Consider the following 144,179-nt stretch of genomic DNA (forward strand, 5'->3'; position numbering starts at 1 on the left):
TTCTGTGTTTCATCGTCAATACAAAGGTTCAAGCGATACAGTAAACCTGAAGTGAAGCATCGGAATCTAAAACTGATCTCACAGGAATGGTTCAAAACATAGACAGTAAGATGATTCAGTCTTCTTGTACTTAAGTCGGCATTTTGCCCTTTGTATTGAATTTCGACGCAATATCTGTGTTTAATCGGCAACAAAAAGGACCAAGGGATACAGTAAACCTGAAGTGAAGCAACGGAATCGAAAACTGGTCTCACAGGAAAGGTTCAAATCATAGAGTGTGAGAAGAGCCAGCCCTCTTGTACTTAAGTCGGCATTGTGCCTTTTGTATTTAATTCCGATTCTATTTGTGTGTTTCATCGTCAATATGAAGGTCCAAGGGATGCAGTAAACCTGAAGTGAAGCATCGGAATCTAAAACTGGTCTCACAGGAACGGTTCAAATCATAGACAGTAAGAAGAGTTAGTCTTCTTGTACTTAGGTCGGCATTGTGCCTTTTGTATTTAATTCCGATTCAATTTCTGAGTTTCATCGTCAACAAGAAGGTCCAAGGGATACAGATAACATGAAGTGAAGTATCAGAATCTATAACTGGTCTTACAGGAAAGGGTCAGAACATAGACAGTAAGAAGAGTAAGTCATCTTGTACTTAAGTCGGCAGTGTGCCTTTTGTATTTTATTCCGATGCAATTTCTGTGCTTCATCGTCAATAAGAACGCCCAAGAGATACAGTAAACCTGAAGTGAAGCATCGGAATCTAGAACTAATCTCAAAGGAAAGGTTAAAAACATAGACAGTAAGAAGAGTCAGTCATCTTGTACTTATGTCGGCATTGTGCCTTTTGTATTTAATTCCAATGTAATTTCTGTCTTTCATCGTAGATAAGAAGGTCCAAGGGATACAGTAAAACAGAAGTGAAGCATCGGAAACTAAAACTGGTCTCACAGGAACGGTTCAAATCATAGACAGTAAGAAGAGTTAGTCTTCTTGTACTTAGGTCGGCATTGTGCCTTTTGTATTTAATTCCGATGCAATTTCTGTGTTTCATCGTCAATAAGAAGGTCCAAGGGATACAGTAAACCTGAAGAGAAGCATCGGAATCTAAAACTGGTCTCACAGGAAAGGTTCAAATCATAGACAGTAAGAAGAGTCAGGCTTCTTGTACTTAAGTCGGCATTGTGCCTTTTGTATTTAATTCCGTTGCAATTTCTGTCTTTCATCGTCAATAAGAATGTCCAAGGGATACTGTAAACCTGAAGTGAAGCATCGGAATCTAAAACTGATCTCACTGGATATACTCGAATCATAGAATGTATGAAGAGTCAGTCTGCTTGTACGTAATTCGGCGTTGTGCATTTTGTACTTAAGTCCGATTCAATTTCTTTGTTTCATCGTCAACAAGAACGTCCAAGGGATACAGAAAAACTGAAGCAAAACATCGGAATCTGTAACTGGTCTCACAGGATAGTGTCAAAAAATAGACAGTATGAAGAGTCAGTCTTCTGGTATTTAAGTCGGCATGGTGCCTTTTGTATTTATTTCCGATGCAATTTCTGTGTTTCATCGACAATATGAAGGTCCAAGGGGTACCGTAAACCAGAAGTGATGCATCGGTATCTAAAACTCGGCTCACAGGAAAGGTTCAAAACATAGACGATAAGAAGGGGCAGTCTACTTGTTTTTAAGTCGACATTGTGCCCTTTGTATTTAATAACGATGCAATTTCTGTGTTTCATCGTAAATAAGATGGACCAAGGGTTACTGTAAACCTGAAGTGAAGCATCGGAATCTAAAACTCGATTCACAGGAAAGGTTCAAAACATAGCCATTAAGAAGTGTCAGTCTTATTGTACTTAAGTCGGCATTGTGTCTTTTGTATTTTATTCCGATGCAATTTCTGTGCTTCATCGTCAATAAGAACGTCCAAGGGTTTCAGTAAACCTGAAGTGAAGCATGTGAATCTAAAACTAATCTCACACGAAAGGTTCAAAACATAGACAGTTAGAAGAGTCAGTCTTCTTGTACTTAAGTCGGCATTGTGGCTTTTTGTATTTAATTCCGATGCAATTTCTGTGCTTCATCGTCAATACAAAGGTCCAAGCGATACAGTAAACCTGAAGTGAAGCATCGGAATCTAAAACTGGTCTCACAAGAAAGGCTCAAATCATAGAATGTAAGAAGAGTCAGTCTTCTTGTACTTAAGTCTGCATTGTGCATTTTGTACTTAATTCCGATTCAATTTCTGTGTTTCATCGTCAACAAGAAGGTCCAAGGGATACAGAAAACATGAAGTGAAACATCAGAATCTATCACTGGTCTTACAGGAAAGGGTCAGAACAAAGACAGTAAGAAGAGTAAGTCATCTTGTACTGAAGTCGGCATGGTGCATTTTGTATTTAATTCCGATGCAATTTCTGTGTTTCATCGACAATATGAAGGTCCAAGGCATACCGTAAACCGGAAGTGAAGCATCGGAATCTAAAACTGGTCTCACAGGAAAGGTTCAAAACATAGACAGTAAGAAGAGTCAGTCATCTTACACTTAAGTCGGCAGTGTGGCTTTTGTATTTTATTCAGATGCAATTTCTGTGCTTCATTGTCAATACGAACGCCCAAGAGATACAGTAAACCTGATGTGAAGCATCGGAATCTAAAACTAATCTCACAGGAAAGGTTAAAAACATAGACAGTAAGAAGAGTCAGTCTTCTTGTACTGAAGTCGGCATTACGCCTTTTTGTATTTATTTCCGATGCAATTTCTGTGTTTCATCGTCAATAACAAGGTCCAAGGGATACCGTTAACCTGAAGTGAAGCATCGGAATTTAAAACTGGTCTCACAGGAAAGGCTCAAATCATTGAATGTAAGAAGAGTCAGTCCTCTTCTACGTATGTCGGCATTGTGCCTTTTGTATTTATTTAATATGCAATTTCTGTGTTTCATCGTCAATAAGAAGGTCCAAGGGATACAGTAAACCTGAAGTGAAGCATCGGAATCTAAAACTGGTGTCACAGGAGAGGTTCAAATCATAGTATGTTAGATGTGTCAGTCCATTTGTACTTAAGTCGGCATTGTGCCTTTTGTATTTCATTCCGATGCAATATCTGTGTTTCATCGTCAATAAGAATGTCCAAGGGGTACATTAAAACTGAAGTGAAGCATTGGAATGTTAAACTAGTCTCACAGGAAAGGTTCAAAACATAGACAGTAAGAAGAGTTAGTCTTCTTGTACTTAGGTCGACATTGTGTCTTTAGTAGCTAATTCCGATGCAATTTCTGTGTTTCATCGTCAATAAGATGGTCCAAGGGATACAGTAAACCTGAAGTGAAGCATCGGAATCTATAACTGAACTCACACGAAAGGTTCAAATCTTAGAATGTAAGAAGAGTCAGTCCTCTTGTACTTAAGTCTGCATTCTGCCTTTTGTATTTATTTCCGTCGCTATCTCTGTGTTTCTTTGTCAATATGAAGGTCCAAGGGATACAGTAAACGTGAAGTGAAGCATCGGATTCAAAAACTGGTCACACAGGAATGGTTCAAAACAAAAAATGTAGGAAGATTCAGTCTTCTTGAACTTAAGTCAGCATTGTGCCTTTAGTATTTAATTCCGATGCAATTTCTGTGTTTCATTGTCAATGAGAAGGTCCAAGGGATACAGTAAACGTGAAGTGAAGCATCGGAATCATAAACTGGTTTCACAGGAAAGGTTCAAACATAGGCAGTAGGAAGAGTCAGTCTTCTTGTACTTAAGTTGTCATTGTGCCTTTTTTACCTAATTGCGAAGTAATTTCTGTGCTTCATCGTCAATAAGAAGGTCCAATGGATACTGTAAACCTGAAGTGAAGCATCGGAATCTAAAACTAATCTCACAGCAAAGGTTCAACTCATAGACAGTAAGAAGAGTCAGTCTTCTTGTACTTAGGTAGGCATTGTGCCTTTTGTAATAATTTCCAATGCAATTTATGTGTTTCATTGTCTATAAGAAGGTCCGAGGCATACAGTAAGCCTGAGGTTAAGCATCGGAATGTATAACTAGTCTCACAGGAAAGGTTCAATACATAGCCAGTAAGGAGAGTCAGTCTTCTTGTACTTAAGTCGGCATTGTGCCATTTGTATTTATTTCCGATGCAATTTCGGTGTTTCATCGTCTATAACAAGGTACAAGGGATACAGTAAACTTGAGGTGAAGTATCGGATTCTAAAACTAGTCCCACAGGAAAGGTTCAAAGCATAGAAAGTAAGAACAGTCAGTCTACATGCTTTAAGTCGACATTCTGCCTTTTGTATTTAAGTCCGATGCAATTTCTGTGTTTCATCGTCAATAAGAAGGTGCAAGGGATACAGTAAACCTGAAGTGAGGCATCGGATTCGAAAACTGGTCTCACTGGAAGGGTTCAAATCATAGAACGTAAGAAGAGTCAGTCTTCTTGTACTTAAGTCGGCATTGTGCCTATTGTATTTAATTCTGATGCAATTTCTTTGTTTCATCTTCAATAAGAAGATCTGAGGGATACAGTAAACCTGAAGTGAAGCATCGGAATCTAAACCTGAGCTCACATGAAAGGCTCAAATCATAGAATGTAAGAAGAGTCAGTCTTCTTGTACTTAAGCCGGATTGTGCCTTTTGCATTTAATTCCGATGCAATTTCTGTGTTTCATTGTTAATAATGAGGTCCAAGGGATACCGGTAACCTGATGTGAAGCATCGGAATCTAAAACTGGTCTCACAGGAAAGGCTGAAATCATTGAATGTAAGAAGAGTCAGTCATCTTGTACTTAAGTCGGCATTGTGCCTTTTATATTTAATTCCGCTGCAATTTCGGTCTTTCATCGTCAATAAGAAGGTCCAAGGGACACAGTAAACTAGAAGTGAAGCATCGGAAACTAAAACTGGTCTCACAGGAACGGTTCAAATCATAGACAGTAAGAAGAGTTAGTCTTCTTGTACTTAAGTCGACATTGTGCCTTTTCTATTTAATTCCGATGCAATTTCTGTGTTACATCGTCAATTAGAAGGTCCAAGGGATGCCATAAACCTGAAGTGAAGCATCGGAATCTAAAACTGGTCTCACAGGAAAGGTTCAAAACATAGATAGTAAGAAGAGCCAGTCTACTTGTTTTTAAGTCGACATTGTGCCTTTTTTATTTAATTACGAGGCAATTTCTGTGTTTCATCGTCAATAAGATGGACCAAGGGATACAGTAAACCTAAAGTGAAACATGGGAATCTATAACTGGTCTCACAGGAAAGGTAGATAACATTGACAGTAAGAAGTGTCAGTCTTCTTGAACTTAAGTCTGCATTGTTCCATTTGTATTTAATTCCGATGCAAATTCTGTGTTTTATCGTCAATTTGAAAGTCCAAGGGTTACAGTGAACCTAAAGTGAAGCATCGGAATCTAAAAGTGGACTCACAGGAAAGGTTCAAATCATAGACATAAGAAGAGTCAGTATTCTTGTACTTAATTCGGCATTGTGATTTTGTATTTAATTCCGATGCAATTTCTGTGTTTCATCGTCAATAAGAAGGTCCAAGGGATGCAGTAAACCAGAAGTGAAGCATCGGAATATAAAACTGGTCTCACAGGGAATGCTCAAATCATAGAATGTAAGAAGAGTCAGACTTCTTGTACTTAAGTCGGCATTGTGCGTTTTGTATTTTATTCCAATGCAATTTCTGTGTTTCATCGTCAATAAGAAGGTCCAAGGGATACAGTAAACCTGAAGTGAAGCATCGGAATCTAAAACAGGTCTCACAGGAAAGGCTCAAATCATAGAGTGTAAGAAGAGTCAGTCTTCTTGTACATAAGTCGGCATTGTGCCTTTTGAGTTTAATTCCGATGCAATTTCTGTGTTCCATTGTCAATAAGAAGGTCGAAGGGATACCATTAACCTGAAGTGAAGCATCGGATTCAAAAACTGGTCTCACAGTAAAGGTTCCAATTCATTGATTGTAAGAAGAGTCAGTCCTCTTCTACTTATGTCGGCATTGTGCCTTTTGTATTTCATTCCGATGCAATTTCATCGTTTTATCGTCAATAAGAAAGTCCAAGGGATATAGTAACATTGGAATCTATAACTGGTCTCACAGGAAAGGTTCAAAACATAGACAGTACGAAGAGTCAGTCTTCGTGTACTTAAGTCGGCATTGGGCCTTTTGTATTTAATTCCGATGCAATTTCTGTGTTTCATCGTCAATAAGAAGGTCCAAGGGATACATTAAACCTGAAGTGAAGCACCGGAATCTAAAACTGGTCCCACAGGAAAGGTTCAAATCATAGACAGTAAGAAGAGTCAGTCTTCTTGTACTTAAGTCGGTATTGTGCATTTTGTATTTAATTCCAATGCAATTTCTGTGTTTCATCGTCAATAAGAATGTCCAAGGTATACTGTAAACCTGATGTGAAGCATCGGAATCAAAAACTGGTCTCACAGGAAAGGCTCAAATCATAGAATGTAAGAAGAGTCAGTCTTCTTGTACTAAAGTCGGCATTGTGCATTTTGTACTTAATTCCGATTCAATTTCTGTGTTTCATCGGCAACAAGAAGGTCCAAGGGATTCAGAAAACATGAAGTGAAGCATCGGAATCTATAACCGGTCTCACAGGATAGGGTCAGAACAAAGACAGTAAGAAGAGTAAGTCATCTTGTACTTAAGTCGGCATGGTGCTTTTTGTATTTAATTCCGATTCAATTTCTGTGTTTCATCGACAATATGAAGTTCCAAGGGATACTGTAAACATGAAGTGAAGCATCGGAATCCAACACTGGTCTCACAGGAAAGCATCAAAGCATTGACAGTAAGAAGATTCAGTCTTCTTGGACTTAAGTCGGCATTGTGCCTTATGTATGTAAATCCGATGCAATTTCTGTGTTTCATCGTCTATAGGAAGGTCCAAGCAATACAGTAAATTTGAAGTGAATCATCGGAATCTTAAACTGGTCTCACAGGAAAGGTTCAAATCATAGACAGTAACAAGAGTCAGTCCACTTGATCTTAATCGGCACTGTGCCTTTTGTATTTAATTCCGATGCAATTTCTGTGTTTCATCGTCAATAAGAAGGTCCAAGGGATACAGTATACCTGAAGTGAAGCATCGGAATCTAAAACTCGTTTCACATGAAAGGTTCAAAACATAGACACTAAGAAGAGGCTGTCTACTTGTTTTTAAGTCGACATTCTGCCGTTTGTATTTAATAACGATGCAATTTCTGTGTTTCATCGTAAATAAGATGGACCAAGGGATACTGTAAACCTGAAGTGAAGCATCGGAATCTAAAACTGGTCATAAAGGAAAGGTTCAAAACAAAGACAGTAAGAAGATTCAGTCTTCTAGTACTTAAGTCGGCATTGTGCCTTTTGTATTTAATTCCGATGCAATTTCTGTGTTTCATCGTCAAAACGAAGGTCCAAGGGATACAGTAAACCTGAAGTGAAGCATCGGAATCTAAAACTGGTGTCACAGGAAAGGCTCAAATCGTAGACAGTAAGAAGAGTCAGTCTACTTGTACTTAAGTCGGCATTGTGAATTTTCAATTTAATTCCGATGCAATTTCTGTGTTTCATCGTCAATAAGATGGTCCAAGGGATACAGTAAACCTGAAGTGAAGCATCGGAAACTAAAACTGGTCTCACAGGAGAGGTTCAAATCATAGAATGTTAGAGTTGTCAGTTCTCTTGTACTTAAATTTCCATTGTGCCTTTTGTATTTAATTCCGATGCAATATCTGTGTTTCATCGTCAATAAGAAGGTCGAAGGGATACAGTAAATCTAAAATCAAGCATCGGAATGTTAAACTGGTCTCAGAGGAAAGGTTTAAAACATTGACAGTAAGAAGAGACTGTCTTCTTGTACTTATGTCAACATTGTGTCTTTTGTATTTAATTCCGTGACAATTTCTGTGTTTCATCGTCAATAAGATGGTCCAAGGGATAAAGTAAACATAAAGTGAAGCACCGGAATCTAAATCTGGTCTCACACTAAAGGTTCTTATCATAGACAGTAAGAAGAGTCAGTCTTCTTGTACTTAAGTCGGCATTGTGCCTTTTGTATTTAATTCCAATGCAATATCTGTGTTTCATCGTCAATAAGAAGGTCCAAGGGATACAGTAAACCTGAAATCAAGCATCGGAATGTTAAACTGGTCTCACAGGAAAGGTCCAAAACATATACAGTAAGAAGAGCCAGTCTATTTGTTTTTAAGTCGACATTGTGCTTTTTGTATTTAATTACGATGCAATTTCTGTGATTCATCTTCAATAAGATGGACCAAGGGATACAGTAAACCTAAAGTGAATTATCGAAATCTATAACTGGTCTCACAGGAAAGGTAGATAACATTGACTGTAAAAAGAGGCAGTCCTCTTGTACTTAAGTCGGCATTATGACTTTTGTTTTTAATTCCGATGCAATTTCTGTGTTTCATCGACAATATGAAGGTCCAAGGGATACTGTAAACCTGAAGTGAAGAATCGGAATCTAAAACTGGTCTCACAGTAAAGGCTCAAATCATAGAATGTAATAAGAGTCAGTCTTCTTGTACTTAAGTCGGCATTATGACTTTTGTATTTAATTCCGATGGCATTTCTGTGATTCATCGTCTATAAAAAGGTCCAAGGAATACAGTAAACCTGAAGTGAAGCATCGGAATCTAAAACTGGTCTCACAGGAGAGGTTCAAATCATAGAATGTTAGAGGTGTCAGTTCTCTTGTACTGAAGTCGGCATTTTGCCCTTTGTATTGAATTTCGATGCAATTTCTGTGTTTAATTGGCAACAAAAAGGACCAAGGGATACAGCAAACCTGAAGTGAAGCAACGGAATCTAAAACTGGTCTCACAGGAAAGGTTCAAATCATAGAATGTGAGAAGAGCCAGCCCTCTTGTACATAAGTCGGCATTGTGCCTTTTGTATTTAATCTCCGATTCTATTTCTGTGTTTCATCGTCAATATGAAGGTCCAAGGGATGCAGTACACCTGAAGTAAAGCATCCGAATCTAAAACTAATCTCACAGGAAAGGTTCAAATCATAGACAGTAACAAGAGTCAGTCTTCTTGTACTTAGGTAGGCACTGGGCCTTTTGTATTTATTTGCGATGCAATTTCTGTGCTTCATCGTCTATAAGAAGGTCAAAGTGATACAGTAAACCTGAGGTGAAGCATCGGAATCTAAAACTATTATATTATAGATTGTTAGAATGTCAGTCCTCTTGTACTTAAGTCGGCATTGTGCCTTTTGTATTTAATTCCGATGCAATATCTGTGTTTCATCGTCAATAAGATGGTCCAAGGGATACCGTAAACCTGAAGTGAAGCATCGGAATCTAAAACTGGTCTCACAGGATAGGCTCAAATCATAGAATGTAATAAGAGTCAGTCTTCTTGTACTTAAGTCGGCATTGTGACTGTTGTACTTAATTCCGATGATCTTTCTGTGATTCATCGTCAATAAGAAGGGCCAAGGAATACAGTAAACCTGAAGTGAAGCATCGGAATCTAAAACTGGTCTCACAGGAAAGCTTCAAAACATAGATAGTAAGAAGATTCAGTCTTCTTGTACTTAAGGCGGCATTGTGCCTTTTGTATGTAATTCCGAAGCAGTTTATGTGTTTCATTGTCAATACGAAGGTCCAAGCGATACAGTAAACTTGAAGTGAACCATAGGAATCTAAAACTGGTCTCACAGGAAAGGCTCAAATCGTAGACAGTAAGAAGAGTCAGTCGACTTGTACTTAAGTCGGCATTGTGCCTTTTGAATTTAATTCCGATGCAATTTCTGTGTTTCATCGTCAATAAGATGGTCCAAGGGATACAGTAAACCTGAAGTGAAGCATCGGAATCTAAAACTGGTCTCACAGGAGAGGTTCAAATCATAGAATGTTAGAGGTGGCAGTTCTCTTGTACTTAAGTCGGCATTGTGCGTTTTGTATTTAATTCCGATGCAATATCTGTGTTTCATCGTCAATACGAAGGTCGAAGGGATACAGTAAATCTAAAATCAAGCATCGGAATGTTAAACTGGTCTCACAGGAAAGGTTTAAAACATTGACAGTAAGAAGAGACAGTCTTCTTGTACTTATGTCAACATTGTGTCTTTTATATTTAATTCCGTAACAATTTCGGTGTTTCATCGTCAATAAGATGGTCCTAGGGATACAGTAAACCTAAAGTGAAGCATCGGAATCTAAATCTGGTCTCACACTAAAGGTACTTATCGTAGACAGTAAGGAGAGTCAGTCTTCTTGTACTTAAGTCAGCATTGTGTCTTTTGTATTTAATTACGATGCAATTTCTGTGTCGCATCATCAATAACAAGGTCTAAGGGATACAATACACCTGAAGTGAAGCATTGGAATTTAAAACTGTTCTCACATTAATGGTTCAAATCATAGACAGTAAGAAGAGTCAGTCCTCTTGTACTTAATCGGCATTGTGCCTTTTGTATTTAATTCCGATGTAATATCTGTGTTTCATCGTCAATAAGAAGGTCCAAGGGATACAGTAAACCTGAAGTGAAGCATAGGAATCTAAAACTGGTCTCACAGGAGAGGTTCAAATTATAGATTGTAAGAAGTGTCAGTCCTCTTGTACTTAAGTCGGCATTGTGCCTTTTGTATTTAATTCCGATGCAATATCTGTGTTTCATCGTCAATAAGAAGGTCCAAGGGATACGGTAAACCTGAAATCAAGCATCGGAATGTTTAACAGGTCTCACAGGAAAGGTTCATAACATAGACAGTAAGAAGACTCAGTCTTCTTGTACTTGTGCCTTTTGTATTTAATTCCGATGCAATATCTGTGATTCATCGTCAATAAGAAGGTCCAAGGGATACAGTAAACCTGAGGGAAACATCGGAATCTAAAACTAGTCTCACAGGAAAGGTTCAATACATAGCCAGTAAGAAGTGTCAGTCTTCATGTACTTAAGTCGGCATTTTGCCTTTTGGATTGAATTCCGATGCAATTTCTGTGTTTCATCGTCAATAAGATGGTCCAAGGGATACAGTAAACCTGAAGTCAAGCATCGGAATCTAAAACTGGTCTCACAGGAGAGGTTCAAATCATAGAATGTTAGAGGTGTCAGTTCTCTTGTACTTAAGTCGGCATTGTGCCTTTTGTATTTAATTCCGAAGCAATATCTGTGTTTCATCGTCAATAAGAAGGTCGAAGGGATACAGTAAATCTAAAATCAAGCATCGGAATGTTAAACTGGTCTCAGAGGAAAGGTTTAAAACATTGACAGTAAGAAGAGACTGTCTTCTTGTACTTATGTCAACATTGTGTCTTTTGTATTTAATTCCGTGACAATTTCTGTGTTTCATCGTCAATAAGATGGTCCAAGGGATCCAGTAAACATAAAGTGAAGCATCGGAATCTAAATCTGGTCTCACACTAAAGGTTCTTATCATAGACAGTAAGAAGAGTCAGTCTTCTTGTACTTAAGTCGGCATTGTGCCTTTTGTATTTAATTCCGATGCAATATCTGTGTTTCATCGTCAATAAGAAGGTCCAAGGGATACAGTAAACCTGAAATCAAGCATCGGAATGTTAAACTGGTCTCACAGGGAAGGTTCAAAACATATACAGTAAGAAGAGCCAGTCTATTTGTTTTTAAGTCGACATTGTGCTTTTTGTATTTAATTACGATGCAATTTCTGTGATTCATCGACAATAAGATGGACCAAGGGATACAGTAAACCTAAAGTGAATTATCGAAATCTATAACTGGTCTCACAGGAAAGGTAGATTACATTGACTGTAAAAAGAGGCAGTCCTCTTGTACTTAAGTCGGCATTATGACTTTTGTTTTTAATTCCGATGCAATTTCTGTGATTCATCGTCTATAAGAAGGTCCAAGGGATGCAGTAAACCTGAAGTGAAGCATCGGAATCTAAAACTGAACACACAGTAAAGGCTGAAATAATAAAATGTAATAAGAGTCAGTCTTCTTGTACTTAAGTCGGCATTATGAATTTTGTATTTAATTCCGATGGCATTTCTGTGATTCATCGTCAAACAGAAGATCCAAGTTATACAGTAAACCTGAAGTGAAGCGTAGGAATCTAAAACTGGTCTCACAGGAAAGGTGCAAATCATAGACAGTCTGAAGAGTCAGTCTTCTTGTACTTAAGTCGGCATTGTGCCTTTTGAATTTAATTCCGATGCAATTTCTGAGCTTCATCGTCAATACGAAGGTCCAATGTAATCAGTAAACCTAAAGTGAAGCATCGGAAACTAAAACTGGTCTTACACTAAAGGTTCGTAACATAGACAGTATGAAGAGTCAGTCTTCTTGTACTTAAGCCGGCATTGTGCCTTTTGTATTTAATTACGATTCAATTTCTGAGTTTCTTAGTCAATAAGAAGGTGCAAGGGATACAGTAAACCTGAAGTGAAGCATCGGAATCTAAAACTAATCTCACAGGATAGGTTCAAAACTTAGACAGTAAGGAGAGTCAGACTTCTTGTACTTAAGTCGGCATTGTGCATTTTTGTATTTATTTCCGATGCAATTTCTGTGTTTCATCGTCAATACGAAGGTCCAAGCGATAGAGTAAACCTGAAGTGAAACATCGGAATCTAAATCTGGTCTCACAGGAATTGTTCAAACATAGACAGTAAGAAGAGTCAGTGTTCTTGTACTAAAGTTTGCATTGTGCTTTTTGTATTTAATTCCGATGCAATTTCTGTGTTTCATCGTCAAACAGAAGATCGAAGTTATACAGTAAACCTGAAGTGAAGCGTAGGAATCTAAAACTGGTCTCACAGGAAAGGTTCAAATCATAGACAGTATGAAGAGTCAGTCTTCTTGTACTTAAGTCGGCATTGTGCCTTTTGAATTTAATTCCGATGATATTTCTGAGCTTCATCGTCAATAAGAAGGTCCAATGTATTCAGTAAACCTAAAGTGAAGCATAGGAATCTAAAACTGGTCTCACAGAAGAGGTTCAAATTATAGATTGTTAGAAGTGTCAGTCCTCTTGTACTTAAGTCGGCATTGTGCCTTTTGTATTTAATTCCGATGCAATATCTGTGTTTCAACGTCAATAAGAAGGTCCAGGGATACAGTAAACCTGAAATCAAGCATCGGAATGTTAAACTGGTCTCACAGGAAAGGTTCATAACATAGACAGTAAGAAGACTCAGTCTTTTTGTACTTAAGTCGACATTGTGTCTTTTGTATTTAATTCCGATGCAATTTCTGTGTTTCATCGTCAATAAGATGGTCCAAGGGATACAGTAAACCTCAAGTGAAGCATCGGAATCTAAAACTGGTCTCACAGGAAGGGTTCAAAGCATAGATAGTAAGAAAAGTCAGTCTTCTTGTACTTATGTCGGCATTTTGCCTTTTCTATTGAATGCCGATGCAACTTCTGTGTTTAATCGTCAATAAGAAAGTCCAAGGGATGCAGTAAACCTGAAGTGAAGCATCCGAATCTAAAACTGAACACACAGTAAAGGCTCAAATCACAGAATGTAATAAGAGTCAGTCTTCTTGTACTTAAGTCGGCGTTATGACTTTTGTATTTAATTCCGATGGCATTTCTGTGATTCATCGTCGATAAGAAGGTCCAAGGAATACAGTAAACCTGAAGTGAAGCATCAATATCTAAAACTGGTCTCACAGGTAAACTTCAAAACATAGACAGTAACAAGATTCAGTCTTCTTGTACTTAAGTCGGCATTGTGCCTTTTGTATGTAATTCCGATGCAGTTTCTGTGAAGCATCGGAATCTAAAACTGGTCTCACACTAAAGGTTTGTAACATAGACAGTAAGAGGAGTCAGTCTTCTTGTACTGAAGAAGGCATTGTGCCTTTTGAATTTAATTACGATTCAATTTCTGTGTTTCTTAGTCAATAAGAAGGTGCAAGGGATACAGTAAACCTGAAGTGAAGCATCGGAATCTAAAACTAATCTCACAGGAAGGGTTTAAAACCTTAGACAGTAAGAAGGGTCAGTCTTCTTGTACTTCAGTCGGCATTGTGCATTTCAGTATTTATTTCCGATGCAATTTCTGTGTTTCATCGTCAATAAGAAGGTCCAAGCGATACAGTAAACCTGAAGTGAAACATCGGAATCTAAAACTGGTCTCACAGGAAAGGCTCACAGCATAGAATGTAAGAAGAGTCAGTCCTCTTGTTCTTAAGTCGGCATTATGACTATTGTTTTTAATTCCGATGCTATTTCTGTGTTTCATCGTCAATATGAAGGTCCAAGGGATGCAGTAAACCTGAAGTGAATCATCGGAATCTAAGACTGGTCTCACAGGAAAGCCTGAAATCATAGAATGTAAGAAGAGTCAGTCTTCTTGTACTTAAGTCGGCATTGTGCCATTTCTATTTAATTCCGATGCAATTTCTGTGTTTCATCGTCAATAAGATGGTCTAAGGTATACAGTAAACCTGAAGTGGAGCATCGGAATCTAAAACTGGTCTAACAGGAAAGGTTCAAAGCATAGATAGTAAGAAAATTCAGTCTTCTTGTACTTATGTCGGCATTTTGCCTTTTCTATTGAATGCCGATGCAACTTCTGTGTTTAATCGTCAATAAGAAAGTCCAAGGGATGCAGTAAACCTGAAGTGAAGCATCGGAATCTAAAACTGAACACACAGTAAAGGCTCAAATCATAGAATGTAATAAAAGTCAGTCTTCTTGTACTTATGTCGGAATTATGATATTTGTATTTAATTCCGATGGCATATCTGTGATTCATCGTCGATAAGATGGTCCAAGGGATACAGTAAACCTGAAGTGAAGCATCGGAATCTAAAACTGGTCTCACAGGAAAGGTTCAAAGCATATATAGTAAGAAAAGTCAGTCTTCTTGTACTTATGTCGGCATTTTGGGTTTTCTATTGAATGCCGATGCAACTTCTGTGTTTAATCGTCAATAAGAAAGTCCAAGGAATACAGTAAACCTGAAGAGAAGCATCAATATCTAAAACTGGTCTCACAGGTAAACTTCAAAACATAGACAGTAACAAGATTCAGTCTTCTTTTACTTAAGTCGGCATTGTGCCTTTTGTATGTAATTCCGATGCAGTTTCTGTGAAGCATCGGAATCTAAATCTGGTCTCACACTAAAGGTACGTAACATAGACATTAAGAAGAGTCAGTCTTCTTGTACTGAAGTCGGCATTGTGCCTTTTGTATTTAATTACGATTCAATTTCTGTGTTTCTTAGTCAATAAGAAGGTGCAAGGGATACAGTAAACCTGAAGTGAAGCATCGGAATCTAAAACTAACCTCACAGGAAGGGTTTAAAACCTTAGACAGTAAGAAGAGTCAGTCTTCTTGTACTTAAGTCGGCATTGTGCCTTTTTGTATTTATTTCCGATGCAATTTCTGTGTTTCATCGTCAATAAGAAGGTCCAAGCGATACAGTAAACCCGAAGTGAAACATCGGAATCTAAAACTGGTCTCACAGGAAAGGCTCACAGCATAGAATGTAAGAAGAGTCAGTCCTCTTGTACTTAAGTCGACATTATGACTTTTGTTTTTGATTCCGATGCTATTTCTGTGATTCATCGTCAATATGAAGGTCCAAGGGATGCAGTAAACCTGAAGTGAAGCATCGGAATCTAAAACTGGTCTCACAGGAAAGCTTCAAAACATAGACAGTAAGAAGATTCAGTCTTGTTGTACCTAAGTCGGCATTGTGCCTTTTGTACGTAGTTCCGATGCAGTTTCTGTGTTTCATCGTCAATAAGAAGGTCCAAGCGATACAGTAAACTTGAAGTGAACCATCGGAATCTAAATCTGGTTTCACAGGGAAGGTTCAAATCATAGACAGTATCGAGAGTCAGTCCTGTTGTTCTTAATCGGCACTCTGCCTTTTGTATTGAATTCCGATGCAATTTCTGTGTTTCATCGTCGAACCGAAGGTCCAAGGCATACAGTGATCCTGAAGTGAAGCATCGGAATCTAAAACTGGTCTCACAGGAAAGGCTCAAATCGTAGACAGTAAGAAGAGTCAGTTTACTTGTACTTAAGTCGGCATTGTGCCGTTTGAATTTAATTCCGATGCACAATCTGTGTTTCATCGTCAATAAGATGGTCCAAGGGATACAGTAAACCTGAAGTGAAGGGTCGGAATCTAAATCTGGTCTCACACTAAAGGTTCTAAACATAGACGTTAAGGAGAGTCAGTCTCCTTGTACTTAAGTCGGCATTGTGCCTTTTCTATTTAATTACGATGCAATTTCTGTGTCTCATCGTCAATACGAAGGTCCAAGGGATACAGTAAACCTGAAGTGAAGCATCGCAATCTAAAACTGGTCTCACAGGAGAGGTTCAAATCATAGAATGTTAGAAGTGTCAGTCCTCTTTTACTTAAGTCGGCATTGTGCCTTTTGTATTTAATTCCGATGCAATAACTGTGTTTCATCGTGAATAAGAAGGTCCAAGGGATACAGTAAACCTGAAATCAAGCATCGGAATGTTAAACTGGTCTCACAGGAAAGGTTCAAACATAGACAGTAAGAAAAGTCAGTCTTCTTGTACTTATGTCGGCATTTTGCCTTCTCTATTGAATTCCGATGGAACTTCTGTGTTTAATCGTCAATAAGAATGTCCAAGGGATGCAGTAAACCTGAAGTGAAGCATCGAAATCTAAAACTGAACTCACACGAAAGTTCAAATCATAGAATGTAAGAAGAGGCAGTCCTCTTGTATTTAAGTCTGCATTCTGCCTTTTGTATTTATTTCCGACGCTATTTCTGTGTTTCATCGTCAATATGAAGGTCCAAGGGATACCGTAAAGCTGAAGTGAAGCATCGGAATCTAAAACTGGTCTCACAGGAAAGGTTCAAAACATAGACAGTAAGAGGTGTCAGTGTTCTTGTACTTAAGTCAGCATTGTGCTTTTTTGTATGTAATTCCGATGCACTTTCTGTGTTTCATCGTCAATAAGAAGGTCCAAGGGATACAGTAAACCTGAAGTGAACCATCGGAATCTAAAACTGGCATCACAGGAAAGGTTCATAACATAGACAGTAAGAAGAGCCCGTCTACTTGTTTTTAAGTCGACATTGTGCCTTTTGTATTTAATTACAATGCAATTTCTGTGTTTCATCGTCAATAAGATGGACCAAGGGATACAGTAAACCTGAAGTGAATTATCTGAATGTATAACTGGTCTCACAGGAAAGGCAGATAACATTGACTGTAAGAAGAGGCAGTCTTCTTGTACTTAAGTCGGCATTGTGCCTTTTGTATTTATTTCCGAAGCAATTTCTGTGTTTTATCGTCTATAAGAAGGTCCAAGGGATACAGTAAACCTGAGGTGAAGCATCGGAATCTAAAACTAGTCTCACAGGAAAGGTTCAAATCATAGACAGTATGAAGAAGCTGTCTTCTTGTACCTAAGTCGGCATAGTGCCTTTTGAATTTAATTCCGATGCAATTTCTGTGCTTCATCGCCAATAAGAAGGTCCAAGGTTTACAGTAAACCTAAAGTGAAGCATCGAAATCTAAAACTGGTCTCACACTAAAGGTTCGTAACGTAGACAGTAAGAAGAGTCAGTCTTCTTGTACTGAAGTCGGCATTGTGCCTTTTGTATTTAATTCCGATGCAATTTCTGTGTTTCATAGTCAATAAGACGGTGGAAGGGATACAGTACACCTGAAGTTATGCATCGGAATCCAAAACTGGTCTCACAGGAATGGTTCAAAACATAGACAGTAAGAAGAGTCAGTCCTCTTGTACTTATGTCGGCATTGTGCCTTTTGTATTTAATTCCGATGCAATGTCTGTGTGTCATCGTCAATAAGAAGGTCCAAGGAAAACAGTAAACATGAAATGAAGCATCGGAATGTAAAACTGGTCTCACATGAAATGTTTAAATCATAGACAGTAAGAGGAGTCTGTCCTCTTGTACTTAAGACGACTTTGTGCCTTTTGTATTTAATTCCGATGTAATATCTGTGTTTCATCGTCAATAAGATGGACAAAGGGATACAGTGAACCTGAAGTGAAGCATCGGAATCTAATACTGGTCTCACAGGAAAGGCTCAAATCATAGACTGTAAAAAGAGTAAGTCTTGTTGTACTTATGTCGGCGTTGCGCCCTTTGAATTTAATTCCAATGCAATATCTGTGTTTCATCGTCAATAAGAAGGTCCAAAGGATACAGCAAACCTGAAGTGAAGCATCGGAATGTAAAACTGGTCTCATACTAAAGGTTCAAAACATCGACAGTAAGAAGAGTCAGTCTTCATGTACTTAAGTCGGCATTCTGCCTTTTGTATTTAATTCCGATGCAATTTCTGTGTTTCACCGTCAATAAGAAGGTCCAACGGATACAGTAAACCTGAAGTGAAGCATCTGAATCTATAACTGGTGTCACAGGAAAGGTTAAAAGATGGACAGTAAGAAGAGTCAGTCTTCTTGTACTTAAGTCGGCATAGTGCCTTTTTGTATTTATTTCCGATGCAATTTCTGTAATTCATCGTCTATAAGAAGGTCCAAGCGATACATTCAACTTGAGGTGAAGCATCGGAATCTAACTCTGGTCTCACAGGAAAGGTTCAATAAATAGCCAGTAAGAAGCGTCAGTCCTCTTGTACTTAAGTCGGCATTTTGCTTTTTGTATTGAATTCCGATGCATATTCTGTGTTTAATCGGCAATAAGAAGGATTAAGGGATACAGTAAACCTGCAGTGAAGCATCGGAATCTAAAATTGGTCTCACAGGAGAGGTTAAAATCGTAGACAGTAAAAAGAGTCAGTCTTCTTGTACTTAAGTCGGCATTGTGCCTTTTCAATTTAATTCCGATGCAATTTCTGTGTTTCATCGTCAAGAAGAAGCTCCAAGGGATGCAGTAAACATGAAATGAATCATCGGAATCTAAAACTGGTCTCACACTGAAGGTTCAAAGCATTGACAGTAAGAAGAGTCAGTCTTCTTGTACTTAAGTCGGCATTGTGACTTTTGCATTTCATACCGATGCAATTTCTGTGTTTCATCGTCAATAACAAGGTCCATGGGATACAGTTAACCTGAAGTGAAGCATCGGAATCTAAAACTGGTCTCACTGGAAAGGTTCAAAACTAAACAGTAAAAAGAGTCAGTCCTCTTGTACTTAAGTCGGCATTGTGCCTTTTGTATTAAATTCGGATGCAATTTCTGTGTTTCATCGTCAATAAGAAGGTCCAAGGGATACAGTAAACCTTCAGTGAAGCATCGGAACGTAAAACCTGTCTCACAGGAGAGGTTCAAATCATAGAATGTAAGAAGTGTCAGTCCTCTTGTACTTATGTCGGCATTGTGCCTTTTGTAAATAATTCCTATGCAATTTCTCTGTTTCATCGTCAATAATAAGGTCCATGGGATACAGTAAACCTGAAGTGAAGCATCGGAATATAAAACTGGACTCACAGGAGAGGTTCAAATCATAGAAAGTTTGAGTGTCAGTCCTCTTGTACTTAAGTCGGCATTGTGCCTTTGGAATTTAATTCCGATGCAATTTCTGTGCTTCATCGTCAATAAGAAGGTCCAAGGTATACAGTAAATATGAGGCGAAGCATCGGAGACTAAAACTGGACTCACAGGAGAGGTTAAAATCATAGAAAGTAACAGTGCCAGTCCTCTTGTACTTAAGTCTTCATTCTGCCTTTTGAATTTAATTCCGATGCAATTTCTGTGCTTCATCGTCAATAAGAATGTTCAAGGTATACAGTAAACCTGAAGTGAAGCATCGGAATCTAAAACTGGTCTCACACTAAAGGTTCATAGCATAGATAGTAAGATGAGTCAGTCTTCTTGTACTGAAGTCAGCATTGTGCCTTTTGTGTTTAATTGCGATGCAATTTCTGTGTTTCATCGTCAATAAGAAGGTCAAAGGGATACAGTACACGTGAAGTGAAGCATCGGAATCTAAAACTGGTCTCACACTAGAGGTTCGTAACAAAGGTAGTAGGAGAGTCAGTCTTCTTGTAATGAAGTCGGCATTGTGCCTTTTGTATTTAATTACGATGCAATTGCTGTGTTTCATCGTCAATAAGACGGTCCAAGGGATCCAGTAAACCTGAAGTAATGCATCGGAATCTAAAACTGGTATCACACTAAAGGATCATAACATAGATAGTAAGAAGAGTCAGTCTCCTTGTACTGACGTCGGCTTTGTGCCTTTTGTGTTTAATTACGATGCAATTTCTGTGTTTCATCGTCTATAGGAAGGTCCAAGGGATACAGTAAATCTGAAGTGAAGCAATGGAATCTAAAACTGGACTCACAGGAGAGGTTAAAATCATAGAAAGTAACAGTGCTAGTCCTCTTGTACTTAAGTCTTCATTCTGCCTTTTGAATTTAATTCCGATGCAATTTCTGTGCTTCATCGTCAATAAGAATGTTCAAGGTATACAGTAAACCTGAAGTGAAGCATCGGAATCTAAAACTAGACTCCCAGGAGATGTTCAAATCATAGAATGTTAGAGTGTCAGTCCGCTTGGACTTATTCGGCATTGTGCCTTTTGAATATAATTCCGATGCGATTTCTGTGCTTCATCGTCACTAAGAAGGTCCAAGGTATATGGTAAACCTGAAGTGAAGAATCGGAATCTAAAACTGGGCTCACAGGAGAGGTTGAAATCATAGTAAGTTAGAGTGTCAGTCCTATTGAACTTAATCGGCATTGTGCCTTTTGTATTTAATTCCGATGCAATTTCTGTGTTTCATCGTCAATAAGGAGGTCCAAGGTATACAGTAAACCTGAAGTGAAGCATCGGAATCTAAAACTGAACTCACAAAAGAGGTTCAAATCATAGAAAGTTAGAGTGTCAGTCCTCTTGTACTTAAGTCGGCATTGTGCTTTTGTATTAAATTCGGTTGCAATTTCTGTGTTTCATCGTCAATAAGAAAGTCCAAGGTATACAGTAAACCTGAAGTGAAGCATCGGAATCTAAAACTGGACTCACAGGAGCGGATCAAATCATAGAAAGTTTGAGTGTCAGTTATCTTGTACTGAAGTCGGCATTGTGCCTTTTCAATTTAATTCCGATAAAGTTTCTGTGCTTCATCGTCAATAAGAAGGTCCAAGGTAGACAGTAATCCTGAACTGCCGCATCGGAAACTAATATTGGACTCACAGGAGAGGTACAAATCATAGAAAGTTAGAGTGTCAGTCCTCTTGTCCTTAAGTCGGCTGTGTGCCTTTTAACTTTAATTCCGATGCAATTTCTGTGCTTCATCGTCAATAAGAAGGTCCAAGGTATACAGTTAACCTGAAGTGAAGCATCGGAATATAAACCTGGACTCACAGGAGAGGTTCAAATCATAGAAAGTTTGAGTGTCAGCCCTCTTTTACTTAGGTCGGCAATGCGCATTTTGTATTTAATTACGATGCCATTTCTGTGCTTCGTCGTCATTTAGAAGGTCCAAGGTATACAGTAAACATGAACTGAAGCATCGGAATCTAAAACTGGACTCCCAGGAGAGGTTCTAAACACAGAAAGTTAGAGTGTCACTCCTCTTGTACTTAAGTCGGCATTGTGCCCTTGAATTTAATTCCGATACAATTTCTGTGCTTCATCTTCAATAAGAAGGTCCAAGGTATACAGTAAACCTGAAGTGGAGCATCGGAATCTAAAACTGGACACACAGAAGAGGTTCAAATAATAGAATGTTAGAGTGCCAGTCCGCTTGGACTTAGTCGGCATTGTGCCTTTTGAATTTAATTCCGATGCGATTTCTTTGCTTCATCGTCACTAAGAAGATCCAAGGTATATGGTAAACCTGAAGTGAAGAATCGGAATCTAAAACTGGGCTCACAGGAGAGGTTGAAATCATAGAAAGTTAGAGTGTCAGTCCTATTCAACTTAATCGGCATTGTGCCTTTTGAATTTAATTCCGATGCAATTTCTGTGTTTCATCGTCAATAAGAAGGTCCAAGGTATACAGTAAACCTGATGTGAAGCATCGGAATCTAAAACTGGTCTCACACTAAAGGTTCATAACATAGATAGTAAGAAGACTCGGTCTTTTTTTATTGCAGTCGGCATTGTGCCTTTTCTATTTAATTCCGATGCAATTTCTGTGTTTCATCGTCAATAAGAAGGTCCAAGGGATACAGTAAACCGGATGTGAAGCATAGGAATCTAAAACTGGTCACACACTAAAGGTTCATAACATAGATAGTAAGAAGAGTCAGTCTTCTTGTACTTATGTCGGCATTCTGAGTTTTGTATTTAATTCCGATGCAATTTCTGTGTTTCATCGTCAATAAGAAGGTCCAAGGGATACAGTAAATCTGATGTGAAGCATAGGAATCTAAAATTGGTCTCACAGGAGAGGCTCAAATCATAGAAAGTTAGAGTGTCAGTCCTCTTGTCCTTAAGTCGGCTGTGTGCCTTTTAAATTTAATTCTGATGCAATCTCTGTGCTTCATCGTCAATAAGAAGGTCCAAGGAATACAGTAAACCTGAAGTGAAGCATCGGAATCTAGAACCGGACTCACAGGATAGGTTCTAATCATAGAAAGTTAGAGTGTCAGTCCTCTTGTACTTAAGTTGGCATTGTGCCTTATAAATTTAATTCCGATGCAATTTCTGTGCTTCATCGTCAATAAGAAGGTCCAAGTTACACAGTAATCCTGAAGTGAAGTATCAGAATCTAAAACTGGACTCACAGGAGAGATTCAAATCTTAGAAAGTTTGAGTGTCAGCCCTCTTTTACTTAGGTCGGCAATGTGCTTTTTGAATTTAATTCCGAAGCAATTTCTGTGCTTCATCGTCAATAAGAAGGTCCAAGGTATACAGTTAACCTGAAGTGAAGCATCGGAATCTAAAACTGGACTCCCAGGAGAGGTTCAAAGCACAGAAAGTTAGAGTGTCACTCCTCTTGTACTTAAGTCGGCATTGTGCCTTTGAATTTAATTCCAATGCAATTTCTGTGCTTCATCTTCAATAAGAAGGTCCAAGGTATACAGTAAACCTGAAGTGGAGCATCGGAATCTAAAACTGGAATCACAGGAGAGGTTCAAATCATAGAAAGTTAGAGTGTCCGCTGCGACTTTGTCGGCATTGTGCCTTTTGAATTTAATTCCGATGCAATTTCTGTGCTTCATCGTCACTAAGAAGGTCCAAGGTATATGGTAAACCTGAAGCAAAGAATCGGAATCTAAAACTGGCCTCACAGGAGAGGTTGAAATCATAGAAAGTTAGAGTGTCAGTCCTCTTGAACTTAATCGGCATTGTGCCTTTTGAATTTAATTCCGATGCAATTTCTGTGTTTCATCGTCAATAAGAAGGTCCAGGGTATACGATAAAACTGAAGTGAAGCATCGGAATCTAAAACTGGACTCACAGCAGAGGTTCAAATCATAGAAAGTTAGAGTGTCAGTCCTCTTGTACTTAAGTCGGCATTGTGCCTTTTGTATTAAATTCGGATGCAATTTCTGTGTTTCATCGTCAATAAGAAAGTCCAAGGTATACAGTAAACCTGAAGTGAAGCATCGGAATCTAAAACTGGACTCACAGGAGCGGATCAAATCATAGAAAGTTAGAGTGTCAGTTATCTTGTACTGAAGTCGGCATTGTGCCTTTTCAATTTAATTCCGGTAAAGTTTCTGTGCTTCATCGTCAATAAGAAGGTCCAAGGTAGACAGTAATCCTGAAGTGACGCATCGGAAACTAAAATTGGACTCACAGGAGAGGTAGAAATCATAGAAAGCTAGAGTGTCAGACCTCTTGTACTGAAGTCGGCATTGTGCCTTTTGTATTTAATTACGATGCAATTTCAGTGTTTCATTGTGAAATAGAAGGTGCAAGGGATACAGTAAACCTGAAGTGAAGCATCGGAATCTAAAACTGGTCTCACACTAAAGGTTCATAACATAGATAGTAAAAAGACTCGGTCTTCTTTTATTGCTGTCGGCATTGTGCCTTTTGTATTTAATTCCGATGCAATTTCTGTGTTTCATCGTCAATAAGACGTTACAAGGTATACAGTAAACCTGAAGTGAAGCATCGGAATCTACAACTGGTCTCACACTAAAGGTTCATAACATAGATAGTAAGAAGACTCGGTCTTTTTTTATTGCAGTCGGCATTGTGCCTTTTGTATTTAATTCCGATGCAATTTCTGTGTTTCATCGTCAATAAGAAGGTCCAAGGGATACAGTAAACCTGATGTGAAGCATAGGAATCTAAAACTGGTCACACACTAAAGGTTCATAACATAGATAGTAAGAAGAGTCAGTCTTCTTGTACTTATGTCGGCATTCTGAGTTTTGTATTTAATTCCGATGAAATTTCTGTGTTTCATCGTCAATAAGAAGGTCCAAGGGATACAGTTAACCTGTATTGAAGCATCGGAATCTAAAATTGGTCTCACAGGAGAGGTTCAAATCATAGAAAGTTAGAGTGTCAGTCCTCTTGTCCTTAAGTCGGCTGTGTGCCTTTTAAATTTAATTCTGATGCAATCTCTGTGCTTCACCGTCAATAAGAAGGTCCAAGGTATACAGTAAACCTGAAGTGAAGCATCGGAATCTAGAACTGGACTCACAGGATAGGCTCAAATCATAGAAAGTTAGAGTGTCAGTCCTCTTGTACTTAAGTTGGCATTGTGCCTTATAAATTTAATTCCGATGCAATTTCTGTGCTTCATCGTCAATAAGAAGGTCCAAGGTATACAGTAAACCTGAAGTGGAGCATCGGAATCTAAGACTGGAATCACAGGAGAGGTTGAAATCGTAGAAAGTTAGAGTGTCAGTCCGCTTCGACTTTGTCTGCATTGTGCCTTTTGAATTTAATTCCGATGCAATTTCTGTGTTTCATCGTCAATAAGAAGGTCCAAGGTATACAGTAAACCTGAAGTGAAGCATCGGAATGTAAAACTGGACTCACAGCAGAGGTTCAAATCATAGAAAGTTAGAGTGTCAGTCCTCATGTACTTAAGTCGGCATTGTGCCTTTTGTATTAAATTCGGATGCAATTTCTGTGTTTCATCGTCAATAAGAAAGTCCAAGGTATACAGTAAACCTGAAGTGAAGCATCGGAATCTAAAACTGGACTCACAGGAGCGGATCAAATCATAGAAAGTTAGAGTGTCAGTTATCTTGTACTGAAGTCGGCATTGTGCCTTTTCATTTTAATTCCGATAACGTTTCTGTGCTTCATCGTCAATACGAAGGTCCAAGGTAGACAGTAATCCTGAACTGACGCATCGGAAACTAAAATTGGACTCACAGGAGAGGTAGAAATCATAGAAAGCTGGAGTGTCAGTCCTCTTGTACTGAAGTCGGCATTGTGCCTTTTGTATTTAATTACGATGCAATTTCTGTGTTTCATATTGAAGTAGAACGTGCAAGGGATACAGTAAACCTGAAGTGAAGCATCGGAATCTAAAACTGGTCTCACACTAAAGGTTCATAACATAGATAGTAAAAAGACTCGGTCTTCTTTTATTGCAGTCGGCATTGTGCCTTTTGTATTTAATTCCGATGCAATTTCTGTGTTTCATCGTCAATAAGATGGTCCAAGGGATACAGTAAACCTGAAGTGAAGCATCGGAATCTAAAATTGGACTCACAGGAGAGGTTCAAATCATTGAAAGTTAGAGTGTCAGTCCTCTTGTACTGAAGTCGGCATTGTGCCTTTTGTATTTAATTACGATGCAATTTCAGTATTTCATAGCCAATTAGAAGGTGCAAGGGATACAGTAAACCTGAAGTGATGCATCGGAATCTAGAACTGGTCTCACAGGAAATGTTTTAAACATAGACAGTAAGAAGGGTCAGTCCTCTTGTACTTAAGTCGGCATTGTGCCTTTTGTATTAAATGACGATGCAATATCTGTGTTTAATCATCAATAAGAAGGTCCAAGGGATACAGTAAACCTGAAGTTAAGCATCGTAATCTAAAACCGGTCTCACAGGAGAGGCTCAAATCGTAGAATGTAAGAAGTGTCAGTCCTTTTGTCGTAGAATGTAAGAAGTGTCAGTCCTTTTGTACATAAGTCGGCATTGTGCCTTTTGTTTTTAATTCCGATGCAACTTCTGTGTTTCATCGTCAATAAGAAGGTCCAAGGGATACAGTAAACCTGAAGTGAAGCATCGGAATCTAAAACTGGACTCAAAGGAGAGGTTCAAATCATAGATAGTTAGAGTGTCAGTCCTCTTGTACTTAATCGGCATTGTGCATTTTGAATTTAATTCCGATGCAATTTCCGTGTTTCATCGTCAATAAGAAGGTCCAAGGTATACAGTAAACCTGAAGTGAAGCATCGGAATCTAAAACTGGACTCACAGCAGAGGTTCAAATCACAGAAAGTTAGTGTCAGTCCTCTTGTACTTAAGTCAGCATTGTGCCTTTTGTATTAAATTCGGATGCAATTTCTGTGATTCATCGACAATAAGAAAGTCCAAGGGATACAGTAAACCTGAAGTGATGCATCGGAATCTAAAACTGGACTCACAGGAGCGGATCAAATCATAGAAAGTTAGAGTGTCAGTTCTCTTGTACTGAAGTCGGAATTGTGCCTTTTCAATTTAATTCCGACAAAGTTTCTGTGCTTCATCGTCAATAAGAAGGTCCAAGGTATACAGTAATCCTGAAGTGAAGCATCGCAATTTAAAATTGGACTCACAGGAGAGGTTCAAATCATAGAAAGTTAGAGTGTCAGTTCTCTTGTACTTAAGTCGGCATTGTGCTTTTTGTATTAAATTACGATGCAATTTCTGTGTTTAATCGTCAGTAAGAAGGTCCAAAGGATACAGTAGACCTGAAGTGAGGCATCGGAACCTAGAACTGGTCTCATAGGAGAGGCTCAAATCGTAGAATGTTAGAAGTGTCAGTCCTTTTGTCGTAGAATGTAAGAAGTGTCAGTCCTTTCGTACATATGACGGCATTGTGCCTTTTGTATATAATTCCGATGCAATTTCTGTGATTCATCGTCAATAAGAAGGTCCAAGGTATACAATAAACCTGAAGTGAAGCATCGAAATCAAAAACTGGACTCAAAGGAGACGTTCAAATCATAGAAAGTTACAGTGTCAGTCCTTTTGTACTTAAGTCGGCATTGTGCCTTTGAATGTAATTCCGATGCAATTTCTGTGTTTCATCGTCAATAAGAAGGTCCAAGGTATACGGTAAACCTGTAGTGTAGCATCGGAATCTAAAACTGGACTCAAAGGAGAGGTTCAAATGATAGAAAGTTAGAGTGTCAGTCCTCTTGTACTTAAGTCGGCATTGTGCCTTTTGAATTTAATTCCGATGCAATTTCTGTGTTTCATAGGTAATAAGAATATCCAAGGTATACAGTAAACCTGAAGTGAAGCATCGGAATCTAAAACTGGACTCACAGGAGAGGTTCAAATCATACAATGTTAGAGTGTCCGTCCTCTTGTACTTAAGTCGGCATTATGCCTTTTGAATTTCGTTCTGATGCAATTTCTGTGCTTCATCGTCATTAAGAAGGTCCAAGGTATATAGTAAACCTGAAGTAAAGCATCGGAATCTAAAACTTGACTCACAGAAGAGGTTCAAATCATAGAAAGTTAGGGTGTCAGTCCTCTTGTACTTAAGTCGGCATTGTGCTTTTTGAATTTAATTCCGATGGAATTTCTGTGCTTCATAGTCAGTCCGAAGGTCCAAGGTATACAGTAAACCTGAAGTGGAGCATCGGAATCAAAAACTGGACTTACAGGAGAGGTTCATATCATAGAAAGTTAGAGTGTCTGTCCGCTTGTACTTAGCCGGTATTGTTCCTTTTGAATTTAATTCCGATGCAATTTCTGTGCTTCATCGTCACTAAGAAGGTCCAAGGTATATGGTAAACCTGATGTGAAGAATCGGAATCTAAAACTGTACTCGCAGGAGAGGTTCAAATCATAGAAAGTTAGAGCGTCAGTCTTCTTGCACTTAATCGGCATTGTGCCTTTTGAATTTAATTACGATGCAATTTCTGTGTTTCATCGTCAATAAGATGGTCCAAGGTATACAGTAAACTTGAAGTGAGGCATCGGAATCTAAAACTGGACTCACAGGAGAGGTTCAAATCATAGAAAGTTACAGTGTCAGTCCTCTTGTACTGAAGTCGGCATTTTGCCTTTCGTATTTAATTACGATGCAATCTCTGTGTTTCATAGTCAATTAGAAGGTGCAAGGGATACAGTAAACCTGAAGTGAAGCATCGGAATCTAAAACCGGTCTCACAGGAGAGGCTCAAATCGTAGAAAGTAAGAAGTGTCAGTCCTTTTGTACTTAAGTCGGCATTGTGCCTTTTGTATTTAATTCCGATGCAATTTCTGTGTTTCATCGTCAATAAGAAGGTCCAAGGGATACAGTACACCTGAAGTGAAGCATCGGAATCTAAAACTGGACTCACAGGAGAGATTCAAATCATAGAAAGTTTGGGTGTCAGCCCTCTTTTACTTAGGTCGGCAATGTTCCTTTTGAATTTAATTCCGATGCAATTTCTGTGCTTCGTCGTCAATAAGAAGGTCCAAGGTATACAGTAAACATGAAGTGAAGCATCGGAATCTAAAACTAGACTCCCAGGAGAGGTTCAAAACACAGAATGTTAGAGTGTCACTCCTCTTGTACTTAAGTCGGCATTGTGCCTTTGAATTTAATTCCGATGCAATTTCTGTGCTTCATCTTCAATAAGAAGGTCCAAGGTATCCAGTAAACCTGAAGTGGAGCATCGGAATCTAAAACTGGACTCACAGGAGAGGTTCAAATCATAGAATGTTAGAGTGTCAGTCCGCTTGGACTTAGTCGGCATTGTGCCTTTTGAATTTAATTCCGATGCGATTTCTGTGCTTCATCGTCACTAAGAAGGTCCAAGGAATATGGTAAACCTGAAGTGAAGAATCGGAATCTAAAACTGGGCTCACAGGAGAGGTTGAAATCATAGAAAGTTTGAGTGTCAGTCCTATTGAACTTAATCGGCATTGTGCCTTTTGAATTTCATTCCGATGCAATTTCTGTGTTTCATCGTCAATAAGAAGGTCCAAGGTATACAGTAAACCTGAAGCAAAGCATCGGAATCTAAAACTGGTCTCACTCTAAAGGTTCATAACATAGATAGTAAGAAGACTTGTTCTTTTTTTATTGCAGTCGGCTTTGTGCCTTTTGTATTTAATTCCGATGCAATTTCTGTGTTTCATCGTCAATAAGAAGGTCCAAGGGATACAGTAAACCTGAAGTGAAGCATCGGAATCTAAAACTGGTCACACACTAAAGGTTCATAACATAGATAGTAAGAAGAGTCAGTCTTCTTGTACTTATGTCGGCATTGTGCGTTTTGTATTTAATTCCGATGAAAATTCTGTGTTTCATCGTCAATAAGAAGGTCCAAGGGATACAGTTAACCTGTATTGAAGCATCGGAATCTAAAATTGGTCTCACAGGAGAGGTTCAAATCATAGAAAGTTAGAGTGTCAGTCCTCTTGTCCTTAAGTCGGCTGTGTGCCTTTTAAATTTAATTCCGATGGAATCTCTGTGCTTCATCGTCAATAAGAAGGTCCAAGGTATACAGTAAACCTGAAGTGAAGCATCGGAATCTAGAACTGGACTCACAGGATAGGTTCAAATCATAGAAAGTTAGAGTGTCAGTCCTCTTGTACTTAAGTTGGCATTGTGCCTTATAAATTTAATTCCGATGCAATTTCTGTGCTACATCGTCAATAAGATGGTCCAAGGTACACAGTAAACCTGAAGTGAAGTATCAGAATCTAAAACTGGACTCACAGGAGAGATTCAAATCTTAGAAATTTTGAGTGTCAGCCCTCTTTTACTTAGGTCGGCAATGTGCTTTTTGAATTTAATTCCGAAGCAATTTCTGTGCTTCATCGTCAATAAGAAGGTCCAAGGTATACAGTAAACCTGAAGTGAAGCATCGGAATCTAAAACTGGACTCCCAGGAGAGGTTCAAAGCACAGAAAGTTAGAGTGTCACTCCTCTTGTACTTAAGTCGGCATTGTGCCTTTGAATTAAATTCCAATGTAATTTCGGTGCTTCATCTTCAATAAGAAGGTCCAAGGTATACAGGAAACCTGAAGTGGAGCATCGGAATCTAAAACTGGAATCACAGGAGAGGTTCAAATCATAGAAAGTTAGAGTGTCCGCTGCGACTTTTTCGGCATTGTGCCTTTTGAATTTAATTCCGATGCAATTTCTGTGCTTCGTCGTCACTAAGAAGGTCCAAGGTATATGGTAAACCTGAAGTGAAGAATCGGAATCTAAAACTGGCCTCACAGGAGAGGTTGAAATCATAGAATGTTAGAGTGTCAGTCCTCTTGAACTTAATCGGCATTGTGCCTTTTGAATTTTATTCCGATGCAATTTCTGTGTTTCATCGTCAATAAGAAGGTCCAAGGTATACAGTAAACCTGAAGTGAAGCATCGGAATCTAAAACTGGACTCACAAAAGAGGTTCAAATCATAGAAAGTTAGAGTGTCAGTCCTCTTGTACTTAAGTCGGCATTGTGCTTTTGTATTAAATTCGGTTGCAATTTCTGTGTTTCATCGTCAATAAGAAAGTCCAAGGTATACAGTAAACCTGAAGTGAAGCATCGGAATCTAAAACTGGACTCACAGGAGCGGATCAAATCATAGAAAGTTTGAGTGTCAGTTATCTTGTACTGAAGTCGGCATTGTGCCTTTTCAATTTAATTCCGATGAAGTTTCTGTGCTTCATCGTCAATAAGAAGGTCCAAGATAGACAGTAATCCTGAACTGCCGCATCGGAAACTAAAATTGGACTCACAGGAGAGGTACAAATCATAGAAAGCTAGAGTGTCAGTACTCTTGTACTGAAGTCGGCATTGTGCCTTTAGTATTTAATTACGATGCAATTTCTGTGTTTCATAGTGAATTAGAAGGTGCAAGGGATACAGTAAACCTGAAGTGAAGCATCGGAATCTAAAACTGGTCTCACACTAAAGGCTCATAACATAGATAGTAAGAATACTCGGTCTTCTTTTATTGCAGTCGTCATTGTGCCCTTTGTATTTAATTCCGATGCAATTTCTGTGTTTCATCGTCAATAAGAAGGTCCAAGGGATACAGTAAACCTGAAGTGAAGCATCGGAATCTAAAACTGGTCACACACTAAAGTTTCATAACATAGATAGTAAGAAGAGTAAGTCTTCTTGTACTTATGTCGGCATTGTGCGTTTTGTATTTAATTCCGATGAAATTTCTGTGTTTCGTCGTCAATAAGAAGGTCCAAGGGATACAGTTAACCTGTATTGAAGCATCTGAATCTAAAATTGGTCTCACAGGAGATGTTCAAATCATAGAAAGTTTGAGTGTCAGTCCTCTTGTCCTTAAGTCGGCTGTGTGCCTTTTAAATTTAATTCCGATGCAATTTCTCTGCTTCATCGTCAATAAGAAGGTCCAAGGTATACAGTTAACCTGAAGTGAAGCATCGGAATATAAACCTGGACTCACAGGAGAGATTCAAGTCATAGAAAGGTTGAGCGTCAGCCATCTTTTACTTAGGTCGGCAATGCGCATTTTGTATTTAATTCCGATGCAATTTCTGTGCTTCGTCGTCAATAAGAAGGTCCAAGGTATACAGTAAACATGAAGTGAAGCATCGAAATCTAAAACTGGACTCCCAGGAGAGGTTCAAAACACAGAAAGTTTGAGTGTCACTCATCTTGTACTTAAGTCGGCATTGTGCCCTTGAATTTAATTCCGATGCAATTTCTGTGCTTCATCTTCAATAAGAAGGTCCAAGGTATACAGTAAACCTGAAGTGGAGCATCGGAATCTAAAACTGGACTCACAGAAGAGGTTCAAATAATAGTATGTTAGAGTGCCAGTCCGCTTGGACTTAGTCGGCATTGTGCCCTTTGAATTTAATTCCGATGCGATTTCTTTGCTTCATCGTCACTAAGAAGATCCAAGGTATATGGTAAACCTGAAGTGAAGAATCGGAATCTAAAACTGGGCTCACAGGAGAGGTTGAAATCATAGAAAGTTAGAGTGTCAGTCCTATTGAACTTAATCGGCATTGTGCCTTTTGAATTTAATTCCGATGCAATTTCTGTGTTTCATCGTCAATAAGATGGTCCAAGGTATACAGTAAACCTGAAGTGAAGCATCGGAATCTAAAACTGGTCTCACACTAAAGGTTCATAACATAGATAGTAAGAAGACTCGGTCTTTTTTTATTGCAGTCGGCATTGTGCCTTTTGTATTTAATTCCGATGCAATTTCTGTGTTTCATCGTCACTAAGAAGGTCCAAGGGATACAGTAAACCTGATGTGAAGCATAGGAATCTAAAACTGGTCACACACTAAAGGTTCATAACATAGATAGTAAGAAGAGTCAGTCTTCTTGTACTTATGTCGGCATTCTGAGTTTTGTATTTAATTCCGATGAAATTTCTGTGTTTCATCGTCAATAAGAAGGTCCAAGGGATACAGTTAACCTGTATTGAAGCATCGGAATCTAAAATTGGTATCACAGGAGAGGTTCAAATCATAGAAATTTAGAGTGTCAGTCCTCTTGTCCTTAAGTCGGCTGTGTGCCTTTTAAATTTAATTCTGATGCAATTTCTGTGCTTCATCGTCAATAAGAAGGTCCAAGTTACACAGTAATCCTGAAGTGAAGTATCAGAATCTAAAACTGGACTCACAGGAGAGATTCAAATCTTAGAAAGTTTGAGTGTCAGCCCTCTTTTACTTAGGTCAGCAATGTGCTTTTTGAATTTAATTCCGAAGCAATTTCTGTGCTTCATCGTCAATAAGAAGGTCCAAGGTATACAGTAAACCTGAAGTGAAGGATCGGAATCTAAAACTGGACTCCCAGGAGAGGTTCAAAGCACAGAAAGTTAGAGTGTCTCTCCTCTTGGACTTAAGTCGGCATTGTGCCTTTGAATTTAATTCCAATGCAATTTCTGTGCTTCATCTTCAATAAGAAGGTCCAAGGTATACAGTAAACCTGAAGTGGAGCATCGGAATCTAAAACTGGAATCACAGGAGAGGTTGTAATCATAGAAAGTTAGAGTGTCAGTCCGCTTCGACTTTGTCGGCATTGTGCCTTTTGAACTTAATTCCGATGCAATTTCTGTGCTTCATCGTCACTAAGAAGGTCCAAGGTATATGGTAAACCTGAAGTGAAGAATCGGAATCTAAAACTGTACTCACAGGAGAGGTTGAAATCATAGAAAGTTAGAGTGTCAGTCCTCTTGAACTTAATCGGCATTGTGCCTTTTGAATTTAATTCCGATGCAATTTCTGTGTTTCATCGTCAATAAGAAGGTCCAAGGTATACAGTAAAACTGAAGTGAAGCATCTGAATCTAAAACTGGACTCACAGCAGAGGTTCAAATCATAGAAAGTTAGAGTGTCAGTCCTCTTGTACTTAAGTCGGCATTGTGCCTTTTGTATTAAATTCGGATGCAATTTCTGTGTTTCATCGTCAATAAGAAAGTCCAAGGAATACAGTAAAACTGAAGTGAAGCATCGGAATCTAAAACTGGACTCACAGGAGCGGATCAAATCATAGAAAGTTAGAGTGTCAGTTATCTTGTACTGAAGTCGGCATTGTGCCTTTTCAATTTAATTCCGATAGAGTTTCTGTGCTTCATCGTCAATAAGAAGGTCCAAGGTAGACAGTAATCCTGAACTGACGCATCGGAAACTAAAATTGGACTCACAGGAGAGGTAGAAATCATAGAAAGCTAGAGTGTCAGACCTCTTGTACTGAAGTCGGCATTGTGCCTTTTGTATTTAATTACGATGCAAATTCTGTGCTTCATAGTGAAATAGATGGGTGCAAGGGATACAGTAAACCTGAAGTGAAGCATCGGAATCTAAAACTGGTCTCACACTAAAGGTTCATAACATAGATAGTAAAAAGACTCGGTCTTCTTTTATTGCAGTCGGCATTGTGCCTTTTGTATTTAATTCCGATGCAATTTCTGTGTTTCATCGTCAATAAGATGGTCCAAGGGATACAGTAAACCTGAAGTGAAGCATCGGAATCTAAAATTGGACTCACAGGAGAGGTTCAAATCATAGAAAGTTAGAGTGTCAGTCCTCTTGTACTGAAGTCGGCATTGTGCCTTTTGTATTTAATTACGATGCAGTTTCTGTGTTTCATAGCCAATTAGAAGGTGCAAGGGATACAGTAAACCTGAAGTGATGCATCGGAATCTAGAACTGGTCTCACAGGAAATGTTTTAAACATAGACAGTAAGAAGGGTCAGTCCTCTTGTTCTTAAGTCGGCATTGTGCCTTTTGTATTAAATGACGATGCAATTTCTGTGTTTAATCATCAATAAGAAAATCCAAGGGATACAGTAAACCTGAAGTTAAACATCGTAATCTAAAACCGGTCTCACAGGAGAGGCTCAAATCGTAGAATGTAAGAAGTGTCAGTCCTTTTGTCGTAGAATGTAAGAAGTGTCAGTCCTTTTGTACATAAGTCGGCATTGTGCCTTTTGTTTTTAATTCCGATGCAACTTCTGTGTTTCATCGTCAATAAGAAGGTCCAAGGGATACAGTAAACCTGAAGTGAAGCATCGGAATCTAAAACTGGACTCAAAGGAGAGGTTCAAATCATAGATAGTTAGAGTGTCAGTCCTCTTGTACTTAATCGGCATTGTGCATTTTGAATTTAATTCCGATGCAATTTCTGTGTTTCATCGTCAATAAGAAGGTCCAAGGTATACAGTAAACCTGACGTGAAGCATCGGAATCTAAAACTGGACTCACAGCAGAGGTTCAAATCACAGAAAGTTAGTGTCAGTCCACTTGTACTTAAGTCAGCATTGTGCCTTTTGTATTAAATTCTGATGCAATTTCTGTGTTTCATCGACAATAAGAAAGTCCAAGGGATACAGTAAACCTGAAGTGAAGCATCGGAATCTAAAACTGGACTCACAGGAGCGGATCAAATCATAGAAAGTTAGAGTGTCAGTTCTCTTGTACTGAAGTCGGAATTGTGCCTTTTCAATTTAATTCCGACAAAGTTTCTGTGCTTCATCGTCAATAAGAAGGTCCAAGGTATACAGTAATCCTGAAGTGAAGCATCGCAATTTAAAATTGGACTCACAGGAGAGGTTCAAATCATAGAAAGTTAGAGTGTCAGTTCTCTTGTACTTAAGTCGGCATTGTGCTTTTTGTATTAAATTACGATGCAATTTCTGTGTTTAATCGTCAGTAAGAAGGTCCAAAGGATACAGTAGACCTGAAGTGAGGCATCGGAACCTAGAACTGGTCTCACAGGAGAGGCTCAAATCGTAGAATGTTAGAAGTGTCAGTTCTTTTGTCGTAGAATGTAAGAAGTGTCAGTCCTTTTGTACATAAGTCGGCATTGTGCCTTTTGTATATAATTCCGATGCAATTTCTGTGTTTCATCGTCAATAAGAAGGTCCAAGGTATACAGTAAACCTGAAGTGAAGCATCGAAATCAAAAACTGGACTCAAAGGAGACGTTCAAATCATAGAAAGTTACAGTGTCAGTCCTCTTGTACTTAAGTCGGCATTGTGCCTTTGAATGTAATTCCGATGCAATTTCTGTGTTTCATCGTCAATAAGAAGGTCCACGGTATACGGTAAACCTGTAGTGAAGCATCGGAATCTAAAACTGGACTCACAGGAGAGGTTCAAATGATAGAAAGTTAGAGTGTCAGTCCTCTTGTACTTAAGTCGGCATTGTGCCTTTTGAATTTAATTCCGATGCAATTTCTGTGTTTCATCGGTAATAAGAATGTCCAAGGTATACAGTAAACCTGAAGTGAAGCATCGGAATCTAAAACTGGACTCACAGGAGAGGTTCAAATCATACAATGTTAGAGTGTCCGTCCTCTTGTACTTAAGTCGGCATTGTGCCTTTTGAATTTAGTTCTGATGCAATTTCTGTGCTGCATCGTCATTAAGAAGGTCCAAGGTATACAGTAAACCTGAAGTAAAGCATCGGAATCTAAAACTTGACTCACAGAAGAGGTTCAAATCATAGAAAGTTAGGGTGTCAGTCCTCTTGTACTTAAGTCGGCATTGTGCTTTTTGAATTTAATTCCGATGGAATTTCTGTGCTTCATAGTCAGTCCGAAGGTCCAAGGTATATGGTAAACCTGAAGTGAAGAATCGGAATCTAAAACTGAACTCGCAGGAGAGGTTCAAATCATAGAAAGTTAGACTGTCAGTCTTCTTGCACTTAATCGGCATTGTGCCTTTTGAATTTAATTCCGATGCAATTTCTGTGTTTCATCGTCAATAAGATGGTCCAAGGTATACAGTAAACTTGAAGTGAGGCATCGGAATCTAAACCTGGACTCACAGGAGAGGTTCAAATCATAGAAAGTTACAGTGTCAGTCCTCTTGTACTGAAGTCGGCATTTTGCCTTTCGTATTTAATTACGATGCAATCTCTGTGTTTCATAGTCAATTAGAAGGTGCAAGGGATACAGTAAACCTGAAGTGAAGCATCGGAATCTAAAACCGGTCTCACAGGAGAGGCTCAAATCGTAGAATGTAAGAAGTGTCAGTCCTTTTGTACTTAAGTCGGCATTGTGCCTTTTGAATTAAATTCCGATGCAATTTCTGTGTTTCATCGTCAATAAGAATGTCCAAGGGATACAGTAAACCTGAAGTGAAGCATCGGAATCTAAAACTGGACACAAAGGAGAGGTTCAAATCATAGAAAGTTAGAGTGTCAGTTCTCTTGTACTTAAGTCGGCATTGTGCTTTTTGTATTAAATTACGATGCAATTTCTGTGTTTAATCGTCAGTAAGAAGGTCCAAAGGATACAGTAGACCTGAAGTGAGGCATCGGAAACTACAACTGGTCTCACAGGAGACGCTCAAATCGTAGAATGTTAGAAGTGTCAGTCCTTTTGTCGTAGAATGTAAGAAGTGTCAGTCCTTTTGTACATAAGTCGGCATTGTGCCTTTTGTATATAATTCCGATGCAATTTCTGTGTTTCATCGTCAATAAGAAGGTCCAAGGTATACAGTAAACCTGAAGTGAAGCATCGAAATCAAAAACTGGACTCAAAGGACACGTTCAAATCATAGAAAGTTACAGTGTCAGTCCTCTTGTACTTAAGTCGGCATTGTGCCTTTGAATGCAATTCCGATGCAATTTCTGTGTTTCATCGTCAATAAGAAGGTCCAAGGTATACGGTAAACCTGTAGTGAAGCATCGGAATCTAAAACTGGAGTCACAGGAGAGATTCAAATGATAGAAAGTTAGAGTGTCAGTCCTCTTGTACTTAAGTCGGCATTGTGCCTTTTGAATTTAATTCCGATGCAATTTCGGTGTTTCATCGGTAATAAGAATGTCCAAGGTATACAGTAAACCTGAAGTGAAGCATCGGAATCTAAAACTGGACTCACAGGAGAGGTTCAAATCATAGAAAGTGAGAGCGTCAGTCTTCTTGCACTTAATCGGCATTGTGCCTTTTGAATTTAATTCCGATGCAATTTCTCTGTTTCATCGTCAATAAGATGGTCCAAGGTATACAGTAAACTTGAAGTGAGGCATCGGAATCTAAAACTGGACTCACAGGAGAGGTTCAAATCATAGAAAGTTACAGTGTCAGTCCTCTTGTACTGAAGTCGGCATTTTGCCCTTCGTATTTAATTACGATGCAATCTCTGTGTTTCATAGTCAATTAGAAGGTGCAAGGGATACAGTAAACCTGAAGTGAAGCATCGGAATCTAAAACCGGTCTCACAGGAGAGGCTCAAATCGTAGAATGTAAGAAGTGTCAGTCCTTTTGTACTTAAGTCGGCATTGTGCCTTTTGTATTTAATTCCGATGCAATTTCTGTGTTTCATCGTCAATAAGAAGGTCCAAGGGATACAGTAAACCTGAAGTGAAGCATCGGAATCTAAAACTCGACACAAAGGAGAGGTTAAAATCATAGAAAGTTACAGTGTCAGTCCTCTTGTACTTAAGTCGGCATTGTCCCTTTGAATTTAATTCCGATGCAATTTCTGTGCTTCATCGTCAACAAGAAGGTCCAAGGTATACAGTAAACCTGTAGTGAAGCATCGGAATCTAAAACTGGACTCACAGGAGAGGTTCAAATCATAGAAAGTTAGAGTGTCAGTCCTCTTGTACTTTAGTCGGCATTGTGCCTTTTGAATTTAAATCCGATACAATTTCTGTGTTTCATCGTCAATAAGAATGTCCAAGGTATACAGTAAACCTAAAGTTAAGCATCGGAATCTAAAACTGGACTCACAGGAGAGGTTCAATTCATAGAATGTTAGAGTGTCAGTCCTCTTGTACTTAAGTCTGCATTGTGCCTTTTGAATTAAATTCCGATGCAATTTCTGTGCTTCATCGTCAATAAGAAAGTCCAAGGTATACAGTAAACGTGAAGTGAAGCATGGGAATCTAAAACAGGACTCACAGGAGAGATTCAAATCATAGAAAGTTAGAATGTCAGTCCTCTTGTACTTAAGTCGGCATTGTGCCTTTTGAATTTAATTCCTATGCAATATCTGTGCTTCATCGCCAATAAGAAGGTCCAAGGTATACAGTAAACCTAAAGTGAAGCATCGGAATCTAAAACTGGACTCACAGGAGAGCTTCAAATCGTAGAAAGTTAGTGTGTCAGTCCCCTTCTACTTACGTCGGCATTGTGCCTTTTGTATTAATTTCGGATTCAATTTCTGTGTTTCATCGTCAATAAGAAGGTCCAAGGGATGTAGTAAACCTGAAGTGAAGCATCGGAATCTAAAACAGGACTCACAGGAAAGGTTTTTAACATAGACAGTATGAAGAGTCAGTCCTCTTGTACTTAAGTCGGCATTGCGCCTTTTGTATTAAATTACGATGCAATTTCTGTGTTTAATCGTCAATAAGAAGGTCGAAGGTACACAGTAAACCTGAAGTGAAGCATCGGAATCTAAAACCGGTCTCAAAGGAGAGGTTCAAATGATTGTATGTAAGAAGTGTCAGTCCTCTTTTACTTAAGTCGGCAATGTGATTTTTGTATTTAATTCCAAAGCAATTTCTGTGCTTCATCGTCAATAAGAAGGTCCAAGGGATACAGTAAACCTGAAGTGGAGCATCGGGATATAATACATGACTTACAGGAGAGGTTCAAATCATAGAAAGTTAGAGTGTCAGTCCGCTTGTACTTAGTCGGCATTGTGCCTTTTGAATTTAATTCCGATGCAATTTCTGTGCTTCATCGTCACTAAGAAAGTCTAAGGTATATGGTAAACCTGAAGTGAAGAATCGGAATTCAAAACTGGACTCGCAGGAGAGGTTGAAATCATAGAAAGTTAGAGTGTCAGTCCTCTTGTACTTAATCGGCATTGTGCCTTTTGAATGTAATTCCGATGCAATTTCTGTGTTACATCGTCAATAAGATGGTCCAAGGTAAACAGTAAACCTTAATTTAAGCGTCGAAAACTAAAACTGAACTCACAGGAGAGGTTCAAATCATAGAAAGTTAGAGTGTCAGTCCTCTTGTACTTAAGTCGGCATTGTGCCTTTTGTATTAAATTCGGATGCAATTTCTGTGTTTCATCGTTAATAAGAAAGTCCAAGGGATACAGTAAACCTGAAGTGAAGCATCGGAATCTAAAACTGGACTCACAGGAGCGGATCAAATCATAGAAAGTTAGAGTGTCAGTCCTCTTGTACTGAAGTCGGCATTGTGCCTTTTCAATTTATTTCCGATAAAGTTTCTGTGGTTCTTCGTCAATAAGAAGGTCCAAGGTATACAGAATTCCTGAAGTGCAGCATCGGAATCTAAAATTGGACTCCCAGAAGAGGTTCAAATCATGGAATGTTACAGTTGCAGTCCTGTTGTACTGAAGTCGGCATTGTGCCTTTCGCATTTAATTACGATGCAATTTCGGTGTTTCATAGTCAATTAGAAGGTGCAAGGGATACAGTAAATCTGAAGTGATGAATCGGAATCTAAATCTGGTCTCACAGGAAAGGTTTTAAACATAGTCAGTAAGAAGGGTCAGTCCTCTTGTACTTAAGTCGGCATTGTGCCTTTTGTAATAAATTACGATGCCATTTCAGTGTTTAATCGTCAATAAGAAGGTCCAAAGGATACAGTAGACCTGAAGTGAGGCATCGGAACCTAGAACTGGTCTCACAGGAGAGGCTCAAATCATAGAAAGTTAGAGTGTCAGTCCTCTTGTACTGAAGTCGGCATTGTGCCTTTTCAATTTATTTCCGATAAAGTTTCTGTGGTTCTTCGTCAATAAGAAGGTCCAAGGTATACAGAATTCCTGAAGTGCAGCATCGGAATCTAAAATTGGACTCCCAGGAGAGGTTCAAATCATAGAATGTTACAGTTGCAGTCCTGTTGTACTTAAGTCGGCATTGTCCTTTTTGTATTTAATTGCGATGCAATTTCTGTGTTTCATCGTCAATAAGAATGTCCAAGGGATACAGTAAACCTGAAGTGAAGCATCGGAATCTAAAACTGGACACAAAGGAGAGGTTCAAATCATAGAAAGTTACAGTGTCAGTCCTCTTGTACTTAAGTCAGCATTGTGCCTTTTGTATTAAATTCGGATGCAATTTCTGTGTTTCATCGACAATAAGAAAGTCCAAGGGATACAGTAAACCTGAAGTGAAGCATCGGAATCTAAAACTGGACTCACAGGAGCGGATCAAATCATAGAAAGTTAGAGTGTCAGTTCTCTTGTACTGAAGTCGGAATTGTGCCTTTTCAATTTAATTCCGACAAAGTTTCTGTGCTTCATCGTCAATAAGAAGGTCCAAGGTATACAGTAATCCTGAAGTGAAGCATCGCAATTTAAAATTGGACTCACAGGAGAGGTTCAAATCATAGAAAGTTAGAGTGTCAGTTCTCTTGTACTTAAGTCGGCATTGTGCTTTTTGTATTAAATTACGATGCAATTTCTGTGTTTAATCGTCAGTAAGAAGGTCCAAAGGATACAGTAGACCTGACGTGAGGCATCGGAACCTAGAACTGGTCTCACAGGAGAGGCTCAAATCGTAGAATGTTAGAAGTGTCAGTCCTTTTGTCGTAGAATGTAAGAAGTGTCAGTCCTTTTGTACATAAGTCGGCATTGTGCCTTTTGTATATAATTCCGATGCAATTTCTTTGTTTCATCGTCAATAAGAAGGTCCAAGGTATACAGTAAACCTGAAGTGAAGCATCGAAATCAAAAACTGGACTCAAAGGAGACGTTCAAATCATAGACAGTTACAGTGCCAGTCCTTTTGTACTTAAGTCGGCATTGTGCCTTTGAATGTAATTCCGATGCAATTTCTGTGTTTCATCGTCAATAAGAAGGTCCAAGGTATACGGTAAACCTGTAGTGAAGCATCGGAATCTAAAACTGGACTCACAGGAGAGGTTCAAATAATAGGAAGTTAGAGTGTCAGTCCTCTTGTACTTAAGTCGGCATTGTGCCTTTTGAATTTAATTCCGATGCAATTTCTGTGTTTCATCGGTAATAAGAATGTCCAAGGTATACAGTAAACCTGAAGTGAAGCATCGGAATCTAAAACTGGACTCACAGGAGAGGTTCATATCATAGAAAGTTAGAGTGTCTGTCCGCTTGTACTTAGCCGGCATTGTGCCTTTTGAATTTAATTCCGATGCAATTTCTGTGCTTCATCGTCACTAAGAAGGTCCAAGGTATATGGTATACCTGAAGTGAAGAATCGGAATCTAAAACTGTACTCGCAGGAGAGGTTCAAATCATAGAAAGTTAGAGCGTCAGTCTTCTTGCACTTAATCGGCATTGTGCCTTTTGAATTTAATTCCGATGCAATTTCTGTGTTTCATCGTCAATAAGATGGTCCAAGGTTTACAGTAAACTTGAAGTGAGGCATCGGAATCTAAAACTGGACTCACAGGAGAGGTTCAAATCATAGAAAGTTACAGTGTCAGTCCTCTTGTACTGAAGTCGGCATTTTGCCTTTCGTATTTAATTACGATGTAATCTCTGAGTTTCATAGTCAATTAGAAGGTGCAAGGGATACAGGAAACCTGAAGTGAAGCATCGGAATCTAAAACCGGTCTCACAGTAGAGGCTCAAATCGTAGAATGTAAGAAGTGTCAGTCCTTTTGTACTTAAGTCGGCATTGTGCCTTTTGTATTTAATTCCGATGCAATTTCTGTGTTTCATCGTCAATAAGAAGGTCCAAGGGATACAGTAAACCTGAAGTGGAGCATCGGAATCTAAAACTCGACACAAAGGAGAGGTTCAAATCATAGAAAGTTACAGTGTTAGTCCTCTTGTACTTAAGTCGGCATTGTCCCTTTGAATTTAATTCCGATGCAATTTCTATGCTTCATCGTCAATAAGAAGGTCCAAGGTATACAGTAAACCTGTAGTGAAGCATCGGAATCTAAAACTGGACTCACAGGAGAGGTTCAAATCATAGAAAGTTAGAGTGTCAGTCCTCTTGTACTTTAGTCGGCATTGTGCCTTTTGAATTAAAATCCGATACTATTTCTGTGTTTCATCGTCAATAAGAATGTCCAAGGTATACAGTAAACCTAAAGTTAAGCACCGGAATCTAAAACTGGACTCACAGGAGAGGTTCAAATCATAGAATGTTAGAGTGTCAGTCCTCTTGTACTTAAGTCTGCCTTGTGCCTTTTGAATTAAATTCCGATGCAATTTCTGTGCTTCATCGTCAATAAGAAGGTCCTAGGTATACAGTAAACGTGAAGTGAAGCATGGGAATCTAAAACAGGACTCACAGGAGAGATTCAAATCATAGAAAGTTAGAGTGTCAGTCCTCTTGTACTTAAGTCGGCATTGTGCCTTTTGAATTTAATTCCGATGCAATATCTGTGCTTCATCGCCAATAAGAAGGTCCAAGGTATACAGTAAACCTAAAGTGAAGCATCGGAATCTAAAACTGGACTCACAGGAGAGCTTCAAATCGTAGAAAGTTAGTGTGTCAGTCCCCTTGTACTTACGTCGGCATTGTGCCTTTTGTATTAATTTCGGATGCAATTTCTGTGTTTCATCGTCAATAAGAAGGTCCAAGGGATGTAGTAAACCTGAAGTGAAGCATCGGAATCTAAAACAGGACTCACAGGAAAGGTTTTTAACATAGACAGTATGAAGAGTCAGTCCTCTTGTACTTAAGTCGGCATTGTGCCTTTTGTATTAAATTACGATGCAATTTCTGTGTTTAATCGTCAATAAGAAGGTCGAAGGTACACAGTAAACCTGAAGTGAAGCATCGGAATCTAAAACCGGTCTCAAAGGAGAGGTTCAAATGATTGTATGTAAGAAGTGTCAGTCCTCTTTTACTTAAGTCGGCAATGTGATTTTTGTATTTAATTCCAAAGCAATTTCTGTGCTTCATCGTCATTAAGAAGGTCCAAGGGATACAGTAAACCTGTAGTGAAGCATCGGAATCTAAAACAAGACTCACAGCAGAGGTTCAAATCATAGGAAGTTAGGGTGTCAGTCCTCTTGTACTTAAGTCCGCATTGTGCTTTTTGAATTTAATTCCGATGCAATTTCTGTGCTTCATAGTCAATAAGAAGGTCCAAGGTATACAGTAAACCTGAAGTGGAGCAACGGGATATAATACTGGACTTACAGGAGAGGTTCAAATCATAGAAAGTTAGAGTGTCAGTCCGCTTGTACTTAGTCGGCATTGTGCCTTTTGAATTTAATTCCGATGCAATTTCTGTGCTTCATCGTCACTAAGGAGGTCTAAGGTATATGGTAAACCTGAAGTGAAGAATCGGAATCCAAAACTGGACTCGCATTAGAGGTTGAAATCATAGAAAGTTAGAGTGTCAGTCCTCTTGTACTTAATCGGCATTGTGCCTTTTGAATGTAATTGCGATGCAATTTCTGTGTTACATCGTCAATAAGATGGTCCAAGGTAAACAGTAAACCTGAATTGAAGCGTCGAAAACTAAAACTGGACTCACAGGAGAGGTTCAAATCATAGAAAGTTAGAGTGTCAGTCCTCTTGTACTTAAGTCGGCATTGTGCCTTTTGTATTAAATTCGGATGCAATTTCTGTGTTTCATCGTTAATAAGAAAGTCCAAGGGATACAGTAAACCTGAAGTGAAGCATCGGAATCTAAAACTGGACTCACAGGAGCGGATCAAATCATAGAAAGTTAGAGTGTCAGTCCTCTTGTACTGAAGTCGGCATTGTGCCTTTTCAATTTATTTCCGATAAAGTTTCTGTGGTTCTTCGTCAATAAGAAGGTCCAAGGTATACAGAATTCCTGAAGTGAAGCATCGGAATCTAAAATTGGACTCCAAGGATAGGTTCAAATCATAGAATGTTACAGTTGCAGTCCTGTTCTACTGAAGTCGGCATTGTGCCTTTCGCATTTAATTACGATGCAATTTCGGTGTTTCATAGTCAATTAGAAGGTAAAAGGGATACAGTAAACCTGAAGTGATGAATCGGAATCTAAAACTGGTCTCACAGGAAAGGTTTTAAACATAGACAGTAAGAAGGGTCAGTCCTCTTGTACTTAAGTCGGCATTGTGCCTTTTGTAATAAATTACGATGCAATTTGTGTGTTTAATCGTCAATAAGAAGGTCCAAGGGATACAGTAAACCTGAAGTGAAGCATCGGAATCTAAAACCGGTCTCACAGGAGAGGCTCAAGTCGTAGAATGTAAGAAGTGTCAGTCCTTTTGTACTTAAGTCGGCATTGTGCCTTTTGTATTTAATTCCGATGCAATTTCTGTGTTTCATCGTCAATAAGAAGGTACAAGGGATACAGTAAACCTGAAGTGAAGCATCGGAATCTAAAACTCGACACAAAGGAGAGGTTCAAATCATAGAAAGGTACAGTGTCAGTCCTCTTGTACTTAAGTCGGCATTGTCCCTTTGAATTTAATTCAGATGCAATTTCTGTGCTTCATCGTCAATAAGAAGGTCCAAGGTATACAGTAAACCTATAGTGAAGCATCGGAATCTAAAATAGGACTCACAGGAGAGGTTCAAATCATAGAAAGTTAGAGTGTCAGTCCTCTTGTACTTTAGTCGGCATTGTGCCTTTTGAATTTAAATCCGATACAATTTCTGTGCTTCATCGTCAATAAGAAGGTCCAAGGTATACAGTAAACGTGAAGTGAAGCATGGGAATCTAAAACAGGACTCACAGGAGAGATTCAAATCATAGAAAGTTAGAGTGTCAGTCCTCTTGTACTTAAGTCGGCATTGTGCCTTTTGAATTTAATTCCGATGCAATATCTGTGCTTCATCGCCAATAAGAAGGTCCAAGGTATACAGTAAACCTAAAGTGAAGCATCGGAATCTAAAACTGGACTCACAGGAGAGCTTCAAATCGTAGAAAGTTAGTGTGTCAGTCCCCTTGTACTTACGTCGGCATTGTGCCTTTTGTATTAATTTCGGATTCAATTTCTGTGTTTCATCGTCAATAAGAAGGTCCAAGGGATGTAGTAAACCTGAAGTGAAGCATCGGAATCTAGAACAGGACTCACAGGAAAGGTTTTTAACATAGACAGTATGAAGAGTCAGTCCTCTTGTACTTAAATCGGCATTGTGCCTTTTGTATTAAATTACGATGCAATTTCTGTGTTTAATCGTCAATAAGAAAGTCGAAGGTACGCAGTAAACCTGAAGTGAAGCATCGGAATCTAAAACCGGTCTCAAAGGAGAGGTTCAAATGAATGTATGTTAGAAGTGTCAGTCCTCTTTTACTTAAGTCGGCAATGTGATTTTTGTATTTAATTCCAAAGCAATTTCTGTGTTTCATCGTCAATAAGAAGGTCCAAGGGATACAGTAAACCTGTAGTGAAGCATCGGAATCTAAAACAGGACTCACAGCAGAGGTTCAAATCATAGGAAGTTAGGGTGTCAGTCCACTTGTACTTAAGTCCGCATTGTGCTTTTTGAATTTAATTCCGATGCAATTTCTGTGCTTCATAGTCAAAAAGAAAGTCCAAGGTATACAGTAAACCTGAAGTGGAGCATCGGGATATAATACTGGACTTATAGGAGAGGTTCAAATCATAGAAAGTTAGAGTGTCAGTCCGCTTGTACTTAGTCGGCATTGTGCCTTTTGAATTTAATTGCGATGCAATTTCTGTGCTTCATCGTCACTAAGAAGGTCTAAGGTATATGGTAAACCTGAAGTGAAGAATCGGAATCTAAAACTGGTCTCGCAGGAGAGGTTCAAATCATAGAAAGTTAGAGTGTCAGTCCTCTTGTACTTAATCGGCATTGTGCCTTTTGAATGTAATTCCGATGCAATTTCTGTGTTACATCGTCAATAAGATGGTCCAAGGTAAACAGTAAACCTGAATTGAAGCGTCGAAACTAAAACTGGACTCACAGGAGAGGTTCAAATCATAGAAAGTTAGAGTGTCAGTCCTCTTGTACTGAAGTCGGAATTGTGCCCTTTTCAATTTATTTCCGATAAAGTTTCTGTGGTTCTTCGTCAATAAGAAGGTCCAAGGTATACAGAATTCCTGAAGTGAAGCATCGGAATCTAAAATTGGACTCCCAGGAGAGGTTCAAATCATAGAATGTTACAGTTGCAGTCCTGTTGTACTGAAGTCGGCATTGTGCCTTTCGCATTTAATTACGATGCAATTTCGGTGTTTCATAGTCAATTTGAAGGTGCAAGGGATACAGTAAATCTGAAGTGATGAATCGGAATCTAAAACTGGTCTCACAGGAAAGGTTTTAATCATAGACAGTAAGAAGGGTCAGTCCTCTTGTACTTAAGTCGGCAATGTGCCTTTTGTAATAAATTACGATGCAATTTCTGTGTTTAATCGTCAATAAGAAGGTCCAAGGGATACAGTAAACCTGAAGTGAAGCATCGGAATCTAAAACCGGTCTCACTGGAGAGGCTCAAGTCGTAGAATGTAAGAAGTGTCAGTCCTTTTGTACTTAAGTCGGCATTGTCCGTTTTGTATTTAATTGCGATGCAATTTCTGTGTTTCATCGTCAATAAGAATGTCCAAGGGATTCAGTAAACCTGAAGTGAAGCATCGGAATCTAAAACAGGACACAAAGGAGAGGTTCAAATCATAGAAAGTTACAGTGTCAGTCCTCTTGTACTTAAGTCGGCATTGTGCCTTTGAATTTACTTCCGATGCAATTTCTGTGCTTCATCGTCAATAAGAAGGTCCAAGGTATACAGTAAACCTGTAGTGAAGCATCGGAATCTAAAACTGGACTCACATGAGAGGTTCAAATCATAGAAAGTTAGAGTGTCAGTCCTCTTGTACTTAAGTCGGCATTGTCCCTTTTGAATTTAATTCCGATACAATTTCTGTGTTTCATCGTCAATAAGAATGTCCAAGGTATACAGTAAACCTGAAGTGTAGCATCCGAAACTAAAACTGGGTTCACAGGAGAGGTTCAAATCATAGAATGTTACAGTGTCAGTCCTCTTGTACTTAAGTCTGCATTGTGCCTTTTGAATTTAATTCCGATGCAATTTCGGTGCTTCATCGTCAATAAGAAGGTCCTAGGTATACAGTAAACCTCAAGTGAAGCATCGGAATCTAAAACAGGACTCACAGGAGTGGTTCAAATCATAGAACGTTAGAGTGTCAGTCTTCTTGTACTTAAGTCGGCATTGTGCCTTTTGAATTTAATTCCGATGCAATTTCTGTGCTTCATCGTCAGTAAGAAGGTCCAAGGTATACAGTAAACCTGAAGTGAAGCATCGGAATCTAAAACTGGACTCACAGGAGAGGTTCAAATCGTAGAAAGTTTGAGTGTCAGTCCTCTTGTACTTGAGTCGGCATTGTGCCTTTTGTATTAATTTCGGATCCAATTTCTGTGTTTCTTCGCAAATAAGAAGGTCCAAGGGATATAGTAAACCTGAAGTGAAGCATCAGAATCTGAAACTAGACTCACAGGAAAGGTTTTTAACATAGACAGTAAGAAGAGTCAGTCCTCTTGTACTTTAGTCGGCATTGTGCCTTTTGTATTAAATTACGATGCAATTTCTGTGTTTCATCCTCAATAAGAAGGTCCAAGGGATATAGTATACCTAAAGTGAAGCTTCGGAATCTAAAACTGGACTCACCGGAGAGGTTCTAAACATTGACAGTAAGAAGCGCCAGTCCTCTTGTACTTAAGTCGGCATTGTGCCTTTTGTATTAAATTCGTATTCAATTTCGGTATTTCATCGTCAATAAGAAGGTCCAAGGGATACAGTAAACCTGAAGTGAAGCATTGGAATCTAAAACCGGTCTCACAGGAGAGGTTCAATTCATAGTACGTAAGAAGTGTCAGTTCTCTTTTACTTAAGTCGGCAATGTGACTTTTGTATTTAATTTCGAAGCAATTTCTGTGTTTCATCGTCAATAAGAAGGTCCAAGGGATACAGTAAACCTGAAGTGAAGCATCGGAATCTAAAACAGGACTCACAGCAGAGGTTCAAATCATAGAAAGTTAGAGTGTCAGTCCACTTGTACTTAAGTCGGCATTGTGCCTTTCGAATATCATTCTGATGCAATTTCTGTGTTTCATTGTCAACAAGAAGGTCGAAGGTATACAGTAAACCTGAAGTGAAGCATCGGAATCTAAAACTGGTCTCACACTAAAGGCTCATAACATAGATAGTAGGAAGAGTCAGTCTTCATGTACTGAAGTCGGCATTGTGCCTTTTGTATTTAATTACGATGGAATTTCTATGTTGCATAGTCAATTAAAAGGTGCATGGGATACAGTAAACCTGAAGTGATGCATCGGAATCTAATACTGGTCTCACATGAAAGGTTTTAAACATAGACAGTAAGAAGAGTTAGTCCCCTTGTACTTAAGTCGGCATTGTGCCGTTTGTATTAAATTACGATGCAATTTCTGTGTTTAATCGTCATAAGAAGGTCCAAGGGATACAGTTAACCTGAAGTGAAGCATCGGAATATAAAACAGGTCTCACAGCAGAGGCTCAAATCGTAGAATGTAAGAAGTGTCAGTCCTTTTGTAGTAAAGTCGGCATTGTGCTTTTTGTATTTAATTCCGATGAAATTTCTGTGTTTCATCGTCAATAAGAAGGTCCAAGGGATAGAGTAAACCTGAAGTGAAGCATCGGAATCTAAAACTGGACTCAAAGGAGAGGTTCAAATTATTGAAAGTTACAGTGTCAGTCCTCTTTTACTTAAGTCGGCATTGTGCCTTTGAATTTAATTCCGATGCAATTTCTGTGCTTCATCGTCAATAAGAAGGTCCAAGGTATACAGTAAAAACGAAGTGAAGCATCGGAATCTAAAACTGCACTCACAAGAGAGGTTCAAATCATAGAAAGTTAGAGTGTCAGTCCTCTTGTACTTAAGTCGGCATTGTGCCTTTTGAATTTAATTCCGATGCAATTTCTGTGTTTCATCGTCAACAAGAATGTCCAAGATATACAATAAACCTGAAGTGAAGCATCCGAATCTAAAACTGGACTCACAGGAGAGGTTCAAATCATAGAAAGTTAGAGTGACAGTCCTCTTGTACATAAGTCGGCATTGTTGCTTTTGAATTTAATTCCGATGCAATTTCTGTGTTTCATCGTCAACAAGACGGCCTAAGGTATACAGTAAACCTGAAGTGAAGAATCGGAATCTAAAAATGGACTCACAGGAAAGGTTCAAATCATAGAAAGTTAGAGTGTCAGTGCTCTTGTACTTAAGTCGGCATTGTGCCTTTTGAATTTAATTCCGATGCAATTTCAGTGCTTCATCGTCAATAAGAAGGTCCAAGGTATACAGTAAACCTGAAGTGAAGCATCGGAATCTAAAACTGGACTCACAGGAGAAGTTCAAATCGTAGAAAGTTAGAGTGTCAGTACTCTTGTACTTAATTCGTCATTGTGCCTTTTGTATTAAATTCGGATGAAATTTCTGTGTTTCATCGTCAATAAGAAGGTCCAAGGGATACAGTAAACCTGAAGTGAAGCATCGGAATCTAAAACTGGACTCACAGGAGAGGTTCAAATCATAGAAAGTTAGAGTGTCAGTCCTCTTCTACTTAAGTCGGCATTGTGCCTTTGGAATTTAATTCCGATGCAATTTCTCTGTTTCATCGTCAATACGAAGGTCCAAGGTGTATGGTAAACCAGAAGTTAAGCATCGGAATCTACAACTGGACTCACAGGAGAGGTTCAAATCATTGAAAGTTTAAGTGTCAGTCCTCTTGTACTTAAGTCGGCATTGTGCCTTTCGAATTTAATTCCGATGGAATTTCTGTGTTTAATCGTCATAAGAAGGTCCAAGGGATACAGTTAACCTGAAGTGAAGCATCGGAATATAAAACAGGTCTCACAGCAGAGGCTCAAATCGTAGAATGTAAGAAGTGTCAGTCCTTTTGTAGTAAAGTCGGCATTGTGCTTTTTGTATTTAATTCCGATGAAATTTCAGTGTTTCATCGTCAATAAGAAGGTCCAAGGGATAGAGTAAACCTGAAGTGAAGCATCGGAATCTAAAACTGGACTCAAAGGAGAGGTTCAAATTATTGAAAGTTACAGTGTCAGTCCTCTTTTACTTAAGTCGGCATTGTGCCTTTGAATTTAATTCCGATGCAATTTCTGTGCTTCATCGTCAATAAGAAGGTCCAAGGTATACAGTAAAAACGAAGTGAAGCATCGGAATCTAAAACTGCACTCACAAGAGAGGTTCAAATCATAGAAAGTTAGAGTGTCAGTCCTCTTGTACTTAAGTCGGCATTGTGCCTTTTGAATTTAATTCCGATGCAATTTCTGTGTTTCATCGTCAACAAGAATGTCCAAGATATACAATAAACCTGAAGTGAAGCATCCGAATCTAAAACTGGACTCACAGGAGAGGTTCAAATCATAGAAAGTTAGAGTGACAGTCCTCTTGTACATAAGTCGGCATTGTTGCTTTTGAATTTAATTCCGATGCAATTTCTGTGTTTCATCGTCAACAAGACGGCCTAAGGTATACAGTAAACCTGAAGTGAAGAATCGGAATCTAAAAATGGACTCACAGGAAAGGTTCAAATCATAGAAAGTTAGAGTGTCAGTGCTCTTGTACTTAAGTCGGCATTGTGCCTTTTGAATTTAATTCCGATGCAATTTCAGTGCTTCATCGTCAATAAGAAGGTCCAAGGTATACAGTAAACCTGAAGTGAAGCATCGGAATCTAAAACTGGACTCACAGGAGAAGTTCAAATCGTAGAAAGTTAGAGTGTCAGTACTCTTGTACTTAATTCGTCATTGTGCCTTTTGTATTAAATTCGGATGAAATTTCTGTGTTTCATCGTCAATAAGAAGGTCCAAGGGATACAGTAAACCTGAAGTGAAGCATCGGAATCTAAAACTGGACTCACAGGAGAGGTTCAAATCATAGAAAGTTAGAGTGTCAGTCCTCTTCTACTTAAGTCGGCATTGTGCCTTTGGAATTTAATTCCGCTGCAATTTCTCTGTTTCATCGTCAATACGAAGGTCCAAGGTGTATGGTAAACCAGAAGTGAAGCATCGGAATCTACAACTGGACTCACAGGAGAGGTTCAAATCATAGAAAGTTTAAGTGTCAGTCCTCTTGTACTTAAGTCGGCATTGTGCCTTTCGAATTTAATTCCGATGGAATTTCTGTGTTTAATTGTCATAAGAAGGTCCAAGGGATACAGTTAACCTGAAGTGAAGCATCGGAATATAAAACAGGTCTCACAGCAGAGGCTCAAATCGTAGAATGTAAGAAGTGTCAGTCCTTTTGTAGTAAAGTCGGCATTGTGCTTTTTGTATTTAATTCCGATGAAATTTCAGTGTTTCATCGTCAATAAGAAGGTCCAAGGGATAGAGTAAACCTGAAGTGAAGCATCGGAATCTAAAACTGGACTCAAAGGAGAGGTTCAAATTATTGAAAGTTACAGTGTCAGTCCTCTTTTACTTAAGTCGGCATTGTGCCTTTGAATTTAATTCCGATGCAATTTCTGTGCTTCATCGTCAATAAGAAGGTCCAAGGTATACAGTAAAAACGAAGTGAAGCATCGGAATCTAAAACTGCACTCACAAGAGAGGTTCAAATCATAGAAAGTTAGAGTGTCAGTCCTCTTGTACTTAAGTCGGCATTGTGCCTTTTGAATTTAATTCCGATGCAATTTCTGTGTTTCATCGTCAACAAGAATGTCCAAGATATACAATAAACCTGAAGTGAAGCATCCGAATCTAAAACTGGACTCACAGGAGAGGTTCAAATCATAGAAAGTTAGAGTGTCAGTCCTCTTGTACATAAGTCTGCATTGTTGCTTTTGAATTTAATTCCGATGCAATTTCTGTGTTTCATCGTCAACAAGACGGCCTAAGGTATACAGTAAATCTGAAGTGAAGAATCGGAATCTAAAAATGGACTCACAGGAAAGGTTCAAATCATAGAAAGTTAGAGTGTCAGTGCTCTTCTACTTAAGTCGGCATTGTGCCTTTTGAATTTAATTCCGATGCAATTTCAGTGCTTCATCGTCAATAAGAAGGTCCAAGGTATACAGTAAACCTGAAATGAAGCATCGGAATCTAAAACTGGACTCACAGGAGAAGTTCAAATCGTAGAAAGTTAGAGTGTCAGTACTCTTGTACTTAATTCGTCATTGTGCCTTATGTATTAAATTCGGATGAAATTTCTGTGTTTCATCGTCAATAAGAAGGTCCAAGGGAAACAGTAAACCTGAAGTGAAGCATCGGAATCTAAAACTGGACTCGCAGGAGAGGTTCAAATCATAGAAAGTTAGAGTGTCAGTCCTCTTCTACTTAAGTCGGCATTGTGCCTTTGGAATTTAATTCCGATGCAATTTCTCTGTTTCATCGTCAATACGAAGGTCCAAGGTGTACGGTAAACCAGAAGTGAAGCATCGGAATCTAAAACTGGACTCACAGGAGAGGTTCAAATCATAGAAAGTTTAAGTGTCAGTCCTCTTGTACTTAAGTCGGCATTGTGCCTTTCGAATTTAATTCCGATGGAATTTCTGTGTTTCATCGTCAATAAGAAGGTCCAAGGGATATAATAAACCTGAAGTGAAGCTTCAGAATCTAAAACTGGACTCACCGGAGAAGTTCTGAACATAGACAGTAAGAAGAGTCAATCCTCTTGTATATAAGTCGGCATTGTGGCTTTTGTATTAAATTCGGATCCAATTTCTGTGTTTCATCGTCAATAAGAAGGTCCAAGAGATACAGTAAACCTGAAGTGAAGCATCGGAATCTAAAACCGGTCTCACAGGAGAGGTTCAAATCATAGAATGTAACAAGTGTCAGTCCTCTTGTACGTAAGTCGTCAATGTGCCTTTTGTATTTAATTCCGATGCAATTTCTGTGTTTCATCGTCAATAAGAAGGTCCAAGGGATACAGTAAACCTGAAGTGAAGCATCGGAATCCAAAACTGGACTCACAGGAGAGGTTCAAATCGTAGAAAGTAAGAGTGTCAGACCTCTTGTACGTAAGTCGGAATTGTGACTTTTGTATTAAAGTAGGTTCCATTTTCTGTGTTTCATCGTCAATACGAAGGTCCAAGGGATACAGTAAACTTGAAGTGAAGCATCGGAATCTAAAACTGGACTCACAGGAGAGGTTCAAATCGTAGAAAGTTAGAGTATCAGTCCTCTTGTACTTAAGTCGGCATTGTGCATTTTGTGTTATTTTCGGATTCAATTTCTTTGTTTCTTCGCAAATAAGAACGTCCAAGGGATATAGTAAACCTGAAGTGAAGCATCAGAATCTGAAACTGGACTCACAGGAAAGGTTTTTAACATAGACAGTAAGAAGAGTCATTCCTCTTGTACTTTAGTCGGCATTGTGCCTTTTGTATTAAATTACGATGCAATTTCTGTGTTTCATCCTCAATAAGAAGGTCCATGGGATATAGTGCACCTAAAGTGAAGCTTCGGAATCTAAAACTGGACTCACCGGATAGGTTCTAAACATAGACAGTAAGAAGCGTCAGTCCTCTTGTACTTAAGTCGGCATTGCGCCTTTTGTATTAAATTCGTATTCAATTTCTGTGTTTCATCGTCAATAAGAAGGTCCAAGGGATACAGTAAACCTGAAGTGAAGCATCGGAATCTAAAACCGGTCTCACAGGAGAGGTTCAAATCATAGTACGTAAGAAGTGTCAGTCCTCTTTTACTTAAGTCGGCAATGTGACTTTTGTATTTAATTCCGAAGCAATTTCTGTGTTTCATCGTCAATAAGAAGGTCGAAGGGATACAGTAAACCTGAAGTGAAGCATCGGAATCTAAAACAGGACTCACAGCAGAGGTTCAAATCATAGAAAGTTAGAGTGTCAGTCCACTTGTACTTAAGTCGGCAGTGTGCCTTTCGAATATCATTCTGATGCAATTTCTGTGTTTCATTGTCAACAAGAAGGTCCAAGGTATACAGTAAACCTGAAGGGAAGCATCGGAATCTAAAACTGGTCTCACACTAAAGGTTCAAAACATAGATAGTAGGAAGAGTCAGTCTTCATGTACTGAAGTCGGCATTGTGCCTTTTGTATTTAATTACGATGGAATTTCTATGTTGCATAATCAATTAAAAGGTGCATGGGATACAGTAAACCTGAAGTGATGCATCGGAATCTAATACTGGTCTCACAGGAAAGGTTTAAAACATAGACAGTAAGAAGAGTTAGTCCCCTTGTACTTAAGTCGGCATTGTGCCTTTTGTATTAAATTACGATGCAATTTCTGTGTTTCATCGTCAATAAGAAGGTCCAAGGGATACAGTTAACCTGAAGTGAAGCATCGGAATCTAAAACAGGTCTCACAGCAGAGGCTCAAATCGTAGAATGTAAGAAGTGCCAGTCCTTTTGTAGTTAAGTCGGCATTGTGCTTTTTGTATTTAATTCCGATGAAATTTCTGTGTTTCATCGTCAATAAGAAGGTCCAAGGGATACAGTAAACCTGAAGTGAAGCATCGGAATCTAAAACTGGACTCAAAGGAGAGGTTCAAATCATAGAAAGTTAGAGTGTCAGTCCTCTTGTACTTAAGTCGGCATTGTGCCTTTTGAATTTAATTCCGATGCAATTTCTGTGTTTCATCGTCAACAAGAATGTCCAAGGTATACAGTAAACCTGATGTGAAGCATCCGTATCTAAAACTGGACTCACAGGAGAGGTTCAAATCATAGAAAGTTAGAGTGTCAGTCCTCTTGTGCATAAGTCGGCATTGTATCTTTTGAATTTAATTCCGATGCAATTTCTGTGTTTCATCGTCAATAAGAAGGTCCAAGGTATACAGTAAACCTGAAGTGAAGAATCGGAATCTAAAAATGGACTCACAGGAAAGGTTCAAATCATAGAAAGTTAGAGTGTCAGTGCTCTTCTACTTAAGTCTGCATTGTGCCTTTTGAATTTAATTCCGATGCAATTTCAGTGCTTCAACGTCAATAAGAAGGTCCAAGGTATACAGTAAACCAGAAGTGAAGCATCGGAATCTAAAACTGGACTCACAGGAGAAGTTCAAATCGTTGAAAGTTAGAGTGTCAGTACTCTTGTACTTAATTCGTCATTGTGCCTTTTGTATTAAATTCGGATGAAATTTCTGTGTTTCATCGTCAATAAGAAGGTCCAAGGGATACAGTAAACCTGAAGTGAAGCATCGGAATCTAAAACTGGACTCGCAGGAGAGGTTCAAATCATAGAAAGTTAGAGTGTCAGTCCTCTTCTACTTAAGTCGGCATTGTGCCTTTGGAATTTAATTCCGATGCAATTTCTCTGTTTCATCGTCAATACGAAGGTCCAAGGTGTACGGTAAACCAGAAGTGAAGCATCGGAATCTACAACTGGACTCACAGGAGAGGTTCAAATCGTAGAAAGTTAGAGTGTCAGTCCTCTTGTACGTAAGTCGGAATTGTGACTTTTGTATTAAATTAGGTTCCATTTTCTGTGTTTCATCGTCAATACGAAGGTCCAAGGGATACAGTAAACCTGAAGTGAAGCATCGGAATCTAAAACCGGACTCACAGGAAAGGTTCAAATCATAGAAAGTTAGAGTGTCAGTCCTCTTCTACTTAAGTCGGCATTGTGCCTTTTGAATTTAATTCCGATGCAATTTCTGTGCTTCATCGTCAATAAGAACGTCCAAGGTATACAGTAAACCTGTAGTGAAGCATCGGAATCTAAAACTGGACTCACAGGAGAGGTTCAAATCATAGATTGTTACAGTGTCAGTCCTCTTGTACTTAAGTCTGCATTGTGCCTTTTGAATTTAATTCCGATGCAATTTCTGTGCTTCATCGTCAATAAGAAGGTTCTAGGTTTACAGTAAACCTCAAGTGAAGCATCCGAATCTAAAACAGGACTCACAGGAGTGGTTCAAATCATAGAACGTTAGAGTGTCAGTCTTCTTGTACTTAAGTCGGCATTGTGCCTTTTGAATTTAATTCCGATGCAATTTCTGTGCTTCATCGTCAATTAGACGGTCCAAGGTATACAGTAAACCTGAAGTGAAGCATCGGAATCTAAAACTGGACTCAAAGGAGAGGTTCAAATCGTAGAAAGTTAGAGTGTCAGTCCTCTTGTACTTAAGTCGGCATTGTGCCTTTTGTATTATATTCGGATTCAATTTCTGTGTTTCTTCGCAAATAAGAAGGTCCAAGGGATATAGTAAACCTGAAGTGAAGCATCAGAATCTGAAACTGGACTCACTAGAAAGGTTTTTAACATAGACAGTAAGAAGAGACATTCCTCTTGTACTTTAGTCGGCATTGTGCCTTTTGTATTAAATTACGATGCAATTTCGGTGTTTCATCCTCAATAAGAAGGTCCAAGGGATATAGTATACCTAAAGTGAAGCTTCGGAATCTAAAACTGGACTCACCGGAGAGGTTCTAAACATTGACAGTAAGTAGCGTCAGTCCTCTTGTACTTAAGTCGGCATTGCGCCTTTTGTATTAAATTCGTATTCAATTTCTGTGTTTCATCGTCAATAAGAAGGTCCAAGGGATACAGTAAACCTGAAGTGAAGCATTGGAATCTAAAACCGGTCTCACAGGAGAGGTTCAATTCATAGTACGTAAGAAGTGTCAGTCCTCTTTTACTTAAGTCGGCAATGTGACTTTTGTATTTAATTCCGAAGCAATTTCTGTGTTTCATCGTCAATAAGAAGGTCCAAGGGATACAGTAAACCTGAAGTGAAGCATCGGAATCTAAATCAGGACTCACAGCAGAGGTTCAAATCATAAAAAGTTAGAGTGTCAGTCCACTTGTACTTAAGTCGGCATTGTGCATTTCGAATATCATTCTGATGCAATTTCTGTGTTTCATTGTCAACAAGAAGGTCGAAGGTATACAGTAAACCTGAAGTGAAGCATCGGAATCTAAAACTGGTCTCACACTAAAGGTTCATAACATAGATAGTAGGAAGAGTCAGTCTTCATGTACTGAAGTCGGCATTGTGCCTTTTGTATTTAATTACGATGGAATTTCTATGTTGCATAGTCAATTAAAAGGTGCATGGGATACAGTAAACCTGAAGTGATGCATCGGAATCTAATACTGGTCTCACATGAAAGGTTTTAAACATAGACAGTAAGAAGAGTTAGTCCCCTTGTACTTAAGTCGGCATTGTGCCTTTTGTATTAAATTACGATGCAATTTCTGTGTTTAATCGTCATAAGAAGGTCCAAGGGATACAGTTAACCTGAAGTGAAGCATCGGAATATAAAACAGGTCTCACAGCAGAGGCTCAAATCGTAGAATGTAAGAAGTGTCAGTCCTTTTGTAGTAAAGTCGGCATTGTGCTTTTTGTATTTAATTCCGATGATATTTCTGTGCTTCATCGTCAATAAGAAGTTCGAAGGGATAGAGTAAACCTGAAGTGAAGCATCGGAATCTAAAACTGGACTCAAAGGAGAGGTTCAAATTATTGAAAGTTACAGTGTCAGTCCTCTTTTACTTAAGTCGGCATTGTGCCTTTGAATTTAATTCCGATGCAATTTCTGTGCTTCATCGTCAATAAGAAGGTCCAAGGTATACAGTAAAAACGAAGTGAAGCATCGGAATCTAAAACTGCACTCACAAGAGAGTTTCAAATCATAGAAAGTTAGAGTGTCAGTCCTCTTGTACTTAAGTCGGCATTGTGCCTTTTGAATTTAATTCCGATACAATTTCTGTGTTTCATCGTCAACAAGAATGTCCAAGATATACAATAAACCTGAAGTGAAGCATCCGAATCTAAAACTGGACTCACAGGAGAGGTTCAAATCATAGAAAGTTAGTGTGTCAGTCCTCTTGTACATAAGTCGGCATTGTTGCTTTTGAATTTAATTCCGATGCAATTTCTGTGTTTCATCGTCAACAAGACGGCCTAAGGTATACAGTAAACCGAAGTGAAGCATCGGAATCTAAAACAGGACTCACAGGAGAAGTTCAAATCGTAGAAAGTTAGAGTGTCAGTCCTCTTGTACTTAATTCGTCATTGTGCCTTTTGTATTAAATTCGGATGAAATTTCTGTGTTTCATCGTCAATAAGAAGGTCCAAGGGATACAATAAACCTGAAGTGAAGCATCGGAATCTAAAACTGGACTCGCAGGAGAGGTTCAAATCATAGAAAGTTAGAGTGTCAGTCCTCTTCTACTTAAGTCGGCATTGTGCCTTTGGAATTTAATTCCGATGCAATTTCTCTGTTTCATCGTCAATACGAAAGTCCAAGGTGTACGGTAAACCAGAAGTGAAGCATCGGAATCTACAACTGGACTCACAGGAGAGGTTCAAATCATAGAAAGTTTAAGTGTCAGTCCTCTTGTACTTAAGTCGGCATTGTGCCTTTCGAATTTAATTCCGATGGAATTTCTGTGTTTCATCGTCAATAAGAAGGTCCAAGGGATATAATAAACCTGAAGTGAAGCTTCAGAATCTAAAACTGGACTCACCGGAGAAGTTCTGAACATAGACAGTAATAAGAGTCAATCCTCTTGTATATAAGTCGGCATTGTGGCTTTTGTATTAAATTCGGATCCAATTTCTGTGTTTCATCGTCAATAAGAAGGTCCAAGAGATACAGTAAACCTGAAGTGAAGCATCGGTATCTAAAACCGGTCACACAGGAGAGGTTCAAATCATAGAATGTAACAAGTGTCAGTCCTCTTGTACGTAAGTCGTCAATGTGCCTTTTGTATTTAATTCCGATGCAATTTCTGTTTTTCATCGTCAATAAGAAGGTCCAAGGGATACAGTAAACCTGAAGTGAAGCATCGGAATCCAAAACTGGACTCACAGGAGAGGTTCAAATCGTAGAAAGTAAGAGTGTCAGTCCTCTTGTACGTAAGTCGGAATTGTGACTTTTGTATTAAAGTAGGTTCCATTTTCTGTGTTTCATCGTCAATACGAAGGTCCAAGGGATACAGTAAACTTGAAGTGAAGCATCGGAATCTAAAACTGGACTCACAGGAGAGGTTCAAATCGTAGAAAATTAGAGTGTCAGTCCTCTTGTACTTAAGTCGGCATTGTGCATTTTGTGTTATTTTCGGATTCAATTTCTGTGTTTCTTCGCAAATAAGAAGGTCCAAGGGATATAGTAAACCTGAAGTGAACCATCAGAATCTGAAACTGGACTCACAGGAAAGGTTTTTAACATAGACAGTAAGAAGAGTCATTCCTCTTGTACTGTAGTCGGCATTGTGCCTTTTGTATTAAATTACGATGCAATTTCTGTGTTTCATCCTCAATAAGAAGGTCCAAGGGATATAGTGCACCTAAAGTGAAGCTTCGGAATCTAAAACTGGACTCACCGGATAGGTTCTAAACTTAGACAGTAAGAAGCGTCAGTCCTCTTGTACTTAAGTCGGCATTGCGCCTTTTGTATTAAATTCGTATTTAATTTCTGTGTTTCATCGTCAATAAGAAGGTCCAAGGGATACAGTAAACCTGAAGTGAAGCATCGGAATCTAAAACCGGTCTCACAGGAGAGGTTCAAATCATAGTACGTAAGAAGTGTCAGTCCTCTTTTACTTAAGTCGGCAATGTGACTTTTGTATTTAATTCCGAAGCAATTTCTGTGTTTCATCGTCAATAAGAAGGTCGAAGGGACACAGTAAACCTGAAGTGAAGCATCGGAATCTAAAACAGGACTCACAGCAGAGGTTCAAATCATAGAAAGTTAGAGTGTCAGTCCACTTGTACTTAAGTCGGCAGTGTGCCTCTCGAATATCATTCTGATGCAATTTCAGTGTTTCATTGTCAACAAGAAGGTCCAAGGTATACAGTAAACGTGAAGTGAAGCATCGGAATCTAAAACTGGTCTCACACTAAAGGTTCATAACATAGATATTAGGAAGAGTCAGTCTTCATGTACTGAAGTCGGCATTGTGCCTTTTGTATTTAATTACGATGGAATTTCTATGTTGCATAGTCAATTAAAAGGTGCATGGGATACAGTAAACCTGAAGTGAAGCATCGGAATCCAAAACTGGACTCACAGGAGAGGTTCAAATCGTAGAAAGTAAGAGTGTCAGTCCTCTTGTACGTAAGTCGAAATTGTGACTTTTGTATTAAAGTAGGTTCCATTTTCTGTGTTTCATCGTCAATACGAAGGTCCAAGGGATACAGTAAACTTGAAGTGAAGCATCGGAATCTAAAACTGGACTCACAGGAGAGGTTCAAGTCGTAGAAAATTAGAGTGTCAGTCCTCTTCTACTTAAGTCGGCATTGTGCATTTTGTGTTATTTTCGGATTCAATTTCTGTGTTTCTTCGCAAATAAGAAGGTCCAAGGGATATAGTAAACCTGAAGTGAAGCATCAGAATCTGAAACTGGACTCACAGGAAAGGTTTTTAACATAGACAGTAAGAAGAGTCATTCCTCTTGTACTTTAGTCGGCATTGTGCCTTTTGTATTAAATTACGATGCAATTTCTGTGTTTCATCCTCAATAAGAAGGTCCAAGGGATATAGTGCACCTAAAGTGAAGCTTCGGAATCTAAAACTGGACTCACCGGATAGGTTCTAAACATAGACAGTAAGAAGCGTCAGTCCTCTTGTACTTAAGTCGGCATTGCGCCTTTTGTATTAAATTCGTATTCAATTTCTGTGTTTCATCGTCAATAAGAAGGTCCAAGGGATACAGTAAACCTGAAGTGAAGCATCGGAATCTAAAACCGGTCTTACAGGAGAGGTTCAAATCATAGTACGTAAGAAGTGTCAGTCCTCTTTTACTTAAGTCGGCAATGTGACTTTTGTATTTAATTCCGAAGCAATTTCTGTGTTTCATCGTCAATAAGAAGGTCGAAGGGATACAGTAAACCTGAAGTGAAGCATCGGAATCTAAAACAGGACTCACAGCAGAGGTTCAAATCATAGAAAGTTAGAGTGTCAGTCCACTTGTACTTAAGTCGGCAGTGTGCCTTTCGAATATCATTCTGATGCAATTTCTGTGTTTCATTGTCAACAAGAAGGTCCAAGGTATACAGTAAACCTGAAGTGATGCATCGGAATCTAATACTGGTCTCACAGGAAAGGTTTTAAACATAGACAGTAAGAAGAGTTAGTCCCCTTGTACTTAAGTCGGCATTGTGCCTTTTGTATTAAATTACGATGCAATTTCTGTGTTTCATCGTCAATAAGAAGGTCCAAGGGATACAGTTAACCTGAAGTGAAGCGTCGGAATCTAAAACTGGTCTCACAGCAGAGGCTCAAATCGTAGAATGTAAGAAGTGCCAGTCCTTTTGTAGTTAAGTCGGCATTGTGCTTTTTGTATTTAATTCCGATGAAATTTCTGTGTTTCATCGTCAATAAGAAGGTCCAAGGGATACAGTAAACCTGAAGTGAAGCATCGGAATCTAATACTGGACTCAAAGGAGAGGTTCAAATCATAGAAAGTTAGAGTGTCAGTCCTCTTGTACTTAAGTCGGCATTGTGCCTTTTGAATTTAATTCCGATGCAATTTCTGTGTTTCATCGTCAACAAGAATGTCCAAGGTATACAGTAAACCTGATGTGAAGCATCCGTATCTAAAACTGGACTCACAGGAGAGGTTCAAATCATAGAAAGTTAGAGTGTCAGTCCTCTTGTACATAAGTCGGCATTGTTGCTTTTGAATTTAATTCCGATGCAATTTCTGTGTTTCATCGTCAATAAGACGGCCTAAGGTATACAGTAACCCTGAAATGAAGAATCGGAATCTAAAAATGGACTCACAGGAAAGGTTCAAATCATAGAAAGTTAGAGTGTCAGTGCTCTTGTACTTAAGTCGGCATTGTGCTTTTTAAATTTCATTCCGATGCAATTTCAGTGCCTCGTCGTCAATAAGAAGGTTCAAGGGATACAGTTAACCTGAAGTGAAGCATCGGAATCTAAAACCGGTCTCACAGGAGAGGTTCAAATCATAGAATGTAACAAGTGTCAGTCCTTTTGTACTTAAGTCGTCAATGTGCCTTTTCTATTTAATTCCGATGCAATTTCTGTGTTTCATCGTCAATAAAAAGGTCCAAGGGATACAGTAAACCTGAAGTGAAGCATCGGAATCCAAAACTGGACTCACAGGAGAGGTTCAAATCGTAGAAAGTTAGAGTGTCAGTCCTCTTGTACGTAAGTCGGAATTGTGACTTTTGTATTAAATTAGGTTCCATTTTCTGTGTTTCATCGTCAATACGAAGGTCCAAGGGATACAGTAAACCTGAAGTGAAGCATCGGAATCTAAAACTGGACTCACAGGAAAGGTTCAAATCATAGAAAGTTAGAGTGTCAGTCCTCTTCTACTTAAGTCGGCATTGTGCCTTTTGAATTTAATTCCGATGCAATTTCTGTGCTTCATCGTCAATAAGAACGTCTAAGGTATACAGTAAACCTGTAGTGAAGCATCGGAATCTAAAACTGGACTCACAGGAGAGGTTCAAATCATAGAAAGTTAGAGTGACAGTCCTCTTGTACTTAAGTCGGCATTGTCCCTTTTGAATTTAATTCCGATACAATTTCTGTGTTTCATCGTCAATAAGAATGTCCAAGGTATACACTAAACCTGAAGTGTAGCATCGGACACTAAAACTGGGTTCACAGGAGAGGTTCGAATCATAGAATGTTACAGTGTCAGTCCTCTTGTACTTAAGTCTGGTATTGTGCCTTTTGAATTTAATTCCGATGCAATTTCTGTGCTTCATCGTCAATAGGAAGGTTCTAGGTTTACAGTAAACCTCAAGTGAAGCATCGGAATCTAAAACAGTACTCACAGGAGTGGTTCAAATCATAGAACGTTAGAGTGTCAGTCTTCTTGTACTTAAGTCGGCATTGTGCCTTTTGAATTTAATTCCGATGCAATTTCTGTGCTTCATCGTCCATAAGACGGTCCAAGGTATACAGTAAACCTGAAGTGAAGCATCGGAATCTAAAACTGGACTCACAGGAGAGGTTCAAATCGTAGAAAGTTAGAGTGTCAGTCCTCTTGTACTTAGGTCGGCATTGTGCCTTTTGTATTATATTCGGATTCAATTTCTGTGTTTCTTCGCAAATAAGAAGGTCCAAGGGATATAGTAAACCTGAAGTGAAGCATCAGAATCTGAAACTGGACTCACTAGAAAGGTTTTTAACATAGACAGTAAGAAGAGTCATTCCTCTTGTACTTTAGTCGGCATTGTGCGTTTTGTATTAAATTACTATGCAATTTCTGTGTTTCATCCTCAATAAGAAGATCCAAGGGATATAGTACACCTAAAGTGAAGCTTCGGAATCTAAAACTGGACTCACCGGATAGGTTCTAACCATAGACAGTAAGAAGCGTCAGTCCTCTTGTACTTAAGTCGGCATTGCGCCTTTTGTATTAAATTCGTATTCAATTTCTGTGTTTCATCGTCAATAAGAAGGTCCAAGGGATATAGTAAACCTGAATTGAAGCATCGGAATCTAAAACCGTTCTCACAGGAGAGGTTCAAATCATAGTACGTAAGAAGTGTCAGTCCTCTTTTACTTAATTCGGCAATGTGACTTTTGTATTCAATTCCGAAGCAATTTCTGTGTTTCATCCTCAATAAGAAGGTCCAAGGGATACAGTTAACCTGAAGTGAAGCATCGGAATCTAAAACAGGTCTCACAGCAGAGGCCAAATCGTAGAATGTAAGAAGTGCCAGTCCTTTTGTAGTTAAGTCGGCATTGTGCTTTTTGTATTTAATTCCGATGAAATTTCTGTGTTTCATCGTCAATAAGAAGGTCCAAGGGATACAGTAAACCTGAAGTGAAGCATCGGAATCTAAAACTGGACTCAAAGGAGAGGTTCAAATCATTGAAAGTTACAGTGTCAGTCCTCTTTCACTTAAGTCGGCATTGTGCCTTTGAATTTAATTCCGATGCAATTTCTGTGCTTCATCGTCAATAAGAAGGTCCAAGGTATACAGTAAACCCGAAGTGAAGCATCGGAATCTAAAACTGGACTCACAGGACAAGTTCAAATCATAGAAAGTTAGAGTGTCAGTCCTCTTGTACATAAGTCGGCATTGTTGCTTTTGAATTTAATTCCCATGTAATTTCTGTGTTTCATCGTCAATAAGACGGCCTAAGGTATACAGTAAACCTGAAGTGAAGAATCGGAATCTAAAAATGGACTCACAGGAAAGGTTCAAATCATAGAAAGTTAGAGTGTCAGTGCTCTTATACTTAAGTCGGCATTGTGCCTTTTGAATTTAATTCCGATGCAATTTCAGTGCTTCATCGTCAATAAGAAGGTCCAAGGTATACAGTAAACCTGAAGTGAAGCATCGGAATCTAAAACTGGACTCACAGGAGAAGTTCAAATCGTAGAAAGTTAGAGTGTCAGTACTCTTGTACTTAATTCGTCATTGTGCCTTTTGTATTAAATTCGGATGCAAATTCTGTGTTTCATCGTCAATAAGAAGGTCCAAGGGAGACAGTAAACCTGAAGTGAAGCATCGGAATCTAAAACTGGACTCACAGGAGCGGATCAAATCATAGTAAGTTAGAGTGTCGGTCCTCTTGTACTTATGTCAGCATTGTGCCTTTGGAATTTAATTCCGATGCAATTTCTCTGTTTCATCGTCAATACGAAGGTCCAAGGTGTACGGTTAACCAGAAGTGAAGCATCGGAATCTACAACTGGACTCACAGGAGAGGTTCAATTCATAGAAAATTTGAGTGTCAGTCCTCTTGTACTTAAGTCGGCATTGTGCCTTTCGAATTTAATTCCGATGGAATTTCTGTGTTTCATCGTCAATAAGAAGGTCCAAGGGATATAGTAAACCTGAAGTGAAGCTTCAGAATCTAAAACTTGACTCACCGGAGAAGTTCTGAACATAGACAGTAAGAAGAGTCAGTCCTCTTGTACTTAAGTCGGCATTGTGGCTTTTGTATTAAATTCGGATCCAATTTCTGTGTTTCATCGTCAATAAGAAGGTCCAAGAGATACAGTGAACATGAAGTGAAGCATCGGAATCTAAAACCGGTCCCACAGGAGAGGTTCAAATCATAGAATGTAACAAGTGTCAGTCCTCTTGTACTTAAGTCGTCAATGTGCCTTTTGTATTTAATTCCGATGCAATTTCTGTGTTTCATCGTCAATAAGAAGGTCCAAGGGATACAGTAAACCTGAAGTGAAGCATCGGAATCCAAAACTGGACTCACAGGAGAGGTTCAAATCGTAGAAAGTTAGAGTGTCAGTCCTCTTGTACGTAATTCGGAATTGTGACTTTTGTATTAAATTAGGTTCCATTTTCTGTGTTTCATCGTCAATACCAAGGTCCAAGAGATACAGTAAACCTGAAGTGAAGCATCGGAATCTAAAACTGGACTCACAGGAGAGGTTCAAATCAAAGAAAGTTAGAGTGTCAGTCCTCTTGTTCTTAAGTCGGCATTGTGCCTTTTGAATTTAATTCCGATGCAATTTCTGTGTTTCATCGTCAATGAGACGGTCCAAGGGATACAGTAAACCTGCACTGAAGGATCGGAATCTAAAACTGAACTCACAGGAGAGGTTCTAAACATAGGCAGTAAGAAGAGTCAGTCCACTTGTACTTAAGCCGGCATTGTGCATTTTGTATTTAATTCCGATGCAATTTCTGTGTTTCATCGTCAACAAGAAGCTCCAACGTATACAGTAAACCTGAACTGAGGCATCGGAAATTAAAGGTGTACTCACAGGAGAGGTTCAAAACATAGAAAATTACGGTGTCATTCCCCTTGTACTTAAGTCGTCAATGTGCCTTTTGTATTTAATTCCCATGCAATATCTGTGCTACATCGTCCATAAGAAGGTCCAAGGTATACAGTAAACCTGAAGTGAAGCATCGGAATCTAAAACTGGTCTCACAGGAGAGGTTCAAATCATGGAAGGTTAGAGTGTCAGTCCTCTTGTACTTAAGTCGTCAATGTGCCTTTTGTATTAAATTCGGATGCAATTTCTGTGCTTCATCATCAATAAGAAGGTCCAAGGGATACAGTTAACCTGAAGTGAAGCATCGGAACCTAAAACCTGGCTCACAGGAGAGGATCAAATCGTAGAATGTAAGTAGTGTCTGTCCTTTTGTAGTAAAGTCGGCATTGTGCCTTTTGCATTTAATTCCGATGCAATTTCTGTGTTTCATCGTCAATAAGGAGGTCCAAGGGATACAGTAAATCTGAAGTGAAGCATCGGAACCTAAAACCGGGCTCACAGGAGAGGATCAAATCGTAGAATGTAAGAAGTGTCAGTCCTTATGTACTTAAGTCAGCATTGTGCCTTTTGTATTTAATTCCGATGCAATTTCTGTGTTTCATCGTCAATAAGAAGGTCCAAGGGATACGGTAAACCAGAAGTGAAGCATCGGAATTTAAAACTGGAATCACATGAGAGGTTCAAATCATAGAAAGTTAGAGTGTCGGTCCTCTTCTACTTAAGTCGGCATTTTGAATTTTGAATTTAATTCCGATGCAATTTCTGTGCTTCATCGTCAATAAGAAGGTCCAACGGATACAGTAAACCTGAAGTGAAGCATCGGAATCTAAAACTGGACTCACAATAGTGGTTCAAATCATAGAAAGTTAGAGAGTCAGTCCTCTTGTACTTAAGTCGGCATTGTGCTTTTTGTATTAAATTCGGATGCAATTTCTGTGCTTTATCGTCAATAAGAAAGTCCAAGGGATACAGTAAACCTGAAGTGAAGCATCGGAATCTAAAACTGGTCTCAAACTAAAGGTTCATATCATAGATAGTAAGAAGAGTCAGTCCTCTTGTACTTAAGTCGGCATTGTGCCTTTTGTATTAAATTCGGATCCAATTTCTGTGTTTCATCGTCAATAAGAAGGTACAAGGGATACAGTAAACCTGAAGTGAAGCATCGGAATCTAAAACCGGGCTCACAGGAGAGGATCAAATTGTAGAATGTAAGAAGTGTCAGTCCTTTTGTACTTAAGTCGTCATTGTGCCTTTTGCATTTAATTCCGATGCAAATTCTGTGTTTCATCGTCAATAAGAAGGTCCAAGGGATACAGTAAACCTGAAGTGAAGCATCGGAATCTAAAACTGGACTCACAGGAGAGGTTCAAATCATAGAAAGTTAGAGTGTCAGACCTCTTGTACTTAAGTAGGCATTGTGCCTTTTGTATTTAATTCCGATGCAATCTCTGTGTTTCATCGTCAATAAGAAGGTCCAAGGTATACAGAAAACCTGAAGTGAAGCAACGGAATCTAAAACTGGACTCACAGGAGAGGTTCAAATCATAGAAAGTTAGTGTGTCGGTCCTCTTGTACTTATGCCGTCATAGTGCCTTTTGAATTTAATTCTGATGCAATTTCTCTGTTTCATCGTCAATACGATGGTCCAAGGTGTACGGTAAACCAGAAGTGAAGCATCGGAAACTAAAACTGGACTCACAGGAGAGGTTCTAAACATAGACAGTAAGAAGAGTCAGTCCTCTTGTACTTAAGTCGGCATTGTACCTTTTGTATCAAATTCGGATGCAATTTCTGTGTTTCATCAACAATAAGAAGGTCCAAGTGATGCAGCAAACCTGAAGTGAAGCATCGGAGTCTAGAACCGGTCACACAGGAGAGCTTCAAATCATAGAATGTAAGAAGTGTAAGTCCTCTTGTACTTAAGTCAGAAATGTGCCTTTTGTATGTAATTCCGATGCAATTTCTGTGTTTCATCGTCAATAAGAAGGTCCACGGGATACAGTAAACCTGAAGTGAAGCATCGGAATCTAAAACTGGACTCACAGGAGAGGTTCAAATCATAGAGAGTTACAGTGTCAGTCCTCTTGTACTTAAGTCGGCATTGTACCATTTCAATCTAATTCCGATAAAATATCTGTGCATCGACGTCAATAAGAAGGTACAAGGTATACAGTAATCCTGAGGTGAAGCATCGGAAAGTAAAATTGGACTCACAGGAGAGGTTCAAATCATAGAAAGTTAGAGTGTCAGTCCTCTTGTACTTAAGTCGGCATTGTGCCTTTCGAATTTCATTCAGATGCAATTTCTGTGTTTCATCGTCAACAAGAAGGTCCTAGGTATACAGTAAACCTGAAGTGAAGAATCGGAATCTAAAACTGGACTCACAGGAGAGGTTCAAATCATAGAAATTTAGAGTGTCAGTCCTCTTGTACTAAAGTCGGCATTGGGCCTTATGTATTAAATTCGGATGCAATTTCTGTGTTTCATCGTCAACAAGAAGGTCCTAGGTATACAGTAAACCTGATGTGTAGCATCGGAAAATGAAACTGGACTCACAGGAGAGGTTCAAATCATAGAAAGTTACGGTGTCAGTCCCCTTATACTTAAGTCGGCATTGTGCCTTTTGTTTTAAATTCGGATGCAATATCTGTGTTTCATCGTCAATAAGAAGGTCCACGGGATACAGTAAACCTGAGGTGAAGCATCGGAATCTAAAACTGGTCTCACAGGAGAGGTTCAAATCATAGAAGGTTAGAGTGTCAGTCCTCTGGTACTTAAGTCGGCATTGTGCCTTTTGTATTAATTTCGGATGCAATATCTGTGCTTCACTGACAATAAGGATGTCCAAGGGATATAGTAAACCTGAATCTAAAACTGGTCTCAAACTAAATGTTCATAACATGGACAGTAAGAAGAGTCAGTCTTCTTGTACTGAAGTCGGCATTGTGCCTTTTGTATTTAATTACGATGCAATTTGTGTGTTTCTTAGTCAATTAGAAGGTGGAAGGGATACAGTAAACCTGAAGTGAAATATCGGAATCTAAAACTGGTCTCACAGGAAAGGTTCTAAACATAGACAGTAAGAAGAGTCAGTCCTCTTGTACTAAAGTCGGCATTGTGCCTTTTTTTTAAAATTACGATGCAATTTCTGTGTTTCATCGTCAATAAGAAGGTCCAAGGGATACAGTAAACCTGAAGTGAAGCATCGGAATCTAAAACTGGACTCACAGGAGACGTTCAAATCATAGAAAGTTAGAGTGTCAGTCCTCTTGTACTTAAATCGGCAATGTGCCTTTTGAGTTTAATTCAGATGTAATTTCTGTACTTCATTGTCAATAAGAAGGTCCAAGGTATACAGCAAACCTGAAGTGAAGCATCGGATTCTAAAACTGGACTCACAGGAGAGGTTCAAATCATAGAAAGTTAGAGTGTCAGTCCTCTTGTAATTAAGTCGGCATTGTGCCTTTTGAATTTAATTCCGATGCAATTTCTATGTTTCATCGTCTAAAAGAAGGTCCAAGGTATACAGTAAACCTGAAGTGAAGCATCGGAATCTAAATTTGGACTCACAGGAGAGGTTCATATCATAGAAAGTTAGAGAGTCAGTCCTCTTGTACTTAAGTCGGCATTGTGCCTATCGAATTTAATTCCGATGCAATTTCTGTGTTTCATCGTCAACAAGAAGGTCCTAAGTATACAGTAAACCTGAAGTGAAGCATCGGAATCTAAAACTGGACTCACAGGAGAGTTTCAAATCATAGAAAGTTAGAGTGTCAGTCCTCTTGTACATAAGTCGGCATTGTGCCCTTTGAATATAATTCCGATGCAATTTCTGTGCTTCATCGTAAAGAAGAGGATCCAAGGTATACAGTAAACCTGAAGTGAAGCATCGGAATCTAAAACTGGACTCACAGGAGAGGTTCAAATCATAGAAATTTAGAGTGTCAGTCCTCTTGTACTTAAGTACGCATTGGGCCTTTTGTATTAAATTCGGATGCAATTTCTGTGTTTCATCGTCTATAAGGAGGTCCAAGGGATACAGTAAGCCTGAAGTGAAGCATAGGAATCTAAAACTGGACTCACAGGAGAGGATCATATCATAGAAAGTTAGAGTGTCGGTCCTCTTGTACTTAAGTTGGCATTGTGCCTTTTGTATTAAATTCGGATGCAATATCTGTGTTTCATCGTCAATAAGAAGGTCCAAGGGATACAGTAAACCTGAAGTGAAGCATCGGAATCTAAGACTGGACTCACAGGAGAGTTTCAAATCATAGAAAGTTAGAGTGTCAGTCCTCTTGTACATAAGTCGGCATTTTGCCCTTTGAATATAATTCCGATGCAATTTCTGTGCTTCATCGGAAAGAAGAAGATACAAGGTATACAGTAAACCTGAAGTGAAGCATCGGAATCTAAAACTGGTCTCACAGAAGAAGTTCAAATCATAGAATGTTAGAGTATCAGTCCTCTTGTACTTAAGTCGGCATTGTGCCTTTTGTATTAAATTCGAATGCAATTTCTGTGCTTCATCGTCAATAATAAGGTCCAAGGGATACAGTAAACCTGAAGTGAACCATCGGAATCTAAAACTGGTCTCACAGGAGAGGTTCTAAAAACAAACAGTAAGAAGAGTAAGTCCTCTTGTACTTAAGTCGGCATTGTGCCTTTTGTATTAAATTCGGATGCAATTTCTGTGTTGCATCGTCAATAAGAAGGTCCAAGGGATACAGTAAACCTGAAGTGAAGCATCGGAATCTTAAATTGGACTCACAGGAGAGGTTCAAAGCAAAGAAAGTTAGAGTGTCAGTCCTCTTGTACTTAGGTCGGCATTGTGCCTTTTGCATTAAATTCGGATGCAATTTCTGTGCTTCATTGTCAATAAGAAGGTCCAAGGTATAAAGTAAACTTGAAGTGTAGCATCGGAATCTAAAACTGTACTCACAGGAGAGGTTCAAATCATAAAAAGTGAGAGTGTCAGTCCTCTTGTACTTTAGTCGGCATTGTGCCTTTTGAATTTAATTCCGATGCAATTTCTGTGCTTCATCGTCAATAAGAAGGTCCAAGGTATACAGTAAACCTGAAGTGAAGCATCAGGAACTAAAACTGGACTCACAGGAGAGGTTCAAATCATAGAAAGTTAGAGTGTCAGTCCTCTTGTACTAAAGTCGGTATTGTGCCTTTTGAATTAATTTCGGGTGCAATTTCTGTGTTTCATCGTCAATTAGAAGGTCCAAGGTATGCTGTAAACCTGAAGTGAAGCATCGGAATCTAAAACTGGTCTCACAGGAAAGGTTCTAAACATAGATATTAAGAAGAGTCAGTCCTGTTGTACTTAAGTCGGCATTGTGTCTTTTGTATTAAATTCGGATGCAATTTCTGTGTTTCATCGACAATAAGAAGGTCCTAGGGTTACAGTAAACCTGAAGTGAAGCATCGGAATCTAAAACCGGTCTCTCAGGAGAGGTTCAAATCATAGAATGTAAGAAGTGTCAGTCCTCTTGTACCTAAGTCGGCATTGTGCCTTTTGAATTTAATTCCGATGCAATTTCTGTGCTTCATCGTCAATAAGAAGGTCCAAGGTATACAGTAAACCTGAAGTGAAGCATCGGGATCTAAAACTGGACTCACAGGAGAGGTTCAAATCATAGAAAGTTAGATTGTCAGTCCTCTTGTACTTAAGTCAGCATTGTGGCTTTTGAATTTAATTACGATGCAATTTCTGTGTTTCATCGTCAATAAGAAGGTCCCACATTAACAGTAAACCTGAAGTGAAGCATCGGAATCTAAAACTGGACTCACAGGAGAGGTTCTAATCATAGAAAGTTGGAGTGTCAGTCCTCTTATACTTTAGTCGGCATTGTGCCTTTTGAATTTAATTCCGATGCAATTTATGTGCTTCATAGTCAATAAGAAGGTCCAAGGTATACAGTAAACCTGAAGTGAAGCATCGGGATCTAAAACTAGACTCACAGGAGAGGTTCAAATCTTAGAAAGTTAGAGTGTCAGTCCTCTTGTACTAAAGTCGGCATTGTGACTTTTGTATTAAATTCGGATGCAATTTCTGTGCTTCATCGACAATAAGAAGGTCCAAGGGATACAGTAAACCTGAAGTAAAGGATCGGAATCTAAAACTGGACTCACAGGAGAGGTTCAAATCATAGAAAGTTAGAGTGTCGGTCCTCTTGTACTTAAGACGGCATTGTGCCTTATGAACTTAATTCGGATGCAATCTCTGTGATTCATCGTCAACAAGAAGGTCTAAGGTATAGAGTAAACCTGAAGTGAAGCATCGGAATCTTAAATTGGACTCACAGGAGAGGATCAAATCGTAGAATGTAAGAAGTGTCAGTCCTTTTGTACTTAAGTCGTCATTGTGCCTTTTGCATTTAATTCCGATGCAATTTCTGTGTTTCATCGTCAATAAGAAGGTCCAAGGGATACAGTATATCTGAAGTGAAGCATCGGAATCTAAAACTGGACTCACAGGAGAGGTTCAAATCATAGAAAGTTAGAGTGTCAGTCCTCTTGTACTTAAGTCGGCATTGTGCTTTTTGAATTTAATTCCGATGCAAATTCTGTGCTTCATCGTCTATAAGAAGGTCCAAGGTATACAGTAAACCTGAAGTGAGCATCGGAATCTAAAATTGGTCTCAAAGGAGAGGTTCAAAACTTAGAAAGTTATAGTGTTAGACCTCTTGTACTTAAGTAGGCATTGTGCCTTTTGTATTTAATTCCGGTGCAATCTCTGTGTTTCATCGTCAATAAGAAGGTCCAAGGTATACAGAAAACCTGAAGAGAAGCAACGGAATCTAAAACTGGACTCACAGGAGAGGTTCAAATCATAGAAAGTTATAATGTCGGTCCTCTTGTACTTATGCCGTCATAGTGCCTTTGAATTCAATTCTGATGCAATATCTCTGTTTCATCGTCAATACGAAGGTCCAAGGTGTACGGTAAACGAGAAGTGAAGCATCGGAAACTAAAACTGGACTCACAGGAGAGGTTCAAATCATAGAAAGTTAGAGTGTCAGTCCTCTTGTACTTAACTCGGCATTGTGCCTTTCGAATTTCATTCAGAGGCAATTTCTGTGTTTCATCGTCAACAAGAAGATGCTAGGTATACAGTAAACCTGAAGTGAAGCATCGGAATCTAAAACTGGACTCACAGGAGAGGTTCTAAACATAGACAGTAAGAAGAGTCAGTCCTCTTGTACTTAAGTCACCATTGTGCATTTTGTATTTAATTACAATGCAATTTGTGTGTTTCATAGTCAATTAGAAAGTGCAGGGGATACAGTAAACCTAAAATTGGTCTCACAGGAAAGGTTCTAAACATAGACAGTAAGAAGAGTCAGTCCTCTTGTACTTGAACCGGCATTGTGCCTTTTTTTTAAAATTACGAGGCAATTTCTGTGTTTCATCGTCAATAAGAAGGACCAAGGCATAAAGTATACCTGAAGTGAAGCATCGGTATCTAAAACTGGACTCACAGGAGACGTTCAAATCATAGAAAGTTAGAAAGTCAGTCCTCTTGTACTTAAATCGTCAATGTGCCTTTTGAGTTTAATTCTGATGCAATTTCTGTGCTTCATTGTCAATAAGAAGGTTAAAGGTATACAGCAAACCTGATGTGAAGCATCGGAATCTAAAACTGGACTCACAGGAGAGGTTCAAATCATAGAAAGTTAGAGTGTCAGTCCTCTTGTAATTAAGTCGGCATTGTGCCTTTTGAATTTAATTCCGATGCAATTTCTGTGTTTCATCGTCAATAAGAAGGTCCAAGTTATACAGTAAACCTGAAGTGGAGCATCGGATTCTAAAACTGGACTCACAGGAGAGGTTCAAATCATAGAGATTTAGAGTGTCAGTCCTCTTGTACTTAAGTCAGCATTGGGCCTTTTGTATTAAATTCGGATGCAATTTCTGTATTTCATCGGCTATAAGGAGGTGCAAGGGATACAGTAACCCTGAAGTGAAGCATAGGAATCTAAAACTGGACTCACAGGAGAGGTTCATATCATGGAAAGTTAGAGTGTCGGTCCTCTTGCACTTAAGTTGGCATTGTGCCTTTTGTATTAAATTCGGATGCAATTTCTGTGCTTAATCGTAAATAAGACGATCCAAGGTATACAGTAAACCTGAACTGAAGCATCGGAATCTAAAACTGGTCTCACAGGAGAAGTTCAAATCATAGAAGGTTAGAGAATCAGTCCTCTTGTACTTAAGCCGGCATTGTGCCTTTTGTATTAAATTCGGATGCAATTTCTGTGCTTCATCGTCAATAAGAAGGTCCAAGGGATACAGTAAACCTGAAGTGAAGCATCGGAATCTAAAACTGGTCTCAAACTAAAGGCTCATATCATAGATAGTAAGAAGAGTCAGTCTTCTTGTACTGAAGTCGGCATTGTGCTTTTGTATTTAATTACGATGCAATTTCTGTGTTTCATCGTCAATAAGAAGGTCCAAGGGATACAGTAAACCTGAAGTGAAGCATCGGAATATAAAACTGGACTCACAGGAGAGTATCATATCATAGAAAGTTAGAATGTCAGTCCTCTTGTACTTATGTCGGCATTGTGCCATTTGAATTTAATTCCGATGCAATTTCTGTGTTTCATCGTCAATAAGAAGGTCCAAGGGATACAGTGAACCTGAAGTGAAGCATCGGAATCTAAAACTGGTCTCTACTAAAGGTTCATAACATAGATAGTAAGAACAGTCAGTCTTCTTGTACTGAAGTCGGCATTGTGCTTTTGTATTTAATTACGATGCAATTTCTGTGTTTCATAGTCAACAAGAAGGCCCAAGGGATACAGATAACATGAAGTGAAGCATCGGAATCTAAAACTGGTCTCACAGGAGAGGTTCTAAACATTGACAGTAAGAAGAGTAAGTCCTCTTGTACTTAAGTCGGCATTGTGCCTTTTGTTTTAAGTTCGGATGCAATTTCTGTGTTTCGTCGTCAATAAGAAGGTCCAACTGATACATTAAACCTGAAGTGAAGCATCGGAAAATATACTGGACTCACAGGAGAGGTTCAAATCATAGAGAGTTAGAGTGTCAGTCCTCTTGTACTTAAGTCGCCATGTCCCTTTTGAATTTAATTCAGATGCAATTTCTGTGCTTCATCGTCAATAAGAAGGTCCAAGGTATGCTGTAAACCTGAAGTGAAGCATCGGAATCTAAAACTGGTCTCACAGGAAAGGTTCTAAACATAGATATTAAGAAAAGTCAGTCCTGTTGTACTTTAGTCGGCATTGTGTCTTTTGTATTAATTTCGGATGCAATTTCTGTTTTTCATCGACAATAAGAAGGTCCTAGGGGTACAGTAAACCTGAAGTGAAGCATCGGGATCTAAAAATGGACTCACAGGAGAGGTTCAAATCATAGAAAGTTAGAGTGTCAGTCCTCTTGTACTTAAGTCGGCATTGTGCCTTATGAACTTAATTCGGATGCAATCTCTGTGCTTCATCGTCAATAAGAAGGTCTAAGGTGTAGAGTAACCCTGAAGTGAAGCATCGGAATCTTAAATTGGACTCACAGGAGAGTTTGAAATCATAGAATGTTAGAGTGTCAGTCTTCTTGTACTTATGTCGGCATTGTGCCTTTTGTATTAAATTCGGATGCAATTTCTGTGCTTCATTGTCAATAAGAGGGTCCAAGGTATAAAGTAAACTTGAAGTGAAGCATCGGAATCTAAAACTGGACTCACAGGAGAGGTTCAAATCATAGAAAGTGAGAGTGTCAGTCCTCTTGTACTTTAGTCCTCATTGTGCCTTTTGAATTTAATTCTGATGCAATTTCTGTGCTTCATCGTCAATAAGAAGGTCCAAGGTATACAGTAAACCTGAAGGGAAGCATTGGGATCTAAAACTGGACTCACAGGAGAGGTTCAAATCATAGAAAGTTAGATTGTCAGTCCTCTTGTACTAAAGTCGGCATTGTCCCTTTTGAATTAATTTTGGATGCAATTTCTGTGTTTTATCGTCAATTAGAAGGTCCAAGGTATGTTGTAAACCTGAAGTGAAGCATCGGAATCTAAAACTGGTCTCACAGGAAACGTTCTAAACATAGATATTAAGAAGAGTCAGTCCTGTTGTACTTAAGTCGGCATTGTGTCTTTTGAATTAAATTCGGATGCAATTTCTGTGTTTCATCGACAATAAGAACGTCCTAGGTGTTCAGTAAACCTGAAGTGAAGCATCGGAATCTAAAACTTGACTCACAGGAGAGGTTCTAATCATAGAAAGTTAGAGTGTCAGTCCTCTTGTACTTTAGTCGACATTGTGCCTTTTGAATTTAATTCCGATGCAATTTATGTGCTTCATAGTCAATAAGAAGGTCCAAGGTATACAGTAAACCTGACGTGAAGCATCGGGATCTAAAACTGGACTCACAGGAGAGGTTCAAATCATAGAAAGTTAGAGTGTCGGTCCTCTTGTACTAAAGTCGGCATTGTGACTTTTGTATTAAATCCGGATGCAATTTCTGTGCTTCATCGACAATAAGAAGGTCCAAGGGATACAGTAAACCTGAAGTAAAGGATCGGAATCTAAAACTGGACTCACAGGAGAGGTTCAAATCATAGAAAGTTAGAGTGTCGGTCCTCTTGTACTTAAGACGGCATTGTGCCTTATGAACTTAATTCGGATGCAATCTCTGTGCTTCATCGTCAACAAGAAGGTCTAAAGTATATGGTAAACCTGAAGTGAAGCATCGGAATCTTAAATTGGACTCACAGGAGAGGATCAAATCGTAGAATGTAAGAAGTGTCAGTCCTTTTGTACTTATGTCGTCATTGTGCCTTTTTCATTTAATTCCGATGCAATTTCTGTCTTTCATCGTCAATAAGAAGGTCCAAGGGATACAGTATATCTGAAGTGAAGCATCGGAATCTAAAACTGGACTCACAGGAGAGGTTCAAATCATAGAAAGTTAGAGTGTCAGTCCTCTTGTACTTAAGTCGGCATTGTGCTTTTTGAATTTAATTCCGATGCAAATTCTGTGCTTCATCGTCTATAAGAAGGTCCAAGGTATACAGTAAACCTGAAGTGAGCATCGGAATCTAAAATTGGTCTCAAAGTTGAGGTTCAAAACTTAGAAAGTTATAGTGTCAGACCTCTTGTACTTAAGTAGGCATTGTGCCTTTTGTATTTAATTCCGGTGCAATCCCTGTGTTTCATCGTCAATAAGAAGGTCCAAGGTATACAGAAAACCTGAAGAGAAGCAACGGAATCTAAAACTGGACTCACAGGAGAGGTTCAAATCATAGAAAGTTATAGTGTCGGTCCTCTTGTACTTATGCCGTCATAGTGCCTTTTGAATTCAATTCTGATGCAATATCTCTGTTTCATCGTCAATACGAAGGTCCAAGGTGTACGGTAAACGAGAAGTGAAGCATCGGAATCTAAAACTGGACTCACAGGAGAGGTTCAAATCATAGAGAGTTAGAGTGTCAGTCCTCTTGTACTTAAGTCGGCATTGTGCCTTTTCAATTTAATTCCGATAAAATATCTGTGCTTGGACGTCAATAAGAAGGTACAAGGTATACAGTAATCCTGAGGTGAAGCATCGGAATGTAAAATTGGAATCACAGGAGAGGTTCAATTCATAGAAAGTTAGAGTGTCAGTCCTCTTGTACTTAACTCGGCATTGTGCCTTTCGAATTTCATTCAGAGGCAATTTCTGTGTTTCATCGTCAACAAGAAGGTGCTAGGTATACAGTAAACCTGAAGTGAAGCATCGGAATCTAAAACTGGACTCACAGGAGAGGTTCTAAACATAGACAGTAAGAAGAGTGAGTCCTCTTGTACTTAAGTCACCATTGTGCATTTTGTATTTAATTACAATGCAATTTGTGTGTTTCATAGTCAATTAGAAGGTGCAAGGGATACAGTAAACCTAAAATTGGTCTCACAGGAAAGGTTCTAAACATAGACAGTAAGAAGAGTCAGTCCTCTTGTACTTGAGCGGGCATTGTGCCTTTTTTTTAAAATTACGTTGCAATTTCTGTGTTTCATCGTCAATAAGAAGGTCCAAGGGATACAGTATACCTGAAGTGAAGCATCGGTATCTAAAACTGGACTCACAGGAGACGTTCAAATCATAGAGATTTAGAGTGTCAGTCCTCTTGTACTTAAATCGTCAATGTGCCTTTTGAGTTTAATTCCGATGCAATTTCTGTGCTTCATTGTCAATAAGAAGGTCCAAGGTATACAGCAAACCTGATGTGAAGCATCGGAATCTAAAACTCGACTCACAGTAGAGGTTCAAATCATAGAAAGTTAGAGTGTCAGTCCCCTTGTAATTAAGTCGGCATTGTGCCTTTCGAATTTAATTCCGATGCAATTTCTGTGTTTCATCGTCTATAAGAAGGTCCAAGTTATACAGTAAACCTGAAGTGAAGCATCGGAATCTAAAATTGGACTCACAGGGGAGGTTCAAATCATAGAAAGTTAGAGAGTCAGTCCTCTTGTACTTAAGTCGGAATTGTGCCTATCTAATTTAATTGCGATGCAATTTCTGTGTATCATCGTCAACAAGAAGGTCCTAAGTATACAGTAAACCTGAAGTGAAGCATCGGATTCTAAAACTGGACTCACAGGAGAGGTTCAAATCATAGAGATTTAGAGTGTCAGTCCTCTTGTACTTAAGTCGGCATTGGGCATTTTGTATTAAATTCGGATGCAATTTCTGTATTTCATCGGCTATAAGGAGGTGCAAGGGATACAGTAAGCCTGAAGTGAAGCATAGGAATCTAAAACCGGACTCACAGGAGAGGTTCATATCATGGAAAGTTAGAGTGTCGGTCCTCTTGTACTTAAGTTGGCATTGTGCCTTTTGTATTAAATTCGGATGCAATTTCTGTGCTTCATCGTAAATAAGAAGATCCAAGGTATACAGTAAACCTGAACTGAAGCATCGGAATCTAAAACTGGTCTCACAGGAGAAGTTCAAATCATAGAAGGTTAGAGAATCAGTCCTCTTGTACTTAAGCCGGCATTGTGCTTTTGTATTTAATTACGATGCAATTTCTGTGTTTCATAGTCAACAAGAAGGTCCAAGGGATACAGATAACATGAAGTGAAGCATCGGAATCTAAAACTGGTCTCACAGGAGAGGTTCTAAACATAGACATTAAGAAGAGTAAGGCCTCTTGTACTTAAGTCGGCATTGTGCCTTTTGTATTAAGTTCGGATGCAATTTCTGTGTTTCATCGTCAATAAGAAGGTCCAACTGATAAATTAAACCTGAAGTGAAGCATCGGAATCTAATACTGGACTCACAGGAGAGGTTCAAATCATAGAGAGTTAGAGTGTCAGTCCTCTTGTACTTAAGTCGGCATTGTCCCTTTTGAATTTAATTCAGATGCAATTTCTGTGCTTCATCGTCAATAAGAAGGTCCAAGGTATGCTGTAAATCTGAAGTGAAGCATCGGAATCTAAAACTGGTCTCACAGGAAAGGTTCTAAACATAGATATTAAGAAGAGTCAGTCCTGTTGTACTTAAGTCGGCATTGTGTCTTTTGTATTAATTTCGGATGCAATTTCTGTTTTTCATCGACAATAAGAAGGTCCTAGGGGTACAGTAAACCTGAAGTGAAGCATCGGTATCTAAAAATGGACTCACAGGAGAGGTTCAAATCATAGAAAGTTAGAGTGTCAGTCCTCTTGTACTTTAGTCGGCATTGTGCCTTTTGAATTTAATTCCGATGCAATTTCTGTGCTTCATCGTCAATAAGAAGGTCCAAGGTATACAGTAAACCAGAAGTAAAGCATCGGAATCTAAAACTGGACTCACAGGAGAGGTTCAAATCATAGAAAGTTAGAGTGTCAGTCCTCTTGTACTTAAGTCGGCATTGTGCCTTATGAACTTAATTCGGATGCAATCCCTGTGCTTCATCGTCAATAAGAAGGTCTAAGGTGTAGAGTAAACCTGAAGTGAAGCATCGGAATCTTAAATAGGACTCACAGGAGAGGTTGAAATCATAGAAAGTTAGAGTGTCAGTCCTCTTGTACTTAAGTCGGCATTGCGCCTTTTGTATTAAATTCGGATGCAATTTCTGTGCTTCATTGTCAATAAGAGGGTCCAAGGTATAAAGTAAACTTGAAGTGAAGCATCGGAATCTAAAACTGGACTCACAGGAGTGGTTCAAATCATAGAAAGTTAGAGTGTCAGTCCTCTTGTACTAAAGTCGGCATTGTGCCTTTTGAATTAATTTCGGATGCAATTTCTGTGTTTTATCGTCAATTAGAAGGTCCTAGGTATGTTGTAAACCTGAAGTGAAGTATCGGAATCTAAAACTGGTCTCACAGGAAACGTTCTAAACATAGATATTAAGAAGAGTCAGTCCTGTTGTACTTAAGTCGGCATTGTGTCTTTTGTATTAAATTCGGATGCAATTTCTGTGTTTCATCGACAATAAGAACGTCCTAGGGGTACAGTAAACCTGAAGTGAAGCATCGGAATCTATAACTGGACTCACAGGAGACTTTCAAATCATAGTAAGTTAGAGTATCAGACCTCTTTTACTTAAGTCGACATTGTGTCTTTTGTATTAAATTCGGATGCAATTTCTGTGCTTCATCGTCAATAAGAAGGTCCAAGGTATAAAGTAAACTTGAAGTGAAGCATCGGAATCTAAAACTGGACTCATAGGAGCGGTTCAAATCATAGAAAGTTAGAGTGTCAGTCCTCTTGTACTTAAGTCGGCATTTTACCTTTTGAATTTAATTCCGATGCAATTTCTGTGCTTCATCGTCAATAAGAAGGTCCAAGGTATACAGTAATCCTGAAGTGAAGTATCGGAATCTAAAACTGGACTCACAGAAGAGGTTTAAATCATAGAAAGTTAGAGTGTCAGTCCTCGTGTACTTAAGTCGGCATTGTGCCTTTTGAATTTAATCCCTATGCAATTTCTGTGTTTCATCGTCAATAAGAAGGTCCAAGGTATACAGTTAACGTGAAGTGAAGCATCGGAATCTAAAACTGGGCTCACAGGAGAGGTTTAAATCATAGAAAGTTAGAGTGTCAGTAATCGTGTACTTAAGTCGACATTGTGCCTTTTGAATTTAATTCCGATGCAATTTCTGTGCTTCATCGTCAATAAGAAGGACCAAGGTATACAATAAACCTGAAGTGAGGCATCGGGATCTAAAACTGGACTCACAGGAGAGGTCAAATCATAGAAAGTTAGAGTGTCAGTCCTCTTGCACTTAAGCCGGCATTGTGCCTTTTGTATTAAATTCGGATGCAATTTCTGTGCTTCATCGTCAATAAGAAGGTCCAAGGTATACAGAAAAACCTGAAGTGAAGCATCGGAATTTAAAACCGGTCTCACAGGAGAGGTTCAATTCATAGAATGTAAGAAGTGTCAGTCCTCTTGTACTTAAGTCGGCATTGTGCCTTTTGTATTAAATTCGGATGCAATATCTGTGTTTCATAGGCAATTAGAATTTCCAAGGTATACAGTAAACCTGAATTGAAGCATCGGAACCCAAAACCAGTCTCACGGGAGAGGTTTAAATCATAGAAAGTTAGATTGTCAGTCCACTTGTACTTAAGTCGGCATTGTGCCTTTTGTATTAAATTCGGATGCAATTTCTGTGCTTCATTGTCAATAAGAGGGTCCAAGGTATAAAGTAAACTTGAAGTGAAGCATCGGAATCTAAAATTGGACTCACAGGAGAGTTTCAAATCATAGAAAGTGAGAGTGTCAGTCCTCTTGTACTTTAGTCCTCATTGTGCCTTTTGAATTTAATTCCGATGCAATTTCTGTGCTTCATCGTCAATAAGAAGGTCCAAGTTATACAATAAACCTGAAGGGAAGCATCGGGATCTAAAACTGGTCTCACAGGAGAGGTTCAAATCATAGAAAGTTAGAGTGCCAGTCCTCTTGTACTAAAGTCGGCATTGTGCCTTTTGAATTAATTTCGGATGCAATTTCTGTGTTTCATCGTCAATTAGAAGTTCCAAGGTATGTTGTAAACCTGAAGTGAAGCATCGGAAACTAAAACTGGACTCACAGGATAGGTTCAATTCATAGAAAGTTGAAGTGTCAGTCCTCTTGTACTAAAGTATGCATTGTGCCTTTTGAATTAATTTCGGATGCAATTTCTGTGTTTTATCGTCGATTATAAGGTCCAAGGTATGTTGTAAACCTGAAGTGAAGCATCGGAATCTAAAACTGGTCTCACAGGAAACGTTCTAAACATAGATATTAAGAAGAGTCAGTCCTGTTGTACTTAAGTCGGCATTGTGTCTTTTGTATTAAATTCGGATGCAATTTCTATGTTTCATCGACAATAAGAACGTCCTAGGGGTACAGTAAACCTGAAGTGAAGCATCGGAATCTATATCTGGACCCACAGGAGAGGTTCAAATCATAGAAAGTTAGAGTATCAGACCTCTTTTACTTAAGTCGGCATTGAGCCTTTTGTATTAAAATCGGATGCAATTTCTGTGCTTCATCGTCAATAAGAAGGTCCAAGAAATAAAGTAAACTTGAAGTGAAGCATCGGAATCTAAAACTGGACTCATAGGAGCGGTTCAAATCATAGAAAGTTAGAGTGTCAGTCCTCTTGTACTTAAGTCGGCATATTGCCTTTTGAATTTAATTCTGATGCAATTTCTGTGCTTCATCGTCAATAAGAATGTCCAAGGTATACAGTAAACCTGAAGTGAAGCATCGGAATCTAAAACTGGACTCACAGAAGAGGTTCAAATCATAGAAAGTTAGAGTGTCAGTCCTCTTGTACTTAAGTCGGCATTGTGCCTTTTGAATTTAATCCCTATGCAATTTCTGTGTTTCATCGTCAATAAGAAGGTCCAAGGTATACAGTTAACCTGAAGTGAAGCATCGGAATCTAAAACTGGACTCACAGGAGAGGTTTAAATCATAGAAAGTGAGAGTGTCAGTCCTCTTGTACTCTAGTCGGCATTGTGCCTTTTGAATTTAATTCCGATGCAATTTCTGTGCTTCATCGTCTATAAGAAGGTCCAAGGTATACAGTAAACCTGAAGTGAAGCATTGGGATCTAAAACTGGACTCACAGGAGAGGTTCAAATCATAGAAAGTTTAAGTGTCAGTCCTCTTGTACTTAAGTCGGCATTGTACTTTTTGAATTTAATTCCGATGCAATTTCTGGGCTTCATCGTCAATAAGAAGGTTCAAGGTATACAGTTAACCTGAAGTGAAGCGACGGAATCTACAACTGGACTCACAGGAGAGGTTCAAACCATAGAAATATAGAGTGTCAGTCGTATTGTACTTAAGTCGGCATTGTGCCTTTTGTATTAAATTCGGATGCAATATCTGTGTTTCATCGGCAATTAGAATTTCCAAGGTATACAGTAAACCTGAATTGAAGCATCGGAATCTAAAACCGGTCTCACGGGAGAGTTTTAAATCATAGAAAGTTAGATTGACAGACCTCTTGTACTTAAGTCGGCATTGTGCCTTTTGTACTAAATTCGGATACAATTTCTGTGCTTCATCGTCAATAAGAAGGTCAGAGGTATTCAGTAAACCTGAAGTGAAGCATTGGAACCTAAAACTGGTCTCAAACTAAAGGTTCATAACATAGATAGTAAGAAGAGTCAGTCTTCTTGTACTGAAGTCGGCATTGTGCCTTTTCTATTTAATAACGATGCAATTTGTGTGTTTCATAGTCAATTAGATGGTCCAAGGGATACAGTAAACTTGAAGTGAAGCATCGGAATCTAAAACCGGTCTCACAGGAGAGGTTCAATTCATAGAATGTAAGAAGTGTCAGTCCTCTTGTACTTAAGTCGGCATTCAGCCTTTTGTATTTAATTCCGATGCAATTTCTGTGTTTCATCGTCAATAAGAAGGTACAAGGGATACAGTAAACCTGAAGAGAAGCATCAGTAACCAAAACTAGACTCACAGGAGAGGATCAAATCATAGAAAGTTAGAGTGTCAGTCCTCTTGTTCTTAAGTCGGTATTGTGCCTTTTGAATTTAATTCCGATGCAATTTATGTGCTTCATCGTCAATAAGAAGGTCCAAGGTATACAGTAAACCTGAAGTGAAGCATCGGAAACTAAAACTGGACTCACAGGAGAAATTCAAATCATAGAAAGTTAGAGTGTTAGTCCTCTTGTACTTAAGTCGGCTTTGTGCCTTTTGAATTTAATTCCGATGCAATTTCTGTGCTTCATCGTCAATAAGAAGGTCCAAGGTATACAGGAAACCTGAAGTGAAGCATCGGAATCTAAAACTGGACTCACAGGAGGGGTTAAAATCGTAGAAAGTCCGAGTTTCAGTCCTCTTGTACTTAAGTCGGCATTGTGCCTATTGTATTAAATTCGGATGCAATATCTGTGTTTCATCGTCAATAAGAAGGTCCAAGAGATACAGTAAACCTGAATTGAAGCATCGGAATCTAAAACGGGACCCACAGGAGAGGTTCTAGACATAGACAGTAAGAAGAGTCAGTTCTCTTGTACTTCAGTCCGCATTGTGCCTTTTGTATTAAATTCGGATGCAATTTCTGTGTTTCATCGTCAATAAGACGGTCCTAGGGATACAGTAAAACTGAAGTGAAGCATCGGATTCTAAAACCGGTCTCACAGGAGAGGTTCAAATCATAGAATGTAAGAAGTGTCAGTCCTCATGTACTTAAGTCGGCATTGTGCCTTTTGTATTTAATTCCGATGGAATTTGTGTGTTTCATCGTCAGTAAGAAGATCCACAGGATACAGTAAACCTGAAGTGAAGGATCGGAATCTAAAACTGGACTCACAGGAGAGGTTCAAAACATAGAATGATAGAGTGTCAGTCCTCTTGTACTTAAGTCGGCATTGTGCCTTTTGAATTTAATTCCGATGCAATTTCTGGGCCTCATCGTCAATAAGATGGTCCAACTTACACAGTAAACCTAAAGTGAAGCATCGGAATCTAAAACTGGACACACAGGAGAGGTTCAAATCATAGAAAGTTAGAGTGTCATTCCTCTTGTACTTATGTCGGCATTGTGCCTTTTGAATTTAATTCCGATGCAATTACTGTGCTTCATCGTCAATAAGAACGTCCAAGGTATACAGTAATCCTGAAGTGAAGCATCGGAATCTAAAATTGGACTCACAGGAGAGGTTCCAATCATAGAAAGTTGGAGTGTCAGTCTTCTTGTACTGAAGTCGGCATTGTGTCCTTTGTATTAAATTCGGATGGAATTTCTGTGTTTCACCGACAATAAGAAGGTCCAAGGGATACAGGAAACCTGAAGTGAAGCATCGGAATCTAAAACTGGACTCACAGGAGAGGTTCAAATCATAGAAAGTTAGAGTGTCAGTGCTCTTGTACTTAAGTCGGCATTGTGCCTTTTGAATTTAATTCCGATGCAATTTCTGTGCTTCATCGTCAATAAGAAGGCCCAAGGTATACTGTAAACCTGAAGTGAAGCATCGGAAACTAAAACTGGACTCACAGGAGAGGTTCAAATTATAGAAAGTTAGTGTTAGTCCTCTTGTACTTAAGTCGGCATTGTGCCTTTTGAATTCAATTCCGATGCACGTTCTGTGCTTCATCGTCAATAAGAAAGTCCAAGGTTTACAGTAAACCTGAAGTGAAGCATTGGAATCTAAAACTGGACTCACAGGATAGGTTCAAATCGTAGAAAGTCAGAGTTCCAGTCCTCTCGTACTTAAGTCGCATTGTAACTTTTGTTAGAAATTCGGATGCATTTTCTGTGTTTCATCGTCAATATGAAGGTCCAAGGGATACAGTTAACCTGAAGTGAAGCAACGGAATCTAAAACTGGACTCACAGGAGAGGATCAAATCATAGAAAGTTAGAGTGTCAGTCCTTCTGTACTTATGTCGGCATTGTGCCATTTGAATTTAATTCCGATGCAATTTCTGTGTTTCATCGTCAATAAGAAGGTCCAAGGTATACAGTAAACCTGAAGTGAAGCATCGGAATCTAAAAGTGGACTCACAGGAGAGGTTCAAATCATAGAAAGTTAGTTAGAGTGTCTGTACTCTTGTACATAAGTCGGCATTGGGCCTTTTGAATTTAATTACGATGCAATTTCTGTGTTTCATCGTCAATAAGTAGGTCCAAGGTATACAGTAAACCTGAAGTGAAGCATCGGAATCTAAAACTGGACTCACAGGAGAGGTTCAAATCATAGAAAGTTAGAGTGTCAGTCCTCTTGTACTTAAGTCGGAATTGTGCCTTTTGAATTTAATTCCGATGCAATATCTGTGATTCATCGTCAATAAGAATGTCCAAGGTATACAGTAAACCTGAAGTGAAGCATCGAAATCAAAAACTGGACTCACAGGAGAGGTTCAAATCGTAGAAAGTTAGAGTGTCGGTCATCTTGTGCTTAAGTCGACATTGAGCCTTTTGAATTTAATTCCGATGTACTTTATGTGCTTCATCGTCAATAAGAAGGTCCAAGCTATGCAGTAAACCTGAAGTGAAGCATCGGAAACTAAAACTGAATTCACAGGAGAGGTTCAAATCATAAAAAGTTAGAGTGTCAGTCCTCTTGTACTTAAGTCGGCATTGTGCCTTTTGAATTAAAATTCCGAAGCAATTTCTGTGCTTCATCGTCAATAAGAACGTCCAAGGTATACAGTAAACCTGAAGTGAAGCATCGGAATCTAAAACTGGACTCACAGGAGAGGTTAAAATTGTAGAAATGCAGAGTTTCAGTCCTCTTGTGCTTAAGTCGGCATTGTGCCTTTTGTATTAAATTCGGATGCAATTTCTGTGGTTCATCGTCAATAAGAAGGTCCAAGGGATACAGTAAACCTGAAGTGAAGCATCGGAATCTATAACTGGACTCACAGTAGAGGTTCTAAACATAGGTAGTAGGAAGAGTCAGTTCTCTTGTACTTAAGTCGGCATTCTGCCTTTTGTATTAAATTCGTATGCAATTTCTGTGTTTCATCGTCAATAAGAAGGTCCTAGGGAGACAGTAAACCAGATGTGAAGCATCTGAATCTAAAAACGCTCTCACAGGAGAGGTTCAAATCATAGAATGTAAGAAGTGTCAGTCCTCTTGTACTTAAGACGGCATTGTGCCTATTGTATATTATTCCGATGGAATTTCTATGATTCATCGTCAATAAGAAGATGCAAGGTATACAGTAAACCTGAAGGAAGCATCGGAATCTAAAACTGGACTCACAGGAGAGGTTCAAATCATAGAAAGTTAGAGTGTCAGTCCTTTTGTACTTAAGTCGGCATTGTGCCTTTTGAATTCAATTCCGATGCACGTTCTGTGCTTCATCGTCAATAAGAAAGTCCAAGGTTTACAGTAAACCTGAAGTGAAGCATTGGAATCTACAACTGGAGTCACAGGATAGGTTCAAATCGTAGAAAGTCAGAGTTCCAGTCCTCTCATACTTAAGTCGCATTGTAAGTTTTGTTAGAAATTCGGATGCATTTTCTGTGTTTCATCGTCAATAAGAAGGTCCAAGGGATACAGTTAACCTGAAGTGAAGCAACGGAATCTAAAACTGGACTCACAGGAGAGGATCAAATCATAGAAAGTTAGAGTGTCAGTCCTTTTGTACTTATGTCGGCATTGTGCCATTTGAATTTAATTCCGATGCAATTTCTGTGCTTTATCGTCAATAAGGTCGTCCAAGGTATACAGTAAACCTGAAGTGAAGCATCGTAATCTAAAACTGGACTCACAGGAGAGGTTCAAATCATAGAAAGTTACAGTGTCAGCCCTCTTGTAGTTAAGTCGGCATTATGCCTTTTGAATTGAATGCCGATGCAATTTCTGTGTTTCATCGTCAATAAGAATGTCCAAGGTATACCGTAAACCTGAAGTGAAGCATCGGAATCTAAAACTGGACTCACAGGAGAGGTTCAAATCATAGAAAGTTAGAGTGTCTGTCCTCTTGTACATAAGTCGGCATTGTGCCTTTTGAATTTAATTACGATCCAATTTCTGTGTTTCATCGTCAATAAGAAGGTCCAAGGTATACAGTAAACCTGAAGTGAAGCATCGGACTGTAAAACTGGACTCACAGGAGAGGTTCAAATCATAGAAAGTTAGAGTGTTAGTCCTCTTGTTCTTAAGTCGGCATTGTGCCTTTTGTATTAAATTCGGATGCAATTTCTGTGTTTCATCGACAATAAGAAGGTCCAAGGGATACAGTAAACCTGAAGTGAAGCATCGGAATCTAAAACTGGACTCACAGGAGAGGTTCCAATCATAGAAAGTTAGAGTGTCAGTCCTCTTGTATTTAAGTCGGGATTGTGCCTTTTGAATTTAATTCCGATGCAATTTCTGCGCTTCATCGTCAATAAGAAGGTCCAAGGTATACAGTAAACCTGAGGTCAAGCATCGGAATCGAAAACTGGACTCACAGGAGACGTTCAAATCATAGAAAGTTAGAGTGTCAGTCCTCTTGTACTTAAGTCGGCATTGTGATTTTGAATTTAATTCCGATGCAATTTATGTGCTTCATCGTCAATAAGAAGGTTCAAGGTATACAGTAAACCTGAAATGAAGCATCGGAAACTAAAACTGGGCTCACAGGAGAGGTTCAAATCATATAAAGTTAGAGTGTCATTCCTCTTGTACTTAAGTCGGCATTGTGCCTTTTAATTTTAATACCGATGCCATTTCTGTGCTCCATCGTCAATAAGAAGGTTCAAGGTATACAGTAAACCTGAAGTGAAGCATCGGAATCTAAGACCGGTCTCACAGGAGAGGCTCAAATCATAGAATGTAAGAAGTGTCAGTCCTCTTGTACTTAAGTCGGCATAGTGCCTTTTGTATTTAATTCCGATGGAATCTCTGTGTTTCATCGTCAATAAGAAGATCCAAGGGATACAGTAAACCTGAAGGAAGCATCGGAATCTATAATTGGACTCACAGGAGAGGTTCAAATCATTGAAAGTTAGTGTGTCAGTTCTCTTGTACTTAAGTCGGCATTGTGTCTTTTGAATTAAATTCAGATGCAATATCTGTGTTTCATCGTCAATTAGATGGTCCAAGGTATACAGTAAACCTGAAGTGAAGCAATGGAATCCAAACCTGGTCTCACAGGAAAGGTTCCAAACATAGACAGAAAGGAGTGTCATTCCTCTTGTACTTAAGTCGGCATTGTGCCTTTTGTTTTAAACTCGGATACAATTTCTGTGCTTCATCGTCAATAAGAAGGTCCAAGGTAGATAGTAAACCTGAAGTGAAGAATCGGAATCTACAACTGAACTCACAGGGGAGGTTCAAATCATAGAAAGTTAGAGTTTCAGTCCTCTTGTACTTAAGTCGGCATTGTGCCTTTTGAATTAAATTCAGATGCAATATCTGTGTTTCATCCGGAATTAGAAGGTCCAAGGTATACAGTAAACCTGAAGTGAAGCATTGGAATCTAAACCTGGTCTCACAGGAAAGGTTCTAAACATAGACAGTAAGACGAGTCAGTCCTCTTGTACTTAAGTCTTCATTGTGCCTTTTGTACTCAATGCGGATGCAATTTCTGTGTTTCATCGTCAATAAGAAGGTCCGAGGTATACAGTAAACCTGAAGGGAAGCATCGCAATCTTAAGCCGGTCTCACAGGAGATGTTCAAATCATAGAAAGTTAGAGTGTCAGTCCTCTTGCACTTAAGTCGGCATTTGCCTTTTGAATTAATTTCGGATGCAATTTCTGTGCTTCATCGTCAATTAGAAGGTCAAAGGTATACAGTAAACCTGAAGTGAAGCATCGGAATCTAAAAATGGTCTCACAGGAATGGTTCTAAACATAGATATTAAGAAGAGTCAGTCCTCTTGTACTTAAGTCGGCATTGTGCCTTTTGTGTTAAATTCGGTTGCAATTTCTGTGTATCATCGACAATCAGAAGGTCCAAGGTATACAGTAAACCTGAAGTGAATCATCGCAATCTTAAACCGGTCTCACAGGAGATGTTCAAATCATAGAAAGTTAGAGTGTCAGTCCTCTTGTACTTAAGTCGTCATTTTGCCTTTTGTATTAAATTCGGATGCAATATCTGTTTTTCATCGTCAATTAGAAGTTCCAAGGTATACAGTAAACCTGAATTGAAGCATCGGAATCTAAAACCGGTCTCGCAGGAGATGTTTAAATTATCAAAGTTAGAGTGTCAGTCCTCTTGTACTTAAGTCGGCATTGTGCCTTTTGTACTAAATTCGGATGCAATTTCTGTGCTTCATCGTCAATAAGAAGGTCCAAGGGATACAGTAAACCTGAAGTGAAGCATCGGAATCTATAACTGGACTCACAGTAGAGGTTCTAAACATAGACAGTAGGAAGAGTCAGTTCTCTTGTACTTAAGTCGGCATTGTGCCTTTTGTATTAAATTCGTATGCAATTTCTGTGTTTCATCGTCAATAAGAAGGTCCTAGGGATACAGTAAACCAGATGTGAAGCATCTGAATCTAAAAACGCTCTCACAGGAGAGGTTCAAATCATAGAATGTAAGAAGTGTCAGTCCTCTTGTACTTAAGACGGCATTGTGCCTATTGTATATTATTCCGATGGAATTTCTATGATTCATCGTCAATAAGAAGATGCAAGGTATACAGTAAACCTGAAGGAAGCATCGGAATCTAAAACTGGACTCACAGGAGAGGTTCAAATCATAGAAAGTTAGAGTGTCAGTCCTCTTGTACTTAAGTCGGCATTGTGCCTTTTGAATTCAATTCCGATGCACGTTCTGTGCTTCATCGTCAATAAGAAAGTCCAAGGTTTACAGTAAACCTGAAGTGAAGCATTGGAATCTACAACTGGACTCACAGGATAGGTTCAAATCGTAGAAAGTCAGAGATCCAGTCCTCTCATACTTAAGTCGCATTGTAAGTTTTGTTAGAAATTCGGATGCATTTTCTGTGTTTCATCGTCAATAAGAAGGTCCAAGGGATACAGTTAACCTGAAGTGAGGCAACGGAATCTAAAACTGGACTCACAGGAGAGGATCAAATCATAGAAAGTTAGAGTGTCAGTCCTTTTGTACTTATGTCGGCATTGTGCCATTTGAATTTAATTCCGATGCAATTTCTGTGCTTTATCGTCAATAAGGTCGTCCAAGGTATACAGTAAACCTGAAGTGAAGCATCGTAATCTAAAACTGGACTCACAGGAGAGGTTCAAATCATAGAAAGTTACAGTGTCAGTCCTCTTGTAGTTAAGTCGGCATTATGCCTTTTGATTTGAATGCCGATGCAATTTCTGTGTTTCATCGTCAATAAGAATGTCCAAGGTATACCGTAAACCTGAAGTGAAGCATCGGAATCTAAAACTGGACTCACAGGAGAGGTTCAAATCATAGAAAGTTAGAGTGTCTGTCCTCTTGTACATAAGTCGGCATTGTGCCTTTTGAATTTAATTACGATCCAATTTCTGTGTTTCATCGTCAATAAGAAGGTCCAAGGTATACAGTAAACCTGAAGTGAAGCATCGGACTGTAAAACTGGACTCACAGGAGAGGTTCAAATCATAGAAAGTTAGAGTGTTAGTCCTCTTGTTCTTAAGTCGGCATTGTGCCTTTTGTATTAAATTCGGATGCAATTTCTGTGTTTCATCGACAATAAGAAGGTCCAAGGGATACAGTAAACCTGAAGTGAAGCATCGGAATCTAAAACTGGACTCACAGGAGAGGTTCCAATCATAGAAAGTTAGAGTGTCAGTCCTCTTGTATTTAAGTCGGGATTGTGCCTTTTGAATTTAATTCCTATGCAATTTCTGCGCTTCATCGTCAATAAGAAGGTCCAAGGTATACAGTAAACCTGAGGTCAAGCATCGGAATCGAAAACTGGACTCACAGGAGACGTTCAAATCATAGAAAGTTAGAGTGTCAGTCCTCTTGTACTTAAGTCGGCATTGTGATTTTGAATTTAATTCCGATGCAATTTATGTGCTTCATCGTCAATAAGAAGGTTCAAGGTATACAGTAAACCTGAAGTGAAGCATCGGAAACTAAAACTGGGCTCACAGGAGAGGTTCAAATCATATAAAGTTAGAGTGTCATTCCTCTTGTACTTAAGTCGGCATTGTGCCTTTTAATTTTAATACCGATGCAATTTCTGTGCTCCATCGTCAATAAGAAGGTTCAAGGTATACAGTAAACCGGAAGTGAAGCATCGGAATCTAAAACAGGACTCACAGGAGAGGTTAAAATCGTAGAAAGGCAGAGTTTCAGTCCATTTGTTCTTAACTCGGAATTGCGCCTTTTGTATTAAATTCGGATGCAATTCCTGTGTTTCATCGTCAATAAGAAGGTCCAAGGGATACAGTAAACCTGAAGTGAAGCATCGGAATCTAAGACCGGTCTCACAGGAGAGGTTCAAATCATAGAATGTAAGAAGTGTCAGTCCTCTTGTACTTAAGTCGGCATTGTGCCTTTTGTATTTAATTCCGATGGAATCTCTGTGTTTCATCGTCAATAAGAAGATCCAAGGGATACAGTAAACCTGAAGGAAGCATCGGAATCTATAATTGGACTCACAGGAGAGGTTCAAATCATTGAAAGTTAGTGTGTCAGTTCTCTCGTACTTAAGTCGGCATTGTGTCTTTTGTATTAAATTCGGATGCAATTTCTATATTTCATCGACAAGAAGAAGGTCCAAGAGATACAGTAATACTGAAGTGAAGCATCGGAGTCTAAAACTGGACTCACAGGAGAGGTTCAAATCATAGAAAGCTAGAATGTCAGTCCTCTTGTACTTAAGTCGGCATTGTGCCTTTTGAATTTAATTCCGATGCAATTTCTGTGCTTCATCGTCAACAAGAAGGTCCAAGGTATACAGTAAACCTGAAGTGAAGCATCGGAAACTAAAACTGGACTCACAGGAGAGGTTCAAATCATAAAAAGTTAGAGTGTCAGTCCTCTTGTACTTAAGTCCGCATTGTGCCTTTTGAATTTAATTCCGATGCAATTTCTGTGCTTCATCGTCAATAAGAAAGTCCAAGGTATACAGTAAACCTGAAGTGAAGCATCGGAATCTAAAACTGGACTTACAGGATAGGTGCAAATCGTAGAAAGTCAGAGTTTCTGTCCTCTGGTACTTAAGTCGGGATTGCGCCTTTTGTATTAAATTCGGATGCAATTCCTGTGTTTCATCGTCAATAAGAAGGTCCAAGGGATACAGTAAACCTAAAGTGAAGGATCGGAATCTAAAACTGGACTCACAGGAGAGGATCAAATCATAGAAAGTTAGAGTGTCAGTCCTCTTGTGCTTAAGTCGGCATAATGCCTTTTGAATTTAATTCCGATGCAATTTGTCTGTTTCATCGTCAATAAGGAGGTCCAAGGTATACAGTAAACCTGAAGTAAAGCATCGGAATCTAAAACTGGACTCATAGGAGAGGTTCAAATCATAGAAAGTTAGAGTGTCAGTCCTCTGGTACTTAAGTCGGCATTGTGCCTTTTGTATTTAATTCCGATGGAATCTCTGTGTTTCATCGTCAATAAGAAGATCCAAGGGATACAGTAAACCTGAAGGAAGCATCGGAATCTATAATTGGGCTCACAGGAAAAGTTCAAATCATAGAAATTTAGAGTGTCAGTCCTCTTGTACTTAAGTCGGCATTGTACCTTTTGTATTAAATTCGGATGCAATTTCTGTGTTTCATCGACAATAAGAAGGTCCAACGGATACAGTAAACCTGAAGTGAAGCATCGGAAACTAAAACCGGTCTCACAGGAGAGCTTCAAATCATAGAATGTAAGAAGTGTCAGTCCTCTTGTACTTAAGTCGTTATTGTGCCTTTTGTATTTAATTCGGATGCAATTTCTGTGCCTGATCGTCAATAAGAAGGTCCAAGGGATACAGTAAACCAGAATTGAAGCATCGGAATCTAAAACCGGTCTCACAGGAGAGGTTTATATCATAAAAGTTAGAGTGTCAGTCCTCTTGTAAATAAATCGGAATTGTGCCTTTTGTACTAAATTCGGATGCATTTTCTGTGCATCATCGTCAATAAGAAGGTCCAAGGTATACAGTAAACCTGAAGTGAAGCTTCGGAATCTAGAACTGGACTCACAGGTGAGGTTCTAAATATAGACAGTAAGAAGAGTCAGTCCTCTTGTACTTAAGTCGTCATTGTGCCTTTTGAATATAATTCGGATGCAATCTCTGTGCTTCATCGTCAATAAGATGGTCCAAGGTATACAGTAAACCTGAAGTGAAGCATCGGAATCTAAAACTGGACTCACAGGAGAGGTTCATATCATAGAAAGTTAGAGTGTCAGTCCTCATGTACTTAAGTCGGCATTGTGCCTTTTGGATTAAACTCGGATGCAATTTCTGTGCTTCATCGTCAATTAGATGGGCCAAGGTATACAGTAAACTTGAAGTGCAGCATTGGAATCCAAACCTGGTCTCACGGGAAAGGTTCTAAACATAGACAGAAAGGAGAGTCAGTCCTCTTGTACTTAAGTCAGCATTGTGCCTTTTGAATAAAATTCGGATACAATTTCTGTGTTTCATCGACAATAAGAAGGTCCAAGGTATACAGTAAACCTGAAGTGAAGCATCGCAATCTAAAACTGGTCTCACAGGAGAGATTCTAAACATAGATTGTAAGAAGTGTCAGTCCTTTTGTACTTAAGTCGTCATTGTGCCTTTTGAATTTAATTCGGATGCAATTTCTGTGCTACATCGTCAATACGAAGGTCCAAGGTATGCAGTAAACCTGAAGTGAAGAATCGGAATCTACAACTCGACTCACAGAAGAGGTTCAAATCATAGAAAGTTAGAGTGTCAGTCCTCTTGTACTTAAGTCGGCATTGTGCCTTTTGAATTAAATTCGGATGCAATTTCTGTGTTTCATCGTCAATTAGATGGTCCAAGGTATACAGTAAACCTGAAGTGAAGCAATGGAATCCAAACCTGGTCTCACAGGAAAGGTTCTAAACATAGACAGAAAGGAGTGTCATTCCTCTTGTACTTAAGTCGGCATTGTGCCTTTTGTTTTAAACTCGGATACAATTTCTGTGCTTCATCGTCAATAAGAAGGTCCAAGGTAGATAGTAAACCTGAAGTGAAGAATCGGAATCTACAACTGAACTCACAGGGGAGGTTCAAATCATAGAAAGTTAGAGTTTCAGTCCTCTTGTACTTAAGTCGGCATTGTGCCTTTTGAATTAAATTCAGATGCAATATCTGTGTTTCATCCGGAATTAGAAGGTCCAAGGTATACAGTAAACCTGAAGTGAAGCATTGGAATCTAAACCTGGTCTCACAGGAAAGGTTCTAAACATAGACAGTAAGACGAGTCAGTCCTCTTGTACTTAAGTCTTCATTGTGCCTTTTGTACTCAATGCGGATGCAATTTCTGTGTTTCATCGTCAATAAGAAGGTCCGAGGTATACAGTAAACCTGAAGGGAAGCATCGCAATCTTAAGCCGGTCTCACAGGAGATGTTCAAATCATAGAGAGTTAGAGTGTCAGTCCTCTTGCACTTAAGTCGGCATTTGCCTTTTGAATTAATTTCGGATGCAATTTCTGTGCTTCATCGTCAATTAGAAGGTCCAAGGTATACAGTAAACCTGAAGTGAAGCATCGGAATCTAAAAATGGTCTCACAGGAATGGTTCTAAACATAGATATTAAGAAGAGTCAGTCCTCTTGTACTTAAGTCGGCATTGTGCCTTTTGTGTTAAATTCGGATGCAATTTCTGTGTATCATCGACAATCAGAAGGTCCAAGGTATACAGTAAACCTGAAGTGAATCATCGCAATCTTAAACCGGTCTCACAGGAGATGTTCAAATCATAGAAAGTTAGAGTGTCAGTCCTCTTGTACTTAAGTCGTCATTTTGCCTTTTGTATTAAATTCGGATGCAATATCTGTTTTTCATCGTCAATTAGAAGTTCCAAGGTATACAGTAAACCTGAATTGAAGCATCGGAATCTAAAACCGGTCTCGCAGGAGATGTTTAAATTATCAAAGTTAGAGTGTCAGTCCTCTTGTACTTAAGTCGGCATTGTGCCTTTTGTACTAAATTCGGATGCAATTTCTGTGCTTCATCGTAAATAAGAAGGTCCAAGGTATACAGTAAATATGAAATGAACCATCGGAATCCAAAACTGGACCCACAGGAGAGGTTCTAAATATAGACAGTAAGAAGAGTCAGTCCTCTTGTACTTAAGTCGTCATTGTGCCTTTTGAATATAATTCGGATGCTATTTCTGTGCTACATCGTCAATAAGAAGGTCCAAGGTATACAGTAAACCTGAAGCGAAGCATCGGAATCTACACCTGGACTCACAGGGGAGGTTCAAATCATAGAAAGTTACAGTGTCAGTCCTCTTGTAGTTAAGTCGGCATTATGCCTTTTGAATTTAATGCCGATGCAATTTCTGTGTTTCATCGTCAATAAGAATGTCCAAGGTATACCGTAAACCTGAAGTGAAGCATCGGAATCTAAAACTGGACTCACAGGAGAGGTTCAAATCATAGAAAGTTAGAGTGTCTGTCCTCTTGTACATAAGTAGGCATTGTGCCTTTTGAATTTAATTACGATCCAATTTCTGTGTTTCATCGTCAATAAGAAGGTCCAAGGTATACAGTAAACCTGAAGTGAAGCATCGGACTCTAAAACTGGACTCACAGGAGAGGTTCAAATCATAGAAAGTTAGAGTGTTAGTCCTCTTGTTCTTAAGTCGGCATTGTGCCTTTTGTATTAAATTCGGATGCAATTTCTGTGTTTCATCGACAATAAGAAGGTCCAAGGGATACAGGAAACCTGAAGTGAAGCATCGGAATCTAAAACTGGACTCACAGGAGAAGTTCCAATCATAGAAAGTTAGAGTGTCAGTCCTCTTGTATTTAAGTCGGGATGGTGCCTTTTGAATTTAATTCCGATGCAATTTCTGCGCTTCATCGTCAATAAGAAGGTCCAAGGTATACAGTAAACCTGAGGTCAAGCATCGGAATCGAAAACTGGACTCACATCAGACGTTCAAATCATAGAAAGTTAGAGTGTCAGTCCTCTTCTACTTAAGTCGGCATTGTGATTTTGAATTTAATTCCGATGCAATTTATGTGCTACATCGTCAATAAGAAGGTTCAAGGTATACAGTAAACCTGAAGTGAAGCATCGGAAACTAAAACTGGGCTCACAGGAGAGGTTCAAATCATATAAAGTTGGAGAGTCATTCCTCTTGTACTTAAGTCGGCATTGTGCCTTTTAATTTTAATTCCGATGCAATTTCTGTGCTCCATCGTCAATAAGAAGGTTCAAGGTATACAGTAAACCGGAAGTGAAGCATCGGAATCTAAAACAGGACTCACAGGAGAGGTTAAAATCGTAGAAAGGCAGAGTTTCAGTCCTCTTGTACTTAACTCGGAATTGCGCCTTTTGTATTAAATTCGGATGCAATTCCTGTGTTTCATCGTCAATAAGAAGGTCCAAGGGATACAGTAAACCTGAAGTGAAGCATCGGAATCTAAGACCGGTCTCACAGGAGAGGTTCAAATCATAGAATGTAAGAAGTGTCAGTCCTCTTGTACTTAAGTCGGCATTGTGCCTTTTGTATTTAATTCCGATGGAATCTCTGTGTTTCATCGTCAATAAGAAGATCCAAGGGATACAGTAAACCTGAAGGAAGCATCGGAATCTATAATTGGACTCACAGGAGAGGTTCAAATCATAGAAAGGCAGAGTTTCAGTCCTCTTGTACTTAACTCGGAATTGCGCCTTTTGTATTAAATTCGGATGCAATTTCTATGTTTCATCGACAAGAAGAAGGTCCAAGAGATACAGTAATACTGAAGTGAAGCATCGGAGTCTAAAACTGGACTCACAGGAGAGGTTCAAATCATAGAAAGCTAGAATGTCAGTCCTCTTGTACTTAAGTCGGCATTGTGCCTTTTGAATTTAATTCCGATGCAATTTCTGTGCTTCATCGTCAACAAGAAGGTCCAAGGTATACAGTAAACCTGAAGTGAAGCATCGGAAACTAAAGCTGGACTCACAGGAGAGGTTCAAATCATAAAAAGTTAGAGTGTCAGTCCTCTTGTACTTAAGTCCGCATTGTGCCTTTTGAATTTAATTCCGATGCAATTTCTGTGCTTCATCGTCAATAAGAAAGTCCAAGGTATACAGTAAACCTGAAGTGAAGCATCGGAATCTAAAACTGGACTTATAGGATAGGTGCAAATCGTAGAAAGTCAGAGTTTCTGTCCTCTGGTACTTAAGTCGGGATTGCGCCTTTTGTATTAAATTCGGATGCAATTCCTGTGTTTCATCGTCAATAAGAAGGTCCAAGGTATACAGTAAACCTAAAGTGAAGGATCGGAATCTAAAACTGGACTCACAGGAGAGGATCAAATCATAGAAAGTTAGAGTGTCAGTCCTCTTGTGCTTAAGTCGGCATAATGCATTTTGAATTTAATTACGATGCAATTTGTCTGTTTCATCGTCAATAAGGAGGTCCAAGGTATACAGTAAACCTGAAGTAAAGCATCGGAAACTAAAACCGGTCTCACAGGAGAGCTTCAAATCATAGAATGTAAGAAGTGTCAGTCCTCTTGTATTTAAGTCGGTGTTGTGCCTTTTGTATTTAATTCGGATGCAATTTCTGTGCCTGATCGTCAATAAGAAGGTCCAAGGGATACAGTAAACCAGAATTGAAGCATCGGAATCTGAAACCGGTCTCACAGGAGAGGTTTATATCATAAAAATTAGAGTGTCAGTCCTCTTGTAAATAAATCGGAATTGTGCCTTTTGTACTAAATTCGGATGCAATTTCTGTGCATCATCGTCAATAAGAAGGTCCAAGGGATACAGTAAACCAGAATTGAAGCATCGGAATCTAAGACCGGTCTCACAGGAGAGGTTCAAATCATAGAATGTAAGAAGTGTCAGTCCTCTTTTACTTAAGTCGTCATTGTGCCTTTTGAATATAATTCGGATTCAATCTCTGTGCTTCATCGTCAATAAGATGGTCCAAGGTATACAGTAAACCTGAAGTGAAGCATCGGAATCTAAAACTGGACTCACAGGAGAGGTTCATATCATAGAAAGTTAGAGTGTCAGTCCTCATGTACTTAAGTCGGCATTGTGCCTTTTTGATTAAACTCGGATGCAATTTCTGTGCTTCATCGTCAATTAGATGGGCCAAGGTATACAGGAAACCTGAAGTGCAGCATTGGAATCCAAACCTGGTCTCACGGGAAAGGTTCTAAACATAGACAGAAAGGAGAGTCAGTCCTCTTGTACTTAAGTCAGCATTGTGCCTTTTGAATAAAATTCGGATACAATTTCTGTGTTTCATCGACAATAAGAAGGTCCAAGGTATACAGTAAACCTGAAGTGAAGCATCGCAATCTAAAACTGGTCTCACAGGAGAGATTCTAAACATAGAATTTAAGAAGTGTCAGTCCTTTTGTACTTAAGTCGTCATTGTGCCTTTTGAATTTAATTCGGATGCAATTTCTGTGCTACATCGTCAATACGAAGGCCCAAGGTATGCAGTAAACCTGAAGTGAAGAATCGGAATCTACAACTCGACTCACAGGAGAGGTTCAAATCATAGAAAGTTAGAGTGTCAGTTCTCTTGTACTTAAGTCGGCATTGTGCCTTTTGAATTAAATTCGGATGCAATTTCTGTGTTTCATTGAAGTTTAGATGGTCGAAGGTATACAGTAAACCTGAAGTGAAGCAATGGAATCCAAACCTGGTCTCACAGGAAAGGTTCTAAACATAGACAGAAAGGAGAGTCAGTCCTCTTGTACTGAAGTTGGCATTGTGCCTTTTGTACTAAATTCGGATGCAATTTCTGTGCTTCATCGTCAATAAGAAGGTCCAAGGAATACAGTAAACCTGAATTGAAGCATCGGAATCTAAAACTGGACTCACAGGAGAGGTTCTAAACATAGGCAGTAAGAAGAGTCAGTCCTCTTGTACTTAAGTCGTCATTGTGCCCTTTGAATTTAATTCGGATGCAATTTCTGTGCTTTATCGGCAATAAGAACGTCCAAGGTATACAGTAAACCTGAAGTGAAGCATCGGAATCTAAAACTGGACTCACAGGAGAGGTTCAAATCATAGAGAGTTAAAGTGTCATTCCTCTTGTACTTAAGTCGGCATTGTGCCTCTTGTTTTAAACTCGGATACAATTTCTGTGCTTCATCGTCAATAAGAAGGTCCAAGGTAGATAGTAAACCTGAAGTGAAGAATCGGAATCTACAACTGAACTCACAGGGGAGGTTCAAATCATAGATAGTTAGAGTTTCAGTCCTCTTGTACTTAAGTCGGCATTGTGCCTTTTGAATTAAATTCAGATGCAATATCTGTGTTTCATCGTGAATTAGAAGGTCCAAGGTATACAGTAAACCTGAAGTGAAGCATTGGAATCTAAACCTGGTCTCACAGGAAAGGTTCTAAACATAGACAGTAAGACGAGTCAGTCCTCTTGTACTTAAGTCTTCATTGTGCCTTTTGTACTCAATGCGGATGCAATTTCTGTGTTTCATCGTCAATAAGAAGGTCCGAGGTATACAGTAAACCTGAAGGGAAGCATCGCAATCTTAAACAGGTCTCACAGGAGATGTTCAAATCATAGAAAGTTTAGGTGTCAGTCCTCTTGTATAAAAGTCGGCATTTGCCTTTTGAATTAATTTCGGATGCAATTTCTGTGCTTCATCGTCAATTAGAAGGTCCAAGGTATACAGTAAACCTGAAGTGAAGCATCGGAATCTAAAAATGGTCTCACAGGAATGGTTCTAAACATAGATATTAAGAAGAGTCAGTCCTCTTGTACTTAAGTCGGCATTGTGCCTTTTGTATTAAATTCGGATGCAATTTCTGTGTTTCATCGTCAATTAGAAGTTGTAAGGTATACAGTAAACCTGAATTGAAGCATCGGAATCAAAAACCGGTCTCGCAGGAGATGTTTAAATTATCAAAGTTAGTGTGTCAGTCCTCTTGTACTTAAGTCGGCATTGTGCCTTTTGTACTAAATTCGGATGCAATTTCTGTGCTTCATCGTCAATAAGAAGGTCCTAGGTATACAGTAAATATGAAGTGAACCATCGGAATCTAAAACTGGACCCTCAGGAGAGGTTCTAAATATAGACAGTAAGAGGAGTCAGTCCTCTTGTACTTAAGTCGTCATTGTGCCTTTTGAATATAATTCGGATGCAATTTTTGTGCTACATCGTCAATAAGAAGGTCCAAGGTATACAGTAAACCTGAAGCGAAGCATCGGAATCTACACCTGGACTCACAGGGGAGGTTCAAATCATAGAAAGTTAGAGTGTCAGTCCTCTTGTACTTAAGTCGGCAATGTGCCTTTTGAATTAAATTCGGATGCAATTTCTATGTTTCATCGTCAATAAGAAGGTCCAAGGTATACAGTAAACCTGAATTGAAGCATCGGAATCTAAAACCGGTCTCGCAGGAGACGTTTAAATTATCAAAGTTAGAGTGTCAGTCCTCTTGTACTTAAGTCGGCATTGAGCCTTTTGTACTAAATTCGGATGCAATTTCTGTGCTTCATCGTCAATAAGAAGGTCCAAGGTATACAGTAAATATGAAGTGAACCATCGGAATCTAAAACTGGACCCACAGGAGAGGTTCTAAATATAGACAGTAAGAAGAGTCAGTCCTCTTGTACTTAAGCCGTCATTGTGCCTTTTGAATATAATTCCGATGCAATTTCTGTGCTACATCGTCAATAAGAAGGTCCAAGGTATTCAGTAAACCTGAAGCGAAGCATCGGAATCTACACCTGGACTCACTGGGGAGGTTCAAATCATAGAAAGTTAGAGTGTCAGTCCTCTTGTACTTAAGTCGGCATTGTGAATTTTGAATTAAATTCGGATGCAATTTCTATGTTTCATCGTCAATAAGAAGGTCCAAGGTATACAGTAAACCTGAAGTGAAGCATCGCAATCTAAAACCGGTCTCACAGGAGAGGTTCAAATCATTTAATGTTAGAGAGTCAGTCCTCTTGTACTTAAGTCGGAATTGTGCCTTTTGAATTTAATTCGATGCAATTTCTGTGTTTCATCGTCAATAAGAAGGTCCAAGGTATACAGTAAACCTGTAGTGAAGCATCGGAATCTAAAACTGGACTCACAGGAGAGGTTCAAATCATTGAAACTTAGAGTGACAGTCCTTTTGTACTTAAGTCGGCATTGTGGCTTTTGTTTTAAATTTGGATGCAATTTCTGTGCTTCATCGTCAATAAGAACGTCCAAGGTATAGAGTAAACCTGAGGTGAAGAATTGGAATCTAAAACTGGACTCACAGGAGAGGTTCAAATCATAGAATGTTAGAGTGTCAGTCCTCTTGTAGTTAAGTCGGCATTGTGCCTTTTGAATTAATTTCGGATGCAATTTCTGTGTTTCATCGACAATACGAAGGTCCAGGGGATACAGTAAACCTGAAGTGAAGCATCGGAATCTAAAACCGGTCTCACAGGAGAGGTTCAAATCATAGAATGTAAGAAGTGTCAATCCTCTTGTACTTACGTCGGTATTGTGCATTTTGTATTAAATTCTGATGCAATTTCTGTGTTTGATCGTCAATAAGAAGTTCCAAGGGATACAGTAAACCTGAAGTGAAGCATCGGAATCTAAAACTGGACTCACAGGAGAGGTTCAAATCATAGAAAGTTTAGGTGTCAGTCCTCTTGTATAAAAGTCGGCATTGTGCCTTTTGAATTTATTTCAGATGTAATTTCTGTGCCTTATCGTCAATAAGAAGGTTCAAGGTATACAGTAAACCTGAAGTGAAGCATCGGAATCTAAAACTGGACTCACAGGAGAGGTTCAAATCATAGAAAGTTAGAGTGTTAGTCCTCTTGTACTTAAGTCGGCATTTTGCCTTTTGTATTAAATTTGGATGCAATATCTGTGTTTCATCGTCGATTAGAAGGTCCAAGGTATACAGTAAACCTGAAGTGAAGAATCGGAATCTACAACTGGACTCACAGGAGAGGTTTAAATCATAGAAAATTAGATTGTCAGCCCTCTTGTACTTAAGTCGGAATTGTGCCTTTTGAATTTCTTTTCGATGCAATTTCTGTGCTTCATCGTCAATAAGAAGGTTCAAGGTATACAGTAAATCTGAAGTGAAGCATCGGAATCTATAACTGGACTCACAGGAGAGGTTCAAATCATAGAAAGTTAGAGTGCCAGTCCACTTGTAATGAAGTCGGCATTGTGCCTTATGTATTAAATTCAGATGCAATTTCTGTGTTTCAACGTCAATTAGAAGGTCCAAGGTGTTCAGTAAACCTGAAGTGAAGCATCGAAATCTATAACCGGCCTCACAGGAGATGTTCAAATCATAGAAAGTTAGAGTGTCAGTCCTCTTGGAATTAAGTCGGCATTGTGCCTTTTGTATTAAATTCTGATGCAATTTCTGTGCTTCATCGTCAATAAGAAGGTCCAAGGCATACAGTAAACCTGAAGTGATGCATGGGAATTTAAAACTGGCCTCACAGGAGAGGTTCTAAACATAGACAGCAAGAAGTTTCAGTCCTCTTGTACTTATGTCGTCATTGTGCCTTTTGAATTTAATTCCGATGCAATTTCTGTGCTTCTTCGTCAATAAGAAGGTCCAAGGTATACAGTAAACCTGAAGTGAAGCATCGGAATCTGAAACTGGACTCACAAGATAGATTCTAAACATAGGCAGTATGAAGAGTCAGTCCTCTTGTACTTAAGTCGTCTTTGTGCTTTTGAATTTAATTTGGATGCAATTTCCGTGCTTCATGGGTAATAAGAACTTCCAAGGTATACAGTAAACCTGAAGTGAAGCATCAGAATCTAAAACTGGACTCACAGGAGAGGTTTAAATCATAGAAAAATAGAGTGTCAGTTCTCTCGTACTTAAGTCGGCATTGTGCCTTTTGAATTCCTTTCCGATGCAATTTCTGTGCTTCATCGTCAATAAGAAGGTTCAAGGTATACAGTAAACCTGAAGTGAAGCATGGGAATCTTAAACTGGACTCACAGGAGAGGTTCAAATCATAGAAAAGTTGAGTGTCAGTCCTCTTGTACTTAAGTCGGCATTGTGCCTTATGTAATAAATTCGGATGCAATTTCTGTGTTTCAACTCAATTAGAAGGTCCAAGGTATACAGTAAACCTGAAGTGAAGCATCGTAATCAAAAACCGGTCTCACAGGAGAGGTTCAAATCATAGAAAGTCAGAGTGTCACCACTCTTGTACTTAAGTCGGCATTGTGAATTTTGTATTAAATTCGGATGCAATTTCTGTGCTTCATCGTCAATAAGAAGGTCCAAGGTATACAGTAAACCTGAAGTGAAGCATCGGAATCAAAAACTGGCCTCACTGGAGAGGTTCTAAACATAGACAGTAAGAAGTGTCAGTCCTCTTGTACTTATGTCGTCATTGTGCCTTTTGAATCTAATTCCGATTCAATTTCTGTGCTTCATCGTCAAGAAGGAAGTCCAAGGTATACAGTAAACCTGAAGTGAAGAATCGGAATCTACAACTGGACTCACAGGAGAGGTTTAAATCATAGAAAATTAGATTGTCAGCCCTCTTGTACTTAAGTCGGAATTGTGCCTTTTGAATTTCTTTTCGATGCAATTTCTGTGTTTCATCGTCAATTAGAAGGTCCAAGGTATACAGTAAACCTGAAGTAAAGTTTCGGAATCTAAAACTGGTCTCACAGGTAAGGTTCTGAACATAGACTGTAAGAAGTGTTAGTCCTCTTGTACGAAAGTCGGCATTGTGCCTTTTGTACTGAATTCGAATGCAATTTCTGTGTTTGATCGTCAATAAGAAGGTCCAAGGAATACAGTAAACCTGAAGTTAATCATCGGAATCTAAAACTGGACTCACAGGAGAGGTTCAAATCATTGAAACTTAGAGTGACAGTCCTTTTGTACTTAAGTCGGCATTGTGCCTTTTGAATTACTTTCGGATGCAATTTTTGTGTTTCATCGTCAATTAGAAGGTCCAAGGTATACAGTAAACCTGAAGTGAAGCATCGGAATCTAAAACTGGTCTCACAGGAAAGGTTCTAAACCTAGATATTAAGAAGAGTCAGGCCTCTTGTACTTATGTCGGCATTGTGCCTTTTGTATTAAATTCTAATGCAATTTCTGTGTTTCATCGACAATACGAAGGTCCAAGGGATACAGTAAACCTGAAGTGAAGCATCGGAATCTAAAACCGGTCTCACAGGAGAGGTTCAAATCATAGAATGTAAGAAGTGTCATTCCTCTTGTACTTACGTCGGTATTGTGCCTTTTGTATTTAATTCGGATGCAATTTCTGTGTTTGATCGTCAATAAGAAGGTCCAAGGGATACAGTAAACCTGAAGTGAAGCATCGGAATCTAAAACTGGACTCACAGGAGAGGTTCAACTCATAGAAAGTTTAGGTGTCAGTCCTCTTGTACTTAAGTCGGCATTGTGCCTTTTCAATTTAATTCAGATGTAATTTCTGTGCTTCATCGTCAATAAGATGGTCCAAGGTATACAGTAAACCTGAAGTGGAGCATCGCAATCTAAAACTGGACTCACAGGTGAGGTTCAAATCATAGAAAGTTAGAGTGTCATACCTCTTGTACTTAAGTCGGCATTGTGCCTTTTGTATTAAACTCGGATTCAATTTCTGTCCTTCATCGTCAATAAGAAGGTCCAAGTTATACAGTAAATCTGAAGTGAAGATTCGGAATCTACAACTGGACTCACAGGAGAGATTTAAATAATAGAAAATTAGAATGTCAGTCCTCTTGTACTTAAGTCAGCATTGTGCCTTTTGAATTTCTTTCCGATGCAATTTCTGTGCTTCCTCGTCAATAAGAAGGTTCAAGGTATACAGTAAACCTGAAGTGAAGCTTCGGAATCTAAAACTGGTCTCACAGGAGAGGTTCAAATCATAGAAAGTTAGAGTGTCAGTCGTCTTGTGCTTAAGTTGGCATTGTGCCTTTCGAATTTAATTCCGATGCAATTTCTGTGCTTCATCGTCAATAAGAAGGTTCCAGGTATACAGTAAACCTGAAGTAAAGCATCGGAATCTAGAACTAGACTCACAGGAGAGGTACAAATCATAGAAAGTTGAAGTGTCAGTCCTCTTGTACTTAAGTCGGCATTGTGCCTTTTGTATTAAATTCGGATGCAATTTCTCTGTTTCATCGTCAATTAGAAGGTCTAACATATACAATAAACCTGAATTGAAGCATCGGAATCTAAAACTGGTCTCACAGGAGAGGTTTAAATCATAGTAAATTAGAGTGTCAGTCCTCTTGTACTTAAGTCAGCATTGTGCCTTTTGAATTTCTTTCCGATGCAATTTCTGTGCTTCCTCGTCAATATGATGGTTCAAGGTATACAGTAAACCTGAAGTGAAGCATCGGAATCTAAAACTGGTCTCAGAGGAGAGGTTAAAATCATAGAAAGTTAGAGTGTCAGTCGTCTTGTACTTAAGTTGGCATTGTGCCTTATGTATTAAATCCGGATGCAATTTCTGTGTTTCAACGTCAATTAGAAGGTCCAAGGTATACAGTAAAACTGAAGTGAAGCATCGGAATCTAAAACCGGTCTCACAGGAGAGGTTCAAATCATAGAAAGTTAGAGTGTCATTCCTGTTGTACTTAAGTCGGCGTTGTGCCTTTTGTATTAAATTCGGATGCAATTTCTGTGCTTCATCGTCAATAAGTAGATCCAAGGTATACAGTAAACCTGAAGTGAAGCATCGGAATCTAAAACTGGCCTCACAGGATAGGTTCAAAACATAGACAGTAAGAAGTGTCAGTCCACTTGTTCTTATGTCGTCATTGTGCCTTTTGAATTTAATTCCGATGCAATTTCTGTGCTTCATCGTCAATAAGAAGGTCCAAGGTATACAGTAAACCTGAAGTGAAGCATCGGAATCTAAATCCGGTCTCACAGGAGAGGTTCAAATCATAGAATGTAAGAAGTGTCAGTCCTCTTGTACATAAGTCGGAATTGTAAATTTTGTATTTAACCTGGATGCAATTTCTGTGTTTCGTCGCCAATAAGTAGGTCCAAGGGATTCAGTAAACCTGCAGTGAAGCATCGCAATCTAAAACTGGACTCACAGGAGAGGATCAAATCATAGAAAGTTAGAGTGTCAGTCCTCTTGTACTTAAGTCGGCATCGTGCCTTTTGTACTAAAATCGGATGCAATTTCTGTGCTTCATCATTAATAAGAATGTCCAAGTTATACAGTAAACCTGAAGTGAGGCATTGGAATCTGAAACTGAACTCACAGGAGAGGTTCTAAACATAGGCAGTAAGAAGAGCCTGTCCTCTTGTACTTAAGTCGCCATTGTGCCTTTTGAATTTAATTCCGCTGCAATTTCTGTGCTTCATCGTCAATAAGAAGGTCCAAGGTATACAGTAAACCTTAAGTGAAGCTTCGGAATCTAAAACTGGTCTCACAGGAAAGGTTCTGAACATAGACAGTAAGAAGTGTCAGTCCTCTAGTACGGAAGTCGGCATTGTGCGTTTTGTACTAAATTCGGATGCAATTTCTGTGTTTCATCGTCAATAGGAATGTCCAAGGGATACAGTAAACCTGAAGTGAAGCATCGGAATCTAAACTGGACTCACAGGAGAGGTTCAAATCATAGAAAGTTAGAGTGTCAGTCCTCTTGTACTTAAGTCGGCATTGTGCCTTTTGAATTTAATTCGATGCAATTTCTGTGTTTCATCGTCAATAAGAAGGTCCACGGTATACAGTACACCTGAAGTGAAACATCGGAATCTAAAACTGGACTCACAGGAGAGGTTCAAATCATAGAAAGTTAGAGTGTCAATCCTTTTGTACTTAAGACGGCATTGTGCCTTTTGTTTTAAATTTGGATGCAATTTCTGTGTTTCATCGTCAATAAGAAGGCCCAAGGGATACAGTAAACCTTAAGTGAAGCATCGGAATCTAAAAATGGACTCACAGGAGATGTTCAAGTCATAGAAAGTTAGAGTCTCAGTCCTCTTGTACTTAAGTCGGCATTGTGCCTTTTGTACTAAATTTGGATGCAATTTCTGTGTTTCATCGTCAATAAGAACGTCCAAGGGATACAGTAAACCTGCAGTGAAGCATCGCAATCTAAAACCGGTGTCACAGGAGAGGTTCAAATCATAGAATGTAAGAAGTGACAGTCCTCTTGTACTTAAGTCGGCATTGTGACTTTTCTATTTCATTCGGATGCAATTTCTGTGTTTGATCATCAATAAGAAGGTCCTAGGGATACAGTAAACCTGAAGTGAAGGATCGGAATCTAAAACTGGTCTCACAGGAGAGGTTTAAATCATAGAAAATTTAAGTGTCAGTCCTCTTGTACTTAAGTCGGCATTGTGCCTTTAGAATTTAATTCCGATGCAATTTCTGTGCTTCTTCGTCAATAAGAAGGTTGAAGGTATACAGTAAACCTGAAGTGAAGCATCGGAATCTAAAACTGGACCCTCAGGAGGGGTTCAAATCATAGAAAGTTAAAGTGTTAGTCCTCTTGTACTTAAGTCGGCATTGTGCCTTTTGTATTAAATTCGGATGCAATTTCTGTGTTTCATCGTTAATTAGAAGATCCAAGATATACCGTAAACCTGAATTGAAGCATCGGAATCTAAAACGGGTCTCACAGGAGAGGTTTAAATCCTAGAAAGTTACAGGGTCAGTCCTCTTGTACTTAAGTCGGCATTGTGCCTTTTGTACTAAATTCGGATGCAATTTGTGTGCTTCATCATCAACAAGAATGTCCAAGGTATACAGTGAACCTGAAGTGAAGGATCGGAATCTAAAACTGGACTCACAGGAGAGGTTCTAAACATAGAAAGTTAGAGTGTCATTCCTCTTTTACTTAAGTTAGCATTGTGCCATTTGTATTAAATTCGGATGCAGTTTCTGTGCTTCATCGTCAATACGAAGGTCCAAGGTATACAGAAAAACTGAAGTGAAGAATCGGAATCTAAAACTGGACTTACAGGAGAGGTTCAAATCATAGTAAGGTAGAGTGTCAGTCCGCTTGTTCTTAGGTCGGCATTGTGCTTTATGTATTAAGTTCGGATGCAATTTCTGTGATTCTACGTCAATAAGAAGGTCCAAGGGATACAGTAAACCTGAAGTGCAGCATCGGAATCTAAAACCGGTCTCACAGGAGAGGTTCAAATCATAGAAAGTTAGAGTGTCAGTCCTCTTGTACTTAAGTCGGCATTGTACCTTTTGTATTGAATTCGGATGCAATTTCTGTGCTTCATCGTCAATAAGAAGGTCCAAGGTATACAGTAAACCTGTAGTGAAGCATCGGAATCTAAAACTGGCCTCACAGGAGAGGTTCTAAACATAGACAGTAAGAAGTGTCAGTCCACTTCTACTTATGTCGGCATTGTGCCTTTTGAATTTAATTCCGAAGCAATTTCTGTGCTTCATCGTCAATAAGAAGGTCCAAGTTAAACAGTAAACCTGAAGTGAAGAATCTGAATCTAAAACTGGACTCAAAGGAGAGGTTCAAATCATAGAAAGTGAGAGTGTCAGTCCACTTGAACTTAAGTCGGCATTGTGCCTTATGTATTTCGTTCGGATGCAATTTCTGTGTTTCATCGTCAATTAGAAGGTCCAAGGTATACAGTAAACCTGAAGTGAAGCTTCGGAATCTAAAACTGGTCTCACAGGAAAGGTTCTTAACATAGACAGTAAGACGTGTCAGTCTTCTTGTACGGAAGTCGGCATTGTGTCTTTTGTACTAAATTCGGATGCAATTTCTGTGTTTCATCGTCAATAAGAAGGTCCAAAGGATACAATAAACCGGAAGTGAAGCATCGGAAACTATAACCGGTCTCACAGGAGAGGTTCAAATCATAGAATGTAAGAAGTGTCAGTCCTCATGTACTTAAGTAGGCATTGTGAATTTTGTATTTAATCCGGATGCAATTTCTGTGTTTCGTCGCCATTAAGTAGGTCCAAGAGATACATTAAACCTGAAGTGAAGCATCGGAATCTAAAACTGGACTCACAGGAGAAGTTCTAAACATAGGCATTAAGAAAAGTCAGTCCTCTTGTACTTAAGTCGTCATTGCGCCTTTTGAATTTAATTCGGATGCAATTTCTGTGCTTCATCGTCAATAAGAAAGTCCAAGGTATACAGTAAATCTGAGGTGAAGCTTCGGAATCTAAAACTGGACACACAGGAGAGGTTCAAATCATAGAGAGTTAGAGTGTCATTCCTCTTGTACTTAAGTCGTCACTGTGTCTTTTGTATTAAACTCGGATGCAATTTCTGTGCTTCATCATCAATAAGAATGTCCAAGGTATACAGTAATCGTGAAGTGAAGAATCGGAATCTACAACTGGACTCACAGGAGAGGTTTAAATCATAGAAAGTTAGTGTCAGTCCTCTTGTACATAAGTCGGCATTGTGCGATTTGAATTTCTTTGCGATGCAATTTCTGTGCTTAACCGTCAATAAGAAGCTTCAAGGTATACAGTAAACCTGAAGTGAAGCATCGGAATGTAAAACTGGACTCTCAGGAGGGGTCATATCATAGAAAGTTAGAGTGTCAGTCCTTTTGTACTTAAGTCGGCATTGTGCCTTTTGTATTAAATTCGGATCCAATTTCTGTGTTTCATCGTCAATTAGAAGATTCAAGATATAACGTAAACCTAAATTGAAGCATTGGAATCTAAAACCGGTCTCACAGATAGGTTTAAATCATAGAAAATTAGAGGGTCAGTCCACTTGTACTTAAGTCGTCATTTTCCCTTTTGTACTAAATTCGGATGCAATTTATGTGCTTCATCATCAATAAGAATGTCCAAGTTATACAGTAAACCTGAAGTGAAGGATTGGAATCTAAAACTGGACTCACAGGAGAGGTTCTAAACATAGGCAGTAAGAAGAGCCAGTCCTCTTGTACTTAAGTCGTCATTATGCCGTTTGAATTTAATTCGGATGCAATTTCTGTGCTTCACAGTCAATAAGAAGGTCCAAGGTATACAGCAAACCTGAGGTGAAGCATCGGAGACTAAAACTGGACTCACAGGAGAGGTTCAAATCATAGAAAGTTAGAGTGTCAGTCCTCTTGTACTTAAGTCGGCATTGTGCCTTTGGTTTTACTTTCGGATGCAATTTCTGTGTTTCATCGTCAATTAGAAGGTCCAAGGTATACAGTAAACCTGAAGTGAAGCTTCGGAATCTAAAACTGGTCTCACAGGAAAGGTTCTGAACATAGACAGTAAGAAGTGTCAGTCCGATTGTACGGAAGTCGGCATTGTGCCTTTTGTACTAAATTCGGATGCAATTTCTGTGTTTCATCGTCAATAAGAAGGTCCAAGAGATACAGCAAACCATAAGTGAAGCATCGGAATCTAAAAATGGACTCACAGGAGAGGTTCAAATCATAGAAAGTTAGAGTGTCAGTCCTCTTGTACCTAAGTCGACATTGTGCCTTTTGTACTAAATTTGGATGCAATTTCTGTGTTTCATCGTCAATAAGATGGTCCAAGGGATACAGTAAACCTGCAGTGAAGCATCTCAATCTAAAACCGGTGTCATAGGAGAGAATCAAATCATAGAATGTAAGAAGTGACAGTACTCTTGTACTTAAGTCGGCATTGTGACTTTTCTATTTAATTCGGATGCAATTTCTGTGTTTGATCATCAATAAGAAGGTCCAAGGGATACAGTAAACCTGAAGTGAAGGATCGGAATCTAAAACTGGACTCACAGGAGAGGTTTAAATCCTAGAAAGTAAGAGGGTCAGTCCTCTTGTACTTATGTCGGCATTGTGCTTTTTGTACTAAATTCAGATGCAATTTCTGTGCTTCATCATCAATAAGAATGTCCAAGGTATACAGTGAACCTGAAGTGAAGCATCGGAATCTAAAACTGGACTCACAGGAGAGGTTCTAAACATAGGCAGTAAGAAGAGTCAGTCCTCTTGTACTTAAGTCGTCATTGTGCCTTTTGAATTTAATTCGGATGCAATTTCTGTGCTTCATCGTCAAGAAGGAAGTCCAAGGTATACAGTAAACGTGAAGTGAAGCATCGGAATCTGAAACCGGCCTCACAGGAGAGGTTCAAATCGTAGAAAGTTAGGGTGTCATTCCTCTTGTACTTAAGTCGGCATTGTGCCATTTGTATTAAATTCGGATGCAATTTCTGTGCTTCATCGTCAATAAGAGGGTACAAGGTATACAGTAAGCCTGAAGTGAGGAATCGGAATCCAAAACTGGACTCACAGGAGAAGTTCAAATCATAGGATGTTAGAGTGCCAGTCCTCTTGTAATTAAAGCGGCATTGTGCCTCATGTATTATGTTCGGATGCAATTTCTGTGTTTCATCGTCAATTAGAAGGTCCAAGGTATACAGTAAACCTGAAGTAAAGTTTCGGAATCTAAAACTGGTCTCACAGGTAAGGTTCTGAACATAGACTGTAAGAAGTGTTAGTCCTCTTGTACGTAAGTCGGCATTGTGCCTTTTGTACTGAATTCGAATGCAATTTCTGTGTTTGATCGTCAATAAGAAGGTCCAAGGAATACAGTAAACCTGAAGTTAATCATCGGAATCTAAAACTGGACACACAGGAGAGGTTCAAATCATAGATACTTAGAGTGTCAGTCCTCTTGTACTTAAGTCGGCATTGTGTCTTTTGATTTCAATTCCGATGCACTTTCTGTGTTTCATCGTCAATAAGAAGGTCCAAGGTATACAGTAAACCTGAAGTGAAGCATCGGAATCTAAAACTGACTCACAGGAGAGGTTCAAATCATAGAATGTTAGAGAGCCAGTCCTCTTGTTCATAAGTCGGAATTGTGCCTTTTGAATTTAATTCGATGCAATCTCTGTGTTTCATCGTCAATAAGAAGGTCCAAGGTATACAGTAAACCTGTAGTGAAGCATCGGAATCTAAAACTGGACTCACAGGAGAGGTTCAAATCATTGAAACTTAGAGTGACAGTCCTTTTGTACTTAAGTCGGCATTGTGCCTTTTGAATTACTTTCGGATGCAATTTTTGTGTTTCATCGTCAATTAGAAGGTCCAAGGTATACAGTAAACCTGAAGTGAAGCATCGGAATCTAAAACTGGTCTCACAGGAAAGGTTCTAAACCTAGATATTAAGAAGAGTCAGGCCTCTTGTACTTATGTCGGCATTGTGCCTTTTGTATTAAATTCTAATGCAATTTCTGTGTTTCATCGACAATACGAAGGTCCAAGGGATACAGTAAACCTGAAGTGAAGCATCGGAATCTAAAACCGGTCTCACAGGAGAGGTTCAAATCATAGAATGTAAGAAGTGTCATTCCTCTTGTACTTACGTCGGTATTGTGCCTTTTGTATTTAATTCGGATGCAATTTCTGTGTTTGATCGTCAATAAGAAGGTCCAAGGGATACAGTAAACCTGAAGTGAAGCATCGGAATCTAAAACTGGACTCACAGGAGAGGTTCAACTCATAGAAAGTTTAGGTGTCAGTCCTCTTGTACTTAAGTCGGCATTGTGCCTTTTCAATTTAATTCAGATGTAATTTCTGTGCTTCATCGTCAATAAGAAGTTTCAAGGTATACAGTAAACCTGAAGTGAAGCATCGGAATCTCAAACTGGACTCACAGGAGAGTTTCAAATCATAGAAAGTTAGAGTGTCAGTCCTCTTGTACTTAAGTCGGCATTTTGCCTTTTGTATTAAATTCGGATGCAATATCTATGTTTCATCGTCAATTAGAAGGTCCAAGGTATACAGGAAACCTGAAGTGAGGAATCGGAATCTACAACTGGACTCACAGGAGAGGTATAAATCATAGAAAATTAGATTGTCAGCCCTCTTGTACTTAAGTCGGAATTGTGCCTTTTGAATTTCTTTCCGATGCAATTTCTGTGCTTCATCGTCAATAAGAAGGTTCAACGTATACAGTAAATCTGAAGTGAAGCATCGGAATCTAAAACTGGACTCACAGGAGAGGTTTAAATCATAGAAAGTTAGAGTGCCGGTCCTCTTGTACTTAAGTCGGCATTGTGCCTTATGTATTAAATTCGGATGCAATTTCTGTGTTTCAACGTCAATTAGAAGGTCCAAGGCGTTCAGTAAACCTGAAGTGAAGCATCGAAATCTAAAACCGGTCTCACAGGAGAGGTTCAAATCATAGAAAGTTAGAGTGTCTGACCTCTTGTACTTAAGTCGGCATTGTGCCTTTTGTATTAAATTCGGATGCAATTTCTGTGCTTCATCGTCAATAAGAAGTTCCAAGGTAAACAGTAAACCTGAAGTGAAGCATGGGAATTTAAAACTGGCCTCACAGGAGAGGTTCTAAACATAGACAGCAAGAAGTTTCAGTCCTCTTGTACTTATGTCGTCATTGTGCCTTTTGAATTTATTTCCGATGCAATTTCTGTGCTTCTTCGTCAATAAGAAGTTCCAAGGTATACAGTAAACCTGAAGTGAAGCATCGGAATCTAAAACTGGACTCACAGGAGAGGTTCAAATCATAGAAAGTTAGAGTGTCATACCTCTTGTACTTAAGTCGGCATTTTGCCTTTTGTATTAAACTCAGATGCAATTTCTGTCCTTCATCGTCAATAAGAAGGTCCAAGGTATACAGTAAACCTGAAGTGAAGCATTGGAATCTAAAACTGGCCTCACAGGATAGGTTCTAAACATAGACAGTAAGAAGTGTCAGTCGTCTTGTACTTAAGTCGGCATTGTGCCCTTTCTATTTAATTTGGATGCAATTTCTGTGTTTGATCATCAATAAGAAGGTCCAAGGGATACAGTATACCTGAAGTGAAGCATCGTAATCTAAAACTGGACTCACAGGAGATGTTCTAAACATAGGCAGTAAGAAAAGTCTGTCCTCATGTACTTAAGCCGTCTTTGTGACTTTTGAATTTAATTCTGATGCAATTTCTGTACTTCATCGGCAATAAGAACGTCCAAGGTATACAGTAAACCTGAAGTGAAGCATCGGAATCTAAAACTGGACTCACAGGAGAGGTTCAAAACATAGAAAGTTAGAGTGTCATTCTTCTTGTACTTAAGTCGGCATTGTGCCTTTTGTATTAAACTCGGACGCAATTTCTGTGCTTCATCGTCAATAAGATGCTCCAAGGTATACAGTAAACCTGAAGTGAAGCATCGCAATCTAAAACTGGACTCACAGGTGAGGTTCAAATCATAGAAAGTTAGAGTGTCATACCTCTTGTACTTAAGTCGGCATTGTGCCTTTTGTATTAAACTCGGATTCAATTTCTGTCCTTCATCGTCAATAAGAAGGTCCAAGTTATACAGTAAATCTGAAGTGAAGATTCGGAATCTACAACTGGACTCACAGGAGAGATTTAAATAATGGAAAATTAGAATGTCAGTCCTCTTGTACTTAAGTCAGCATTGTGCCTTTTGAATTCTTTCCGATGCAATTTCTGTGCTTCCTCGTCAATAAGAAGGTTCAAGGTATACAGTAAAACTGAAGTGAAGCTTCGGAATCTAGAACTAGACTCACAGGAGAGGTACAAATCATAGAAAGTTGAAGTGTCAGTCCTCTTGTACTTAAGTCGGCATTGTGCCTTTTGTAATAAATTCGGATGCAATTTCTCTGTTTCATCGTCAATTAGAAGGTCCAACATATACAATAAACCTGAATTGAAGCATCGGAATCTAAAACTGGTCTCACAGGAGAGGTTTAAATCATAGTAAATTAGAGTGTCAGTCCTCTTGTACTTAAGTCAGCATTGTGCCTTTTGAATTTCTTTCCGATGCAATTTCTGTGCTTCCTCGTCAATATGATGGTTCAAGGTATACAGTAAACCTGAAGTGAAGCATCGGAATCTAAAACTGGTCTCAGAGGAGAGGTTAAAATCATAGAAAGTTAGAGTGTCAGTCGTCTTGTACTTAAGTTGGCATTGTGCCTTATGTATTAAATTCGGATGCAATTTCTGTGTTTCAACGTTAATTAGAAGGTCCAAGGTATACAGTAAAACTGAAGTGAAGCATCGGAATCTAAAACCGGTCTCACAGGAGAGGTTCAAATCATAGAAAGTTAGAGTGTCATTCCTGTTGTACTTAAGTCAGCGTTGTGCCTTTTGTATTAAATTCGGATGCAATTTCTGTGCTTCATCGTCAATAAGTAGATCCAAGGTATACAGTAAACCGGAAGTGAAGCATCGGAATCTAAAACTGGCCTCACAGGATAGGTTCAAAACATAGACAGTAAGAAGTGTCAGTCCACTTGTTCTTATGTCGTCATTGTGCCTTTTGAATTTAATTCCGATGCAATTTCTGTGCTTCATCGTCAATAAGAAGGTCCAAGGTATACAGTAAACCTGAAGTGAAGCATCGGAATCTAAATCCGGTCTCACAGGAGAGGTTCAAATCATAGAATGTAAGAAGTGTCAGTCCTCTTGTACTTAAGTCGGAATTGTAAATTTTGTATTTAACCTGGATGCAATTTCTGTGTTTCGTCGCCAATAAGTAGGTCCAAGGGATTCAGTAAACCTGCAGTGAAGCATCGCAATCTAAAACTGGACTCACAGGAGAGGATCAAATCATAGAAAGTTAGAGTGTCAGTCCTCTTGTACTTAAGTCGGCATCGTGCCTTTTGTACTAAAATCGGATGCAATTTCTGTGCTTCATCATTAATAAGAATGTCCAAGTTATACAGTAAACCTGAAGTGAGGCATTGGAATCTGAAACTGAACTCACAGGAGAGGTTCTAAACATAGGCAGTAAGAAGAGCCTGTCCTCTTGTACTTAAGTCGCCATTGTGCCTTTTGAATTTAATTCCGCTGCAATTTCTGTGCTTCATCGTCAATAAGAAGGTCCAAGGTATACAGTAAACCTTAAGTGAAGCTTCGGAATCTAAAACTGGTCTCACAGGAAAGGTTCTGAACATAGACAGTAAGAAGTGTCAGTCCTCTAGTACGGAAGTCGGCATTGTGCGTTTTGTACTAAATTCGGATGCAATTTCTGTGTTTCATCGTCAATAGGAATGTCCAAGGGATACAGTAAACCTGAAGTGAAGCATCGGAATCTAAACTGGACTCACAGGAGAGGTTCAAATCATAGAAAGTTAGAGTGTCAGTCCTCTTGTACTTAAGTCGGCATTGTGCCTTTTGAATTTAATTCGATGCAATTTCTGTGTTTCATCGTCAATAAGAAGGTCCACGGTATACAGTACACCTGAAGTGAAACATCGGAATCTAAAACTGGACTCACAGGAGAGGTTCAAATCATAGAAAGTTAGAGTGTCAATCCTTTTGTACTTAAGACGGCATTGTGCCTTTTGTTTTAAATTTGGATGCAATTTCTGTGTTTCATCGTCAATAAGAAGGCCCAAGGGATACAGTAAACCTTAAGTGAAGCATCGGAATCTAAAAATGGACTCACAGGAGATGTTCAAGTCATAGAAAGTTAGAGTCTCAGTCCTCTTGTACTTAAGTCGGCATTGTGCCTTTTGTACTAAATTTGGATGCAATTTCTGTGTTTCATCGTCAATAAGAACGTCCAAGGGATACAGTAAACCTGCAGTGAAGCATCGCAATCTAAAACCGGTGTCACAGGAGAGGTTCAAATCATAGAATGTAAGAAGTGACAGTCCTCTTGTACTTAAGTCGGCATTGTGACTTTTCTATTTCATTCGGATGCAATTTCTGTGTTTGATCATCAATAAGAAGGTCCTAGGGATACAGTAAACCTGAAGTGAAGGATCGGAATCTAAAACTGGTCTCACAGGAGAGGTTTAAATCATAGAAAATTTAAGTGTCAGTCCTCTTGTACTTAAGTCGGCATTGTGCCTTTAGAATTTAATTCCGATGCAATTTCTGTGCTTCTTCGTCAATAAGAAGGTTGAAGGTATACAGTAAACCTGAAGTGAAGCATCGGAATCTAAAACTGGACCCTCAGGAGGGGTTCAAATCATAGAAAGTTAAAGTGTTAGTCCTCTTGTACTTAAGTCGGCATTGTGGCTTTTGTATTAAATTCGGATGCAATTTCTGTGTTTCATCGTTAATTAGAAGATCCAAGATATACCGTAAACCTGAATTGAAGCATCGGAATCTAAAACGGGTCTCACAGGAGAGGTTTAAATCCTAGAAAGTTACAGGGTCAGTCCTCTTGTACTTAAGTCGGCATTGTGCCTTTTGTACTAAATTCGGATGCAATTTGTGTTATTCATCATCAACAAGAATGTCCAAGGTATACAGTGAACCTGAAGTGAAGGATCGGAATCTAAAACTGGACTCACAGGAGAGGTTCTAAACATAGAAAGTTAGAGTGTCATTCCTCTTTTACTTAAGTTAGCATTGTGCCATTTGTATTAAATTCGGATGCAGTTTCTGTGCTTCATCGTCAATACGAAGGTCCAAGGTATACAGAAAAACTGAAGTGAAGAATCGGAATCTAAAACTGGACTTACAGGAGAGGTTCAAATCATAGTAAGGTAGAGTGTCAGTCCGCTTGTTCTTAGGTCGGCATTGTGTTTATGTATTAAGTTCGGATGCAATTTCTGTGATTCTACGTCAATAAGAAGGTCCAAGGGATACAGTAAACCTGAAGTGCAGCATCGGAATCTAAAACCGGTCTCACAGGAGAGGTTCAAATCATAGAAAGTTAGAGTGTCAGTCCTCTTGTACTTAAGTCGGCATTGTACCTTTTGTATTGAATTCGGATGCAATTTCTGTGCTTCATCGTCAATAAGAAGGTCAAGGTATACAGTAAACCTGTAGTGAAGCATCGGAATCTAAAACTGGCCTCACAGGAGAGGTTCTAAACATAGACAGTAAGAAGTGTCAGTCCACTTCTACTTATGTCGGCATTGTGCCTTTTGAATTTAATTCCGAAGCAATTTCTGTGCTTCATCGTCAATAACAAGGTCCAAGTTAAACAGTAAACCTGAAGTGAAGAATCGAAATCTAAAACTGGACTTACAGGAGAGGTTCAAATCATAGTAAGGTAGAGTGTCAGTCCGCTTGTTCTTAGGTCGGCATTGTGTTTATGTATTAAGTTCGGATGCAATTTCTGTGATTCTACGTCAATAAGAAGGTCCAAGGGATACAGTAAACCTGAAGTGCAGCATCGGAATCTAAAACCGGTCTCACAGGAGAGGTTCAAATCATAGAAAGTTAGAGTGTCAGTCTTCTTGTACGGAAGTCGGCATTGTGTCTTTTGTACTAAATTCGGATGCAATTTCTGTGTTTCATCGTCAATAAGAAGGTCCAATGGATACAATAAACCGGAAGTGAAGCATCGGAATCTATAACCGGTCTCACAGGAGAGGTTCAAATCATAGAATGTAAGACATGTCAGTCCTCATGTACTTAAGTAGGCATTGTGAATTTTGTATTTAATCCGGATGCAATTTCTGTGTTTCGTCGCCATTAAGTAGGTCCAAGAGATACATTAAACCTGAAGTGAAGCATCGGAATCTAAAACTGGACTCACAGGAGAAGTTCTAAACATAGGCATTAAGAAAAGTCAGTCCTCTTGTACTTAAGTCGTCATTGCGCCTTTTGAATTTAATTCGGATGCAATTTCTGTGCTTCATCGTCAATAAGAAAGTCCAAGGTATACAGTAAACCTGAGGTGAAGCTTCGGAATCTAAAACTGGACACACAGGAGAGGTTCAAATCATAGAGAGTTAGAGTGTCATTCCTCTTGTACTTAAGTCGTCACTGTGTCTTTTGTATTAAACTCGGATGCAATTTCTGTGCTTCATCATCAATAAGAATGTCCAAGGTATACAGTAATCCTGAAGTGAAGAATCGGAATCTACAACTGGACTCACAGGAGAGGTTTAAATCATAGAAAGTTAGTGTCAGTCCTCTTGTACATAAGTCGGCATTGTGCGATTTGAATTTCTTTGCGATGCAATTTCTGTGCTTAACCGTCAATAAGAAGGTTCAAGGTATACAGTAAACCTGAAGTGAAGCATCGGAATGTAAAACTGGACTCTCAGGAGGGGTCATATCATAGAAAGTTAGAGTGTCAGTCCTTTTGTACTTAAGTCGGCATTGTGCCTTTTGTATTAAATTCGGATGCAATTTCTGTGTTTCATCGTCAATTAGAAGTTTCAAGATATAACGTAAACCTAAATTGAAGCATTGGAATCTAAAACCGGTCTCACAGATAGGTTTAAATCATAGAAAATTAGAGGGTCAGTCCACTTGTACTTAAGTCGTCATTTTCCCTTTTGTACTAAATTCGGATGCAATTTATGTGCTTCATCATCAATAAGAATGTCCAAGTTATACAGTAAACCTGAAGTGAAGGATTGGAATCTAAAACTGGACTCACAGGAGAGGTTCTAAACATAGGCAGTAAGAAGAGCCAGTCCTCTTGTACTTAAGTCGTCATTGTGCCGTTTGAATTTAATTCGCATGCAATTTCTGTGCTTCACAGTCAATAAGAAGGTCCAAGGTATACAGCAAACCTGAGGTGAAGCATCGGAGACTAAAACTGGACTCACAGGAGAGGTTCAAATCATAGAAAGTTAGAGTGTCAGTCCTCTTGTACTTAAGTCGGCATTGTGCCTTTGGTTTTACTTTCGGATGCAATTTCTGTGTTTCATCGTCAATTAGAAGGTCCAAGGTATACAGTAAACCTGAAGTGAAGCTTCGGAATCTAAAACTGGTCTCACAGGAAAGGTTCTGAACATAGACAGTAAGAAGTGTCAGTCCGATTGTACGGAAGTCGGCATTGTGCCTTTTGTACTAAATTCGGATGCAATTTCTGTGTTTCATCGTCAATAAGAAGGTCCAAGAGATACAGCAAACCATAAGTGAAGCATCGGAATCTAAAAATGGACTCACAGGAGAGGTTCAAATCATAGAAAGTTAGAGTGTCAGTCCTCTTGTACCTAAGTCGACATTGTGCCTTTTGTACTAAATTTGGATGCAATTTCTGTGTTTCATCGTCAATAAGATGGTCCAAGGGATACAGTAAACCTGCAGTGAAGCATCTCAATCTAAAACCGGTGTCATAGGAGAGAATCAAATCGTAGAATGTAAGAAGTGACAGTACTCTTGTACTTAAGTCGGCATTGTGACTTTTCTATTTAATTCGGATGCAATTTCTGTGTTTGATCATCAATAAGAAGGTCCAAGGGATACAGTAAACCTGAAGTGAAGGATCGGAATCTAAAACTGGACTCACAGGAGAGGTTTAAATCCTAGAAAGTAAGAGGGTCAGTCCTCTTGTACTTATGTCGGCATTGTGCTTTTTGTACTAAATTCAGATGCAATTTCTGTGCTTCATCATCAATAAGAATGTCCAAGGTATACAGTGAACCTGAAGTGAAGCATCGGAATCTAAAACTGGACTCACAGGAGAGGTTCTAAACATAGGCAGTAAAAAGAGTCAGTCCTCTTGTACTTAAGTCGTCATTGTGCCTTTTGAATTTAATTCGGATGCAATTTCTGTGCTTCATCGTCAATAAGAGTGTCCAAGGTATACAGTAAACCTGAGGTGAAGCATCGGAATCTAAAACTGGACTCACAGGAGAGGTTCAAATCATAGAAAGTTAGAGTGTCATTCCTCTTGTACTTAAGTCGGCATTGTGCCTTTTGTATTAAACTCGAATGCAATTTCTGTGCTTCATCGTCAATAAGAAGGTCCAAGGTATACAGTAAACCTGAAGTGAAGAATCGGAATCTACAACTGGACCCACAGGAAAGTTTTAAATCATAGAAAGTAAGAGTGTCAGTCCTCTTGTACATAAGTCGGCATTGTGCGTTTTGAATTTCTTTGCGATGAAATTTCTGTGCTTAACCGTCAATAAGAAGTTTCAAGGTATACAGTAAACCTGAAGTGAAGCATCGGAATCTAAAACTGGACCCTCAGGAGGGGTTCAAATCATAGAAAGTTAAAGTGTTAGTCCTCTTGTACTTAAGTCGGCATTGTGCCTTTTGTATTAAATTCGGATGCAATTTCTGTGTTTCATCGTCAATTAGAAGATCCAAGATATACCGTAAACCTGAATTGAAGCATCGGAATCTAAAACCGGTCTCACAGGAGAGGTTTAAATCCTAGGAAGTTACAGGGTCAGTCCTCTTGTACCTAAGTCGGCATTGTGCCTTTTGTACTAAATTCGGATGCAATTTGTGTGCTTCATCATCAACAAGAATGTCCAAGGTATACAGTGAACCTGAAGTGAAGGATCGGAATCTAAAACTGGACTCACAGGAGAGGTTCTAAACATAGAAAGTTAGAGTGTCATTCCTCTTTTACTTAAGTTAGCATTGTGCCATTTGTATTAAATTCGGATGCAGTTTCTGTGCTTCATCGTCAATACGAAGGTCCAAGGTATACAGAAAAACTGAAGTGAAGAATCGGAATCTAAAACTGGACTTACAGGAGAGGTTCAAATCATAGAAAGGTAGAGTGTCAGTTCGCTTGTTCTTAGGTCGGCATTGTGCTTTATGTATTAAGTTCGGATGCAATTTCTGTGATTCTACGTCAATAAGAAGGTCCAAGGGATACAGTAAACCTGAAGTGCAGCATCGGAATCTAAAACCGGTCTCACAGGAGAGGTTCAAATCATAGAAAGTTAGAGTGTCAGTCCTCTTGTACTTAAGTCGGCATTGTACCTTTTGTATTAAATTCGGATGCAATTTCTGTGCTTCATCGTCAATAAGTAGGTCCAAGGTATACAGTAAACCTGTAGTGAAGCATCGGAATCTAAAACTGGCCTCACAGGAGAGGTTCTAAACATAGACAGTAAGAAGTGTCAGTCCACTTCTACTTATGTCGGCATTGTGCCTTTTGAATTTAATTCCGAAGCAATTTCTGTGCTTCATCGTCAATAAGAAGGTCCAAGTTAAACAGTAAACCTGAAGTGAAGAATCTGAATCTAAAACTGGACTCAAAGGAGAGGTTCAAATCATAGAAAGTTAGAGTGTCATTCCTCTTGTACTTAAGTCGGCATTGTGCCTTTTGTATTAAACTCGAATGCAATTTCTGTGCTTCATCGTCAATAAGAAGGTCCAAGGTATACAGTAAACCTGAAGTGAATAATCGGAATCTACAACTGGACCCACAGGAAAGTTTTAAATCATAGAAAGTAAGAGTGTCAGTCCTCTTGTAAATAAGTCGGCATTGTGCGTTTTGAATTTCTTTGCGATGACATTTCTGTGCTTAACCGTCAATAAGAAGTTTCAAGGTATACAGTAAACCTGAAGTGAAGCATCGGAATCTAAAACTGGACCCTCAGGAGGGGTTCAAATCATAGAAAGTTAAAGTGTTAGTCCTCTTGTACTTAAGTCGGCATTGTGCCTTTTGTATTAAATTCGGATGCAATTTCTGTGTTTCATCGTCAATTAGAAGATCCAAGATATACCGTAAACCTGAATTGAAGCATCGGAATCTAAAACCGGTCTCACAGGAGAGGTTTAAATCCTAGGAAGTTACAGGGTCAGTCCTCTTGTACTTAAGTCGGCATTGTGCCTTTTGTACTAAATTCGGATGCAATTTGTGTGCTTCATCATCAACAAGAATGTCCAAGGTATACAGTGAACCTGAAGTGAAGGATCGGAATCTAAAACTGGACTCACAGGAGAGGTTCTAAACATAGAAAGTTAGAGTGTCATTCCTCTTTTACTTAAGTTAGCATTGTGCCATTTGTATTAAATTCGGATGCAGTTTCTGTGCTTCATCGTCAATACGAAGGTCCAAGGTATACAGAAAAACTGAAGTGAAGAATCGGAATCTAAAACCGGACTTACAGGAGAGGTTCAAATCATAGAAAGGTAGAGTGTCAGTCCGCTTGTTCTTAGGTCGGCATTGTGCTTTATGTATTAAGTTCGGATGCAATTTCTGTGATTCTACGTCAATAAGAAGGTCCAAGGGATACAGTAAACCTGAAGTGCAGCATCGGAATCTAAAACCGGTCTCACAGGAGAGGTTCAAATCATAGAAAGTTAGAGTGTCAGTCCTCTTGTACTTAAGTCGGCATTGTACCTTTTGTATTAAATTCGGATGCAATTTCTGTGCTTCATCGTCAATAAGAAGGTCCAAGGTATACAGTAAACCTGTAGTGAAGCATCGGAATCTAAAACTGACCTCACAGGAGAGGTTCTAAACATAGACAGTAAGAAGTGTCAGTCCACTTCTACTTATGTCGGCATTGTGCCTTTTGAATTTAATTCCGAAGCAATTTCTGTGCTTCATCGTCAATAAGAAGGTCCAAGTTAAACAGTAAACCTGAAGTGAAGAATCTGAATCTAAAACTGGACTCTAAGGAGAGGTTCAAATCATAGAAAGTGAGAGTGTCATTCCTTTTGTACTTAAGTCGGCATTGTGCCATTTGTATTAAATTCGGATGCAGTTTCTGTGCTTCATCGTCAATAAGAAGGACCAAGGTATACAGTAAACCTAAAGTGAAGAATCGGAATCGAAAACTGGACTCACAGGAGAGGTTCAAATCATAGAAAGTTAAAGTGTCAGTCCACTTGAACTTAAGTCGGCATTGTGCCATATGTATTTCGTTCGGATGCAATTTCTGTGTTTCATCGTCAATTAGAAGGTCCAAGGTATACAGTAAACCTGAAGTGAAGCTTCGGAATCTAAAACTGGTCTCACAGGAAAGGTTCTTAACATAGACAGTAAGACGTGTCAGTCTTCTTGTACGGAAGTCGGCATTGTGCCTTTTGTACTAAATTCGGATGCAATTTCTGTGTTTCATCGTCAATAAGAAGGTCCAAAGGATACAATAAACCGGAAGTGAAGCATCGGAACCTATAACCGGTCTCACAGGAGAGGTTCAAATCATAGAATGTAAGAAGTGTCAGTCCTCATGTACTTAAGTAGGCATTGTGAATTTTGTATTTAATCCGGATGCAATTTCTGTGTTTCGTCGCCATTAAGTAGGTCCAAGGGATACATTAAACCTGAAGTGAAGCACCGGAATCTAAAACTGGACTCACAGGAGAAGTTCTAAACATAGGCATTAAGAAAAGTCAGTCCACTTGTACTTAAGTCGTCATTGCGCCTTTTGAATTTAATTCGGATGCAATTTCTGTGCTTCATCGTCAATAAGAAAGTCCAAGGTATACAGTAAACCTGAGGTGAAGCTTCGGAATCTAAAACTGGACACACAGGAGAGGTTCAAATCATAGAAAGTTAGAGTGTCATTCCTCTTGTACTTAAGTCGTCACTGTGTCTTTTGTATTAAACTCGGATGCAATTTCTGTGCTTCATCATCAATAAGAATGTCCAAGGTATACAGTAAACATGAAGAGAAGAATCGGAATCTACAACTGGACTCACAGGAGAGGTTTAAATCATAGTAAGTTAGTGTCAGTCCTCTTGTACATAAGTCGGCATTGTGCGATTTGAATTTCTTTGCGATGCAATTTCTGTGCTTAACCGTCAATAAGAAGGTTCAAGGTATACAGTAAACCTGAAGTGAAGCATCGGAATGTAAAACTGGACTCTCAGGAGGGGTCATATCATAGAAAGTTAGAGTGTCAGTCCTTTTGTACTTAAGTCGGCATTGTGCCTTTTGTATTAAATTCGGATGCAATTTCTGTGTTTCATCGTCAATTAGAAGATTCAAGATATAACGTAAACCTAAATTGAAGCATTGGAATCTAAAACCGGTCTCACAGATAGGTTTAAATCATAGAAAATTAGAGGGTCAGTCCACTTGTACTTAAGTCGTCGTTTTCCCTTTTGTACTAAATTCGGATGCAATTTATGTGCTTCATCATCAATAAGAATGTCCAAGTTATACAGTAAACCTGAAGTAAAGGATTGGAATCTAAAACTGGACTCACAGGAGAGGTTCTAAACATAGGCAGTAAGAAGAGCCAGTCCTCTTGTACTTAAGTCGTCATTGTGCCGTTTGAATTTAATTCGGATGCAATTTCTGTGCTTCACAGTCAATAAGAAGGTCCAAGGTATACAGCAAACCTGAGGTGAAGCATCGGAGACTAAAACTGGACTCACAGGAGAGGTTCAAATCATAGAAAGTTAGAGTGTCAGTCCTCTTGTACTTAAGTCGGCATTGTGCCTTTGGTTTTACTTTTGGATGCAATTTCTGTGTTTCATCGTCAATTAGAAGGTCCAAGGTATACAGTGAACCTGAAGTGAAGCTTCGGAATCTAAAACTGGTCTCACAGGAAAGGTTCTGAACATAGACAGTAAGAAGTGTCAGTCCGATTGTACGGAAGTCGGCATTGTGCCTTTTGTACTAAATTCGGATGCAATTTCTGTGTTTCATCGTCAATAAGAAGGTCTAAGAGATACAGCAAACCATAAGTGAAGCATCGGAATCTAAAAATGGACTCACAGGAGAGGTTCAAATCATAGAAAGTTAGAGTGTCAGTCCTCTTGTACCTAAGTCGACATTGTGCCTTTTGTACTAAATTTGGATGCAATTTCTGTGTTTCATCGTCAATAAGAAGGTCCAAGGGATACAGTAAACCTGCAGTGAAGCATCTCAATCTAAAACCGGTGTCACAGGAGAGAATCAAATCATAGAATGTAAGAAGTGACAGTGCTCTTGTACTTAAGTCGGCATTGTGACTTTTCTATTTAATTCGGATGCAATTTCTGTGTTTGATCATCAATAAGAAGGTCCAAGGGATACAGTAAACCTGAAGTGAAGGATCGGAATCTAAAACTGGACTCACAGGAGAGGTTTAAATCCTAGAAAGTAAGAGGGTCAGTCCTCTTGTACTTATGTCGGCATTGTGCTTTTTGTACTAAATTCAGATGCAATTTCTGTGCTTCATCATCAATAAGAATGTCCAAGGTATACAGTGAACCTGAAGTGAAGCATCGGAATCTAAAACTGGACTCACAGGAGAGGTTCTAAACATAGGCAGTAAGAAGAGTCAGTCCTCTTGTACTTAAGTCGTCATTGTGCCTTTTGAATTTAATTCGGATGCAATTTCTGTGCTTCATCGTCAATAAGAGTGTCCAAGGTATACAGTAAACCTGAGGTGAAGCATCGGAATCTAAAACTGGACTCACAGGAGAGGTTCAAATCATAGAAAGTTAGAGTGTCATTCCTCTTGTACTTAAGTCGGCATTTTGCCTTTTGTATTAAACTCGAATGCAATATCTGTGCTTCATCATCAATAAGAAGGTCCCAGGTATACAGTAAACCTGAAGTGAAGAATCGGAATCTACAACTGGACCCACAGGAGAGTTTTAAATCATAGAAAGTAAGAGTGTCAGTCCTCTTGTACATAAGTCGGCATTGTGCGTTTTGAATTTCTTTGCGATGAAATTTCTGTGCTTAACCGTCAATAAGAAGTTTCAAGGTATACAGTAAACCTGAAGTGAAGCATCGGAATCTAAAACTGCACTCACAGGAGAGGTTCAAATCATAGAAAGTTTGAGTGTCATTCCTCTTGTACTTAAGTCGGCATTGTGCCATTTGTATTAAATTCGGATGCAGTTTCTGTGCTTCATCGTCAATAAGAAAGTCCATGGTATACGGTAAACCTGAAGTGAATAATCGGAATCTAAAACTGGACTCACAGGGGAGGTTCAAATAATAGAAAGTTAGAGTGTCAGTCCTCTTGTACTTAAGTCGGCATTGTGCCTTATGTACTAAATTCGGAAGCAGTTTCTGTGTTTCATCGTCAATAAGAAGGTCCAAGGTATACAGTAAACCTGAAGTGAAGCATCAGAATCTAAAACCGGTCTCACAGGAGAGGTTCAAATCATAGAAAGTTATAGTGTCAGTCCTCTTGTACTTAAGTCGGAATTGTGCCTTATGTATTTCGTTCGGATGCAATTTCTGTGTTTCATCGACACTTAGAAGGTCCAAGGTATACAGTAAACCTGAAGTGAAGCTTCGGAATCTAAAACTGGTCTCACAGGAAAGGTTCTGAACATAGACAGTAAGAAGTGTCAGTCCTCTTGTACGGAAGTCGGCATTGTGCCTTTTGTACTAAATTTGGATGCAATTTCTGTGTTTCATCGTCAATAACAAAGTCCAAAGGATACAGTAAACCTGAAGTGAAGCATCGGAATCTAAAACCGGTCTCACCGGAGAGGTTCAAATCATAGAATGTAAGAAGTGTCAGTCCTCATGTACTTAAGTAGGCATTGTGAATTTTGTATTTAATCCGGATGCAATTTCTGTGTTTCGTCGCCAATAAGTTGGTCCAAGGGATACATTACACCTGAAGTGAAGCATCGGAATCTCAAACTGGACTCACAGGAGAGTTTCTAAACATAGGTAGTAAGAAGAGTCAGTCCTCTTGTACTTAAGTCGTCATTGTGCCTTTTGAATTTAATTCGGATGCAATTTCTGTGTTTCATCGTCAATAAGAATGTCCAAGGGATACAGTAAACCTGAAGTGAAACATCGGAATCTAAAACCAGTCTCACAGGAGAGGTTCAAATCATTGAATGTAAGAAGTGTCAGTCCTCATGTACTTAAGTAGGCATTGTGAATTTTGTATTTAATCCAGATGCAATTTCTGTGTTTCGTCGCCAATAAGTAGGTCCAAGGGATACATTAAACCTGAAGTGAAGCATCGGAATCTAAAACTCGACTCATAGGAGAGGTTCAAATCATAGAAAGTTAGAGTGTCAGTCCTCTTGTACTTAAGTCGGCATTGTGCCATTTGTACAAAATTTGGATGCAATTTCTGTGTTTCATCGTCAATAATAAGGTTTAAGGGATACGGTATACCTGCAGTGAAGCATCGCAATCCAAAACCGGTGTCACAGGAGAGATTCAAATCATAGAATGTAAGAAGTGACAGTCCTCTTGTACTTAAGTCGGCATTGTGACTTTTCTATTTAATTCGGATGCAATTTCTGTGTTTGATCATCAATAAGAAGGTCCAAGGGATACGGTAAACCTGAAGTGAAGGATCGGAATCTAAAACTGGACTCACTGGAGAGGTTCAAATCATAGAAAGTTAGAGTGTCAGTCCTCTTGTACTTAAGTCGGCATTCGGCCTTATGAATTTTATTCCGATGCAATTTCTGTGTTTCATCGTCAACAAGACGGTCCAAGTTATACTGTAAGCCTGAAGCGAAGCATCGGAAAATATAACTGGACTCACAGAAGAGGTTCAGATCATAGAAAGTTAGAGTGTCAGTCCTCTTGTACTTAAGTCGGCATTGTGCTTTAGAATTTAATTCCGATGCAATTCCTGTGCTTCATTGTCAATAAGAAGGTCCAAGGTATACTGTAAACCTGAAGTGAAGCATCGGGATCTAAAACTGGACTCACAGGAGAGGTTCAAATCGTAGAAAGTTAGAGTCTCAGTCCTCTTGCACTTAAGTCGGCATTGTGGCTTTTGTATTAAATTCGGATGCAATATCTGTGTTTCATCGGCAATTAGAGGGTCGAAGGTATACAGTAAACCTGAATTGAAGCATCGTAATCTAAAACCGGTCTCAAAGGAGAGGTTTAAACCATAGAAAGTTAGAGTGTCAGTCCTCTTGTACTTAAGTCGGCATTGTGTCTTTTGTACTAAATTCGGATACAATTTCTGTGCTTCATCGTCTATAAGAAGGTCCAAGGTATACAGTAAACCTGAAGTGAAGCATCGGAATCTGAAACTGGACTAACAGGAGAGGTTCTAAACATAGACAGTAAGAAGAGTCAGTCCTCTTGTGCTTAAGTCGGCATTGTGCCTTTTGAATTTAATTCCGATGCAATTTCTGTGTGTCATCGTCAATAAGAAGGTCCAAGGGATACAGTAAACCTGAAGTGAATCATCGGAATCTAAAACTGGACTCACAGGAGAAGTTCAAATCATAGAAAGTTAGAGTGTCAGTCCTCTTGTACTTAAGTCTGCATTGTGCTTTTTGTATTAAATTCGGATGCAATTCCTGTGCATCATCGTCAATAAGTAGGGGCAAGGGATACAGTAAACCTGAAGTGATGCATCGGGATCTAAAACTGGTCTCAAACTAAAGGTTCATAACATAGACAGTAAGAAGAGTCAGTCTTCTGGTACTGAAGTTGGCATTGTGCCTTTTGTATTTAATTACGAAGCAATTTGTGTGTTTCATAGTCAATTACAAGGTGCAAGGGATACAGTAAACCTGAAGTGAAGCATCGGAATCTAAAACTGGTCTCACAGGAAAGGTTCTAAACGTAGGCAGTAAGAAGAGTCAGTCCTCTTCTACTTATGACGGCATTGTGCCTTTTTTTTATATTGCGATGCTATTTCTGAGTTTAATTGTCAATAAGAAGGTCCAATGGATACAGAAACCTGAAATGAAGCATCGGAACCTAAAACCGGTCTCACAGGAGAGTATCAAATCGTAGAATGTAAGAAGTGTCAGTCCTTTTGTACTTAAGTCGGCATTCCGCCTTTTGTATTTAATTACGATGTAATTTCTGTGTTTCATCGTCAATAAGATTGTCCAAGGGATACAGTAAACCTGATGTGAATCATCGGAATCTAAAACAGGACTCACAGGAGAGGTTCAAATCATAGAAAGTTAGAGTTTCAGTCCTCTTGCACTTAAGTCGGTATTGTGCCTTTTGAATTCAATTCCGATGCAGTTTCTGTGCTTCATCGTCAATAAGAAGGTCCAAGGTATACAGTAAACCTGAAGTGAAGCATCGGAATCTAAAACTGGACTCACAGGAGAGGTTCAAATCATAGAAAGTTAGAGTGTCAGTCCTCTTGTACTTAAGTCGGCATTGTGCCTTTTGTATTAAATTCGGATGCAATTTCTGTGCATCATCGTCAATTAGAAGGGCCAAGGGGTACAGTAAACCTGAAATGAAGCATCGGAAACTAAAACTGGTCTCAAACTAAAGGTTCATAACATAAATAGTTAGAAGAGTCAGTGTTCTTGTACTGAAGTCGGTATTGTGCCTTTTGTATTTAATTACGATGCAATTTGTGTGTTTCATAGTCAATTAGAAGGTGCAAGGGATACAGTAAACCTGAAGTGATGCATCGGAATCTAAAACTGGTCTCACAGGAAAGGTTCTAAACATAGACAGTAAGAAGAGTCAGTTCTCTTCTTCTTAAGTCGGCATTGGGCATTTTGTTTTAAATTCGGAAGCAATTTTGTATTTAATTGTCAATAAGAAGGTCCAAGGGAGACAGTAAACCTGAAGTGAAGCATCGGAACCTAAAACTGGTCTCACAGGAGAGGATCAAATCGTAGACAGTAAGAAGTGTCAGTCCCAATTGCTGTGTTTCATCGTCAATAAGAAGGTCCAAAGAATACAGTAAACCTGAAGTGAAGCATCGGAATCTAAAACTAGACTCACAGGAGAGGTTCAAATCATGGAAAGTTAGAGTGTCAGTCCTCTTGTACTTAAGTCGGCTTTGTGCCTTTTGAATTTAATTCCGATGCAATTTCTTTGCTTTTGTATTAAATTCGGATGCATTTTCTGTGTTTCATCGTCAATAAGTTGGTCCAAGGTATACAGTAAACCTGAGGTGAAGCATCGGAATCTAAAACTGGACTCAGACGAGAGGTTAAAATCATAGAAAGTTTGAGTGTCATTCCTCTTGTACGTAAGTCGGCATTGTGCCATTTGTACTAAATTCGGATGCAGTTTCTGTGCTTCATCGTCAATAAGAAGGTCCAAGGTATACAGTAAACCTGAAGTGAAGAATCGGAATCTAAAACTGGACTCATAGGAGAGGTTCAAATCATAGAAAGTTAGAGTGTCAGTCCTCTTGTACTTAATTCGCATTGGGCCTTATGTATTTCGTTCGGATGAAATTTCTGTGTTTCATCGTCAATTAGATGGTCCAAGGTATACAATAAACCTGCAGTGAAGCATCGGAATCTGAAACTGGTCTCACAGGAAAGTTTCTTAACATAGACAGTAAGAAGTGTCAGTCCTCTTGTACAGAAGTCGGCATTGTGCCTTTTGTACTAAATTCGGATGCAATTTCTGTGTTTCATCGTCAATAAGAAGGTCCAAGGGATACAGTAAACCTGAAGTGAAGCATCGGAATCTAAAACCAGTCTCACAGGAGAGGTTCAAATCATTGAATGTAAGAAGTGTCAGTCCTCATGTACTTAAGTAGGCATTGTGAATTTTGTATTTAATCCGGATGCAATTTCTGTGTTTCGTCGCCAATAAGTAGGTCCAAGGGATACATTAAAAATGAAGTGAAGCATCGGAATCTAAAACTCGACTCATAGGAGAGGTTCAAATCATAGAAAGTTAGAGTGTCAGTCCTCTTGCACTTAAGTCGGCATTGTGCCATTTGTACAAAATTTGGATGCAATTTCTGTGTTTCATCGTCAATAATAAGGTTTAAGGGATACAGTATTCCTGCAGTGAAGCATCGCAATCCAAAACCGGTGTCACAGGAGAGGTTCAAATCATAGAATGTAAGAAGTGACAGCCCTCTTGTACTTAAGTCGGCATTGTGACTTTTCTATTTAATTCGGATGCAATTTCTGTGTTTGATCATCAATAAGAAGGTCCAAGGGATACAGTAAACCTGAAGTGAAGGATCGGAATCTAAAACTGGACTCACTGGAGAGGTTCAAATCATAGAAAGTTAGAGTGTCAGTCCTCTTGTACTTAAGTCGGCATTGTGCCTTCAGAATTTAATTCCGATGCAATTCCTGTGCTTCATCGTCAATAAGAAGGTCCAAGGTATACAGTAAACCTGAAGTGAAGCATCGGGATCTAAAACTGGACTCACAGGAGAGGTTCAAATCGTAGAAATTTAGAGTCTCAGTCCACTTACACTTAAGTAGGCATTGTGCCTTTTGTATTAAATTCGGATGCAATTTCTGTGCTTCATCGGCAATAAGAAGGTCCCAGGGATACAGTAAACCTGAAGTGAAGCATCGGAATCTAAAACTGGACTCACAGGAGAGGTTCCAATTATAGAAAGTTAGAGTGTCAGTCCTCTTGTACTTAAGTCTGCATTGTGCTTTTTGTATTAAATTCGGATGCAATTCCTGTGCATCATCGTCAATAAGTAGGGTCAAGGGATACAGTAAACCTGAAGTGATGCATCGGAATCTAAAACTGGTCTCAAACTAAAGGTTCATAACATAGACAGTAAGAAGAGTCAGTCTTCTGGTACTGAAGTTGGCATTGTGCCTTTTGTATTTAATTACGATTCAATTTGTGTGTTTCATAGTCAATTACAAGGTGCAAGGGATACAGTAAACCTGAAGTGAAGCATCGGAATCTAAAACTGGTCTCACAGGAAAGGTTCTAAACGTAGGCAGTAAGAAGAGTCAGTCCTCTTCTACTTATGACGGCATTGTGCCTTTTTTTTATATTGCGATGCTATTTCTGAGTTTAATTGTCAATAAGAAGGTCCAAGGGATACAGAAACCTGAAGTGAAGCATCGGAACCAAAACCGGTCTCACAGGAGAGGATCAAATCGTAGAATGTAAGAAGTGTCAGTCCTTTTGTACTTAAGTCGGCATTCTCCCTTTTGTATTTAATTACGATGTAATCCTGTGTTTCATCGTCAATAAGAATGTCCAAGGGATACAGTAAACCTGATGTGAAGCATCGGAATCTAAATAAGGACTCACAGGAGAGGTTCAAATCATAGAAAGTTGAAGTTTCAGTCCTCTTGCACTTAAGTCGGTATTGTGCCTTTTGAATTCAATTCCGATGCAATTTCTGTGCTTCATCGTCAATAAGAAGGTCCAAGGTATACAGTAAACCTGAAGTGAAGCATCGGAATCTAAAACTGGACTCACAGGAGAGGTTCAAATCATAGAAAATTAGAGTGTCAGTCCTCTTGTACTTAAGTCGGCATTGTGCCTTCTGTATTAAATTCGGATGCAATTTCTGTGCATCATCGTCAATAAGAAGGGCCAAGGGGTTCAGTAAACCTGAAATGCAGCATCGGAAACTAAAACTGGTCTCAAACTAAAGGTTCATAACATAAATAGTTAGAAGAGTCAGTCTTCTTGTACTGAAGTCGGCATTGTGCCTTTTGTATTTCATTACGATGTAATTTGTGTGTTTCATAGTCAATTAGAAGGTGCAAGGGATACAGTAAACCTGAAGTGATGCATCGGAATCTAAAACTGGTCTCACAGGAAAGGTTCTAAACATAGACAGTAAGAAGAGTCAGTTCTCTTCTTCTTAAGTCGGCATTGGGCATTTTGTATTAAATTCGGAAGCAATTTCTGTGTTTAATTGTCAATAAGAAGGTCCAAGGGCGACAGTAAACCTGAAGTGAAGCATCGGAACCTAAAACCGGTCTCACAGGAGAGGATCAAATCGTAGAAAGTAAGAAGTGTCAGTCCTAATTGCTGTGTTTCATCGTCAATAAGAAGGTCCAAGGGATACAGTAAACCTGAAGTGAAGCATCGGAATCTAAAACTAGACTCACAGGAGAGGTTCAAATCATGGAAAGTTAGAGTGTCAGTCCTCTTGTACTTAGGTCGGCTTTGTACCTTTTGAATTTAATTCCGATGCAATTTCTTTGCTTTTGTATTAAATTCGGATGCATTTTCTGTGTTCCATCGACAATAAGAAGGTCCTAGGGGTACAGTAAACCTGAAGTGAAGCATCGGAATCTAAAACCGGTCTCACAGGAGAGGTTCAATTCATAGAATGTAGGAAGTGTCAGTCCTCTTGTACTTAAGTCGGCATTGTGCCTTTTGTATTGAAGTGGGATGCAATTTCTGTGTTTGATCGTCAATAACAAGGTCCTAGGGATACAGTAAACCTGAAGTGAAGCATCGGAATCTAAAACTGGACTCACAGGAGAGGTTAAAATCGTAGAAAGTCAGAGTTTCAGTCTGCTTGTACTTATGTCGGCATTGTGCCTTTTGTATTAAATTCGGATGCTATTTCTCTGTTTTATCGTCAATAAGAAGGTCCAAGGGATACAGTAAACCTGAAGGGAAGCATCGGAATCTAAAACTGGACTCACAGGAGAGGTTCTAGACATAGACAGTAAGAAGAGTCAGTTCTCTTGTACTTAAGTCGGCATTGTGCCTTTTGTAATAAATTCGGATGCAATTTCTGTGTTTCATCGTCAATAAGAAGGTCCTAGGGATACAGTAAACCTGAAGTGAAGCTTCGGAACCTAAATCCGGTCTCACAGGAGAGGATCAAATCGTAGAAAGGAAGAAGTGTCAGTTCTTTTGTACTTAAGTTGGCATTCTGCCTTTTGTATTTAATTCCGATAAAATTTCTGTGCTTCATCGTCAATAAGAAGGTCCAAGGTATACAGTAATCCTGAAGTGAAGCATCGGAATCTAAAATTGGACTCACAGGAGAGGTTCAAATCATAGAAAGTTAGAGTGTCAGTTCTCTTGTACCTAAGTCGGCATTGTGCCTTTTGAATTTAAATCCGATGTAATTTCTGTGTTTCATCATCAACAAGAAGGTCCAAGGGATACAGTAAACCTGAAGTGAAGCATCGGAATCTAAAACTGGACTCACAGGAGTAGTTCAAAACATAGAAAGTTAGAGTGTCAGTCCTCTTGTACTTAAAGCAGCATTGTCCCTTTTGAATTTAATTCCGATGCAATTTCTGTGCTTCATCGTCAATACGAAGGTCCAATGTATACAGTAAACCTGAAGTGAGGCATCGAAATCAAAACTGGACTCACAGGAGAGGTTCAAATCATAGAAAGTTAGAGTGTCTGTCCTCTTGTACTTAAGTTGGCATTGTGCCTTTTGAATTTAATTCCGATGCAATTTCTGCGCTTCATCGTCAATAAGAAGGTCCAAGATATACAGTAAACCTGAAGTGAAGCATCGGAATCTAAAACTGGACTCACAGGAGAGGTAAAAATCGAAGATAGGCAGAGTTTTAGTCCTCTTGTACTTAAGTCGGCATTGTTCATTTTGAATTTAAATCCGATGCAATTTCTGTGTTTCATCGTCAACAAGAATGTCCAAGATATACAGTAAACCTGAAGTGAAGCATCGGAATCTAAAACTGGACTCACAGGAGAGGTTCAAATCATGGAAATTTAGAGTGTTAGTCCTCTTGTTCTTAAGTCGGCATTGTGCCTTTTGAATTAAATTCGGATGCAATTTCTGTCTTTCATCGACAATAAGAAGGTCCAAGGGTTACAGTAAACATTAAGTGAAGCATCGGAATCTAAAACTGGACTCACAGGAGAGGTTCAAATCAAAGAAAGTTAGAGTGTCAGTCCTCTTGTACTTAAGACGGCATTGCGCCCTTTGTATTTAATTCCAATGTAATATCTGTGTTTCATCGTCAATAAGAAGGTCCAAGGTATACAGTAAACCTCAAGAGAAGCATAGGAATCTAAAACTGGACTCACAGGAGAGGTTCAAATCATAGAAAGTTAAAGTGTCAGTCCTCTTGTGCTTAAATCGGCGTTGTGCCTTTTGAAATTAATTCCGATGCAATTTATGTGCTTCATCGTCAATAAGAAGGTCCAAGGTATACAGTAAACCTGAAGTGAAGCATCGAAAACTAAAAATGGACTCACAGGAGTGGTTCAAATCATAGAAAATTAGAGTGTCAGTCCTCTTGTACTTAGGACGGCATTGTGCATTTTGAGTTTTATTCCGATGCAATTTCTGTGCTTCATCGTCAATAAGAAGGTCCAAGGGATACAGTAAACCAGAAGTGAAGCAACGGAATGTATAACTGGACCCACAGGAGAGGATCAAATCTTAGAAAGTTAGAGTGTCAGTCCTCTTGTACTTATGTCGGCATTGTGCCATTTGAATTTAATTACGATGCAATTTCTGTGTTTCATCGTCAATAAGAAGGTCCAAGGGATACAGTAAATCTGAAGTGAAGCATCGGAATCTAAAACCGGTCTCGCAAGAGAGGTTCAAGTCATAGAATGTAAGAGGTGTCAGTCCTCTTGTACTTAAGTCAGCATTGTGCCTTTTGTATTTAATTCCGATGCAATTTCTGTGTTTCATCGTCAGTAAGAAGATCCAAGGGATACAGTAAACCTGAAATGAGGCATCGGAATCTAAATCTGGACTCACAGGAGAGGTTCAAATTATTGAAAGTTAGAGTGTCAGTCCTCTTGTACTTAAGTCGGCATTGTGCCATTTGAATTTAATTCCGATGCAATTTCTGTGCTTCATCGTCAATAAGAAGGTCCAAGGTATACAGTAAACCTGTAGTCAATAATCGGAATCTAAAACTAGACTCACAGGAGAGGCCCCCCTGCGGGTTCGGGGGTTAGAATAGGCCCGCGGTATTCCTGCCTGTCGTAAGAGGCGACTAAAAGGAGTCTCAAACGTTTCGGCCTTATGTGATGGTCCCCTCTCGGGTTTGACCTCCATCTATCTAAATTATTCCGAAGAGCGAGCCAATTGGGGAAGGGCACCTTACATGGTGCACTGTATCCTTCGTGCAATTAGACCTATAGCCGTCTTTCTCGTCGTTGCCATGGTGTCCCGCTCGTTTTCGATCTCTTGGGCGAATACCACGCTGCCCTCTGCAGTGTTTCTTTTAACTGTGACGACGACCTTGGCCATTTTTGCACCTAAGATCCAGCACGGTAGCCAGTCCGTTGTGGTGGGGTCGCCATGTACCCTCTTGGTTGTAGCCCCCTGACAACACAGGGATCGCTCTACTGATGCCTGCGCCGTTCACTCCCCACGTATGCCAAGGAGTAGATGCCCATCCCCGTGGGGCATCAGGACTCCCGGCAATGGCCATCCTGCCAGGTGGCCTTTGCTGTGGCTGGGTGGCGCCCGTGGGGAGGGCCCTTGGTCGGAGTAGGTGGCATCAGGGCGGATGACCCGCAATGAAGCGTGGTACATCATCTCTCGCTGGTGGGCCTCCACCAGCAGTCTCTAAGCGATCGAGGTCTAACCTCAACGTGAAGAAATTGGATCAGAGATCGTTTCCCTCCCTAGCTACTCCATGGGAGGAACGACTTGCTAAAGAAGGCAGTGGAGAATATTCACCCCGGTACCTCGTGTGTACGCGGGTTGATGGAGAATCTTTCATGTCGACCAAGCCCCAGTTTTTTGTGGAGCATTTAGAGGACAAGTTCGGGGAGGTGGAGGGCCTGTCCAAGATGCGCTCGGGTTCTGTGCTCATCAAAACGGCATCCTCTGCCCAGTCACGGAGGTTGCTCAATTGTGACAAGTTGGGGGATGTTTCAGTTACCATCACGCCGCATAAGAGTCTCAACATGGTCCAGGGTATTATATTCCACAGGGATCTTCTTCTGCAGTCCGACGACGAATTACGCGCCAACCTCGAACGACGAGGTGTTCACTTCGTCCGGCGCGTCCATCGGGGTCCGAGGGATAATCAGGTAGCCACCGGTGCCTTCATCTTGGCCTTTGAGGGTGATGTCTTACCCGAAAAGGTTAAGGTGATGGTTTACCGTTGTGATGTGAAACCATATATCCCTCCTCCGATGCGGTGTTTTAAATGCTGGAAGTTCGGGCACATGTCATCTCGCTGTACTTCCAGCATCACGTGTCGGGATTGCGGACGTCCTTCGCATCCTGATACTCCATGTGCTCCGCCTCCCATTTGTGTTAACTGTGGAGAACACCATTCCCCCTGCTCACCGGACTGTCGGATCTTCCAGAAGGAAAGGAAGATAATGGAATATAAGACCCTGGACCGGCTGACCTACACTGAGACAAGGCGGAAATATGAGCGGCTACATCCCGTGCCCATGATATCCACCTATGCCGCTGCTGCACAAGCAGTCCGATCCTCTCCCGTGTCGTCACGTACTGCTGCCTCTCAGCCATGTCTCAATGCACCGGCCCCCTTGGTTGTTGGGGGCACTTCGCCCACTGTTGCTCCACCTACTCCAGGAGCAACACCACCCCAACCATCGGGGACATCCGTCCCCCCTTCCCAGCCGGAGAAGCGTAGGGCTTCTTCGGCCACTCCAGCCAGGAAGGGGTCCCTTGGGGCCCTCCCTTCCCAGGCTTTGCCCAGTGTCAAAGCGGATATCCGCAAAGTTTTGAAACAACAACCGGTCGCTGGTCATAGGGCTTCACGGTCGTCGTCCGTCCCTGAGACTGACCCAGTGGGGCCCTCCCAGCCAGACCCTCCCAAGGCACAGCGTGCGAAGCCGTTGAAGAAAAAGGCTCCCAAGCAACCTGACATTGCGGTGGCACCTGTCCCACCGCCACCCTCAAACTCTGCGTCTGAGGACGAGGTGGAGATCCTGGCGTCCGCTGAGGACCTCGATCTCGCCAGTCCCTCCGGCGCCATGGAAAGCACTGGCGCAGGTGCTCACTTGGAGGCAGCAGGTGACCCAGCGGCGTAATCTGCCTTCCCAGTCCCGTCACGCCTTTCCCAGCCATGGACAACACCATCCTCCAGTGGAACTGCAGCGGTTTCTTCCACCATCTAGCTGAGCTCCGCCAACTTATCAGCTTTCACCCTTTCTTCTGCATTGCTCTCCAGGAAACTTGGTTTCCAGCAATGCGAACCCCCGCCCTCCGTGGCTATCGGGGTTATTACAAGAACCGAGCAGCTTATGAAAGGGTGTCTGGTGGCGTCTGCATATATGTTCTTCACACTCTGCACAGCGAGTCTGTCCCTCTCCAGACGCCTTTAGAGGCTGTCGCTGTCCGCGTGTGGACGCCACAGGCTGTTACCGTCTGCAGTCTTTACATTCCACCGGATGGTGATGTCTCGCAGCACGTCCTGGCTGCACTGGTCGCCCAATTGCCGCCACCTTTCTTGCTATTGGGCGACTTCAACGCCCATAACCCTCTGTGGGGTGGGTCCGTGGCAACAGGTCGAGGCGCCATCGTTGAGCATTTATTGTCGCAGCTCGATCTCTCGCTGTTAAATGATGGTGCCTTCACACACTTCAGTGTGGCGCATGGCACCTACTCCGCCATTGACCTTTCAATCTGTAGCCATAGCCTCTTACCATCTGTCCAATGGAGTGTGCATGACGACCTGTGTGGTAGTGACCACTTTCCGATCTTTTTGTCACTACCACAGCGCCACTGTTCTGGGCGCCCTAGCAGATGGGCTCTGAATAAGGCTGACTGGGACTTGTTCTCCTCCACTGCCGCTTTTGAGCCTCTCTCTACCGATGACATTGATGCGGTGGTTCAATCGGTCACCACCGGCATCGTTACTGCCGCCGAATCTGCCATTCCCCATTCCTGTGGGTCCCCTCGGCGGAAGGCTGTGCCTTGGTGGTCGCCTGAGATCGCTGAAGCGATTAAAGATCGCCGGCGGGCGCTCCAGCGTCACAAGCGACATCCCTCCCTCGACCACCTTATCGCCTTCAAACGGCTGCGTGCGCGGGCCCGCCTCCTTATCCGCCAAGGCAAGAAGGAGTGCTGGGAGCGGTATGTGTCCACCATTGGCCTCCATGTCACTTCCTCGCAGGTCTGGGCCAAGATTCGACGCGTCTACGGCTATCGGCCACCTGCCAGCGTCCCTGCGCTCTCACTGAATGGAGCAGTTTGTACTGACTCCGACGTCATTGCCAATCGCTTAGCAGAGCATTTTGCTCTGAGTTCCGCTTCTGCGAATTACCCCCAGGCCTTCCGCTCCATTAAAGAGCGGCTGGAACGTCGGAGCCTTTCGTTTCGCACCAACCACCCAGAATCTTACAATGCTCCATTTAGTGAGTGGGAATTTCGCAGTGCCCTCGCTGCTTGCCCTGATACCGCTCCTGGGCCAGATGGCATCCACTGTCAGATGCTGAAACACCTTTCAGTGGACTGCCAGCGGCGCCTTCTCGATCTTTACAACCGTCTTTGGGTCGAGGGGGAGTTTCCGTCGCAATGGCGGGAAGGCATTGTCATCCCCGTTTTGAAGCCTGGAAAGAACCCTCTGGAGGTGGACAGCTACCGTCCCATTAGCCTCACCAACGTTCTTTGCAAGTTGTTTGAACGGATGGTGAGCCGGCGCTTGAATTGGGTACTGGAGTCTAGGGGCCTTCTGGCTCCATCTCAGGGTGGGTTCCGTAAAGGCCGCTCCGCCGCCGACAATCTGGTGAGCCTGGAGTCGGCCATCCGTACTGCCTTTTCCCGCCGTCAGCACCTGGTCGCTGTCTTTTTCGACATGCGGAAGGCGTACGATACGACGTGGCGTCATCACATTCTTTCTACGCTCCATGGATGGGGTCTTCGGGGTCCTCTGCCGATTTTTATCCGCAATTTTCTGTCGTGTCGTACCTTCCGCGTGCAAGTCGCGGCCTCGTATAGTTCCTCCCACGTCCAGGAGAACGGTGTGCCACAGGGTTCCGTTTTAAGTGTCTGTCTGTTTTTAATAGCCATTAACGGTCTTGCTGCGGCCGTGGGAAACTCTGTCTCCGCTTCCCTGTATGCTGACGACTTCTGCCTTTATTACAGCTCTCCCAGCATTGCAGCTGTTGAACGTCAGCTACAGGGCGCTATCCGTAAGGCGCAGTCTTGGGCTGTAGCCCATGGGTTTCAGTTTTCGGCAGCCAAGACCCGCGTTATGCATTTCTGCCGGCGCCGAACAGTCCATCCTGAGCCGCGGCTTTATCTTGCCGACGAACTCCTTGCTGTGGTGGAGACCCACAGGTTTTTGGGGGTGGTTTTCGATGCCCGGTTGACTTGGCTGCCTCATATCCGGCAGCTGAAACAGACGTGTTGGCGGCATCTAAACGCTCTGAGATGCTTGAGCCACACCCGCTGGGGCGCCGACCGCTTTACCCTGTTGCGGCTCTACCAGGCGTTAATCCAGTCCCGTCTGGATTATGGGAGCCTGGCTTATGGCTCAGCATCCCCATCTGCGTTACAGGTGCTGGACCCAATTCTCCACAGCGGGATACGCCTTGCCACTGGTGCTTTCCGCACCAGCCCCGTGGACAGCGTACTAGTGGAGGCAGGTGTACCTCCCCTGCGGTTCCGACGCCAACGTTTGCTGGCCGCTTATGCTGCCCATGTTCTCAGCTCGCCCGGGCATCCAAATTATCGTCTCCTGTTCCCGCGATCGGTCGTCCATCTGCCAGATCGTCGGCCCCGGTCTGGTTGTACAATAGCGGTCCGCGTCACAGAGCTTCTCTCTGGGCTTCAGGTTTTTACTGTTCCACCTACTTTCCGGGCTACTTTGCATACACCCCCATGGTGTGTTCGTCGCCCTTGCCTTCGGCTGGACCTGGCACAGGGCCCGAAGGACTCAGTCCCTCCAGAGGCCTTCCGCCGCCGCTTTTATTCTATCCTGGCCACGTATCAGGGCTCTGGTATTGTCTACACTGACGGTTCGATGGTTGCTGGTCGTGTCGGGTATGCGCTCACTCTAGGGGACAGTTCCGAACAACGTTCCTTGCCGGATGGCTGCAGCGTTTACACTGCTGAACTGGTCGCCATCTTTCGTGCCCTAGAGTATATCCGCTCCTGCTCAGGTGAGTCCTTCGTTATCTGTAGCGATTCCCTGAGCGGTTTACGAGCTCTCGACCAGTGTTTCCCTCGTTCTCGTTTGGTGATGGCTATCCACGAGTCTCTGCATACTCTCGCCTGTTGCGGCCGCTCTGTGGTCTTTGTGTGGACCCCCGGTCATGTCGGTATCCCGGGTAACGAACATGTTGACCGCCTGGCGAAAGAGGCCACCAGCAAGCCATCTCTGGACCTTGGCCTCCCTGAGACTGATTTGCGGGCAGTCTTCCGCCGCAAAATCTTGGCGCTATGGGACGATGAATGGCGCGAACTGACAATGTCCAATAAACTCCGTGCTGTCAAGGAGACGACGGCTGTGTGGCGGTCATCCCTGCGAGCCACTCGCAGGGACTCGGTAGTTCTTTGCCGGCTCCGCATTGGCCACTCCCGGCTGACACACAGTTATTTACTGCGCAGGGAGGACCCTCCTGTATGTCGCTGCGGGGCGGCTTTGACAGTGGCCCACATTCTGTTGGCCTGCCCCCTTTTAGCTGTGGTCAGGCAGACATTTGCGCTGCCTGATACGCTCCCTGCCCTTTTAACAGACGACTCCGCTATGGCTGACTTAGTTTTACGTTTTATTCGGGCAGGGGGATTTTATCATTTAATCTGAGTGTTTCTGTTTTATTTTATTGTTTTGTGTTGATGCTGGCCTTTGGCCTATGATTTTACACTGATTTTTTAATGTGTTTCTAAGTGGTTGGCTTTTCCTTTTTTATTTCTATGGTCGGCCAACCACCGTCATTCTCTATGTGGTTTTCGTTCGTTTTGTCTTGTCTTTGTCTCAGTCTCTCCTGTTCTGTATCGTCTGTGATCTCTTCTGTTCCTCGTTTTTATTCTCTGTGGGTGTTCTTTGTCTTTGGAAAAAGGGACCGATGACCATAGTAGTCTGGTCCCTTTAATCCCCCAACCAACCAACCATCACAGGAGAGGTTCAAATCATAAAAAAATAGAGTGTCAGTCCTCTTGTACTTAAGTCGGCATTGTGCCTTTTGAATTTAATTCCGATGCAATTTCTGTGCTTCATCGTCAATAAGAAGGTCCCAGGTATACAGTAAACCTGAAGTGAAGCATCGGAATCTAAAACTGGACTCACAGGCGAGGTTAAAATCGTAGAAAGGCAGAGTTTCAGTCCTCTTGTACTTAAGTCGGCATTGTGCCTTTTGAATTTAATTCCGATGCAATTTCTGTGCTTCATCGTCAATAAGAAGGTCCAAGGAATACAATAATCCTGAAGTGAAGCATCGGAATCTAAAATTGGACTCAGAGGAGAGGTTCAAATCATAGAAAGTTAGAGTGTCAGTCCTCTTGTACTTAAGTTGGCATTGTGCCTTTTGAATTTAATTCCGATGCAATTTCTGCGCTTCATCGTCAATAAGAAGGTCCAAAGTATACAGTAAACCTGAAGTGAAGAATCGGAATCTAAAATTGGACTCACAGGAGAGGTTCAAATCATAGAAAGTTAGAGTGTCAGTTCTCTTGTACCTAAGTCGGCATTGTGCCTTTTGAATTTAAATCCGATGTAATTTCTGTGATTCATCGTCAACAAGAAGGTCCAAGGTATACAGTAAATCTGAAGTGAAGCATCGGAAGCTAAAACTGGACTCATAGGGGAAGTTCTAATCATAGAAAGTTAGAGTGTCAGTCCTCTTGTTCTAAAGTCGGCATTGTGCCTTTTTTATTACATTCGGTTGCAATTTCTGTGTTCCATCGACAATAACAAGGTCCAAGGGATACAGTAACCCTGAAGTGAAGCATCGGAATCTAAAACTAGACTCACAGGAGAGGTTCAAATCATGGAAAGTTATAGTGTCAGTCCTCTTGTACTTAAGTCGGCTTTGTACCTTTTGAATTTAATTCCGATGCAATTTCTTTGCTTTTGTATTAAATTCGGATGCATTTTCTGTGTTCCATCGACAATAAGAAGGTCCTAGGGGTACAGTAAACCTGAAGTGAAGCATCGGAATCTAAAACCGGTCTCACAGGAGAGGTTCAATTCATAGAATGTAGGAAGTGTCAGTCCTCTTGTACTTAAGTCGGCATTGTGCCTTTTGTATTGAAGTGGGATGCAATTTCTGTGTTTGATCGTCAATAACAAGGTCCTAG

Source organism: Schistocerca serialis, chromosome 11 (assembly GCF_023864345.2).
Source record: "Schistocerca serialis cubense isolate TAMUIC-IGC-003099 chromosome 11, iqSchSeri2.2, whole genome shotgun sequence".
In the NCBI taxonomy this organism is placed as follows: Eukaryota; Metazoa; Arthropoda; class Insecta; order Orthoptera; family Acrididae; genus Schistocerca; species Schistocerca serialis.